The sequence below is a fragment of the Dermacentor variabilis genome, chromosome 9, assembly GCF_050947875.1.
Source record: "Dermacentor variabilis isolate Ectoservices chromosome 9, ASM5094787v1, whole genome shotgun sequence".
NCBI classification, from domain to species: domain Eukaryota; kingdom Metazoa; phylum Arthropoda; class Arachnida; order Ixodida; family Ixodidae; genus Dermacentor; species Dermacentor variabilis.
Window position 1 is genome coordinate 100,470,224 of NC_134576.1, and position 129,787 is coordinate 100,600,010.

General features: G+C 45.6%; 1 protein-coding gene across 1 annotated transcript; it reads left to right on the forward strand.

Moving 5' to 3' along the window:
- The first annotated feature begins 6,795 nt into the window (after nucleotides 1-6,795).
- Nucleotides 6,796-120,936, forward strand: HisCl1 (Histamine-gated chloride channel subunit 1). The gene is made up of 9 exons (XM_075670270.1): nucleotides 6,796-7,120; nucleotides 88,825-89,122; nucleotides 90,818-90,903; nucleotides 91,946-92,013; nucleotides 112,107-112,333; nucleotides 112,659-112,741; nucleotides 113,352-113,486; nucleotides 114,136-114,488; nucleotides 120,396-120,936. Exons 2-9 carry the CDS (start codon nucleotides 89,106-89,108, stop codon nucleotides 120,540-120,542), a joined length of 1,116 nt encoding a protein of 371 aa, XP_075526385.1. The 5' UTR covers nucleotides 6,796-7,120; nucleotides 88,825-89,105; the 3' UTR covers nucleotides 120,543-120,936.
- The last annotated feature ends 8,851 nt before the right edge of the window (nucleotides 120,937-129,787 follow it).

Genomic DNA, 129,787 nt, shown 5'->3' on the forward strand with positions numbered 1-129,787 from the left:
CCACATGCTGTTAGCACGGTGATAAGCACTACCCGAGCTTTATACAGACCAAATACAGTGAACTCTCACTTGAGTGAACTTCAAGGGACCGAAGGGAATAGTTCACTTAACTGAAAGTTCACTAAACTGAATATTCACTACACCAACATAAGACATGGCATACAGAGTAAAAGTATGAAGTGCAATTCATGGAGCAAAAGACGTGGCATCCATAGTGTTAGAAATGTGTGAAATGGAATTTGTACATATCAACAAGTACAAGGTTCATAACAGTTATAATGCTGCCTTTCTCATTTAGAAAAAAAATATGTAATCTTCTTCTGCAGTTGTACTTTTAAAACACAGGAAGTAACATAACTGTCCAAAGAGTCACTGTTTTTGTACACTTCTCCTGGCACAGCTTGCTGTTGAGACACGAAGTCTGTCAACTTTCCAATTTACCCTATAACCTCAGCTAGAGTTATAGGGCTTGAAACTGGCTCAACAATTGCCTCTTCTTCGTCTTCTTCGCCTCGTCGAAAGAAAAAGACGACGACAATGCCACGACAAGCCGGCCAGAAAAAAAAAAACACACCACGCGGTTTGTGATGTGACAGATCGCCGCTTTGCTCTGGTGGCGTTGTAAGCACCAGCGATGTTACTTTGTTTATGGCCTCCGAGATTACATGCTTGCTCGTTTTGTGCGGGCGATCTCAGAGGCCATGACTCGTTGCCGTTCGTTTTCCGTGACGCCACTTTGCCCCAGGGGCGCTGTAGTGCCAGCGACGTTACATTACCGCTGGAGCGGTGGTTTGATGAGGGCGGGCATCGGTTCTGATCGTAAAAATAAGCCTTGGTCCTCTGAGCGAGTTCGTTAAACTGAAATATTGACTGTTCCGAAATTCGTTTCAGTGAAGCATTTTTGCATAGAATCTATAAGAAAACTGCCGGGGATTTTTAAAAAGTTCGTTATTCTGAAATATCCGATAAACCTGCGTTCGTACAACTGAGAGTTTACTGTAGTACGCTTCCGCACATGATCTACCAGAAAGCCAGCGTTAGGGATTGATTCAAAGCCCCTTTAATCACGGCGCTATTAATGCGATAGCATTCTTTGCCCGCTTCAGTTGTTTTGAGCCCGTCCACCCGCCTGTAGTGTTGCATTCCTTGTCAAATCATCGTCGTGAGGCCAGCGTGGTAATTCTATTGCCTTCACTACAGCTTCATCATTCTACTATGCCATTGTCATCCCGCCATAGTTGTCAAGCCGCCTTCGTGATACAGTCGTCATCCCGCCATTGTCATCATACATTCGTCGTGATACCGTTGTCCTCCCATTGTGGTCTTTGCGAAGGCGTCATACAGGAGTCCTCATACATTCATAGTCATACCGGCCTCCTGGTGCGATCGTGGCCATTATTCGTCATGAACCTCACTTCCTCATCCAAGCTTTGTAATGCCGCCATCACCACGCCATCATCGTTGTACCATCGCCGTTATGACATCGTCGTCACAATGTCGTTTTACTATCGCCATGGCTTCAAAAAAGATCATTCGACTATCATGATACCGCCTTCACCGTTCCATTGACGTCATTCATTCTTCTTCATTCGCTCGTAATAACGCTGTCACCATGCAATCCTGATTATGCCTGCACTGTCATGCCTCCATTTTCATTGCGTCGACATCAGACAGTCGCTGTCACACCGTCGACGTCATGCCACCATGGTCTGCCATCTTTGTCCCTCCTGCTCCTAAATCCGGTTGTCGTCATACTGTCTCTGCCAGGCCATCGTCGTCTCACTGTCCTCATGCCGTCGTTGTTACGCCAGCGTCATAATAGCAGCGTCATCATTTTAGATTCCTCATCTTACGGTCGTCGCGCCAGCATTGCCAAATCGCCATCATCGTCCTTCGATCGACGCCATTCCTTCTTTGCCATTTCATCACCGTCACGGCTCGGCGTCTTACAGACCTTTCAACGCTGTCGTGCCCATGGCCGACCTTTGTAAGCCAGTGCCATGGCAAATTGAGCCGATACCGGAGGCGGTATAACTCGCGTACAGCCAAGGCAACGGAACTCTCGGAATGGCTTCTACAGAGTTAAATTCAGCAATCGGTGTGTCCCTAAGTTGCTTGAATACTGATCGCATTGCCGTCGACAGTCATCGCGAGTTGTGTCCTGTGATAATGTTTTATTCTATGCATGTTCTGAAGGAAAAAATCGCCTCGGCTGTTGTTTAGCTGGATTTGCCAGTGTGCAGCCGACAGTGCTCGCTTCTAGAAGCCGCAGGGAATGAGGGAAGGGGGGTGGAGCGGTCAAATGACCTACTTCTGATATTTGGGAGATAGGTGCCCCCCCGCTCCCTGCCCCCGTGTCCGCTTGTAGATATGCCAATGCGTAAAGGGGAAGGCAAGCGAAAGGAAATGAAGAACACAAAGATGATAAAGAAAGTAGAATAAACTAAAAGCACTTACTACCAGCTGCATATCCCGTTCGCTCAATCTCAAAAAAGCCACAATAGCTTTCGGGGCCATGCACACATTTGGCCAGTTTATTTGCATCCGCAAAAAAAAAAAAACAGCAGCTTTCCGCAATGTGAATGAATATAGCGTCATTACAACTACTTTGCAAGTATAAGCTGTTCTAGTGTTATTGTTGAACATATATTTAGTTGTGAGGTTAATATACGTCTTGCAGCTTTCTGGGTGAAAGATGGCGCTAAAAAAGAAAAATAAAACAGAATAACTCTAGTCTGCCAGAAACCCCCAAATGTGCTTTCGTTTTCGCAGAGCATCACGTCTTTCATTTTAGTGCTAGTTCTTTGCCGGCTGCCCGATGAGATAGCCACGGCGTCCAATCTCCGCAGCGCTCAGTGGCCGTGACGGCTTTTGTGGACGAACAAAGGCAGAGCTGTTTTTTTCTCATTGTAGTCTACTTCTCTCCAAACTGGTTCATGCCTTTGTTTTGTTTAGTTCTGCTTTTAAATACCACTGTATTAGAAAATGGAAGTGGAACTAGGAACTACAATTTATCGTCGTCCTCGCCGGCCGGCCCTTTGTTTTGAAGTTTGCTTCTTCCATACACAGCCCAACCAGGCAAGCAAGCACGCTCTACAGGAGAAACAAATGGGATTTAGAGATTGCACTTTGCGCTCTTCTTTCCCTAAGTTATTTTTTCTCGCTTCGGTGCTGCCTTGTTTCATTTATTCGGCCGCGTTACCCGCCTCTCTTCTCTGCACCCTTCTCATATTTCGCTTCCTAGAACGGGCGACGGAGCCACCATGTCGAAATAATATTTATTAAGTTATTCATTACGTACATCAATCTCGGGAATGTTAGCCCCTAGCCACGTTTGTGCAAGCGTATTGCGCAGAGCCATTACCATTACTAAAAACAGATATGAAGATACCTGAACGGTAATGTACAGGCATTTACCAACTCGCAGTATATTCTACAAGAAATAGCTGAAGTGGTATAAAAGGTTTATAAATGTGCTAACCAGGGTAGGCGAAAAAATACACCCGGAGTATGTCGTCAGCCCTTCACCAGTTCGCATCAAGGATATTACAAGAAAACAGTAGGGCTGAGGATAAAGAACAACGGTGATGTCTGTATGCCCGAAAATATTTCCTAAAAGAGTAAAACATCAGTATCTCAAGCAGTCGCAGCATAGCTTTGTCTGTTTCTTTTGGGATGTATAAAGCCCTCCGGTATCCTGCTACGAACAAACTGAATCTCTTCTGTACCGGAACGTGAAGTTGCGTTTGATAATGAGTTGAAACTTTGACATTGAAAATAATTCTGGTGTAACTTGCTACGTTTACAAATAGCCTGCTGAGATCGTATGTAGGTTTGGGCATTGATGAAGCTACGAAACTCACCATGTTACAATCATTGCATCTAAAGGAGAAGATAGGGGATTAACCGAGGGGCATGATTTTTATTAGTCATATCATCAGAAGCCAACACACACTGACACCAAGGACAACATAGGGAAAATTACTTGTGCTCAATAAATGAAAAAAAGAGACTATAAATTATTGAAAATGAAAGTGGATGAAAAAACAACTTTCCTCAGGTGGGGAACAATCCCATAACCTTCGCATTTCACGTGCGATCCTCTACCAATTGAGCTGCCCTGGCGCCGTTCCCCATCCCCTTTCTTGAGTATTTATGTTTCCTAGTAGAACCCTGGGAGTGTTAGCCAGCGCCACCACTCACAGACCTTGGCGGCGGATGTGGAACATCCTTGCTGCCGCAGGCGTCACGAGAACATGATCTTTTTGGGTGAAGGCAACCGGCCAACAAGCCCACGTATGCTACCTGAAGGCATCAACGTTGCCGGATTCGAGACCCTCGTTATGTAATAAACGAGAAGAAAGGGGGTTAAACAAGGGGCCGATTTTTATTAGTCATATCATAAGAAGCCAACAAACACTGACACCAAGGACTACATAGGGGAAATTACTTGTGCTTATTAAATGAAAAACAGAAACGATAAATTAATGGAAATGAAAGTAGATGAAAAAACAACTTGCCAGAAGTGGGGAACGATACCACAACCTTTGCATTTCGCTCTCCACCTGGGATCGTTTTCCACTTACGGCAACTTGTTTTTTTCCACAACTTTCATTTTCATTAATTTTTCGTTTCTTCATTTCATTCATTCAGCTCAAGTAATTTCACCTATATTGTCCTTGGTGTCTGTGTTTGTTGGCTTCGTATGAAAACATTGCATCGGCATGTTGAAAGTGCAGCACTAAGAAAAAGGACAGGTGGCAACACAGTTAAAAATGATCCGGCAGAAATCCCCTCAGAAATCTCATCGACGTTAATGCGATTAAGATTGAAGCAATGCACCGACGCACCTTATTGCCACCAGCGAAACACCTCATGTATGAGGCGTCACTGCAGCTCGGCTACTCTCTCGCGCTTCCGGCTAGAACCGCTGCGCCATCTAACGTCACTTCCGTGAAGCATGGATGTCGCAGGTGCCTGAGTGCACATGGCGGTGGTTTGCTTCGACACAGGACTGGATAAATTTTAAAGAGTGTTGGTTGTCATTGAGGAAGGGCAAATAGCAAGTAACACATACCCAGTGTCCTGAAGTTGGTGTGAACAAGAATCATTGAATAGCCGCACATTACCAGTGTTACATGCCCAGTGAACCAAGCTGGTTTAATGGAGGGTTTAGAAAGCGGTTGCCTCATCAGGACAGTCCGATGCTTTAATTATTTGACTAAGGACTACCCAGTGAGCAAAGTTGGACGGACAGACAGACGGACAGACCGACGGACGGACGGACGGACGGACGGACGGACGGACCGACCGACCGACCGACTGAGCGTGGATGGATGGAGGAACGCCATACAGATGGACGGAGGGAGAAACATACCGCAAACGGCTCTTGCTGATTGTTCCCTGACTTCGAACAATTGCAACATGCAAGGGTGCTGTCAGTTTATAATTTCTTCGCGCTCACCGGGTTTTACAGAAAAAGGAACTAAATATAATCTTATTCGTTGTCACCTACTTTGTTCTCGTTCTTCAGGAACCATAGATGATGTTTACGTAGAACATAACGAAGCGAGAAATGTATATTTAAGGCAACAGCTGAACAAGAACAATCAGGTGTCCCATAAGAATATCTTACTTTTCGTTCCACAGCAGACAGTTGCAGTTTTATTACTGTACAAATGGATATTACGGTTGCTGCAGTGGGCAGCACGCGGTGAACTGTGTTTGGAATTCTAGCAGGCAGCTAATCTTCCAAGATATCTGGCATGCGCAGGGACATTGTGTTGGTCATACGTTGTCATCTGGTACGCGCACCTTCATATACCAGAGACGTGCAACAAATAAGTCTAGCGAAAGTTACCAGATAAGCGTATTCTTTTGTACGACACCACCCACTTTCAACCCAATCAAATTATGTAGTTTACAGGGGGTTACATAGTGTTTATTTTTTAGAATGGCTGACATCCATTTCATAAGATGCTTTTAATGCCAGTCACCTATGGCGTGCTCGGTATTCAAACAAGACAGCTTCTAAGCAACATGTGCTATCGACGAGAAAACAAAACGCCATATGGGCCCGTTATATAACATTACCAAGGCACACCACCTAGGCACGACAAAGAAATACGAAAACATGTGTTACTCGCCTCGGTGGCTTAGCGGCTATGGTGTAGCGCTGCTAAACACGACGTCGCGGGATCAAATCCCGGCCGCGGCGGCCGCATTTCGAAGGAGCCGAAATGCAAAAACGCCCGTGTCCCGTCGTGCATTAGTGGCACGTTAAAGTTTACCTGGTGGTCAAAATCAATCCGGAGCCCCTCACTATGGCGTCCCTCATAATCCAATTGTGGTTTTGGCACGCAAAACTCCACAATCCAATTAAGGAAAAAAATCTGTCGCTTACTTCTAACTAGTAATAGTTCCTCCTTATAGTCCCACCACCAAAGCTACTTCATACTTTTTCTACCTAACTCTGACCGTCTCCGCGTCATCCTCCGCTTACGCTCGCGCGGCTTAATTCTCTATATATAGGCAGTGCCTGTCCGACCGATCACCGCTGGATCCATTCTAAGGCCGTCCGCGGCATTGCCTCCGAGCTTGCCAGCGCCACGCCGACTATCACCGAGTCCGAGTGCTTCCGCGAAGTGCCGTTAGGCGGCGGCACGGTCGAACACGCGCACATGGGGAAGGCGTTCCACAATTCGGGAAAAAAAAGCAAAAGGAGAGAGTGAGAGAGAGCTCTCCCTCCGGCTTCGGATTAGGAGCAGTGCCATGCAGCCCGCGTCACGGCATCACTCTCGCCGGCAGCGGTGCAGCCAAAGAACCACCAACTGCAGCGGAGAGAGCGCCGGAGCTGCCCGACCATGCTCAGAGCGCGCTTTGGGATGGCACTGGAGCGCCCGCGCTCGACGGCCGCGTAACGAGGCGCCGACTGCGCTGGGTGCGAGGAGTGTGGCAAAGCCGAAGTGCTACTGTGTGTGGGCGATAGGGTGACAACCGAGCGACGCGAGTTCTTCTGAGGCTCGGCCGCTGTTTGTCTTCGAGTACCCCGGTGAAGTACTGCGCGTCTGCGTCGAGAGCGTGGAAAGGGGAAACAGCTACGTACGAAAGGGGAAATCAGGTGAGTTGCGTAAATGCCAAACCCCTCTAGCGCGACAGATTGTAAAGACAAGTTCCATACAGGCTGCACCCCGAAAAGATCGCCCCCCCCCCAACCAACTGCATTTAAATTATCAGCGCTCGCGTTTGCAAATTTTGCTCGTTTCGTCAAGTGGTAACACTTCAATCTGCCTGTGGGTCAGACGATTGTCCAGGAGAACGCACATAGCTATACGATACCTTGATTGGTATGATACTTGATGCAAGGAAAGTCAACTCTCTCTTGAACAATGAATGACCCACGGAATATTGAAGCCGAGTCTAACGAAGAAAAGCAATCCTAAAAGATTCAAGGGGGCGTTCCAGTGATCATAAATGGAAGCGCCGCGATTACGCGTAAAACGGGGACGTAACGCAATGTAAGAACCGTGCTGGCGAACAAGAAATGGTGTAACTGCCGAACTATCACGCCTTCAAAAAGTGGGTCTGCGTACCCTATTGTAACCTGATGGTGCCATTTCCATTTAATTTTCTAAAATCACGCTTTCGGGTGCTCACATCTCTGAAAAAAGATTCTTGCCTTAACTGCAGTGATATATATTCTACTTTATGTATCGCATGCCTGCCTTGCAGAGGAATCACTGATTTATCTCTTGTACGTTTCTCGCAAAAAGCCGCAACAATATTGTTGTTTTCATTACGTAAGAGAGTGGCTGACTGCTAGCTCTTTAGACGCCAATCTTCATGCAGATACGAACCGTCAACATAAATTGAAACTCGAACAAAAACACAACTGATCTGAATGCCTATTTCAGATTATTGCATGTAAGTGCGACATATAATAGTTTTGTAGCAGGTTTCTAAGCGTAGTGTAGTCGCAAATGAATGTTTGAGTCCGCATCGAGCTCTACACACGCAGGGGAAACTGGAAATGAAAGAATGTATAGGTGTCACTTGGAACTTTTTATCATTTGAATTTGTGCTGATAGTAGATAATTGAATATTGTAACATTCCATGAACCGAAAAGAAATCATGCCGCGTAACCTCTGCTGCTTGAGTCGCTCTACGGTGATTCTCCATACAACGTTGAACTCCATGAATCGTAGAGAAAGAGCACAAGATACGTACGTGACACCAGCGGCTCTGAGAACCAAACATCGAGGAAGCTATATATATTAATGCGATTAGCATTCTTCGCCTATTTCTGCCCTATCTATCTATCCATCTATCCATCTATCCATCTATCTATCTATCTATCTATCTATCTATCTATCTATCTATCTATCTATCTATCTATCTATCTATCTATCTATCTATCTATCTATCTATCTATAACGTCGACCCAGTGGCCCACCTTGTCTATCAGCTTGAGTCACTAGATACGTAATAGTGGTCGTGACGCCTTTGGTGTAATTCCATCGTCGTCAGTCCTGCTTCGTGATCTATCATGCCCTCCTTTTCACGCCCTGTGTCCTAAGTTTCCTAATAGATTCGGCCACAGGCATGTGGCCTTGATGCGGTCGTGGCCATTCCATCGTTGTCATTTCATATTTGTTATTTGAATGTCGTCACACCATCGTCACGTTATGGTCATTCCGCAGGTTTTGCGATACAGCCTCCTCACGCCATTGTCGTCATGTACTGGTCGTAATCCCATTGTCATCATATCATTGTCATGCCGTCGTCGTGATGCACTCGGCGTATTACCGTCGTCGGGATGCCGTCGCGGTCGCTTCACCGTTGTCATTCTAACTTCATCATCCGACTCTCGTCATGCCGCTGTCGTCATACCGCCTTTTTCGTTCCGTCAACGTCGTCACATCGTCACTACAGCGTTGTCACTACGTCGGCGTCGTACAGTCATCGTCATGCCGTCATGCTCGTGGGTGACCTTGGCAAGCGAGTGCCATAGCAAAGTGGGCACGTTACTGGAGTATGTCGCATATAACCGAAGCAACGGAAGTCCCAGAATGACCCCTGCAGATGTGAAATAAACGTGACTTCTGAAATGTGCTGTGCAGCTGCATTGTTCGAACGCTGATCGCATTACCATCGATGGTCATCGTGAGATGAGTTCTGATGCAATTTTGTTAGCATTGATGCCGTCGTAGAGTTTTGCGTCATGTTGTTGCTGTTGTTCAGACTACAGACGTTTTAACTTTGACGCCGTATACGGCTACAGATTGCTCTGGCACGCCTACTTTCTTAAAGAGAAAGAGGTGAAGAGGATAGGCAGGGAGGTCAACCAGATATCAGTCTCCGGTTTGCTACCCTACACTGGGGATGGGAGATAGGGGTTAGAAAGATGAGAGAGAGGAAAGCGTTAAAAAACAAAAGAAAACACGTACACACGGAGACACATACACACACACACACGAAAGGCGTTCCAGTTAAAGACGTTCACAAAGACCGGTAAAGAGAGAGAAAGAGAGAAAATAATGCAGAGAAAGGCAGGGAGGTTAACCAGAGGTAGTTCCGGTTGGCTACACTGCGCAGGGGGAAGGGTTAAGGGGATCGCAAAAACCGCAATTGTGCTTGTTGGTGCTTGCACGGCCTCCTGCAACGTTAGGTCCTTTCGATGGTGCAAAATTCTTTTTTTCGATAGCGGCTGGTCGTCTAGCTCGTGAAGTTCGTGACGAAGGCATTCCCTCTGTGGACTGTAGTACGGGCAAGGGCACAAAATATGGTCAATCGATTCTTCATGGCAGCAGTTCTCACAGGTTGCGGTGTCGGTTATCCCTATGCGGAATGCATAGGCTTTGGTAAAGGCAACGCCCAACCAGAACGTTCTTAAAAGTACGAAATATAGATATAGGAGCCGCTAATACCTCCCGCTCTTGTCTCGCGATTGCAATGCGAGAGGGAGATATCGCGATGCAAAACTTGCATGCTCGTCTACTCCAAATTATACTTAATATGGAAAGCCATGCCTCACTTTCATGGAAATATTGCAGTTGTATCTATTAATAATGGGCGTCGTTTGCCACCGACAAACTCCGTACTGTTATGAAAGACATCCCAATATTCTTCACAACTATACTAAAGAGTGGCGTTTAAAATAGTGCAAACCTGAAGAAAAACTTCATTTGCCCCCATCGCACCTACTAAAAGGAACAAAAATAATAAAAAAACTAACGCAACATCAATTGTACTGAGCTCGAGGGAAGATTTACCGCGCACAAAGAGACACTCACTATCCTACGGTGCGCTTGAGCAGCAGTTTTGTAAAAAAAAAACATAGTAATTTTGCAGGCACCTGAATGGATTTCTCTTCTTGTTTTCATGGTCGCTGAAATTTCCATCATAGCTTAACATAATAAGGGTCTACACGCAATAAAAGCACTCACGCACTAATTTGACAAACACCGGGAGACGCTTCGCTTTGTAATCATTTCGACGTCTTAGACAGGCGTCGCGTATCTACAAAAATTTCGCTCGGTCCCACAGAGAAGCTGTGGAAGCCTTGAGCAATTTTCTTGTGCACCGTGACCTGATTAGTTGCCTGCGAATAGTGTTTTTTGAGGGACAAAAACCTTGTCTCATGGTAACGTCCTAATAACTTCGTTGAGTCACTAAAATCTTGTGTGAATTGACGTGCTGTTCCTTTCTGACCTTAATTTATTGTTTTGATAACTTCTGCAAGTTAGTGACTTCTCCGGCGCTTTTGCTTTGAACTGATATATTTAAGCATAAAGAGAGAGTACTCGTTATGGTGACAGCTCATGCTTCGACTTTGCTTTATGCATAATTTGTGTAGGTTTGCAATATTGTCATTCACTTGCCATCTTTGCAGAGTGTTGTTTCTTTTACTCCAAGGATTGGGAAAACTTTTCGTTAATTCTGTTTCTTTCGATTCCTATAATTTCATAATCTGGCGTTTTTTTTTTTACTATACGTGGGTGTTTAGTTACTACACTGGCACAGCAGGCTCTTCATTAGCCAAATTTCCCATTCTTTCGCAGCTAATAAACTCCAAGAAAGACATTTGCCGAAAAAGTGTCACGCAACACTAATACTCTTCGGATAATAGAAAGAGATTTCTCGCTCGCGAGTTCCATTCCACTGATTACCGTATTTGTCCGATTCTAACGCGCATCCTTTTCGAATAAAAAGGTGCGTTCAAATTTGCATGGCCGTTACAATCGTTACCAACTATCCTCGACATTAAAGAATAAACCAATTTTAACTATACAAAAACAAGAATCTCAATGCAAGTTAGCTAGCCGCACTGCAATACAACGGGTAGTTTGAAGAAAGCGGTGCTCAGAGACATTGCAAGGAGGGTTGCGTGGATTGCCCTCCCGCAGACAATGGTTTCGCGAAACTTCAATGAATGAATGAACTTTATTCTCCTCTCCTAAAAGGGGAATAAAATTCATTCATTCATTCATTCATTCATTCAAGCAGTGTGGAATTTCTAATGCGTTAAATAGAGCTGAAGATGGGCTTTCTGTGGTTCATAAACAGCAAAAAGGAGGTGTCGCCGGACTTCGATAGCGACTAGTCGCTAAATGTCAGCTGTGTGCGTGTGTGTCCATAACATTGCTTCACCACGGTACGCGATGACTCACGTTTCGTTGCTTGATGTCGGCGTTATAATCGGCACCAAGTTTTTTTTTATATTTGGGCGGTAATATAATAGCGCGTTACAATCGGTGACGCGATAGAATCGTGCAAATGCGATAAAGTTACGTCAGTATGGTTACATTTGTGAGTAATGATTCATGGTTCCCTTTCCGGCCGTAAATAGTCCTAAGTGAGACGAGTAATCGAATTTTGCTTTTGAAATCTTAGACTTAGTAATTGCAAAAATTTGAAACTCGTTCCTTTGAGCAGCTACCATTTTGTTTCTCAATATAGTGATCTATCACGCCTTCAAAAAGTGGTTTGGCGTGCTCTCTTGTAACCTGATGGTACCATTTCCTTTTAATTTTCTAAAATCATGATTTCGGGTGATCACATCTCTGAAAAAAGATTATTGCCTTAACTGCAGTGATATCTATTCTACTTTATGTATCACATGCCTGCCTTGCAGAGGAATCACTGATTTATCTGTTGTACGTTTCTCACAAAAAGCCGCAACAATATTGTTGTTGTCATTACGTAAGAGAGTGGCTAACTGCTTGCTCTTTAGACGCCAATCTTCATGCAGATACGAACCGTCAACATAAATAGAAACTCGAACAAAAACACAACTAATCTGAATTCCTATTTCAGATTATTGCATGTAAGTGCGACATATAATAGCTTTGTAGCAGGTTTCTAAGAGTAGTGTAGTCGCAAATGAATGTTTGAGTCCGGATCGAGCTCTACACACGCAGGGGAAACTGGAAATGAAAGAATGTATTGGTGTCACTTGGAACTTTGTTATCATTTGAATTTGTGCTGATAGTAGATAATTGAATATTGTAACATTCCATGAACCGAAAAGAAATCATGCCGCTTAACCTCTGCTGCTTGAGTCGCTCTACAGTGATTCTCTATACAAAGTTGAACTCCATGAATCGTAGAGAAAGAGCGCAAGATACGTACGTGACACCAGCGGCTCTGAGAACCAAACATCGAGGAAGCTATATATATTAATGCGATTAGCATTCTTCCCCTATTTCTGCCCTAATCTATCTATCTATCTATCTATCTATCTATCTATCTATCTATCTATCTATCTATCTATCTATCTATCTATCTATCTATCTATCTATCTATCTATCTATCTATCTATCTATCTATCTATCTATCTATCTATCTATCTATCTATCTATCTATCTATCTATCTATCTATCTATCTATCTATCTATCTATCTATCTATCTATCTATCTATCTATCTATCTATCTAACGTCGACCAAGTGGCCCACCTTGTCTATCAGCTTGAGTCACTAGATACGTAATAGTGGTCGTGATGCCTTTGGTGTAATCCCATCGTCGTCAGTCCTGCTTCGTGATCTATCATGCCCTCCTCTTCACGCCAAGTGTCCTAAGTTTCCTAATAGATTCGGCCACAGGCATGTGGCCTTGATGCGGTCGCGGCCATTCCATCGTTGTCATTTCATATTTGTTATTTGAATGTCGTCACACCATCGTCACGTTATGGTCGTTCCGCAGGTTTTGAGATACAGTCTCGTCACGCTATTGTCGTCATGTACTGGTCGCAATCCCATTGACATCATATCGTGATGAACTCGGCGTATTACCGTCGGCGGGATGCCGTCGCGGTCGCTTCACCATTGTCATTCTAACTTCATCATCCGACTGTCGTCATGCCGCTGTCGTCATACCGCCTTTTTCGTTCCATCGACGTCGTCACATCGTCACTACAGCGTTGTCACTACGTCGGCGTCATACAGCCATCGTCATGCCGTCATGCTCGTGGGTGACCTTGGCAAGCGAGTGCCATAGCAAAGTGGGCACGTTACTGGAGTATGTCGCATATAACAGAAGCAACGGAAGTCCCAGAATGACTCCTGCAGATGTGAAATAAACGTGACTTCTGAAATGTGCTGTGCAGCTGCATTGTTCGAACGCTGATCGCATTACCATCGATGGTCATCGTGAGATCAGTTCTGATCAATTTTGTTAGCATTGATGCCGTCGTAGAGTTTTGCGTCATGTTGTTGCTGTTGTTCAGACTACAGACGTTTTAACTTTGACGCCGTATACGGCTACACATTACTCTGGCACGCCTACTTTCTTAAAGAGAAAGAGGTGAAGAGGATAGGCAGGGAGGTCAACCAGATATCAGTCTCCGGTTTGCTACCCTACACTGGGGATGGGAGATAGGGGTTAGAAAGATGAGAGAGAGGAAAGCGTTAAAAAAACAAAAGAAAACACGCACACACGGAGACACACACACACACACGAAAGGCGTTCCAGTTAAAGACGTTCACAAAGACCGGTAAAGAGAGAGAAAGAGAGAAAATAATGCAGAGAAAGGCAGGGAGGTTAACCAGAGGTAGTTCCGGTTGGCTACACTGCGCAGGGGGAAGGGTTAAGGGGATCGCAAAAACCGCAATGGTGCTTGTTGGTGCTTGCACGGCCTTCTGCAACGTTAGGTCCTTTCGATGGTTCAAAATTCCTTTTTTTCGATAGCGGCTGGTCGTCTAGCTCGTGAAGTTCGTGACAAAGGCATTCTCTCTGTGGGCTGTACTACGGGCAAGGGCACAAAATATGGTGAATCGATTCTTCTTGGCCGTAGTTCTCACAGGTTGCGGTGTCGGTTATCCCTATGCGGAATGCATAGGCTTTGGTAAAGGCAACGCCCAACCAGAACGTTCTTAAACGTACGAAATATAGATATAGGAGCCGCTAATACCTCCCGCTCTTGTCTCGCGATTGCAATGCGAGAGGGAGATATCGCGATGCAAAACTTGCATGCTCGTCTACTCCAAATTATACCTAATATGGAAAGCCATGCCTCACTTTCATGGAAATATTGCAGTTGTATCTATTAATAATGGGCGTCGTTTTCCACCGACAAACTCCGTAATGTTATGAAAGACATCCCAATATTCTTCACAACTATACTAAAGACTGGCGCTTAAAATAGTGCAAACCTGAATAAAAACTTCATTTGACCCCATCGCACCTACTAAAAGGAACAAAAATAATAAAAAAAACTAACGCAACATCAATTGTACTGAGCTCGAGGGAAGATTTACCGCGCACAAAGAGACACTCACTATCCTACGGTGCGCTTGAGCAGCAGTTTTGTAAAAAAAAAAAAACATTGTAATTTTGCAGGTACCTGAATGGATTTCTCTTCTTGTTTTCATGGTCGCTGAAATTTCCATCATAGCTTAAGATAATAAGGGTCTACACGCAATAAAAGCACTCACGCGCTAATTTGACAAACACCGGGAGACGCTTTGTGATCATTTCGACGTCTTAGACAGGCGTCGCGTATCTACAGAAATTTCGCTCGGTCCCACATAGAAGCTGTGGAAGCCTTGAGCAATTTTCTTGTGCACCGTGACCTGATTAGTTGCCTGCGAATAGTGTTTTTTGAGGGACAAAAACCTTGTCTCATGGTAACGTCCTAATAACTTCGTTGAGTCACTAAAATCTTGTGTGAATTGACGTGCTGTTCCTTTCTGACCTTAATTTATTATTTTGATAACTTCTGCAAGTTAGTGACTTCTCCGGCGCTTTTGCTTTGAACTCATATATTTCAGCATAAAGAGAGAGTACTCGTTATGGTGACAGCTCATGCTTCGACTTTGCTCTATGCATAATTTGTGCAGGTTTGCAATATTGTCATTCACTTGCCATCTTTGCAGAGTGTTGTTTCTTTTACTCCAAGGATTGGGAAAACTTTTGGTTAATTCTGTTTCTTTCGATTCCTATAATTTCATAATCTGGCGTTTTTTTTTTTACTATACGTGGGTGTTTAGTTACTACACTGGCACAGCAGGCTCTTCATTAGCCAAATTTCCCATTCTTTCGCAGCTAATAAACTCCAAGAAAGACATTTGCCGAAAAAGTGTCACGCAACACTAATACTCTTCGGATAATAGAAAGAGATTTCTCGCTCGCGAGTTCCATTCCACTGATTACCGTATTTGTCCGATTCTAACGCGCATCCTTTTCGAATAAAAAGGTGCGTTCAAATTTGCATGGCCGTTACAATCGTTACCAACTATCCTCGACATTAAAGAATAAACCAATTTTAACTATACAAAAACAAGAATCTCAATGCAAGTTAGCTAGCCGCACTGCAATACAACGGGTAGTTTGAAGAAAGCGGTGCTCAGAGACATTGCAAGGAGGGTTGCGTGGATTGCCCTCCCGCAGACAATGGTTTCGCGAAACTTCAATGAATGAATGAACTTTATTCTCCTCTCCTAAAAGGGGAATAAAATTCATTCATTCATTCATTCATTCATTCATTCAAGCAGTGTGGAATTTCTAATGCGTTAAATAGAGCTGAAGATGGGCTTTCTGTGGTTCATAAACAGCAAAAAGGAGGTGTCGCCGGACTTCGATAGCGACTAGTCGCTAAATGTCAGCTGTGTGCGTGTGTGTCCATAACATTGCTTCACCACGGTACGCGATGACTCACGTTTCGTTGCTTGATGTCGGCGTTATAATCGGCACCAAGTTTTTTTTTATATTTGGGCGGTAATATAATAGCGCGTTACAATCGGTGACGCGATAGAATCGTGCAAATGCGATAAAGTTACGTCAGTATGGTTACATTTGTGAGTAATGATTCATGGTTCCCTTTCCGGCCGTAAATAGTCCTAAGTGAGACGAGTAATCGAATTTTGCTTTTGAAATCTTAGACTTAGTAATTGCAAAAATTTGAAACTCGTTCCTTTGAGCAGCTACCATTTTGTTTCTCAATATAGTGATCTATCACGCCTTCAAAAAGTGGTTTGGCGTGCTCTCTTGTAACCTGATGGTACCATTTCCTTTTAATTTTCTAAAATCATGATTTCGGGTGATCACATCTCTGAAAAAAGATTATTGCCTTAACTGCAGTGATATCTATTCTACTTTATGTATCACATGCCTGCCTTGCAGAGGAATCACTGATTTATCTGTTGTACGTTTCTCACAAAAAGCCGCAACAATATTGTTGTTGTCATTACGTAAGAGAGTGGCTAACTGCTTGCTCTTTAGACGCCAATCTTCATGCAGATACGAACCGTCAACATAAATAGAAACTCGAACAAAAACACAACTGATCTGAATTCCTATTTCAGATTATTGCATGTAAGTGCGACATATAATAGCTTTGTAGCAGGTTTCTAAGAGTAGTGTAGTCGCAAATGAATGTTTGAGTCCGGATCGAGCTCTACACACGCAGGGGAAACTGGAAATGAAAGAATGTATTGGTGTCACTTGGAACTTTGTTATCATTTGAATTTGTGCTGATAGTAGATAATTGAATATTGTAACATTCCATGAACCGAAAAGAAATCATGCCGCTTAACCTCTGCTGCTTGAGTCGCTCTACAGTGATTCTCTATACAAAGTTGAACTCCATGAATCGTAGAGAAAGAGCGCAAGATACGTACGTGACACCAGCGGCTCTGAGAACCAAACATCGAGGAAGCTATATATATTAATGCGATTAGCATTCTTCCCCTATTTCTGCCCTAATCTATCTATCTATCTATCTATCTATCTATCTATCTATCTATCTATCTATCTATCTATCTATCTATCTATCTATCTATCTATCTATCTATCTATCTATCTATCTATCTATCTATCTATCTATCTATCTATCTATCTATCTATCTATCTATCTATCTATCTATCTATCTATCTATCTATCTATCTATCTATCTATCTATCTATCTATCTATCTATCTATCTATCTATCTATCTATCTATCTATCTATCTATCTATCTATCTATCTATCTATCTATCTATCTATCTATCTAACGTCGACCAAGTGGCCCACCTTGTCTATCAGCTTGAGTCACTAGATACGTAATAGTGGTCGTGATGCCTTTGGTGTAATCCCATCGTCGTCAGTCCTGCTTCGTGATCTATCATGCCCTCCTCTTCACGCCAAGTGTCCTAAGTTTCCTAATAGATTCGGCCACAGGCATGTGGCCTTGATGCGGTCGCGGCCATTCCATCGTTGTCATTTCATATTTGTTATTTGAATGTCGTCACACCATCGTCACGTTATGGTCGTTCCGCAGGTTTTGAGATACAGTCTCGTCACGCTATTGTCGTCATGTACTGGTCGCAATCCCATTGACATCATATCGTGATGAACTCGGCGTATTACCGTCGGCGGGATGCCGTCGCGGTCGCTTCACCATTGTCATTCTAACTTCATCATCCGACTGTCGTCATGCCGCTGTCGTCATACCGCCTTTTTCGTTCCATCGACGTCGTCACATCGTCACTACAGCGTTGTCACTACGTCGGCGTCATACAGCCATCGTCATGCCGTCATGCTCGTGGGTGACCTTGGCAAGCGAGTGCCATAGCAAAGTGGGCACGTTACTGGAGTATGTCGCATATAACAGAAGCAACGGAAGTCCCAGAATGACTCCTGCAGATGTGAAATAAACGTGACTTCTGAAATGTGCTGTGCAGCTGCATTGTTCGAACGCTGATCGCATTACCATCGATGGTCATCGTGAGATCAGTTCTGATCAATTTTGTTAGCATTGATGCCGTCGTAGAGTTTTGCGTCATGTTGTTGCTGTTGTTCAGACTACAGACGTTTTAACTTTGACGCCGTATACGGCTACACATTACTCTGGCACGCCTACTTTCTTAAAGAGAAAGAGGTGAAGAGGATAGGCAGGGAGGTCAACCAGATATCAGTCTCCGGTTTGCTACCCTACACTGGGGATGGGAGATAGGGGTTAGAAAGATGAGAGAGAGGAAAGCGTTAAAAAAACAAAAGAAAACACGTACACACGGAGACACATACACACACACACACGAAAGGCGTTCCAGTTAAAGACGTTCACAAAGACCGGTAAAGAGAGAGAAAGAGAGAAAATAATGCAGAGAAAGGCAGGGAGGTTAACCAGAGGTAGTTCCGGTTGGCTACACTGCGCAGGGGGAAGGGTTAAGGGGATCGCAAAAACCGCAATGGTGCTTGTTGGTGCTTGCACGGCCTTCTGCAACGTTAGGTCCTTTCGATGGTTCAAAATTCCTTTTTTTCGATAGCGGCTGGTCGTCTAGCTCGTGAAGTTCGTGACAAAGGCATTCTCTCTGTGGGCTGTACTACGGGCAAGGGCACAAAATATGGTGAATCGATTCTTCTTGGCCGTAGTTCTCACAGGTTGCGGTGTCGGTTATCCCTATGCGGAATGCATAGGCTTTGGTAAAGGCAACGCCCAACCAGAACGTTCTTAAACGTACGAAATATAGATATAGGAGCCGCTAATACCTCCCGCTCTTGTCTCGCGATTGCAATGCGAGAGGGAGATATCGCGATGCAAAACTTGCATGCTCGTCTACTCCAAATTATACCTAATATGGAAAGCCATGCCTCACTTTCATGGAAATATTGCAGTTGTATCTATTAATAATGGGCGTCGTTTTCCACCGACAAACTCCGTAATGTTATGAAAGACATCCCAATATTCTTCACAACTATACTAAAGACTGGCGCTTAAAATAGTGCAAACCTGAATAAAAACTTCATTTGACCCCATCGCACCTACTAAAAGGAACAAAAATAATAAAAAAAACTAACGCAACATCAATTGTACTGAGCTCGAGGGAAGATTTACCGCGCACAAAGAGACACTCACTATCCTACGGTGCGCTTGAGCAGCAGTTTTGTAAAAAAAAAACATAGTAATTTTGCAGGCACCTGAATGGATTTCTCTTCTTGTTTTCATGGTCGCTGAAATTTCCATCATAGCTTAACATAATAAGGGTCTACACGCAATAAAAGCACTCACGCACTAATTTGACAAACACCGGGAGACGCTTTGTGATCATTTCGACGTCTTAGACAGGCGTCGCGTATCTACAGAAATTTCGCTCGGTCCCACATAGAAGCTGTGGAAGCCTTGAGCAATTTTCTTGTGCACCGTGACCTGATTAGTTGCCTGCGAATAGTGTTTTTTGAGGGACAAAAACCTTGTCTCATGGTAACGTCCTAATAACTTCGTTGAGTCACTAAAATCTTGTGTGAATTGACGTGCTGTTCCTTTCTGACCTTAATTTATTATTTTGATAACTTCTGCAAGTTAGTGACTTCTCCGGCGCTTTTGCTTTGAACTCATATATTTCAGCATAAAGAGAGAGTACTCGTTATGGTGACAGCTCATGCTTCGACTTTGCTTTATGCATAATTTGTGCAGGTTTGCAATATTGTCATTCACTTGCCATCTTTGCAGAGTGTTGTTTCTTTTACTCCAAGGATTGGGAAAACTTTTGGTTAATTCTGTTTCTTTCGATTCCTATAATTTCATAATCTGGCGTTTTTTTTTTTACTATACGTGGGTGTTTAGTTACTACACTGGCACAGCAGGCTCTTCATTAGCCAAATTTCCCATTCTTTCGCAGCTAATAAACTCCAAGAAAGACATTTGCCGAAAAAGTGTCACGCAACACTAATACTCTTCGGATAATAGAAAGAGATTTCTCGCTCGCGAGTTCCATTCCACTGATTACCGTATTTGTCCGATTCTAACGCGCATCCTTTTCGAATAAAAAGGTGCGTTCAAATTTGCATGGCCGTTACAATCGTTACCAACTATCCTCGACATTAAAGAATAAACCAATTTTAACTATACAAAAACAAGAATCTCAATGCAAGTTAGCTAGCCGCACTGCAATACAACGGGTAGTTTGAAGAAAGCGGTGCTCAGAGACATTGCAAGGAGGGTTGCGTGGATTGCCCTCCCGCAGACAATGGTTTCGCGAAACTTCAATGAATGAATGAACTTTATTCTCCTCTCCTAAAAGGGGAATAAAATTCATTCATCCATTCATTCAAGCAGTGTGGAATTTAGAATGCGTTAAATAGAGCTGAAGATGGGCTTTCTGTGGTCGGTAAACAGCAAAAAGAAGGTGTCGCCGGGCTTCGATAGCGACTAGTCGCTAAATGTCAGCTGTGTGCGTGTGTGTGCCTTTGAATGTTCCATAACATTGCTTCACCACGGTACGCGATTACTCACGTTTCGTTGCTTGATGTCGGCGTTATGATCGGCACCAGGTTTTTTCTTTATATTTGGGCGGTAATATAATAGCGCGTTACAATCGGTGACGCGATAGAATCGTGCAAATGCGATACAGTTACGTCAGTATGGTTACATTTTTTAGTAATGATTCATGGTTCCCTTTCCGGCCGTAAATAGTCCTAAGTGAGACGAGTAATAGAATTTTGCTTTTGAAATCTTAGACTTAGTAATTGCAAAAATTTGAAACTCGTTCCTTTGAGCAGCTACCATTTTGTTTCTCAATATACTGATCATCTGTACTCTGCTGACATAGTAATCCATGTACGTATCTCGACGCCGTAATCTAAATAAAATCAATTCATAAGGCTTATATCATAAACATTTAACAAATGATGGCCTGAAGGTGCGTTCCATAATGCGAAACTTACGCAATTTTTACGCAAGTTCAATGCATATTAAGCGAAGCTTATGCCATTCGAAAGTATTGAACGCAACCGTAGCGGTCACATTCTGAGCAGGGTGGGAAGCAAAGATGTGAACGAACCGTGCTTTTTGCAGTGGTGTAGCCATCAATATCTTTTTGGGGGTGGCATACCCTCGGGGGGGGGGGGGGAGGTGATGCAGTCCCTGACTACACGAACGGCTTTGAGTGCACAGGAAAGAACCCCTCGCGGTCTAAACTATTCCGAAAGTGTGCAGCATGGGTTACTTTGCGGGCTCAAACCCCGTAATCTGAATTCAAAGCTTGGAACATATTGGCGCGATGTCAGCGACGAAATAATAACCCCAATAGATGAAGCACGTCGGTATAGCACAGCGAGGAACAGAGTTAACAATCACATATCTCTATGTGAGCAGACTTTACGTTCGTGCGTGTTCTACATGACCTCATTTGTGAGTTGTGTTTTCTGCACCTATTTGAGCTGACATTATGTTCCAGTATTTGTTGATTCCTTTTTCTTGCGGCGTCTCTCTCTTTCTTTTTTTTTTTTTGGTGTGTGCATTTGTAAGACCTGACTTAGTCTTCATTTCTTGTCATTCTTATTTTTCGTTTGCTGAGCACCATATGGTTAATTAATTTTCGCAATTATAAAACATATAGAACAAAACCATCACGGTGTCAGTATCAGTATACACGCGGAAACTAAAACACAATGTTTAGCAAACGAGAAATAATACTTTCTCTTTAAATAATGTCAGAAGCTGTTGAAGCGTTGTAAAGGCGCCGGATAACCATCTGCTCTAAAGTCTCATAAAGAAGTAAAGGAGAAACTTTGCGCGGAATAAAGCAGTATGGCAGTCACTGATCACTTAGGCAGGGGTACACATGCAATGTTCACAAGTCGTGACACAGCCAGCGTAAGAGGACACAAGATCAGTTCAGCAGCTACGACGGAACACACAATAAGAAAATGCGCAACGCGCGGAGATCTTCATTAGACAAGCAGCAACGCCACCAAGCTGCCATGGCCAAACACAGAGAAAAGCCTCACGAGCGCATCTCTAGAATTATTGGCTGTGTGTAGTTACTTCGATAGTAGGCAAAAGAAGCAAAAGGAAAGAGTTACGCAAGAACAAATGTAGACGGAAACATCGATAGATCACTAATAATCATTCAAAAGTACCGTTTCTTTAGAAAACTCTAGCAAATCTAGCTATGTCTCTAATTGAGATATTTTCTGCTGACCACAACAAAAGTTTCTCCTCCAACTGTGGCCTTCCATGAAGGATCTCGGGCTTTATTTACAGCCTTTGGCGGTTAGGCTGAATATTTGTTACAGTGTAGACGAAAGTACTCAACATAGTAATCGGGTTCTTCATTAGAGAAAGTTGGTCTATCAGCTCATCCTATCGTGTATATGAAGCACTTCGTGTAGGCCACGCCAGGTGATACATAGATAACATTAGACGTTCAGAAATAAATACAGAGTTAATGCAGGTAGTTAACGAGACAAGAGTTTCTGACGCGCTATCCGGCACTGGCGTCAAGGAAGACCATAGGCTGAAACTGTGCGACAACAAAGTACAGATAAAACAGACCCTTCACACGTTATCAGATAGGCGTGTTCTTTACATTGCTTAGCCAACACTGGAACAACCGGAATGCTCACTGGCAATGCTCGGAATATGAACTATTTAGTTGTAATGTGTGCGTGGGTGCGTTTGATTTGAAAGTGTCCACTTACTCGCCGCGTCCAGCGCCTTCGCTGAGAGAGGAGCGGTGTAACTAACACTCATTACGTTTATACCGTATGAGGAACTCACAAAACTTTTCGTGAATCCGAATGTAAGCCCGTAAATAATAACTGTACGCAAAAGACGTTGATCCCTAGAAATACACTACTAAAAGCAGTGGCGACGAAACAGCTTTTCCTTCGGGACACTAAGTCTCATAGCTGTTTACAGCAAGAGGAATACCACTTGCGACGGCACGACACACTGTCGCTTGTATCACTGACCGCCGAAATTAATCGGTGCGCTTGCGCAGGCCACCACTCTTTAGTCTGCGTCAGCATTCGCGAATGCAAGTAGTCAAACCTAAACCCAGCAGTTCGACCTAACCTACTGCCAGCGAGAAGATCGTGCGAGTGTGTGCTAGAATTCATTACGCCCACGTTAATGGGTAGGAACTCATTACCAGAGCCGAGTAATCACATTTCAGTTCGCATGCACTCGAGCCTTAATTCCCCAGACAGCTGGCGCATCTGCTGGATTCCTGGCGACAATACGTACGTGGCTTGGAAGGCACCTATACAGGCGTCCCTTTGCGTGGTGAGGGAAAGTGTATTAGTGAGAATAGTGACACGGTCTTCCGATAACACAGCAGAAAGCAGTTGAAGAAACGCTGTTTAAATGTATTGCCATAAACATAGCCTGCGAAAAAGAAAACGATAATAGAGTTTAAGCTAAAGCTATGCTGAAAGGAAGGTAAGCAGCAAACAACTCATCGCTTGTAATCTCTAAAAAGAAGTGAGAGGCAATGCGCCGAATACGTCCGGTCGTACGAATATGTTCCGAAGAAAATAGCGAGCCACAACGTGGAACGTTCTCACGACAGTGTACACAGAGTGTACACTCGGAACGAGAGATATCACTTAGAACTAAATAAATGTGACCAAGCTCTCACAAATTCATGGTACGAAAATACAGGCGTTATCACACACAGCCACAATATGACTGAGAAAGATGCCTTTTTTTGCTGCTCTTGCGTGCATGTTTTGTACGCCTGTCTTCCCGCACCAAGGTGTGGTCTCGCATACATTGATGTGATTGCGCAAAACTGTGGAAAGCTACCATGAAAAGGCATTCCATGGCTTCGAGTAATCAAAGGTCAACATCTTTATCTCCTTATATTTATTATACAGCTACCAACCGCTCTATCAAGGACACATTTTTGCATGAGGGAAAGAAACCGACGAAGTGCGCCGAGTAATGAGACCACATAAGACGCAGTTCATAACTACAAGAAATTTTACATAGAATAATGCAACAACGGGCACGAGAGCATAGGCCAAATAATTATGGACACAAACATGGCACTATGTTAATAAATACTTTATTTAAGGCAATAAAAAACAACAAGAGTATTGCAGTGGCAGTTCGCTCTGTGAGGCAGTTTCATTCTTCTATTGTTTTTCAGAAAAAAATGAAGATTTGGAAGAAAAGTCCTCACAAGCGCCAAAATTACGTTGTCCATGGTATACAAGCTAACGAGAGTATACGTGCCTCGCTCGACCATCAGTACTAAAGATGAGTACTCGAATGCAAGTCAAGGGCAAGAAAAGTTAGGCTTACCCAGAGGAGCCCCGTTGAGGTGTTGTTTTATAGCCTTCGCCGAGAAAGAAGAAACGACTTTGTGATGAAGTTCCTGTCGTTGGCAAGTTCTGTGGAAATCCACAAGATTGCGACTGACTCATGAAAAGGTCGTCAGAGTCTCGCTTTCCGTGATTCTGCCACTCCATCATGCGATGTTTTTTTTTCCGCAATGCCCCGAGAAGAATCACTGCTCGTGATTTCTTCCAACAATTACGAGCACAGATCTCCGTAGACAAGTTCAAATCTGCCATGCAGCGAAGAGAGAAGTGTCCCGTTGCCGCCCCCTAGGTGAGTGTGTAAGAGCATGTATATACTATTTGGTTCCATCGACTTTTGACCATTTACCTCAAGGCACTAATAAATCAACGTAGGGAAAAATTCGTCACTCCTAGCCAAGTTGGGAATCGAAGCTTATAACTGTCTGTCTGTGCTCAGTCTAGAGACCGGCCAAAGAAGCTGTGAAACAAAAGGCATAATCACGTGAGTGGAGAAGCAAGGGCCGTTTGCAAAGTTTGTGACGCACGTTATAATAAGAGAAAATGTGTTCATACGGTGAAGGGGAACCGTTGGATAAAAAAGAATACTGCGTGAGTAAGAAACGCCATGTATTAGGATCCAACAGGAATCTTAAACGCGCTAGGATGCAGGTAAAAAAAAAAAAAAAGATGTGATTCTGGTGGTTTGCCATAGTTACCACGGGCGCAGATTTTTTTTAACGAAGGTATGCAGGCGTGCTTCAATGACCATACTCAAATCAACGGACTTAAGAAGAGGCTTATACAGACCCTGTATCTACTATATGCCCGTAAACTCTTCCCGTTTATATTTTCTTTCTTTTTTTTCCTTCTTTCTTTCTTTCAAACGCTCATCTCTCCACTGCGCAGGGAAGTCAACGGGAACGCCACCTCATTAACCTTCCTGCATTTCTTTGTTTCTCTCTTTATTTAACAGGAAGCAGCCATCCTTATCTAATTCCAGCGTAATAAACATTATACCATCTTCCTTTCGCGTTTTCGAATGCCTAAATATATCGATGTGAAACTCACTTGGTGCTGAGAAAGCGATTTCTATAAACAAATAATCACTAACCTCGCTCAATTCTGGTTGTCGCCTAGTTCTCCTGTGGAACAATCTCCTAGTTGTAACTTTCTTTTTCCTCATTATACACCAGAAACAAAACAGGGTCCGACCTTGAACGGCAATATTGTGTTCGTTCAATTAAGGGGACAGCGCATGATATATTCTGTTCAAGTTTCGGGAGCAAGTAACGCAATAAGTTTGCACATACAGCGCTGGCGGAATGTCTCTGGGAAAGCGAACAGCTCAACCCATCACCCCGACAACGCTGAAAAAAAAAGAAAAAAAAAGAAAGGATGCTGGGCCGAGTGGCCTCGGGAATTCGCCCTCTTTCTCTTTCTCTCTTTCTCTCTCTCTCTCTCTCACACACACACACACACAATACGTGCCTAGGGCGCCGCGATACGAGGTGGAAAGGGGCTGGATTCTGCTGCGTTGCCAGGAATCGATAAAAAGGCAGCCAGAGTGGCATCAGCAGCCCACCGTAAAGAATAGAGCGACGTCGAATGCCTTCAGAGCATCTGCGCACCATTTCTTGGAGATGGAGCCAGTCGCGAACTGTCGCTTGCATTTCGTAGACTTTCCTGGTTCCGTTTGCCTTTGTTGTTCTATATCTGGGTCGCCACTGGCGGTAAGCGGTAACTCGTCGTGGCCTTCCGTTTTTAGTGCTTTTACTTCTGCACCCAGCCTCTTTCCAGTGTGATCTATGTATTTGCTTCCATTTTGAACGTGATGCATAGTTTCTACGGCGGGTCGCATCTGTTGTCTCCCTGTGGACGTCCCATCTGTATTACGGTGGCGAGTGATATGTTCGCGGTTCTCTCCATTGGTCGATGTAAAAGAGAACGCGATCTTATTTTTCGTCTTTCCAGCGAACACAATAAAGCTTGTGCGCAAGGAAAACAAGGGAAGACCAGAGTGGATCAAGTACTGACACGCTAAGCGTCCTGGATTTTTTTACTTACTCCAGTGTGGTCTTTTCGTTCTTCTTGCAAACAAACTTGAGTACGTTCAACCAGCCAGATGACGGTAAAATATTGCAGTGGGCTTTCTTTCAAACTGAAAGGTTTTATGTTCAGCTGAGAATAATAAATTAGACTTAATTGAAACGGAATGGGAGGGCGTGCTTCTGATTGAGCCACATTAGAATAAGCCCGGTTTTAGTTAGGATCTGAAAAAAAAAAGAAAAAAAGCGCCATTTCGATTCGTATCGTCTTTCTCAATAGTATCTAATAAACCAGCTTAGCAGCGCCTCTGTGCAAAAAATTATATTGAAGAGAATGCAACAGCAGATCAAGCATGCCCACTGCAAAGAGTAAAATCTTTTAAAAAAGCTCGAATTATTTTGGCGGAATACCGAAGCTTTAGCGTTGAGTTCCTTTCTTCTTCTTCATTAGTACGTCTTAGAAAAATCTCAAAGCTTCGTAAGTAGTGAGACAAGTATAGTTGACGACTGTCATTTTTTTTTCACTTTTGGTACAAAATATGGGCATGTCGGCCACGTTGGTATGAAATTGACCTTTCAGCGCGAAACCAGTGACCGACTTTGTAGAGCGCCAGAAAGCAACAAATTATTATATTACCCCAAGGTTGTTCTCTGAATCATGCTTTTCCTGATTATAGACAATTGCTTCAGTCAATTGGCATTACCTCAGTCTAGTATTTGCTTTACCTCATATTTCTGGCGCAATTAACCGACGTGGCAACGCAGAAAAATATACGAGTGAGCCTATAAGAATGTTGCGACGTTTTCAGCAAGCCACTGTACAAGTTTCGGCAAGTTCTAGGAGTGTTTCGCCACCTCGAAGTATACACATCTTTTTGCCTAAAATAGGCACGCCGCAAATTTTCGACAACGACACAGATAGGTAATAAAAGTGTAGTTTGGAGATTACCACAACGATAACCTAGCCATTGCCCCTTAGAGAGTGTGGCTTCCCTGTAAAACTGCATTCCTGAACGTTTCGATTTATGCGCTGAACATAACAAAACCACATTTTCAGAGTGATCCAGCGGCACGCACATTAAGCTAAAAGAAGGAAGATAAGGCCATTACGGAATTTAAAGTGAGTAACGAGTCATTGCCGTCTTGCTGGAATGTCATGTGCTGGGCCTATGATTGATCGTGCTTCTTAGATTCTCTCGTAAATTTCGCTTATACATCGCCCCTTGAATACTACCCATTCATTTTCTGCATTGCAGCTGAATTCCAAGTGTCAGTTCAGGGTAGTGTTAGACACAAATAATTTCTACAGCGACGGCCATACGGCTCAACGGATGGTACAGCGCCATAAGGAAGCAGTCATTTCCCTGTTAAGTTACTTGCGACTTCTTAACTATTCCTCGAAACTCCGTTGTTTGCGCTGGCAATAGCTACACCGCTGACTTAGTGCACTGAAACGGCAAACACAAAGGCAATGAATGCGAGTGAGCCTTGGGAAACATGGCAGAATATAGCCATGTGTCACGTGACTTGAACGGCGTTCTGCGAGATATCACTTCTTCATCGCGCAGGTTGTATGTGCATACAGCCTTTTAAATTATGAACTACGTTGAAAGCACATGAATATTAGTATTTGTTGCGATGATTGATCATAAGTACACTAAAGCTTTCGTGAAGTAAATGCTTTTTATATCTCAATTATATTAATGTTAACCTCGAAGTATAAGACACGTTATACCCGATAGTTCTTTGCAAGCATTCGCATACTGACATCATTATTCGTTATGTCGTCTGTACACACACACACACACACACACACACACACACACACACACACACACACACACACACACACACACACACACACACACACACACACACACACACAGATATATATATATATATATATATATATATATATATATATATATATATATATATAATTTCAAGTTTCAAATAACGTTGTGGAAGGCGGAAACACATGCGTCGGTATTACAACAATGGCAGCGGAACCATTGTTAGCAAGGCAGCTCGGGCCAGATAAATAAATAAATAAATAAATAAATAAATAAATAAATAAAGCCGTAGAAATGTGTCCTCTACGAAGCCGCCCTTACTTTCTGCGTATTCACGAAAACCTTAACAAAGAGGACGCCAGATTTATACCACCCTGGTTCATCGCATATTCAGAACCGGTAGCCAAATGTTCACGCTCTACCTAATTTTATGCTTCTTTTATTATTATACGATTCGCCTCTGCGAAACGTTGCCGCTGCTGGAGTTTATGCGATCGCTTTACCTGGTTGCAGACTATGACCTGCGAACTGTGACTGTGAGCGAGAATTGCCTGCAAGGCACACATATGCTTTCATGCATTCTGAACACCTATCCGTATAAAACAATATTGGTGTTTTTTTTCATATTTTAATTACGTTTAGTTAGTAAAAGGTCTGGGAAATAAAAGAAGCTTTCTGATTTTTTTTTATTCAGTCGGTCACCTGTCCATGAGCAGCAAACCTGCGAGGTATTCGTACGAACTCTGAACGCGGTTTATTCGCCATGCACAAAGCCAAGCCAAGCCAAAGAGCTGACACCTGGAATTGCGGTCCCGTCTGGCACCGGCGCGATGACTGATGGCGTCGTTTGCTCGAATGGGGAAAAGCGAATATCCCAGAGACTTCAATTCAGGCTGGTTGCTTCCACTGTGATACAAGTATGCGATTTTGGGATGGCAGACACGGCAGGAAACTAAACTTGTGCAATCGCCACGTTTCCGTCGACATTAACGTCGCGTCACTCAGACGTCGATTTTGCTGATGACGTCAACAGAAAAAAAAAGTTAGCAGAACGAAGTTGCGCAAGCACGATATTTTCGTAAGCGTTAATTTACCGCCACATAAATGCCGAGTTCGTTGACGAGGTGGACTACAGGGGCGTCGAAACGTCGGTGACTGCCTGTCAGGCGTTCGATGAAGATTCGTGTTCGTTGAGTGATAATTCGCTTGTAGAAAACCTCAGAAATAGCTATTTGAACTTCAGTGTGCTGCTTATTGTAAAAAAGAAATACATTTTCGTGCTGGTGCTTGGATTCAGAAATCTAAAATTGAACGGATTATCGGTATTCGTTTCAGGCTTTCAAAAACGTAAATGGGATGGCTCGTAAACTTTCTTTCCATTCTGTTCACGCAATTATTTTATCGCTTTGATGACAGTAGCTGTTGTTTGTAACATAATCAATATATTGCGCTGGTTGAATTGCTACCGTCACACGTCAAATTTATCATATGTCAACGGTATATAAAGTAACAATTTAACTTTCAAAGTACATTCATTACAGTGTGCGAAGAGAACTCGCATCTCGTTAATTATGTATCACACTTTAGTTTGCGAATAGACAGAGCACATCGCTTTATATTTCAGTATGATTGGCTAGTAGGTCTTAAATCCGAACTAGAGTACGTTAGGGAAACCTCCTGGATGGACAAGCACAAGGACATACAAGGACAAAAGCGTTAGAAGTGTTAAGACACATTTTGGTAGGTAATGAGGGAGCCCTCTATTTGGACAGTACATAGAATAATAATAATAACAACTCTATTTAATAACTAAGTGTTATAGTGAACGCATGGACAACAAATAGAATTTCCTAACTTCTATTTTCACCACAATTCAAGGCGTCGCAAGATGCATAACTCGAATCCTGAGCCGGAAAGCGTGCATATATGGCTCGGAGAAAGGTATAGCTATTACAAAATAAGTTGTTCGATGTAGTGCATTTCACATTGTTCCTTGACGATAAGCGGCTACGATATCTAAAAGCTCCGTCACCAGATGCAAGAATTTTTGCAACATAACTACTTCGGGCACCTATTGTGCGGCGATTAATTACATTGTCCATGTGCTCACCGATCATGAACATATTCCAAGTCACCCAGTTATTTCTACTTGTGCGGTACACTTGTGAATCATTTAATTTTCATGCTTTTCCTAATACGATGACCTGTTATTTAACCTCACGCAAGTTCTATCCCTGACCAGGCGTAGTAGACAAATTTCTGCAGCATCTTCTGACACATACACGCACAAGCTGCGAAAGAAAAATATCTGAAGACAGAAAATGCCTAAATTGAACCAAAGCTTTTCTTTTGTCTCCTTTACCAGCTCACCTTAGAGGACTAAAACATTGAGATATGCCGCCGAAACAATGAGCTCTCCAAAAATATTGGTGATGAAGCAAATGGCGTACTTCATGTTACGGCCCATGAGTAGTCGTGGTACACATTTAATACAACATTGAATATTAGTACAATATTAAATGCAAAAACAACCATTGGGCTGCATTGCACATATACCAATAAATAAATTCACTAATTACTGTTGTTACACCTATTTTAGTGGATTTCTGCTGCTTTAGGAAAGCAATGTTACTTTTGAAGTTCAGTCTGCTTCCGCACTTCGCCTTTCCTTAAGTAAATGATACCTTATTAACGAGAAATATTACCGTAACCAATGGCAGCCTGAACTTCCTATGAGCGCTTGCAGGTGCATGGGATGCTTTGTAAAAATCGAGGTTAATTCCTGCGTAGGGAAGAAACCGGAGTCTATCGACGGTACAAGAAATTTGACAGCGTGCGTAGGCTTACTGCGTAGTTGTGTACTGGTGTGTGTGCGTAGACAGTGTAATGGTGACATTGTAATGAATATCCGCCATCTAATATCAGCAGTATAGCCTGAGCGTAATATTGAATCTAGAAAATTATTTTTGACATCTTAAATAACGTTTATTCCATGAAATGCAATAATAATTCCGAATCAGTGCGAGCTCATCGCTACACTGTTCAACGGAATATAAAAAAAGTTACAGCCTACCTTCAGGAATCGTACTTAACAAACGTACATCAGTATTTCGACGTAATAGTCCTGCAGAAATCCTCAAGGTGAAGAGAAGTAATAAATAAAGGGAAAATGAGACATCCATCCAATTGTAGTACTTGTTACCAAGGAAACCCATACGGTTTCCTCGAATGAAAAGTCTCGCAGTTGAAGAAGAATTCATTCTGGTCCGGTACTCGAACGCCGGACGACAGCCTTTCCGGGGCAGCCGCTCTACCATCTGAGCTAATCAGGTGGCTAGCTAATGGCAGGGCGAAGTTGAACTCATCTACAACTCAAAGCAAGGGCAAGAAATTGACGTGATAGTTCTCCAGAAACCCGTAAGTTAGAGGAAAGTAATTAATAAAGGGAAAATGAGACATACACCTAATCGTAGCGACTGCTACAAAGGAAACCCATACGGGTTCTCCGAATTTTTCTTCAAGCACGAGACTTTTCTTTCGAGGAACCCGCATGAGTTTTCTTTGTAGCAGTCGCTACAATTGGGTGGATGTCTCACATTTGCTTTATTAATTACAGCAACACTTCAAGTCAAAATTACGAGGTTGTCATGTCAATTAGCTGCATAAGGTTTCCGTGGTGTCTTAACTATACTAGAGCCAGCTTGCGCAGGCAGAGGCACTTGTAATTTGTTAATCCAGATTACTGGAGTAATATTTAAATGTACCCCACTAATCCACACCAAACTCCATGAAATACAGCCAACGAAATTACGCCTAGCATAGGTTGGCCGAAAAGTTAAAATCACCGCTTTTTTTTTGTGGCGTTCGAGATTCGCCACTCCGAAAACTCAAATAAGCTTCCAAGGTCACATAAATGTTTCCGAAATATCAAGGAAGAAAAATGTTAGTTCTAAGCTTCTGAATGCACTCCTCTTAGATAAGGGATTAGAAGGACTTGAATTTACCAAAGACTGATGAGATTACCGCACTTGTTTTACGTTGACTTTGATGCAGTGTCGGAAACCACAGCCCAAAACAAAGAACGGAACAAGCTTTCGTACACAGTTGGTGCGAAAAACGGGCTTAACAAAAAAAATCTGTACGTTTTGCGGGTTCTTAACATCATGTTACATTACAGGTAGAGCCAATTTCAGCACTGTATTGGGCACTGAGTTCAGCCCTGCGCATTTTCTCCGCCTGGGTAAGTGCACTCACGTAAGCCGAGACCTCATGAATTTGCAAGGAAACACTCCGACTTGCGGATTCAAGATACGCATCTTATGCAAACCCTAATGGTTAGCTTCCGAGATGCATATGAGAATCCTTATGTCCAGACATTTTGCGAATGGGAACGTAATACGCTATTTGGTGTATTACGATATTTGATATATACGCTATTTGATGTCGGTATTTGGTGTCGTAATACGCTATTTGGTGTGCTAACCGCATTTCCATGGTGGTTCCGACAAAAGCAGACGCTTTCTTCGCAAATACCGGTTTGAGACAACTACAAATGACTCTTGCACCATCGGTGTTCAACCTTCAACATACGGACTGTCGGCTTTCCAAGGTGGCGTTATACGAATTGATGCTGGTACCTGCAAGTGCCATTCAGTTGAGATAATGAGCGAAACGAGAACAAGGTGAAAGCAGGAGTCAACGTTTCGACAAGTGGACTTGCCTTCTTCACACGTCTTCACACGACAAGTGGAGTTGTCTCCTTCAGTTGAGATGTCGTTTGTAGTGGCAGATGCTGCAGTCGCGTCAAGTGACCTAGTTTCACGCCTCAAACTCGGACTTCATGCCGGCGATGACAACACTTCTCTCATAACAAAACAGAGTTCCGATGACATATAGAGAGTACCTCTTCGACTGCGAAATAACCTAGTTTTAGCAAGGCGTACTACTTCCGCAAAATGTATGTAAATTTTTTTTTACATTCTCTATCTCGAATGTCAGGTGGGCTATGCAGATCGCCTGTGTCTTCATTCGCCCTGTAGAAATTTGAACGCATATCGCAGATGATGGCATAAACTACTTCGCCTTCGAATGTACGTGTAACTAAGAGAGAGGAGGTGAGAGGGAGGTAGAGAGAGAGAGAGACAACTTCGTTCGTCAGAGTTAGGAACTAATTAATGCGCTCGTCAGGAAGGCCAGATGGCCGCCAGGCGATGCGTGATGGCGACCTCTTCGGCTCGCTCCACGGCTCGGACTTGCCCGTACAGGCTGGAGCTAAGCAGCACTTTCTCCCACGATGAAGGTGAGAGAGGCCAGAAGATCGGGGGGAGGGGGTCCTCCTCGGAGTCCCAGAGGATGTGACTGAGCGTAGCTAGCTCGCCGGACAGGCGGCAATACGCACTTCCTCTGACCCGGCAAATGTGCAAGTATACGCAGGGGTTCGGGTATGAGTGTGTCTGTAACCTGGGCGAGGCGATCTCCTGACGCTTGTGTAGTTTACTGTGTGGTTCGGGCCTAGTGTGTCGCGTAAGACGGTGATGTCGGGTTATGTCGTGATATGAGTGCAGGACTTCGTTTGAGGTCTCCGGTTCCGGCAGGCCCTCCGCTCGGCTGACGAATCCTCGAGCATGTTGGTGGGCCGCTTCGTTCCCTCGATTCCCCACCCGAACCGTGTCCCATATCAACTCTATTAAGCGTGGTTCTTCTCTGTTCTATAGTGACTGTAGGAGCTTTAGTGCGGTCTGTGCCGCTATTCCTCGCGCAAAGTTTGTTATGGTGGTTTTGGAGTCGCTCATAACTATACAGGCGTCTGTTGAGGCCATGGCCAACGCAATGGCGGCTTCTTCTGCTTCGAGTGGGGGTGGCAGCTCGTTGAGAGCTCGTAGCTGCCTGTGCCTTGAGTCCTGAGCCTAGAAAGGCGCAAATGGCATAAGCGTGGGGTCGATCAGAGTACTGGAATGCTTCGACGTACGCCACGGCGGAGTTGGTCCAGTGCGTCTTGTGTAGGACCTGGGACCCTCGCTATATACCCAGAGTCAACGTGATCAGGGTACTAGGCTTTTTCATTGACGCAAACGGTGGAAACCATACGGAGGTCAAGAAAATCACCCTTAAAACGGATAACGCGTGCAGGATGATCAGACGCCTGGCAGGAAGACACAAGGGCATGAAAGAAGATAACCTCATCAGGTTAATCAACTTTTTCGTGCTCTGTCATATTTCATACGCCGCTGCCATGTACAACTGGACGCAGGTTCAACTCAAGAAGCTTGACTCAGCGATCAAGAAAGTTGTTAAAAGCGCATTGGGGCTCCCAATTCGAACCAGCACTGCAAAACTGCTCAAGTTAGGAATACACAACACGACCATGGAGATCGCGGAGGCTCAAGAAACATCACAAATAGCGAGACTATCTACAACCAGCACGGGAAGATCAATCCTGGACAAGATTATGATCAACCCGATTACGGATCCAGCACAGTACACTAAGGTTAATCAAGAATTCGCAGACAACATAATTGTCGCACCGCTACCCAGGAATATGCACCCAAAACATAACATCAACAGGAGAGTTGCGCGAGCCAGGGCGTTAATCAAGAAAATGGATAAAGGGGGCAGAGGAGCCTGCTTTGTTGATTCGGCTGCTTAAAACGATCGAACTAAGTTCGCGGCGGCAGTAGTGGATCATCAGGGCAATTGCATCAACTGCGCCACGGTCTACACTAGCAAACCTGAAGTCGCTGAACAAGTTGCCATTGCATTGGCACTAACAGACGATAGATTTACAGAAATTTATAGCGACTCGAAAAGAGCTATTAGAGCTTTCAATAGGGGAAAAATTGCCCCACAGGCTGCGAAAATAATTAACAAAAGGCAAGCAAATGTTACGCGTTTCATTTATTGGTTCCCTGCGCACCTTGGTTCACTTGATGGTATTCCTGTCAATCCAAATGAATCGGCCATCAGCGTCGCCCGCGACCTTACAGACCGGGCCGCTTCTACATATGGTTTTGATTCTGCTGGATTGGAGAACTTACAGAGAGATACCCTCATTACATACAATGAAATTACAAAACATTACTACATGGGAAGGAGGGAGTTTCCACCCCCTCACTATAGACTAAACAGAGCACAAGCAGTTACACTTAGGCAATTACAAACAGAGTCTTATTATTCACCTGCACAAATGAAGGAATGGTATGACATTGCAGACATGAATATTATATGCAAAGCATGCAAAAAGGAGATATGCACGCTTGAACATATGCTCTGGGAGTGTGGGTCGCTCGGCCCTGGCATTTCCCGGAATCGGTTTTTAGGAATGATAAGATCTCCAGATCATATCCCTCAAGTTCTGGCTGTCCAGTACGCCCGTGATAGGGCTAGGAGGCTTGACCTCCCGGTCCCAACATGGGACTAGCCACGCGGGTGGCAACACCTTGTACAGGACAAGAATAAAGTTTTTTCCTCCTCCTCCTCCTCCTCCTTCTGCTGTCGCTGCTGTCGTGGTAGCGGGCGAGTATCTTTTTGGGCAGCGGTTTGGTGATGAACACGTCCCTTATGTGTGGCGGAATGGTGGCGGGGTCACTGCACGTCGGGGACGCTCGGATGTCCATTCAAACGAGGATCCAGCGGCCGGTCTTGCTACCTTAGAGACGGTGAACCTGTGATGTTCGGTGTGCTTCAGTGAGTTCATCGGTGGTGTTGTGAGCTCCCAGCTGAAGGAGTTTCTCGGTAGATGTAGTGTATTGTTAAGCCAAGGGCTACCTTGTATGCGTGCCGTATAACGCAGTCTAGGTGAGCTCGTTCTGTCTTCTGTAACTGTAGGCACGGTAGTGCATAGGTGAGACGGATCACGACAAACGCCTGGTCTAGTTGGAGGAGGTCCTTCTCCTTCATGCCTTGCTTACGCGCGCTCACTCTGTGTAGTAGTCTCGTGGTCTGGTTCACCGTCATCTGGAGCCTGTCAATGGGGATGCCGTTCCGCCGGTTCTGTTGCAGTATCATGTCCAGTACTCGCATATGCTCGACCTGGGTGACTGGCTGCCGGTTTACGCGTGTCGTGATGGGAAGTGGGGATGACTTGTGCTTGCTTAGGTTGGGTGGCCGGATCAAGAAGAGTTCCGACTTGTTCTGGGAGCCCTCTAGTCCTGCTGTGTTCATGCGTTGCACGACGATGTCGGTGGCACGTTGCAGCGTTTGTTCAACTGCGCCGTCAAACCCTTCACATGTCCAGAGCGTGATGTCGTCGGCGTATAGCATGTGTCTGAGTCCCTGAACTTCATTCAGTTTCGAAGGCTGGGTGGGCATTGCAGGTTGAATAGAAATGGGGACAAGGCTGCACCTTGCGGCGTGCCTCTGTCCCCGAGCCGGATTACAGGTAAGCGCAGGTCTCCTACTGCGAGCTCGACCTGTGAGGAAGGACCTGTCTGTGAGGAATGACCTGGCGTAGTTGTAGGTTGGTTCACCGGGTTGTAAGTCGACCAAGCTCGCGAGCATGGCCGTGCGGAACACGTTATCAAAAGCCTTATGGACGCCCAGACTTAGTAGAACTTTGTTGCTCGAACCACCGTCAGGATGCAAGAGGTCGTGGGGTATTTGAAGGAGGACGTCCTGGGCAGACAAGTGTGCTCGAAAACCGAGCATCTCGGGTGGTACGAGATTGTGTTCCTCTGCAAAGACCTGTAAGCGGCAGAGTATTACATGCTCCATGGTCTTGCCTAGAGAAGAGGTAAGTAAAATGAGGCGAAGATTCTCTAAGTTCAGTTTCTTGTTCGGTTTTCGTATGAATACCCCCCTTGCGTGTTTCCACTCAGGAGGTAAAAGGCTGGAGCGCCAGCACTCGTTCATGTATTCGGTTATTGCTCCCACCAACTTCGGGTCAAGCTTACGCAGCGCCTTGTTCTTAACCCCGTCGGGGCTCGGAGCTGACGTCGTCCGCAGCTTGTGCAGCGCAGCGCAGACCTCCGCCTCCAAAACATCAGCATTCAGCTCTTAGTTGGGAGCTCCGACGTAGTGTGGCATGTGCGTGACGCTCAGTCTCGAGGTGTTAATGTACCCGCTGGCGATCTCCAGCAGCAGTTCCTCGTTGGTGGCAGGGTATTGGTGTATTAGTTGCGTCAGCTTCTTGCGTCCCGAACGACTTAGTGTTGCCGGGATCCAGTAGGTATCGCAGCAGACGCCATGTCTTCTTGCAGCGCAGCTGGCCATTGAGCCTGCTGCAGATCTAGCCCCGCTGCTGACGCTCCAATGTTGAGGTGTGAGCCTCTATCTACCATTCGAGCTTCGCTATGCGCCGTCGTAGCTTGCTGTTGTGACGTTCGAGCGGCCACCTGCGCGTGAGTCTTTCGCACGCTACCCAGATGTGCGGAAAGCGGGAATCCGTCGATGGATGCTCTTGAGGGGGCACCATTTCGTATGCCGGGGAAGTAACGTCGCGACCTGATCAATTCCTTGAGACCCGATATGGAGTCGGGTGCTGTTTTCGCGTAGTGGGCGGAATTAATCCCACTTCATAATGCAGGCCATGGCCGTCTTCACTCTGCTGGTGATCGTTACAAAAGTCAGCGACAAAATGTAACGATCGCGGCCCACCGTATGGCCTGTGTTCTGCCAGTGGGTGCCCGGTATGTTCTTGCAAAGGGACAGGTCTGGCGTGGTGTCTCTGCACACACTGTTACCGACGCGTGTGGGTTGTTGTGGGTCATTGAGGATAGTAAGACCTATATAAGACACGCAGTAGCGTGGCCTCCCATAACCGGGTCCCTTTCCGGTCGGGTTTCGGGTAACCCAACTCTGAGTGTATGGCGTTGAAGTCGCCCAAGAACGGTAGTTGTGCTCCTTTGGCCAGCAGGGACGCTTTGCGAAGGACCAGTGGAAAGATTAGTGGAGAAAGAGGGTGAGAAAACACAAACGGCCATTTTCAGAATCCGCCACCGGTGCAGCAAGAAGCACGAGTCTTAAACCTATCAATAGAACTTAGCTTCTTTCATATGTCTAAGCGATTCAAGTCCATCAACAATGCGTGGCTTCTATTACAAATCACTAGACAGCGCGTCATCGGAAGACAAGGCAGAAAAGGTCTGTGCGATATGAACAGCACAAATCGATTGTCGCATTCACCCCACAGTTCATTTTTCATGAAAGGGACACGGCGACCTGTCACGCACGACTCACCCGGCCGCTTCGTCCGAATGGAGCCTGTTTGCTTTTCCACACTTGCGACAACCGTACAGCTGCGAATGATTACTTTACGCGAAGCGCAGTCCTCGCTTTATGCTCTCATGTTTGTTCTTCACGATTCACCGGTGCAACTTGCTGTTTCGTGACACGAGGCAAAGTAACCGGAAAGAAAACGGAGGTTTCAGAGCCTGCCCTCCCGCATCGATCAATTTCAACGCATGGACATGTATTACTTCGCGAACAACGAGCCTTCAGTCTCATGGGGGTTTGGGCCTTGAACAACAGAACCTGCGTGACTCGGACAACGATGGATGTGGAGGCTCGACTCCTTTGATTCTCTGTCATTCACACATGTTGCTGTCGATCGACCAAGTCCTGTGCGAAGAGCATGAGCCGCGACCTTGCGAGATGTTCCCGATTTCTCTATGGAACTTAGAGGAAGTACGTCCTCTCCATCTTACGTTCTAAAATAGTTCCAGCCTCACGTCATTTCAGCGGAAAAAAACTGAGTCGAATGGAAGCGATTATTTGCGCTACATACCTTTTTTTTTTTACTTGGAGGCGAGTGAAAAGACGACCCTGTTGTCTGTATACTAGATGTTTGACATTAACGCCCGCCGGGCATTCCAAAATAGGTATATCGTTGACCTGAATAGTAGGAAAGATTAAGCGAGTGAACAAGTGAGTATACAAAGCTTCAAGATTCGAAGTGGACGCTTAATTGTTGACACATCTTTGGTGTCTGCGATGTGTGGGAAGCAGATTATATATAATAAACAATATAAACTACAGGATCTTTTAGCTTTCACAACATGGTCTGCGCCCAAATATCTGTTTTTCATTGTCGTTACACACGGAAACAAATAATTTTCGTAAATCTACAGAAAAAGTTGGCTAGCAGCCCTGCTTTGACACACCAAGGGACTATTTCATTAGGTTAAACTGACTGATTTGTTAAGACTATATATCGCTGGAAAATCCATGACAACATTCACGAATGTATCGATAGGCCCGTCTCGGCGCCGAGAGGCAGAGAGATATCAGTGAGAACCGGGTGCAAGACAGTCACCGTCAACAAGTAAACCAATGTATTTACGAGCGAGAACGTCTGTCACACCTTTTCGTTATGGGGATACTCGTACTGACTGGAGCACGGAGCGCATTACATCGTTCTCGTAGCGTGACCCACATGTTACAGCAGACTACTTCTTTTCGGAGAGCACACCAGAGCTTCCGGACACGTCCCCTTTTAAGACGGTCATCTTCACACGGGGAATCTGATGACTGTATCTCGGGCAATCGTGATCGTCTAATAGTTCGCACAATCCCCCCCATGACGCCGCACCGTTCCGCCGGACTCCGCCTCCAATGTTGCGCGATGGCCCCCGCATACGAGGTGACCACGTGGCAATTTGTGAATCTGAAGTAGACGCAGTTCCCACGGCAGACCTCGACCCCTTGCATGAATTAGTGGGCTCTCCGGAACGGTCAGCTTGTCAGCGTGAGGACACTCACCTTCGCGGTCTTTACCGCTTCCGCGGAGGGCGGCGGTTATGGTCGCCTCGAAATGAGCTTCTTTGTTTGAGCGTGAGAGTCTATGCTGGGCGTCGTCGCTTTCTGGGCGATAGTGGTGGGACGCACTGTTAGCTTCACAAAGTTGATTCGTCTCGATGGTCGCTGTCCCCGCTGGCCGATCGTAAGAGTATCGCTGCATGGCTGCTTACGACACCGAATTGCACCGTTCGGCCAGCACTTCGGATCCTTTTCGCCGCCGTCTGTGAGAAAAGGATGAGTGCATATCGCTCATCGCAGGCGAAGAACTTCTCTACTTGCCGCTCACGGGCAGCTTTTCGCAATAAACTCACGTTCTCGGATAAGTACATCGCAGCAGATGCCAGGGTTTTCTACGGCGTGAGGAAAATATTTTGTCCCCCAACTCCTTGCACACGTCTCACACTTCACTTTGCACATGGCTTGTGACATAAGTTTGCATCTCCAATGTGAATGAACCGCATCTTACGTTTCTCCAACCTCTCGACGTCAAAAAAGAAGCAACCATCGTCAAGAAGGCTCGGACGACGGAGTGGGCCCGCTTAGCTTCCGTGTGACGCCCCGGTAGCATAGGCCAACTACCTGTTACGAGATGCACCGGCGGTTAAGGTTAGAGAGCGACCCTCTGTGTGCCACCAGACTCCAAAATCACGACCACCGAATACCACAATACACAGAGAACAGAGTCAATGAAATTAGATCAGGCGCCAGAATTGCAGCATGCTTACACGTGACCCGTCTCTAATAATAAGCTGTGCAACGACGGACCAAATGCAACTGGAGTGAACAGTAGGGGCCCAACTAAGCAGCGTTTCCGCTTCAAACTGCGATCAAAAAGGTCGCATTCCTTCTTGTCAGCACAGATACGCGCAATGATGGCCACCAGGAACGCGCACTTACCATGGAGTGACAAAATCTTCGGATCACTGTCATTTCTCGCAGCTCATTTGCAGCGTCCACGTTTGTCGGTGCGTCTCGCTTCTTGGAAACCAAACAAAAGAAAAGGCGGTCCCACTGCCTCACTTCATGCGATCTGCCAATGCAACCACGAAACAACTCGCCGGCATGACAAACCAGCTCGGCGTACGCGCCCAAAACGCACAAAAAGGAAAGAAAAATAGCAATAGGCGATGATAAGACCGCGTGCTAGCGCGCGCGTGCGGCGTGCGTTTTGCCCACCAACGACTCCCGCGTGTACCGGAAGGTCACGTGACCAACTCGTCGTGACGTAGGCTGAGAGAGGCCTATTGCAACGTGACTGTGACGGCACATAAGCAGGCAGACAAGAAGGCAAGAGAGAGAGAGAAACGCTTATTTAGAGAAAGGCAGAGAGGTCGGACTAAGCTATAGCTTGCTCTGGCCTGCTACTGTGGCAGGCAGGCACAGAGGGAAAGTGTAAACAGGTCATTGTTGGGGGAGCTCGTACTTTCGAAGCCAAGGGACAGAAAGCCAGGGGTGATAGCGAACAGTGCGGTCAGCGGGCATCAACTCGAATGACGGCCGCTTGCCTCTGGTAGCCTTTAGTTCAAAGCTTTTTTTTAACAGCGGAGCTGTTTAAGCTTCAGTTCCAGCCATGTCCGGTGACCGCTCAAAACTCCTTCACACGTGGGCCAATCTCGAAAATAGTGCAATGCCGGGCCTACCCGCGGCAGAGGTGAAGTAGGCGTTAGGCACTCCCCATACGTAGGCCGATCCCAAAGATAGTGCACTGCCGGACCCCCTCTCGGCGCAGGTGCGGTTCCCCATTAAGGAGCCCATATTCGCAGCTTCGCTGGTAACCCTTCTTCACGGAGTGAAAGGGCACTGATTTTTTTTTACATCCCCGCAGTCTAACGTGCCGTCTTCATTGTATTTATCTTTGTCGGCTGTCTGATTGAGTAGAAGCTGCCGCTACTCTAGCCATCATACTCTTCATCGAATACGATCATTTTCGCAAGGCTTAGAGTGATTCGGTGCCGGATCAATGGAGAATATGTCACCAGTAAGTCTCCTTTGCTTTCCAAGATACCCCACCGAACCTGGTTGATGGTTCCGGAACGTGTTCGTCGCAGAAATACAATACACGCTTTTTTTGTGATGTGCCGTTTGGTCTTGGCTGCGCAGCAAAGCTTCGCTTGCACCAATTCTCAGAGTGCACGGCACCCTCAATATTTTTTACGCATGCGTCATCGAATCTTGTAGATATGCTCGCGGCGACGAAGTAAATTGTATAAATGACCAAAACAGTTTACTTGGGCGTCTAGAAACTAGTAAGGTCAGTACACCGTGGGCCGTCGTTCTAGAAATACTACTACGTCGAGTAACAATGCGTTATCTGACATCGAGAGCGCGTTCTCACCCAGCCACATAACCGTGATAACAAAGACGCGCAGCGTAAGCGAATGTAACTGGCATGACACTATCTTCAAGCCTGATTTTCTCAGCTTGTTGCGTTACTTATCTTATTATTATTTTTTTTTACGTGATAGCTGTTTGGTTCACTTCTTTAGTCGTGTAGTTTAAGATCTGAATGAATTCTTGGGTTTTAGGTGCCAAAGCCTCCATCTGATTGTGTAGCATACCGTAGGGGGAACAAGGAAATAATTTGGCCACGTGGAGTTTTTTAACGTGCACTCAATGCACTATATACAGGAGTACAGCGTTCCGCTCTTCTTGGAATGCGGCCGCCATGGCTGGCATTAGACCTTGAACCTCGCGCTGTACGGCGCCAACTCACAGCCACTCAGTAGTCACTTTTGTGTCTGGCCGTACCTCGAGAGTCCGTCTCTAGAATCCAATGGTGGTTTGCTGCAGAGTTTTATAAGTAAATGAGAAGGCCTCACTGAGTCGCCAGGATTTCAACTCCAGACACTAACTCCACTAATATAGCCTGTCTTGCGTCTCGAACGCTCGTTTGAACAAATGGCTGACGCCAAGCCCATCAGATTATCCATAACCCAGCGCCGAGGTTAAAGGATGAAAAACGAAGCCAGTGCCAAGACGCGATGGGCAGGACAAGCAAATGGAGGAAGAGAGATGTCGGGTCTCTCCACTTGTCAACCACTATGGGGCACCACTTATACGAGCGAAGATGGCTCTGAGTGCGGAGCCGCCACTGACGAAAGTTGTCATCTTCTCGAAAGGAGAGCGTTGGCTAGCATCTGCGATTGTTTCTTCCAGCCTGTGCCGTAGAATAGAGTGCAACACTTACCACGAGTAACGCTAGCCCAACCTCAGCGTTAGATCTTCGCTTTATGGGTGCAACTGCAATGACCATGTTTAATCACTACAATGCGATAAAGGGGTCACCATCAGCACTTTAAAGTGAAACTTGGAACGAGAAAAACCTAAGTTAGTTGGTAAGGGACATGTACGGCGTATAAAGACGGACGTTACAGATACGCTAGTGTTGTCCATCGCGTGCCTCTTGTGTCTGTATTCATAAGCGCTTAACCTTTCCAAACATGAATTTTCTAATGAATGAACTTTTTTCGTCTAATCGAGTTCCAATATGTTATTAGAGTATTCTCAGTGCGCGCTGCAACTGTGATAAGGCCTAAGAAGGTGATTAAATATTGTGAAGAAACGAAGCACCGAAATTCGATAGACCATAATTGACAGCAAAATACGTCCGGCTTTCAATAGTCCACGAATTCTCGTGCTTCATCGACAAAATAAATATATACGTTACTCGCATGGGAGACGGGCTCAAGTTGGACGTAACTCTCACTCGGTGCATTAGCTTAAAAAAGTATCTGACGCAGTTCTTTGAAGCAGTACACTGGAAGACAAGGTGGTATTGGAGCAATGCGCCCGTTTGTATATATATATATATATATATATATATATATATATATATATATATATATATATATATATATATATATATATATCTGTTGCTGCAACGGCTGTCCTGAGAGCGAGAAAACTATAAAGTACAGGACCAAGAAATGAACGGAAAAAGGAAACTACATGTACGAGCCATAACTACCATGGAAGGGCAAGTAAAGAAGAAAGAAAGAAAAGAAAGTAAGAAGGAATAAGTGAAGCAGTGCTGCTATCATTCTTTTTTATGGAAAACACACTAAGCAAAAAATATATATAGATATATGGCGAGGTGGGAGGGAAACAAGGAAATATATATTTAAACGGGACAAGGAATAAATGTTGGGGAGTCACGGTGCACAAGTGAAAGAGAGCAAAAATTGAACTGGTTCTTTGGTTTACTTGAAAGAGAGTTCAAGTAAACCAAGTTCAAAGAGTAGTTTGATGTTGCGACAGCCGGGAGAGAGAGATCAATAGCAAGAAATAAAAATCAGTCGCCCGCCACCAGCCGGTTGCCTTTACATTTCTTGGCTTGCCAGTCCTAGCAGACAAACCTAAATCGTTTCTCTAGGCCTCAGTCAGAGTCGCAAGACGTATTCAGAGAAGGCAGAAAATTGGGCAGCCTTCCGCACTACCGCCTCTAATTACCATCTCATACATAAATAAAAAAAAAAACTCCATTTTCAAGTTTGAAGTAAAACGCAAGTGTCTGTGGATTGCAGTTTGCAGTGTGGCTTTCGTTTTTTCCTTGTTGTGTATATTTCATTTGACCCGCTCATGACAGCCCCATCGGTTTCCATGGTAATTGGTTTTAATGCCCTTGAGAGCGCTGGGGCAGCGAGACTTCAAAGGACGTATGCCTGAGCGCAGCGCGTTTCCTCCGTTACTGTGAGGACCGATAGCACAGCTACGCGGATTACGCTGTTTGTGCGGGTTCATCGTACCTTTCTCGTACCTTATCGCGGCGGCGTTGCGCCGTTCGAAGTTTACTTAAAGTGGTCCTAGCCAGGGCGCTTTTGCTATCAAGCCTTGCTTCCCAGCTTTAAATATTTGTGCAGCGCTTCCAAGAAAGCGGTGCGTTCGTTTCGGCTTGAGCGGTTCTCGGGGAAAAAGTAGACAGGCAAACTGATGACGGACGAGATAGCTGAACGCGCACCACTCACTCTGCGTGCATCCAGCCGCGACAATAATCAAAGCTGCTTCGCATCCAGCACACGTATATTGAGATCGAATTTGACTTTTGAGAAACTCGATAAGATGTGTGTGCGTAGAAAAAATAGACAGATTATCGCACAAACATTCCCTTCTCTCAATAGGACGTGCTTTAACTAGTTCGCGCACATTCGTCACTTTGGCTCTCGCGCCAGTTTCTAAAGCTCCAAGAAACGGTTCAGACTTGCATGAACATTGGCGAATGCACACACTGATTCCTTTTTAGTGTAATTTAACGTTATACCTCGTGAGAGTTATACAGCGTCCCGTCTTCGCCATATGGATATTGTTTGCTGAATATCTTATGATATTTCTTTCATATCGCTTAATTTTGTGCAATACACGCACGCCCGTAAAAGCGGAAGAAGCACAGGAACAGAAGTAGTACAATACAGGTAGAATTTATTGATAAAACTCTATTTACTTGTTTATTTATTTACTTCCATTCTCTTGCTGTTCATTCACATTTTCTTGTGTTAACTGACCACTACTACGACACTGGAAAAAGGTTCTGGACTCGGGCCTATATAAGTATAGGATGTTATTTATCTGTAAGGAACAGTAAGGATTGATTGATTGATTGATTGATTGATTGATTGATTGATTGATTGATTGATTGATTGATTGATTGATTGATTGATTGATTGATTGAAAGGCAGGGATGTGCTTATAACATGCTCCACTGCACTGGGGAAGAGAAGAATAGAACGAAACACGAGTCGAGGATGATGAAGACAAGAATATTGGCGTGACGATGCTAGTCGCCAACACATTAGCCCACGTAAAGTCTTGAGGTTATGGTTCTGAGTACTGTCAAAATTGTAACGTGGCCCGTACAGCTATTGTGGCATATCTGGGGTGGAAGCCCACACTCGAGCCCTCTTCACCCCTACCCTTCACCCGGACCCCTACCCACGACCTAGCAAGTCTCCCAGTAGATAGGCCCCACACGGCATTCAGTGCGACTGTCTTCGCGCACCATGCCCCTTTCAGGTCAGGTTACACACCTGCGGCAAGGCCTTCTATTCCTCCATGGTGTATGCGCCGTACTCAAGTGAACCTTACAGTCCCAGGACTTCAGAAAAAGTCGGACTTGCCATCATCAGCGCTCAAGCAACTAACTTTACTTCCCTTGTACGAGAAATACAGCGACTGCACACACGTCTACACTGATGGATCAACTACATCAACCAGTTCCGGCGGCGCTGTAGTTATACCAGCAATGAGAATGACCCAGCGGTTCAAGACTTCCCATGTCACTACGTCTACAGCTGCAGAGCTCGCGGCTCTCCGTGACGCGCTTCAAGTGATAAATACTGAAAGTCCTAGAAAATGGGCAGTCTTCTGCGATTCAAGGCCGGCCTTGCAATGTGTGCATTCATTTCTCCGACATGGAACTCACGATCAGCTCACGTGCGAAATCGCGGAACTTGTCCATCACTTGAGAGAAACAGGCCATGATATCTCTTTTCAGTGGATACCAGGTCATTGCGGTATCATTGGTAATGATGACGCCGATAAGGCAGCTCGGACGTCAAACCAAGAAGAACGCTGCGTCCCCATTCCGCTCTCAAGGACCGACGCTGCGAGACAACTTGGCGTTCTGGCACGCACGATCTCCTTAGCAGAGTGGAATACCGTACATACAAGGCGCACAAGACTGCACCGACTAAACCCATCACTTCAACTCAGACCTCCAGCCGCTGTGCACCGGCGTGAAGCGTCTCTTCTGTGTCGGTTATGGCTTGGAGTGGCCTTCACGAATGCCTACTCAGCACTAATTGGAATGGCTGATAGTCCTGCATGTGATGTTTGCGCATGCGAGGAGAACATTGACCACATATTGTGCCATTGTCCTCAATTTCAAGCACAAAGACAGTATTTGTCCGACACATTGAGGAAACTAGACTATCGTCCTCTGAGTGAACAGACAATATTAGAGCACCGTCCCGACCGATCATCGGCTCAGAAGGCAGTGAAGGCACTTTTCTGTTTTCTCAGGACTTCTGGTTTGCTCGAGCGACTTTAACTCAAGTGCTGTCCGTACACGTATCTACACCTTCTCTCTCCCTTCTTTCTCTTCCCCTTCTCCCTTCCCCCCGTTTAGGGTAGCCAACCAGACTATTGACTGGTTAACATCCCTGCCTTCCTGTATTCTTCTCTCTCTCTCTCTCTCGAAATAGCCTGGTGGTGTTGTTTGCCTGGTAAGAGGCCAAAGTCCACCGCTCGCGTTTGCGAAGGACAGTACGTCTATTAAGGAAGCGAAAGAGAGAGAGAGAGAGAAAACAACGATAGGAAAGGCAAGGAGGCCGACCAGAAGAACATCCGGTTTGCTACCCTGCACTGGGGATGGGGGAAAGGGGAATAGAAAGAGGAAGAAAGGGAAAGAGCAAGCACTGAGTGCGTGTGGGAGGGACACTATGCACAGGGACAATATAACCGGTCTCTTAAGCCGGTGCACTTCAAGTATTGCACTAGTGCACGAATCGCTTTTCGAGCTAGTGACGGGTGTGGCCACAGTCCGAGTATCTTTGACTCGGTGAACGGTCTCGAGTCCAGTAGGTGTAAAGTTACCCGCAGAGAGAGGCGTTGGACATCGTAGCGAGGGCACGCACACAATAGGTGCTCGATGGTTTCCTCGCACCCACAGGAGTCGCACATCGGGCTCTCGGCCATTCCCAAACGAGAGGAGTACACGTTCGTTAACGCCACTCCCAGCCACAAGCGACACAGCAAGGTTGCTTTGCAGCGGGAAAGGGTAGATGGCAGTGTTAGCCGTCGCGTGGGGTCCAGTTTATGTAATCGGCAATTGAAGGCACTTGAACTGCAGAGATCTGACTTCTTGCGTGCAAGTAGGCGAAGTTCCCTGGCAGCGTCTGACCTCGCCAAAGCTGCTAGACGCGTCTGGGTATCTTCGTGGGCAGACCGGGCAGCCTTGTCTGCTAGGTTGTTGCCGACGATGCTACAGTGAGCAGGAATCCATTGAAATATATTGTGGTGCCCTCTTTCCAGAGCATGGTGGTGTACTTCCCTAATGTCATATATCATCTGCTCGTAAGTTCTGTGATGTAATGCAGACTTGATACTGTAGATAGCTGCCTTGGAATCACAAAATACGACCCACTTCTTTGTTGGCTACTCGGTGATGTACGTCATAGCGACATGGATAGCTGCAAGTTCTGCCGACGTAGATGTAGTCATGCGTGACAATTGGAATCTAACTGTAACCTGCCAAGCTATAACGATGAATGCGGCAGTTGAGCTGGTAGGTAACGTCGAACCATCGGTATATATATGAATGTGGTCATGATACGTCTGGTGCAGTAGTAGGAGCGCAAGTTCCTTCAGAGCCGGCAATGGATGATTGGACTTTTTTGTAATTCCAGGGATAGCAAAATTCACTTCAGACTGCCGCGGGCACCACAGGGGAGACGAAGACTTTGCCGCTGGTGAAAAAGAATTTGGTATGCACTCTTGATGAGCGCTAATCACTCGTGAAGAGATCGCTTGAGGTCTCTCAGCTGGTAGGGAGGCCAAATGATGGTCGGGGTTCCTTGACAGATGGTGAATGTGCGCTCTGAGAGAGTAGATAGTTACATGTGTCTGGATTATATGGTCGCCAGCGATGACAATTGTTGCTGCTGTTTACGCGCACCGAGGCAGCCCTAAGCACGTGCGTAGGGCTTGACCTTGTATGCTATCCAAAGCGCGAAGGTTTGTCTTGCATGCATTTGACAACACTGGTAGATTGTAACGTAGGAATATGCCCCAGTAAACTATCGCAGTGGTTGTATCCTTAGTTTTCGAGCAATACACTCTAGTCTAGCGTTCGATAAACATGGCTTTTGAAATTCGTTTTCTAGTACACTGGTATAACTTAGCGTTTGCGACATATGCTCAACTTCCACAACGTCTATGAAACGTCGCTATTGGAACGCCATTGAAAATGGCAGTGAACTGACGCTTCTTGGCAGGCCAGATGGCTGCCACAAAGAAACAGAAAATTGGTGCTACGTGTCTAGCCCTCAGCATATTGCCACAACTTTCGCAGGATTATCAGCATATTGCCACATCTAAACTGCAGCTGCTTCGTCACCGAGACAGTCTTCTAAAGATGTGAAGGGGCCAACGTTTGAAACCATTTCACAAAACCTGAGTCATTTTTTTTCACTCTCTTGATGAATACAGAAGGTCACAAACAGGGGTGCGTCACAAGACCGAGCGAAGTCCCCAGGGGCAATTTTGTGTACTTTGACAAAATTGTGCGATCTCGCCAATAATTGTTCTTTCTTTATCATTTTTGTGTTTGTTTATGGCTGAGCACGAGTGTCAGTCACAACGTAAAAGCTATTATCTTTGATGAAATTTCTAAGCATTATGATTAACTCGTGCTTGAGTATACTTCTGTACATCTTTCATTCAAGGGGGCAAGATGGTACTCTTACAACTTGGCATGTGAACGGCACTTGTAGCATTCACTGCTAATATTGCTACACTAGAAGTGCTAAAGCTGCTTTTTGTAAAACATGGTTGGTTTCTCAAAAAGCTAGCCCATCATTATCATAGCAGTTAGGCAGTGGAAGGAAGAAAGAGGGAATGAAATGCGGGTAACCTAATCACGTTGCGCTTGATTCACTACTCTTCAAAAAGGAGAGGGAAGCACGTAGAAAACGAAACGAAATCAGGTAAGCTGTGACCGTCTCGCATTTATACTTCCAGCGCGAACTTACTACACACAGAAAAAAAAACAGACTAGACGAGCGAAAACCAGCGGTGGTTCAGTCTAATTTCTATCTGTAGGTAATGAGTTCTCGCTGCAAACGTTAACGCAAGCTCCACGAATCAACTAGCCCATCTCACCGCGTTGAACAATCTCCTTGTAGTGGTGCACTTCGAGAATTCACAGTGAAAGAAATATGAAATCAGAAATTGTGCAGATCCCACACACTGTGGGGATCGATGCGACGCGAAACGTCCTGCAGGTCTGCAAATCGGTCTGCAAATCGAAACTATGCTATCTAGCATAGTTTCGATTTCCGCGATACCAGGTGGAGCAATGCGTTTGTGCAAGTTAACTATAATTGCGTGCGTGTGGGCGACGAGCGTGCGTGTCTATGACGGCAACGACACGACGACGAGCGCATTGAAGATGGTCGTATGGCGGCAATGACATGATTTCTCTTCCGGCCACTCGACACGTGCTTACGACAATTTTTGGTTTCAGCTTAGGTGGTGCACAAGCGTAAGCAAGACGAGCGCAGATTCTGACGTCATCAGCGACTGCGTGTCGCTGATGAGGTCTCGATGAGTGTTCCACTTGCTTACGCTGGTCCACTACCAAGGGCGAATCCAAAACATTGTCATGTCGTAAGCTCGCGGCCGGCGTATCGTACGTACCTGTGGCTATGTCATATCGCGTACGTTATAACAACGATGGCATTCGTACTCCGGCGAATAAATGTTAAATCGTGTATATTCGGGCGATCATGAAGTCGATAAAACGTCACACAATTTGTGCGTAGCATTGGCTGCAATTAGGAAATTACTGGGCAAAGTGGGCCGGTCCCGGAGACGGTGCAGTCTCACACGGGCGCTTCAGGGCGCGAGCTGTCACAAGGAACGAGGTAGTGGCACGAGGCTCACGCGCCGAGGTTTTCAAAGCGCTGTGTAGCTTTGGAACGAGAGAAGTATGCATGTTAACGTGGTCTAATGGTTAGAGCACCGGGCTGATGAGCTCGACAGCAGAGGTTCAATCACAGCTTTCTTTTTATTGAAGCGATGCGAAACGGGAACCAACTTAGCTCCCCTACTTACCAACCTGCCGGGAAGTGCCAAGAATAAGGCAAAGAATGCTTCGCACTGAAAGTGTTTTCGCAGAGGAAGAGTTGTGCGTCACCACGAATGGATTATAGATTTCGCATTCTATGTCCCGGAGGTAATACCGTCCACAGTATATTCTCGAACAGTTTCCACTAGCTGGGTTGCTCCTCGCGTTGCAGTGCCTTGCAAGGAAGGAAGAAGATAGGGCGAGGCGAAACGAAATATCGACTTCGCTGAGGACAAAGAAATTGCCTGCCCCTATATGCCATGCTAGCGTGCAATAATGTTTTCTTGCAGCGGTGATTGGTGGTACTACGCTTTTATATTATCTCTCGTCCTCCTATGAGGAAAAGGGAACGCCACATAAAACAAAATGGTAGACCCCGTGGCCGCCGCCATATGAGACTGCTGCGAATATAAGCTGTACGGACGAAACTCGCGTAATGTTTTATGGCCGAAAACTAGCGGTCCTGGTTGCGATTAAGCAGTAATTGCACCGGAGGCCATCAAGCGCTCGGTCTTGGATATTACCGAGCTATTAAAAGAGAGGGGTTCTGGTGTACATGGAGACTAAATTATTTCGTTATCGTACGGAGTTGAAAGTTATCTTTTTTATGTTTGGAGTAATTTTTGCATTATGCTTTGTTGTTCCGAGATTGATATTCTCGATGCTCCATGAAATACGGTCGGCCATTTCGGCGGCTTTGGAGGTTTTATTAGCGGAATAGACTCGATCAGCGTACCTCGATTATCGTTTTCGTCGTATTTCTTTATCGCCTATACGACGACGGTATATTCGTAATTCATATTTGCGGATGTACGCAAGAAGTGTACCAATACCTTTTTCTAGTTGTGGCACGTTAGCCTAATGGAAATAAAAGGATGCGTGTTCGGATCACAAGGAACATATTGTTACGTTGCGGAAGTCGTATATAGAGATGCATTTACAATATTGACAAAAGAGGCAACGATACATAAACAAGACCGCTGTCGAGACCGATTCCACTTCTATACGTCACACCATGTTCTTCTGACTGGCGCCACAATATTATTACCACCTGGAAGGATGCTACAGCATTAAAGATAACTTGGCTTCATTTTTTAATCTTTCTGAAAAAAATTACAATAATAGGGTTTCACATAGCAAAACCACGATCTGATTATCAGGCACGCCGTAGTGGGGCACTCCGGAAATTTGGACCACCTGGAGTTCTTTGACATGCACCTAAATCTAAGTACTCGGGTGTTTTTGCATTTGGCCCCCATCGAAATGCGGCCGCCGTGGCCAGGATTCGATCCCGCGACCTCGTGCTTAGCAGCACAACAGTATAGCCACTAAGCAACCACGGCGGCTTCTTCAATCTTTCTGCTAGCTATCATTCGTTCATATGATGTTGCTTCGGGTTCTTGATTCACAACGCAGATGCATTTATTACTGGGTTGTAGAACAGTGTCCAGCTTTCTAGTATTGCTAGTATTGCAGTGACACTATGCACAATATCAAGTCAATTTAAAGCGGCTGATAAGCGCTCCGAAATGTGTCAAGCGTCATTTTTTACCAACGTATAACAATACCTTGCAAGCAGTTAGCAATCAAAAAGGCGAGAATGCTGAGTTTAACGTAAGCCATAATTTCGGAAGCTTTTCTGCATAAACAAGGCTCCAGCCCGTTTTATGTGCCACATCTGCTGGACTGATATGACGTTCGGAGAAACGTCATGTTGCATTAGCAAGAACAGTACGACGTAGCAACCAACAGCGTAAATGTACGGTGCCGCGAACGCGAATGGCAAGCATTGCACACTGGACATCAGCAGATTTTACTACGAATACGTTTGATGGGTGCATTAGCCGAATTAGGAGGCTAAAAAAATTATAGGGTTTTACGTGCCAAAAACACAATCTGATTGGGAGTCACGCCATACTGAGGCAACTCCGGAATAATTTGAACCACCTGGGTTCCTTAATATGAAGGTAAATCTAAGTACGCGGGTGTTTTCGCATTTCGCCCCCATCAAAATGCGGCCATCACGGCGGAGATACGATCCCGCGACCTTCTGTAGAGCAGCTCAACACCTTAGACACTAAGCAACCACGCCGGGTAATCACGAGGTAAAGAAGCGCAAGACAACCAATGCTAGAATCGTCCCTTGTCAACACTCATGCTGCACAACCTCTGACTGAAGCACATACACAATACTTTATCTGGGTGTTTCTTGTTTTGTTTATCGACATATTGCTGTACAACAACAACAACAAAAGGAGCAGCCGAGGTCTATTGTAAACTAATTTCTCCAGGGCATATCGTCCATACCCCCCCCCCCCCCATACACACACCCACAAAATGTTATTGGCTTTGTTTTTATGCGTAAACGGCCTGCTAAATCAGATCTACGCTTTGTGAACAAACCTAGAATCCGAGCGCCGGCTAGCAAACCCACGTTCTCTGCGCCGGTCTTATCGCTGATCACCTTTTTAAGTCGAAAGCTTTAAATCTCTGTTTCAAGGCCGTGTTGTGAGGTGCACACAATATCACGTGACCCAAGGAAGTCCAGAAGCGAACCAAAACATGTCCAACCGTGTGTAAGGAAAGGTTTAATGATTAGGAAAGTTAAGTAATGATTGATTAGTGATATGAAAAAAGGTGGATTAAGGTCGAGTAAGGTAGAATAAGGTAAACGTTAGGGTCGATTAAGGTGTATTAAGGTAAATTAGTGTCGATTAAAGAAGAATGAGGTGCATTAGGGTGGATTAGGGTAAATTAAGGTGGATGTGGGTATGCATACCCGCATACCCGCAAGTAGGGTATGCATGGTGCAGATTTTGGTTCGATATTTTTCTTTTTTGCCGACGTCGCATTTCCTGCGACACGGGGCCCTTAATGCTGTCGCGCTAAAGAGAAAGAAACGGACAGCACAAAAGATGAATGTCAACTGAAAAGTCGCAGAGTGGCGGAAAACAAGGATGACAAAACTTACGTGCCAATGCAGTTAACTAATGTGCCTACCTAAATATTTACATTTCGTGGATGACCGCTGGTGTTCATGATAGACGCGTTTGCGTTGCCTTCCTTGAAGATGTGCAGGTCATTTTCTTGTCTTTCTTGTTTTCCGACACGTTGGTGCAGAATTAATTCATGCTATTCATATTATCTCAAAACACAGTTTTATGAAGGCAACATAAAGTCAATAGAATTAAGCACAACAGTATCTCTACAATTATATTTATAATGGTTGTGCAACCTGTCAGATTATAATCGGTGCTTGTGTAGACCTTTCGCTTCCGAGAATCCGTGAAAACTTCTATTTGGCACCTTAAAAGCTGAAACGTACCACCGACATTCCCGTGGCTGCGTAGGAAAACACTAGTATGTGTGTGCGTGTATTTTTCCTCTAGCGTTAACGTGCAATTTATTTGCTGCGGTTCTCTTGCACCCTACAGATTATTCTAGCATTCACGTCGCGTGCAGGTCTCCAATCATTGTGCAGCATTGCCCTCACGGAAGCTAACGCTCACAGCATATCATAATAGATTGTACAGGCACTTTGCGCAGTTCCTTCAGGATGCAACTCCAAGCTGGCTTCCTTCCTCGCGTGCATTGTCCACGACGCGTGAAACAATTGGGATGGGTTGCGTGTGCGCGTAAGCTGGTACCCCGTCAGTTGTTTTCGGTGCGCCTTGTTATCTTCCTAAGCTGTGCTTTCCCAATTATTCATTTATCCGCTCTTCTATTGTGGCGCCTTTCAATGGTACGGATGGCAGCTATGCAGCGCTTTGTTTCCATATGGGGTATCGGTGGCGTAATCCATGAATAGACAACGCACGCTACTTTGGCGCCGTCTCGCAGCCATTGTCGCCGCAGAGCCCGTCTTGCGCGGCACCACGCTTTTCTTCTCACGCTTTAGCCATATCCTCCTCCTCCGCTTTCCTCCTCGCGGTCTCTTCACTCTCACTGCCTCTCATCCCCCGCTGCCCCTCCGCGTTCGCTCTTTCATCCTTCGGCTTGTTTGTTCGCTTGGTTACGCCGACGCTGGCCGCAGCAGCCCTCGTCTAAGAGCCGCCCTCTAATAAAATCACAGTATTGATGAGACAACATGCGTGAGTCATAGTTGAGACAGCAAATCAGTTGACTCAATATATAAAAACAAGAAGTTGCGGCCTTTGCGCTGTTTTGATGTGCAAGGCCAGGGACCAAGCATCGGCGTCAATGTCAAGGGGCCTTGGTCGAGCGTTTCCATGTTCTTTCTTTCTATATGCTCAGCCATTGCATCTTTGCTTGCTTACCGGGGCATGAGCCATCCCAAACTGTTAGTTCTTTCGTGCATGAGCCATTGCTGATGATGATATTTTTCATACCACTCGACTTGATGACCTTTGAACCCCTCGATTAGACGCCACTTTCTTTTTTCGGGTATGAGCCATTGAAATTAGCCACTTCAGGCTTTCGTGTTAAAAAGAAGTTTTGTTGGGCATATTATTGCGTCTTTAGTGCGTAGACGTCCCTTAGATGCAGTAAGTTTGCGAGGTTCTGCGATGCCTCGTGAACGACCGTCGAACCGGATTCAGCCCGAACAAGTTTGACAAATAGCGGAGGGCCCATGGCAAAAAAAAAAAAGACAGCTTGCTATTGCAAATAATAATTTTCTCCAGCTCCGTCTAATGATGAATAATCGGTGTGTACACGTCATATTAGATGGAAAGCTTTCGAGGTTTTTCTGACGTCGCGTGGCGTGGCAGAAAGGCGAAGTAGGGTAGCCCGAAAATTTTTTGCACGATCTGCGAAGGCTAGTGGCAGAAATAGCACGTTTTTCACAACGTATCACACGCTTCTAGGCTCTGAGCCGTGCTCCCAGCAAGAAAAGCAGAAAGTGCACCCATTTCCTCTACGTACGTTCTCTCTCTCTCTCTCTCTCTCTCTCTCTCTCTCTCTCTCTCGCTAGGTTCGACTTTGAGCTTAGGAGAAGAGACAAACCAATACGCGGAGAAAAATTATCTTTAAAAGGCCCATATCAACGCCATCATTGGTGTTTCCAAATAACGGAGGCTCGCATGAGCATCGTAAATAAAGAAAACAACGAGAGCGTTCCGATCCACCCTCAGCGGCGCCCAGTCGTTCATCATTTAAGACTCCTGCAGATTTCATACTTTACAGCGATGGTGCCGGCGCGGCTGCCGTGCTTAGTCTGAGGCTGCCGGCTGCGGTGCTTAGAAGTGAGGTTGTTCCGATACATGGGCCGGCCTTTGCAATTTTAAAACGTGATTGAGAGTGCTCCAGTCGTATCGTCTATAAAGATTTCTACAAGATTACCTCAGCAATTTCTAGTGCTCGATCGTTCCACTACCATAAAATTGGCCTTGTCATTGTGCTTGCGGCGTCACTCATTCTTGCAATGTTATCTATTGCGATATGTCTTTCTCAATTTTCAAGAAATGCAAGTTTTACAAAAGCATGAAGGCAAACATGCTATGCGCATGTGTACTCATTGCGAATTCTATTGGCCAATCCTGTAACGAAACTCTTTTTTTGGTCTCGTTGAAATTTGGATTTATGCGTTTTGTACCGTTAGAGAGAAAACAAAACGAATACCTTGGATTAGTCGGGAAATTAGGTTTGTCGCGCCGACTTGGCAATTTGCGGCTCGTGAAATGTACTGGCGAGGCTTTTCGTATACTGCTGAGTACTTTATTTTTGCCATAAAAAAAAGAACTTTGAAGTAAAGCTGATGCAGCTGATGATATTAACTTGCATGTCACAGTTCTGGGTTCTCCAAATAATAATTTTAAGGAAATTTGAGGATGCTATTCTGCCTAAATCATCTGCTACGGAATAAAACTTCTTCTTGAGCGAGTTGGTTGATATCTATCGAATCCATTGTGGCGTAAACAAACACGCACAGAGGAGAGGACAGGACTCCACGGGCGCTAACTCACAACTGGTTTATTGGGTCGACCCCATAAAGACAGGAAACAATAGAGTACACTCGGTATAGCGCATGCGTACGCGTTCTTCAGGGCAAAGAAAAGGAAAATTTAGAATAGCGCGTCTCGCTACCGAATAATGAGATCGACGTGTCACAAACGCAATCGAGTTTGTTTGTATTGTTCGTATTGCCTACATCACTTACTATTTTCCTTTCTCTGCCTTTCACACCCACTCCTACAATAGCCCGATCAGGCTGCAGTATGTACGAATAAATAAAAAATAAATAAATCTGTGCCTCTTTTTATAATGCTATATACGCTTCCAAAAGTTCACGAACAGTAGTATCCCTACTAGCACCCCTGGTCTCCTGTCGTCTTCTTTGTCGGTGCTCCTTCGCGCTACAATGGCTTCAATACATCTGCTACGGCCTCAATTTATATATATATATATATATATATATATATATATATATATATATATATATATAAAGGATTCCGGCACTACCAACCTTGGGTTGACATTTTTGGCAAGCGACAGCTTGCACAGCGTGACAAAAGGCGCGCTGCACGCTTTTAGTGGCGAAAGTGTCCTTTAATCACCGTGGTGTACTGTGCGGAAGAAAGCAATACTTTCATTAGGCGTCAACAAGCGTTCGATCACGCGAGGCCACGTGTCTGTCCCAGAAACCCCGCCACAGCGCCACGATAAACGGCTGGAGACGCGCAATCCAATTTCGCGGACGAAGGCATCCCGTTAGCAACTTTCCCAATCGTCAGCAAGAATATGCGCGTGCTCACGTCTTAACAAGCGAGTTGTTGCTTCGCGACGCGCCTAGGCGCGTCTATGCACGTCAGAAAAGACCGATTAAAAAGGTTTCGAATGAGCACTTGTCGCGCCAAGCGCATGTTTGAAACCTGTTTATTCCGCCTTCTTTTTTTTTTTGAGACATGCGTCTGTGTTTTAACTTTTATATGCGCCGACTGCCGCTGGAAACCCGTGACGCTGCGGTTAAAACAGTACGATCGTTCATAGCAGCATCAATAGCTACGCACAGTGGCTCGAAGTATGCTCCAAGGAATAAAGACGATTAACGGAATCCCTGTCAGACACTAGAGCGTATGTGCACATTATCGGTACGTTCTCGCCTTTTGTAATAGTTCGGGTTGTGCAGTTTACGTACGTCACCTTGATACCTTCTAATAACACATTGACCACGTTCAAATATATATCCACCAAAAGAGAAAAGCGGATCATGTGAAATTACAGGTTATGCCGATGATATGGCTGCTGTTTTGCGCAATTGTGCAATGCGGCTGAGTCCACACCCCGAATGGAAATGAAGGCTGCGTCTGGGGTGCGAAAATTTTGTACGCTGGATGCCAGCTAAAATGGGAGAGAGTCTTTGCTTGTTCACACGGTTGGTACATCAAGCCGGAATGCTTTTCTCAGCTGTAGTGGTCAGCCCTTCCGACAAATTGTCCTGGCATGGCAGGAAATAAATCTCATGATCGAGACGCACACTGTACGAAAGCTGCCTAGACGATGAAGGAAAAAATAAGAAAAGCAGATGGTTGGCCAGGAAAAGAGCTGTACATGTTTTCGCCAACCGCCACTGGCACTGTGTTCGCAGCATCCAATATATGGTACGTAACGAACACATTGTGTGCATCGCATTCTCACATGCATTACTTGCATAGGGTCATAGCTGCATTTGTTTAGACCGCAAACTGGGAACGAGCAAGCAGAATGTATTTGTTCAATTCCATCAAACGTGGTGGGCTTAGATACGTTTATCTGTATTTCTGGCAAGTAGTTTCGGATTTTATCTTTTTTTTAGAGTCTGAAGCAATGCCTTTCTGGCGACAGTTATGAAATTTCGACTCCGCAGATTACTGCTGAGGTATGTTGTGTCATGCAGCGAAGATTTGCCTTGTGTTCTAAGAGGATACATTCCCGAAGCAGTGCTCTCTGTCAAGATGTTACATGTCAGATTTCTGACTTACTTGAGGAACGTTTAAAAAAGAACTTACGAATAACTTTTTGAAATGCCTCTATTATATTTAACATTACATACATACATTGCTTACGCGTGTTGAAGTAACAAATAATCGAAGGGATTGCGAAATATATTCTTTTCTTGCGCTCATAATGCAATTATCCACCAAAACATGTAAATTTCCAAAACATGAACCGCATGACAGGCTACCAGCCTGTAATTCGGTCTCCTGTTGTGTATCTTCTCCAACACGAAAAAGAAAAATAAACTCGACCAGACAGAGCAAAGGCTCCCCCCTTTCCAAGTAACTCTCCAGGCTCTTACAAAACAGTAATGAAAAAAAAAACTTCTATAGCGATTGACGCCTTCATAAGCAAAACTAGGCATCGTCGTGTTTACGTGGTTCTTCAGATTATGCCCGTTTATTTCACAACCAAATTTCAGGCTAATTTGAGACAGCACTGTGCCGTCCATATTGAAAATACTAGCCTATAGCTACCCGGTCACGTCCACTGAAGTTAGTTTTACATTAGCTGCTGACATGTTAGGTCGTTGAAGACCACATCACATCGCGTGATACAAGCAATGTTTGCCTTCTGAATGAAATCTGCCATTTCCTAAAAGCTTTCATTCATGCGAAACTATTTTTATTCGAGCAAAGCTAATTACAAACTATCCTCGCATCGTTGTGAACGACATAGATCAAGCTAGGCCATTCTGTGACTTTGATCACTAACATAAAATCGAAACGCATTGATATGCTTTGCAAGACCATCTTATTTGTTTCACATTTACTAGCCCATTAGCGGGCACAAATGTTTAGCACACCTCTATGACAACTTGTCAATGCGCCTTTTCGACGCTAGACAGTGTGCGAAAAAACAAGGCTCGTGTTCCGAATAACCAGAGACTGATACAGCGTGCAACCGTTTGTTTTTGGTCTCATTTCTTTAGTTGTAGGTCAAGCATGCTCTTGCTAAACTGAATCATTTTTGGCAATTAAAATTTTTTGTTTTTATACGCACTTCAACAATGTAACATAAAATGGTTTCGTTGTCTTCGGAAGTGTAGAATACTGTGTTGTTTACAATTACCGTGGTATAGGTATTCACCTATAATAGGTCGATACTGAAAGATCCAGTATTGAGTAAAAATTGAGAACTGGCATTAAAATGAACAAGCCTAGTTTAGTCTATATGGCCAACTTACCACTTTTGCAGTCTAGCCTTAAATAATCATTCAACGCTCCCGGACTGTGTGCCTATTCCACCTTAACTTCATACCGAAATCTTGTGCTCCCCTTCCATTCCCACTCCATCTTCCTGACTGCTGCCATCATTTCCTTCCCATTCCATTTTGGATGGGCGCAAATGTGTAATGATTCCGGAATCATTCCAAGGCCGGGATTGTCACTCCGCACCTCTGGTACCCATACGTGTCCATGGATGAAAGGTTGGCGTTGTCTTCCTTTGGGCATGTGCAGGTAAATTTTAGCCAGTCTCCTACTTTACCGCCACTTTCTCACAGAAAGGATGCATTATATTCAATAACACCTCAGCAGACACACTATTGAAGGCAACAGAAGCTTTCAAATGATTTTCGTAAAGGCTGCGATACCTTTCAGTTGACAGTCGGCGATTGTGTTCTTTTTTTTTGCCTTTCCAAAAATTCAAGAAAATTTCTATTTGGCACATTGAATGATATCTTAATTTCATTCCAACGAAAGTCCTCTGACTGTGCAGTAAAGCAAGGGTGTGTAGCGATACCTTTAGCGTCACTATTTGCTTTCGCTCTCTTGCATTATACAGCTTCATCTAGCATTTGTCTCGCATGCATGTCCATAATCATTGGGAAGCGTCGCAGTCACGCAAGCTAATGCTTAGAGCGAATCACGAATGATTGCAAGGCTCCTTGGCGTAATCCATTCAGGATGCCACTGAGGGATCGGTTTCTTCCTTGCGTGTACTGCCCTCGATACAGCAAATAATGGGCCGTTTTGCGCGCGTGTGTGTGGGTGGGAACCTCCGCAGCTGTCTTCCTGTCCAGTACGCCCGTGATAGGGCTAGGAGGCTTGACCTCCCGGTCCCAACATGGGACTAGCCAGGCGGGTGGCAACACCTTGTACAGGACAAGAATAAAGTTTTTTCCTCCTCCTCCTCCTCCTCCTCCTCCTCCTCCTCGCTGTCCTTGTTAGCTTTAGAAGACCCGTGTTCCTAATTACTCATTTATCCACTCGTCTATCTCAGCGTCTGACCACGATCTGTTCGCAAAACCTGGGTGCAAATAATATAATCAACAAGTGAAGGCAAAGCAAATACTTGCGAGCTTAAGTAAACCCGCTTCGCTGTGCTCTCGTTTGTGCGTTTGCGCTCATCGCCGCTGTTGAGACACTCTTTTCTACCATAAACATGGCGAGTTCTGTGCAAACATTGTCTTCGCTTTTGTATCACAGGCGCTTCGACGCATTGCCCGATGCCTGTGCGTAAGGTTTCGCCCTCGTTTCTTATCGAGGCTCGAGCTCTTTCCCTCTCCTCTCTCGATGCATGCCGGTTGAGAGAAATGAACGTACAGGGAGCCCCTCCCCCCTCTCCTCTTCTATGTTTACTCTGATAACACCCCCGTGGAAGCTTCACTGGATGCGCTACTGTTTCTACGCTAGCTAAACCATCACACTTGAAGCTCCCCTAAAGACTAGCGTCAGGGCTCCCTCGAGTAATTTGTTCAGGGAGCTTCATGACTCTAATATTCCCCGAGTTTCCGAAACCGTTTTTCTTTATTTCCCTATATATAGAACACCTGAGTACGGCCCGCGCTAGCATTACTTCGCGCGAAGTCAACACCGTTCGGCTAGACACGTCTCACTTAATCACTTGTTTGTCTTATCAGATGGAAGGAGCACGAATCGCATCACCTTCAAGCTCTCATAATTTGCACCCCCAAAGCGATTCGCTTTCCACACACACAACTTCGTAGTTTAGTTCAGCTTTATCTAATTTTAGCGAGCTCAGTTAGAGCAAAGATCGCTGTCCCGACAACCAACAAAAGCTGCCTGACCGCTCGTTATAACCAAGAACAAAAATGTCCACTTGAGGTTCAGTAACACCAGCTGTCAGGCCAAAACATCCCATCACTGCTGAAACAGAAGTGTTTCTTGCGGTAACGCCAGAAATATTTTAATAGCGCACGCCGCACATTATAGCATAGACGTGTACACTCGATTATCAGACCTGCGTTACATTAACCGTCTAGACAACAATAGCGCTATCGGGTTAGTACTTTGTTCAGAGATTCTAAATCTCTGTAGTCGTAGATCCTGATGCTCGTAAATGACAAAGCTGTAGAAAACCATGCAAAGCGAGATCGAGTTTAGTCCAGTAAGCATGACATTCGTTCAAGTACCATTTCGGGCGCAACCGTCGATGATGCAATTGTATTTAGGAGAATTACCACCGGCAAGTGTGTAGCTGCATTGACGGAAAAGTATTGAGTGAAGTTAATTAGAAACGTCCAACGTACCAGCGCCGACTTGGCCGCCGCTGCGGTAGCCACCGAAGAGCCTTCTAAAGTATTTTTAATGACTCTAGCGTTAAGACTGGGACCTTGAGTGACCTTATATAAAAATATCCAGAATCGGCTCGAGCTCGCACAATCCTCGACGTACGCAGTGTTTAATCTTCCTTCGCAATGACGCTGGCAATCCATCGCGTGAAAGTGCTATCGCTTATAGCGCGGGTTTCTTGGAAACGTGATGATGAACGGCTTATACTTTCGCTCTTCCGATTGGTACGAGGTACGCAGTAGGTTTAATGGGTGGCAGGGAGGGAATTTTATGCGCTCTAAGCATGACCTTGTCTCGCCAACTGAGCATCGGGCGTCTCTCCCCGTTTCCAACTCACTGCAAGCCGGCTTAATTTTGGCAGTACAGCACTCGTCCATGTAGTTTGACAAGCGCAGGGCAGCAATCCCTACGTGGATCTTGTTAAGCGCCCTGCAGTTCCTTCCTTTTTTTCTCTCTCTCCCTTAGATATCGTGTTTTATTTATTATCTATTGAGGCTATGAATACGTCCCTTCTAGATTCTGACTGTATATTTATTTTCTTAATGATCTTCTCTCTGAAATCACGGGTTCCGTGTATTCACTACTGAGTACCAATACTAGGCATCATATAAGGGAAACGTGAGCGAAAGGGAAATCACTAAGGCAAAGCAGCACCAATCGGTTCCAGTGGTATCAAGGGCTATTCGCGACCGCTCATTCCATACTGTACGAGAATGCTAAACGCGCGAATGCCGCAGGTATGTGATTCTATATCAGCAGGGTATAGGAGAAGAATATGGAGGCGCCAGTAAGCACGCGTTTGCACTGACGAATTCCATGTCTAATGCTAACATTGGAAATGCGTTTTTTTGTGCCAAAGGTCAAGTTTCCATACACGTGTTCTGGCAGAAATACCGCCAGCTCTGCTCATTGAGCTAGTATGTAATAAAGCCAGCGTTTATCCTATTTTCGATTACAATGCATGGCCTGTACGCTGATATAAACCTTATGTCATTTCTGTGGACTCAAATGAATGCTTCGCAGTCCAATCAAATACGCATGAACTTCTTGCGCTACAGATTTCGAAATATAAGCCACAAAGCGGTCACCGAATCTCACGAAAAATATTTCGACATATAGTTTAATAGTTCAAAGAGAAAGAAAGATCAAAGATCAAAGATCAAGAACAAAGTTCAAAGATCAAGAAAGAGAGCCAGAGGGAAGGTAAGAAGGACAGCGAGGTTAACTAGACTGTCTTTTCTCTTTTTCTTAAACGAAGCCAGCTGCTGGGCCAGTTGGTTCATGGTAGATACTATAGCCCTTGTGTTGCTTGCTCTTTTCCGTGTCCTTCATTTGCGATCTTTTAATTTGACTGTATAACCAGACTTTCTCTACTTTGCTAGACTACAAGTGTAAAAGTAATGGGGAAGTGCAATAAAAAGAAGATAGGAGGCTAGACCAATAACCCGCATACTACAGAAGGTGCAGCATATCTACAGTCGGCCACTCAGGTATGTCACTTTCATGTACCGTACAAGAGCTGGTGTCATTAAAGTGACACATTTACAAGCGGTAGCGCTGTTTATCGCGAGCGAATATGTTACCTGCATGAAGACGAAGAAGCGTCTCCGTCCAGAAGCATAGCCAACGCTCTGCCCGCGCCGCTGGTCGCTGCTATCTTTAGAGACGGTGCCTCACGCTGATTCGCCTTTCCTTGAACTCGCAGCGCCCTTGAAGGACATCGTGAATAAGCCTCTTATCGCCTGCTTTAAATCTGCTTTTGTCCATAACTTCGTCATTTCTCCCTTTGCTAAACATGCCGCAAGGTTTTATTTTCGTTGTTGTTTCTAACCAGGGTTCGTAAATTGGATTTTAATTTGATATTCGAAAACGAAAGGTAGTGTAGGCAAAATGACCACGCATTTCCCCACTATATAGTCATTATGGTGTGGTCTTCATTTGACTAACATATTCAAGAAATCTCCTTCAACATAATATTTACATGTTACAGGTTATGATTCAATGTTTGATTACATTGAAGAAAGAGATGCTCTGCGGGCCTACATCGTAGTAGGACACATCGCCGGACCCAATTCCGTGCTGTATAAACGGGGGCATACGGTTGCACATGCCAGACCAGTGTAGCGCAAATATCAGAAATAGAATAAAGGCTTCAATATAATGCGCTGTTCTAATAAAATGTTTGTGTTAAAAGTATGGAGCTACATATGAATCGACGTTTACATACGTTCCTAATTTATTCGTCATTCGTGTTTTGTTGTTTCATTCCGCCTGCTAAAATAGCGCTGGCTCGCGTTACTTAGTCGGTCGGAGCACCCTTAAGCAACTTCAACTGGGCTTTTGGGAGGTCGCTGTAGAGCATTTATGGTTCATTTCTTGTAAAGCAAATATTTAGAATAATTGAGCCTAAGCATTTAGCTAACTGATCCCACTTTAAGAAACGTAAGAGAAAAACAACACCATGACCAACAGGCCCTGCACTCTCATTCTCCTCCAATTTACCACATACTTTTCAAAGTTACTTTTTCTACGTCGCGTGAAAAGCCTAGTAAAATGCGCATCGCATTTCTCCGCAAAGAGGCGGTTATACAGAAAAAGGCTGGCATTAAATTTTCATGCGCACATGCCCGAACAAGGTTGTGAATCGCTCTTGACAAATGGGACAACGAAGCATGTGGAGGACAGTTTCGCTTGATTACAAGGCCCTGCTTCGCAAAGCTATGAATAAAAAGATCCATCAGGCAAAAAGAAAGAATTCAAGAAGAAAAAGAAACTATCTGGGGGTCTCTCATCTCGGGCGATTGCACAAACTGGGCGCGGCTTATTTGCATGCCCGGATGCCTGGGCATGCAAATGAGCCGCGCAAACGAGATAAAGCGTTGCAGAGATCCTTGCGAAACCGTGGTTTAGCATTTAAAAAGGGCTCTGCGGATTCTGATATCATTATTGCCAACTCGGCTGTTGAGAAAAGCAGGGACAAGGACAAAGCCTGAAAGGAAATGGCGCATTCCATGCATTCTGCGTTACAGTTCGCTGGTTTGCATTACGGTTAGCTGATTTGCTGGTTTCCTATATGTCCTTTTCTTTTCTTTTTAAGAGCATACTTTTCTTTGGTTCCTTCGCCCGCCTTCGTGGTCGTCGAACTTTCGCCGCCGATGCAATGGCTCCAATGAAAATAGGCATGTGGTCTCGCGCAAACAAATTACGGTATACGTTCGTCGTTTAACGAGATTCAACGTGATGTCGCACGACAGTGTTGGGGGCGTTTGAAAGTTTAAACGTTGTGGTGGAGCTTTCAGGAAGAACATCCCGCCTCTTCTCCCGCCCCCACTCTCTCTCCCCTTAAAGTCTGCAGGAAAGGGCTCAGAGGATAGGAGAGGAGATTGCATACATTTACGTTCCGGAGTTCGCCGGCGTATATTCGCATATACTACCAACACAGATGTGTTAGATAAATGCTATGTTCACCATGGTATTACCCATTGAAGGAAAAAAATATAACGCTGCCTATAAATATCCGCCATGCGACGAATGTACGCCTGGAAGCGTATCATTCGTTCAGTAAAGCGAATGGCTTGCTCGGAGCGTTCGGCCATTAACTTGCATCGATAACAATCGTCCATTGTTTCTGCAGAATTTCTAAGGCGATTAGCATTCTTTGGTTACTCCCACCAAGGGTGCGATCGGAGATCGTTGTTCGGTGCGTTCGCTCGGTTACCGGAGCGCGCGATTGGCCTACTCCGTGTCGAAATATCCAGCCGCGGGGCGCGGCCGCGTTTTTGGTGACGTGAAAATGACGATCCGCACTTGTCAATCATCGTGCAACCGAGAACGTCGTCTGCTGAGCGCCCAACCCGACGGGATTTGGAAATTTTGGAGCGATCATACGTTCGTTACGAGACCGGCTTCGTATGGAGCGTCTGGTGGATTGGATTGGATCGAAGCAGCGGCTGCGGCTGCGGAGTGGGCCGTTTCGATCCAGTCCACAGTTTAATTCGAGAAAATGGCGCTTGCGTTGGGAACTTCGGTTGCTGCGCTGGCGTTTTTTGAGGAGGAATGAGAGTGGGCGGAGGTACGAAACGCGTTTGAAGAAATGGCAGAAAGCGAATTCCGGTATCGCTTTCGTCTGTCGAAACAAATAGTGCGTTGTTTGTACAGCGAAATCGACCCCGTCATCGGGCGCCAGCGAGCCACTGGAATGTTGTTGCTGCCTCCTGAAAAGTGCGCCACTGTCCCGTGATTTCTTTTTTCTCTCTTTTTCTCGGTGTGTGCGACACTATCTAGAGAAAACGCAGAGAAACCAATAGTTATAAATTGTAGTAGTCACACGTACTGCTATTTGAAAACGTGTTTAAGCTGGAAAAGAAAAACATACATTTTTAAAAAAAGCGATATCAGTCATTGGAAGACGAGAAACATTTAGTTTTGTAGCATACTGTCTACGAGTAGACGACAAACGAGGGAAGTAAACTTCGGGGAAGTTCACCGCTTGCCGATTGGCTGCTCTCTCCGTCCGGTTCTCGCAAATCTTGCGTACTGCCACTTTGTGACGTTGCACCAACCGAACAGAAGGCCTATCGAAAAAAAGATCTGCGATCACGCACCAAGTTTGCGGTATGTGTGTAACCTCCTTCGTATGTCTAATGATTCAAGTTGTCTACCAGCTTGCACCTCTTGCTGCTGTCTTGGTGAGCGGAAAACATGGGCTATTGGACACGTGCACGAATAGGCAACCTGCGTTTTAAGACGTCGAATGAACGAACGAACGATAGATTGAGCAAAGGAAGCAACGATAGAACGAACGAACGAACGAACGAACGAACGAACGATAGATTGAGCAAAGGAAGCAACGAACGAACGAACGAACGGGTGAGAGAGCAGAAGACCAAAATAACGACCGTTTACTGCATCGAAACCTTCAGACACATTAAATCTCTCTCGCAGTAGCATGCGACGCCGACATGTGATGGCGCCAGAGCAACATTTGCCGATCACTTCACACCGCTACTCAAAGCCACGCGTACCCCCCCCCCCCCCCCCACTCATTCAACGCGCTCGGCTGGTTTTCCAGCGCCGTCTCGCGAGCAGCCGCTAACCAAAGTTTCAGCTACTTCCCATGCTTGACTGCAGATGGCCGTAGTTGTCTGCTTGTTGATGCATGAAAACGGCGAGATACAAAACACACTGGCCTGGGTCCAAAAATTTATCGCATCAAAAAATGAAAATTCTTCGTTTTTTGCTATTTACTAAGACGAGCATTGTACAAGGAAACATAGAGTACCGCATTTGAGATTTGTTGCTTTTGAGCGCCACTGGCCAACCACGAACGAGAAAGGAGATGGTGGGTGATCCCTGAATCATTTTAGCTTCGAAAGCCATCCGTCAAGCTATCCATTTATAAGTTTTTTCTCGTTCTTTAACACATCGAACAAATCATATTTTTGTATTATTTTTTTATCCAGACTCGCTTATGTTACTCTCTGTAGTAATGTTTTCAATTCCGTGATTGATCGAACCCATTTTATCACCAAGCATATATTTTGTGTCATGAGTAATTAGGCGTAATATAAAATATTTCCCTCGAACAACACGAGTAGAAGCTGTAGAACTAACGCAGTAAGTTCACACATGTGAGTCCCTTATTAAGCAAAGCTGACTTGAGTCCTTTGCAGACACGGTGGTGAAGAGATTAAATGGAATACATGTATTTATTTCAAGATCGAGTATAAGGTCGACAGATATTATATCTGCGCGTTTAGGAATTTCTGCGCCGAAAAGTGAATAATACGCATAGGGGGCACAGATTTGAGGGCAAACACCCAGTGATAAACTCCCAGCTGGAAGGCGAAACTCTCACATTTGCTAAAAAAAAGTGGAATAGTTCTTTTGTTTGCTGAATGTATGAGAGAGTTTTCCTGCTAATCAAATTAAAGTTTTCAACAAAACCAGACGTGTTCAGCTGTTCATTGCATCAACAAGATACGATTGCAAACCATATCCACGCTTCTTGTAAACATTGTACAATAAAAGCTCAAGCACTGATTTGAAAGCGAAAGTTAAGCAAGCATTCATACAGGGAAAGGAAAGACGGCAAGAAATAAAACAATGCGCACATTTCAAGGTAATTATCGCGGAAACCGCCGCTAGGCGCTCTCTCTTCAGATTATGCTCGCGTGAGAGCCCGGCCAGTTGTTACGCAAGAGAGGCGCCAGCTTTCCCCCTGTCATTGCCACGGCGCGCGCTGGCATGACAAAGTGCGGAGTCATTTTGCTCGCTATAGCGTGCTCTTTACGTGTAAGGAAATAACGCAGGCAGTTCACTCTGCGGGGCTGAAACATTCCGCAAGCACCGCACTTTCCTTCGTGTAATTAAACCCGAGAATCCCTTCGGAATGACCGAAGAGCTGTTGCGGCCTTGCGGCGCTCAGCCATCGGAGGGAGCGATTAATTTCAAAAAAAGAAAAAAAAAGAAGAAAAGATATCGCAGGCTTCCTAAGCTGTTGTTACATATGTTGGAGGCTTTCGTCTTAATAGCGCCGTGTAAGACTCGAGTGGAAAATTACATGTGTATGAACCCGCTATGTAGTGATTCATAAATAAAATGCAGGTATTTTGACTCGACACAAACGTACCAGACAGTAAATGTGAGTTGTGGCGTAGAATATGCACGCACCAACAGGAAGCACGTGTTTCTTTCTTTTCTTTTTTCTATATTGTACGCGGAAACACCGCTTACAGCCGGCACGCAATGAGGACGAAGCGTTGGACTATGTACGTAAACAACTGAAAAGAAAAAAAAAACACCGTAGTATTAAAGGGATTAGCTTTCATCTGCTCTTTCGCCCGCTTTCGTAATCGGTGGTGGGGGGACTTGCGTCGCCGATATAAAGGCGCCGATGCAAAGGGCGCGCGACCTAGGGTAACCGAATTGGCCGGTGCGTTTGTCGCCGATCGCCAATTATTATGTTTCCGAGACGCACGTGTTCTACCGCGGGAGCTTTGAGTGCGTCTGAAGATTTAGACGCCCACAGGGTGAGTGAGTGAGAAAACTTTTATTGTCCGGAATGGGTGACACCGGAGCTCCGGTACCGCGCGTAGGCGTCCAGGGAGCCCGATGTCACCCTAAGGGGCAGGTGTTAGTAGACGAAGCGGTTTGCCGCTTCGGCTGCCAGACGGACAATGTTGGCCTGTACCGCCGGGTCTTCGCTATGAAGCGCGGTCTCCCATGCTTCTTCGTCCTTGAATAAATTATATCCTGGGGAGTAGCTGCACTCCCATAGGATATGTCTTAGGGTTCCTATTTTATCGCAGAATCTGCAGAATTGGTCCTCCGGGTTTCCCGTTTGCGTGAGATATCTCCATCTGGGAGACATGTGGTTTTTGGCTTGCAGGCGGCGCCAGGTGACTGCCTCTGCGGACGTGAGGGACCTATCCGGGAGTGGATATTTCCGACGTCCTAATCTGTAGTGCTCTGTGACCTCGTGGTAGGTCGCGAGCGTCTCGACCTTAAAGTTAGGTTGAGGCTGCCGTCCCCCCCCGGATAATGAGCGCTCGGGCGAGGGCGTTGGCGGCTTCGTTTCCTGGTATGTTGGAGTGAGCGGGGGCCCAGGTTATGGTGATCCCTCTGTCTATGTTACCTTTCGATATTATGCTGTACGCGTAGTCTGATATTTTGCCTTTGCAGCAATTCCTTACTGCCGATTTGCTGTCGCTAACGATCACCCTCGCGTCCGTACTAACGCACGCTAGGGCGATGGCTGCTTCCTCCGCTGCCGTGGCGTCTACTCCGCTCGTATATATCGCGCCCTGTTCTGCGCCGGACCCGTCGACTACCACTGAGACGGAGCTTCCATCTCCGCCAAGGGCGGCGTCTGTGAAGGCAACCGTCTCGGGTGGCATTCTGCTTAGCTTTGTTGCCAAGTGTTTGGCTCTGTGCTGGCGTCTTTCCTGATCGTGTTGTGGGTGCATGTTCTTAGGTATCGGTGCAACCGTGAGGGCTTTCCTAATTTTCGACTCAATGTGGAACGTCTGGTATTTCGTTCCTCTGTTTGCTTGTAGCCCTACCCAGCTTAGAATCTGCTGTCCTGTCTCGGTTAGACTCAGGCGTTCGAGTTGTGCCGTTCTCGTCGCTTCCGCTAACTCCTGCCATGTGTTATGCACTCCCATTCCCTCTAGTGCTTCAGTTGAGGTCGAGATTGGTAGTCCCAGTGCCCGTTTTGTGCATTTCCTTATTATGACGTCTAACTTGTTTCTTTCTACTTTTTTGATGTTAAGGAATGGGGTTGAGTAACAGATCCGACTGAAGATGAAGGCCTGGACTAGCCTTAACTTGTTCTTCTCCTTTAGCCCTCTGCCTCTGGCCGAGATTCTTCTAATGATGCTTACCACTTGGTTCGCGTGCGTGTCTAGCTTAGCTATAGTCGTGTGATTGTTTCCTGTTTTGCTTATGAGCATGCCCAGAATTCGGATCTCGTCTACTTGTGGAATTTCTTTCCCGTCTAAGTCTATCGAGATTTTGGGAGGAGATACGTTGTTTGTCCTCGTCCTGGGCCTGATGATTAGTAGTTCCGACTTCGTCGGGGAGCAGCTCAGCCCTTTACTTTTGGCATGTAAGTCTATGATGTCGGCTGCCCGCTGGGGGGAGCGCTCGGTCGGGAGGGGCAGCTCTTATTGTTCTGCCGCCACCTTCTCCAGCTGTAACAGCTACGGGGAAGGGCGACGGCGGTCGCATTTCTACGGGGGCGCTCTCGCCGCAGTGAGCAACACTTGTGTGACGGACCGGTTTACATGTACCTGTATAGCTACCTAAATTATCCCTTCGGATGTGTTGATTAACGGCTCTCTTCCCTACGCAAATGCGCAAGGAAGCAACGATGACTGCCTAAATATCCTTACTCCGACACATACACAATTTAAATGCACCAATATTTGAGTGAGGAGAAAGGCTTTCTGAAAGCGCTTGGCTATTGGCTTGCATTCACTGTCATCGTCTATTGTTTCCGTACATTTTTTGGGGGATGAGAGGTCGCGGCAATCCGTCAGTGGAGCTTGGAAGTGCGGCATCATCTGTGGCGTTTTCAACACATCTGGCGTGTTTAGGTAGACCTTTGCGAAAGCAACATTTGATGACATGCGCACGTGGAGGATGCACCTGGGCAGTATCTACGCTGGAAAAATGTTTTGGCTTTCGTGTGAGACACCTAATGCCATGTGCTTGCCGCATGCTTTTTGCTCGGTCTCACCCGGATTGAGTATGGCTGCGCGCCCGTGCATAGAGTTCAATGCAGCCAAGTACCAGAAGAAGCTCTGACCTTTCTATTGTACAGCTTCCATGGAAATTACGGGTAGTATACGTGAATTTTTCAAATATTTCTAACCTCAGACGTTCCTGCGACGTTGCTTATTGGACTTGCTCTGTCCTAATTTCCGAGAAATCACATTTTTATAAATGCACGAATGTGATGCATTTCCACGCGCGCGCTTAATTATCACAGATTGTTAAATTTAGGGTGCAATATTTTGTTAGGAAATAATAATTTTCAGTGTGACGACGAGGTCATTTGATGTCACCGCGACCAAATATAGGTAAATCTGCGCACCATCTACCATTTCCATTCTCGTTGAACCGACGTACTCGCAAATTAATGCTTGCTAATTCCTTAGAGCAGAGAGAGCAAGGTGTTCCAGCAGAAACCAACGGGGGAAAGAAAGAAAAGAAAAGTCACTTGCATGCTGATTTCACTTGTACAAGAAACATTTGTTCAAATGTGTCCGAAGCGCGTTTCTACCGCGTTTAATCTTCTATATTCAAGTAGTGTCAATGGCCTAATTCCTCTTACTGGCATGAGCTAATGCTTTTAGTTGGTTCAGTCAAATGCTCGCTCATTAGCAATGTCCGACGCTGTCGTGCCAAGCTCACATTTTATCTTTACCTGACGTTGGTTCTGGCGTTACCTTCAGCTGCACTATTGACCGCATACAGTCTAAGTTATGGGGTTTCACGTGCGTAAACCACGATCGGATTATGAGGCACGCCGTAGTGGGGGACTCTGGAAATTTGGACCACCTAGGGTTCTTTAAGGTGCACCTAAATAAACGTCTGTTTTCGCGTTTCCCCCTGTCGAAATTCTGCTGCCATGGCCGGGATTCGATCCCGCGACCTCGTGCTTGGCATCCAAACACCATAGGCGCTAAGCAACCGCTGTGAGTTGAACGCACATAGTATGAACACCAATGCAGAAATGAAGTCAAAGGTGTGGTTGGTATGCTGGCCGAGAAAAAATAGAGAAAAAAACAAGGGAACATAAATGGCCTCACTGAATACCATTCATCAAGAAACGGCAGCACGTCGGCATCGCTCGATGTAACCGTAAAGACGAAAACAAGTATAAAAAGAAAAAGAAGCTAATTAGCCGCTTTGTTTTCTCATAATTACTCAGCATAATAATAATGGAAGACTGTTGTCGTGATGGCACCTCTTATAACCTACAGGGCGCGATAAAGGATGCCATACAAACAACCACGCATCTGCTTTCGAGGAGTTCTTCCCGCACCGATTTCGACATTGAACTAGCAAAACTTCGAGCCATTCGCCGTCGTGCGGAGCGAAGATATAGACGCACGAAGTCAAATCATGATTTGAGATTGGCTAGACGAACACAAAAGAAAATACAGCGTCACATGAACAAGCTGGCTTCGCGACAATGGGCACCATTTTGCGAGTCCCTGGATCCGCGAAAACCTTTGTCGCTTATATGGAGGACTGTTCGTGGACTTCGCACAACCTCTGGTCAGCGCCACCCGTTTAAATCTTTGGCACTTTATCTACAATGTAGAGATATTGACGTCCCTGAATCTTTCTGCAGAAAGATTGCTGGCGAGGCAAATTCCGATGGAACGGGTACGGGAACGCTCGACGACCCACTGTTCTCACGCGATCCCCGCATGGAATGCCCTTTTTCTATGGAAGAACTAGAAGCTGCGCTGGCTTTGTGCAGGCGTTCTTCAGCGCCAGGACCTGACGGCATTACATACCGTGCCCTGTGTAACCTAGGAGACCAAGCTCGGAAGGCACTCTTGCTCCTATACAACGACTCCTGGCAGACGGGTACGGTTCCGCAAGAGTGGAAGTCAACTCGCCTCATTCCACTTCTCAAAGCTGGCAAGTCGCCTTTGGACATTTCCTCATACCGTCCGATCGCACTTGCCAGCTGTGTCGGAAAAACAATGGAAAGAATGGTTTTAACACGTCTGGAATGGTACTTAGAGTACTATGAAATCTATCCACAAGCTATGGCCGGATTCAGACGGGGCCGTTCGTCAACAGACAGCGTTGTTGACTTGATAACATTTGTGCAACACCAAAAGGCCTGTAAGCGACTATCTGCTGCTCTGTTTCTAGACGTTAAAGGAGCTTATGATAATGTCACCCATGAAGCCATCCTTAGCACGTTAGAATCCGTCGGACTTGGTGGTAAGATATATATGTGGTTGTGCAACTACTTACAGAGGAGACCATTCTACGTGCACACAGATAATGGCCCGACATCCGAGCATTACGGTAGCCGAGGAGCCCCTCAAGGCGGAGTGCTTAGCCCGACTCTTCAATCTCACCCTCAGTGGATTAGTTGACAACCTGCCCAGCACCGTACAACTTTCCATCTATGCGGACGACATCTGCATTTCGGAAGTAGGTGTGACACGACTTCAGCTTCGCGCTCGGCTTCACAAAGCAGCCACAATGACATCTTGCTACCTTCGTGAACAAGGACTTGAAATTTCATGCGGAAAGTGCGCAATGGTGGCATTCACGAGAAAGCCAATGTCTGCTTACGGCGTATCTATTAACGGACAACTTATACCATACAGCAGAAGTCACAGGTTCTTGGGAGTCGCATTTGACAGAGACCTGTCTTGGACTCCGCACGTGAATTACGTGAAAAAGCGGCTGACTGCTATCTGTCACCTGTTCAGGTTCCTTGCAGGAAAAAGTTGGGGAGCATCTATACACGCTATGTTACAGTTGTACATGGCGTTGTTCGTTGGATTCCTGCGATACAGCCTGCCTGCAATATCCAACACCTGCAAGACTAACCTGCGTACGATTCAGAGTATTCAAGCCCAAGCCCTTAAGATATGTCTTGGCTTACCACGCAGTGCATCAACGGCTGAAACCATTGCCCTAGCGCAGGATTACCCGATCACGACGCACATTGCCGTTGAGACAATGCGTATGCATCTCAGGCATTATGCTAGGACTCCTTCCCGCCACTTGGCGAGCCTCACTGCTGCAAGGCCCTGCTCGACATTTAGCGGTATTGTCAGTGCACATCGTGCGTCGTTTACCTCAGGGTACGCACCTGCGGCCAAGCCAGCGTTTCCTCCGTGGTGTTTGAGCCGTCCACAAGTTGAGATAATGATTCCAGGACTACAGAAGAAGACAGATGTACCGGCCCCTGCTCTAAAACAGCTGAGCTTACTTCTTCTGCATGAAAAGTACAGCAACCACGTGCACATCTATACCGACGGATCGACTACGTCGTGCAGTTCTGGTGGTGCCGTGGTTATACCAACGCGAGGAATGACACTGCGGTTCAGGACATCGCATGTCACGACCTCAACGGCGGCAGAACTAACGCCCCTGCGTCGAGCACTGGAATTCATTGATTCGGAAAGACCCAGAAAATGGGCTGTGTTCTGTGATTCAAAACCGGCATTACAGTGCACGCAGTCAGTTCTCAGACACGGATGTCATGACCAATTGACATACGAAGTCGTGAAACTTCACCATGATGTCCAACAAAAAGGCCACCAAGTCGTTTTTCAGTGGGTACCTGGCCACTGTGGAATCAGTGGCGATGAGTCCGCCGATAACGCTGCTCGCACAGCTCATCAAGCAGAGCACAGCATTCCGATTCCGCTTTCGAGGACTGACGCTGCAAGGCAGCTTCGACACCTGGCACGTAGCCTCACAGTGACCGAGTGGAACTTGCACAACTTACGACTTACACGACTACATCGACTAAACCCCTCCCTGCAGCTCCGACCTCCACCCGGACTTCCTCGACGTGAAGCTACGCTTCTCTGTCGCCTTTGGTTAGGAGTGGCCTTCACAAAGGCATACTCTACATTAATTGGGGTGACTGACAGTGCAGCATGCGAGGTCTGTGGCACCGAAGAAAACATCGACCACCTGCTGTGCCACTGTCCAAGATATGCCCTAGAGAGACAAGAACTTGCCAAAGCTTTCCAAAAACTGGACAATCGGCCGCTTTCTGTGCAGGTGCTGCTGGAACACCGCCCCCATCGCCCGTCGGCCCATAAAGCGGTGAAGGCACTTTTGTGTTTCTTAAGGACGACGGGTTTGTGCGACCACCTGTGACTATTAAGGCAATTTCTGTAAAACCGCACGCGTCAGCGAACTTGCCACAATTTCATTCTTTCCTTCCCTTCTCTCTCTCCCTGTGATCTTTGCTTTCCCCTTTCCCATTCCCCCGGTGTAGGGTAGCCAACCGGACGTTATTCTGGTTAACCTCCCTGCCTTCTTTTCTCTTTCCTCCTACTCAGCAATGTGAAGATTGTATAATGATTTAATCTTTTCATAGTGCAAAAACAAAGAGGATATAGTTTATTTTTGAACCAATATCTACATTAAGTAAACAAATATCACCCTATTGTCATGTGAAGGGTAGTTATCGCTGTTGCAGCCTTTTCGCCGAGTAAGAAAGCACTGGAAAACATCTCACTTTCACTACTCAAAAGTGAAGACCAACAATCGCAAAGAAAGAATGAGCCAAATCTATCCCGTCTGCAGTTTATTGACAGCTAAGGGGCATAGTTTGTCATCGAATACTCCATTGCAAAATGATTCTGTGCAGTTTTCGAGTACCATGTTTTCTTCTTTATTGTTGGCATCTGCACTTCCTCTTTGGTTTCTCGCACAGACACAGCTTGCTATCACGCTGTGTTCCGACGTTATAAATGGCCTTTCCTGATTAATGACGTTCGGCTCACCGAGCTTCGACCGAAGCAGTTCCGTGCAGTAGAGCGCGTTGGAAAACTTCGAACGCAATCTGCCGTAGCCACACTCCATAAGACGCCTCACTGTGCTCAGTTTTGTCTCAGTTGTCAATATCTGATCTGAAAGGGCACTTGACGTGCGCTACATCAAGGTCACTTCCATGTGGGCATCGTATTCTACATACAGAAGGATACGCAGCTCTTTCAATCGATAAGCAGGTCAAGGAAAAGATTATGTGTTGATAAATGATGGAGTATTAGAATGAGGGAGGGCGAGGGAGAGTAGAGAGAGAGAATGGTTGAAGACATTCTGTAAAGGACAGAGATAAACGGCACCCGGATGCGAACGCTCACAAGTATATGGGGAGCAATATTGCCGGCCATTTTGCAGAGCCCGTTGTCTCTAGGGACACGAAAGAAAGGGATGTTGGCGCAGAAATAGGATCTCGTTCCGTGTTGGTTCCACTACGCATGTGGGCCATATTTTCAAAGATGTTTCCCTTATTAGGAGAAACCTATCTTTATTAAATGGTCTTGAGCGTCGGTTCTTCCTTCACCAGAACTTTTTGCCACTGCAGCCATAGATCACTCCTAATTTCATTTCCAAATACCTTCCACAAGAAGGTTTCCCAACGCAGATGGAACGTACACGAAAAAAAAAAGATGTTACATTTACGAATATGTGCAAAGCGATTGAAAGGTTCTGGCGCCGGCTTCTCCTTGGTCCACGAGCAGGCTGTACAGTTGCATATACAGGGTGTCCCGCGTCTCTTGTGCCAAAATTTAAAAAATATGCCACTGTCACATAGTGTTGCTTTGCCCTCGCTTGGACCAAGTCGAGCAATCTTTCTTTATTATTATTTCGCTAAATCAGATGATTAGTTATTAACTAATTAACTTTTAAATATTACAATTGGAGCAAAAGTTTTAATCGGAAAGCTGTAGGCCATAAAGAAAAATTCTCTCTCCCTCTTTCTGTTGCTCTATACGTGCTGCACAAAAGTTATTTTCAAGCCTGAAAGAAAGCCCGCGAAACGCAAAACGTGGCGCTTTTTTTGTTCGTGTTTTATTTGGTCACCGCTCTTGGCGTTTGTCATCGCGCATGTGCATACCATGAGCACATGACTTTTACTTCTTCCTTTAATACGCCAGCTGTTAGCGAGTCCTGTACAGTGCCCTGTCTTGCCGCAACCATTCAATTTCGCTCTTTTAATTTACTCACTATCACGAGCCAATTCGAGCAAAAACATGTCGTCTTATGTACAGTTGTTTCTTTCTGAGCGCTGTTGTTTTAGCGGTTGTTTAGCGCTCTCCTTCAGATCATTAAGAAACTAGCTGGACAATCGTACGCTCTCGTCGATCAAAATTCTTGAACACTCGCTTAGCAGAACATCAGCGCAAGAGGCTGTATGGGTGCTACTGCTTTACTGAAAAGAAACCGGATTGTGCGAGCGGAATACGCTGCACTGTGGCAACATCTTGCACAGGACCTTAAGAAAGTTTATCCTCCTCCTCCTCCTCCTCTTCCTCACTGCGTAACGCTTTATGCCTCTTTTTCACTGTGTGGTGCTTTGACAGACCGTACGTTAAAGCTCCTGGTTCTTCGAAAAGTAGCGAAACGCATTGATCTCGCCACCGAGCTACGCTATTGGAAGACAACTTGAGCGCGCGCTCCCTGGTGTGGGCCAGAAAAAAACATCAGAAGAGAAACGCGCCCCTCGCCTCACGTCTTCCTCCTTTCTCAATCAGTACGCACGTTTGCGACCGGATGTGCCTTTCGATCTGTTAGGGCGTTGGTGTGATCGAAACTGCGTTCGCAGTTGCCGCGATCTTCTGGGTTTTCTCCGTTGGTTCACGCAGAGGAAAATGAGCGAGCGATTTTAGACAGGCGTCGAATTCCCCAGATTGGCTGCCTACTGTCACACAGCCGCTCAATGTAACGCGACTGCTAAGGCCCACGCAAATATTGTTCTCTTGGCACAAACCAAGAGGCGCTTGCCGGCACTTTTCTCTGCATTTAGAAGATACAGGGGGCTACACTGTGCTCTAAAGCAAACAAGTAATCTTACGTATTTCCTACTCTCCACTGTTGTATTATAGTGGCGCGTTCATTCGAGCAATGGCAGGGCTTTGTTTTTTCGTGTCTGGTCGATTAGCTCAACACAGGACTGCGCACACAGTTCATTTGCCCAAAAAGCAGTTCGAGCACTTTTTCACTACCTGAAGGCAACAGACTCGAGTGCCCGGCTATAAACATCCTACACCTAAGTTCTGTCTCTCTCTCTCTCTCTCTCTCTCTCTCTCTCTCTCTCTCTCTCTCTCTCTCTCTCTCTCTCTCTCTCTCTCTCTCTCTCTCTCTCTCTCTCTCTCTCTCTCTCTCTCTTTCACTCCCCATACCCCTCCCCACGAGTAGGGTAGCAAACTGGACTCAGTCTGGTTAACCTCCCTGCCTTTCCTTCTTCCATTTTACCCGCTGTGGTTGCTCAGTGGCTACGGTGTTGGGCTGCTGAGCACGAGGTCGTGGGATCGAATCCCGGCCATGGAGGCCGCATTTCGATGCAGGCGAAATGCGAAAACACCCATGTATTTAGATTTAGGTGCACGTTAAAGATCTCCAGGTGGTCGAAATTTCCGGAGTCCTCCACTACGGCGCGCCTCATAATCAGAAAGTGATATTAACACGTAAAACCCCATAATTTATTTTCTTCCCTTATCTCTCTCTCTCTCTCTCTCTACGCACACATTGCGAATCAGCTTATATGGCCATTGCACCACCCCTACAGTAGTGTGCATTTCCAGCTCTACTTTGTACGCAGGTACGCAATATGACAAGAAGTGGTGCCTAAATATTGTCACTATCACAAATATACGCCTCAGAGCGCGTCGTTCTGCATAAAAAAAAGTCACCGCTCAAGCACTCCGTACGGGTGGTTAACCAGTGAAGCTGAAACGTGCGGCCCCGATGTTTATCACTGGGTGAATTCCGATGGTTCAATAAACGACGGCTCGGTAGTCTGCCGGATCCTCGGTACGCAGTTACTGCTTCCGCTAGCTTGCACGAGCCTGTTCTTGTACGCGGGCTGCAGCATCGACATGGTGTACACGAGAGCGTTCCCGGTTCTGCTCTCGGCGTTGCTGATCTAAAGCTGCCTGCTCCTAAGGAGAACGTATGACGCGTGGCCGACGCGAGCCGGAGAGAAACTGCGGCGTGCGCGCTCGGCTGCGACGGAGAACAACGTCGCTTCTGGCGCAGCTAATCCAACCCCACCTAGATAGCTCAAGGCCTTTTCACTCTAAGCCACGGCATCATGTTATCTGACCCGACTGCCACAGAATCTAATCGGAATGCTCCCGAGCAGGCAACAGTAACTTTGACATCACCGCTTTCAACACGTTAGCTTTGTCAATGGAATTTTCGGGCCAGGTAGCGTGAGGTTAGGGATCGGAGCAAACAGGCCTTGTGCTATCTGAGTGGTGTTGGCTAATCACTCGCCTCTATTTATCTCTTCCTTTTTTCTCGCGCATGCACATGTGTTTGCGCCCGAGGAGCTTTTGGCGTAAAGTGGCCGACAGGTGGACGGACGGACGGACGGACCGACAGATGAATTGGCTAGCCATATACAACTTCGCTGTGAAAACCAAGCTTTCCTTGCCTTCCTCCCCGATTCTTGGCGAATATATTTGGTCAATTTCACCGTAAATACGCCCATATTGCATAGTGTATCACAAGTGGGTCGATTATGGAGACAGTGTAAACCACGGTCGTCGCTGTCGGAAGAGTCACGTTGGGGCCGACACTTACTCCTAATGCTGCGAAATGTGGTACAGCCGAATAACAGTGGCATGCGCGTTGCGGCGAAGCTAAAAAAAAAATGAAAAGACGGAACGCAAGGACAGGAAAAGTATGCCGGTCAACCAAATGAGTCCGGTTTGCTATCATATGCTGCGGATAAAAAAATATGAAGAATAGAAAGAGGAAATTAGAGAAAGAGAGAGAGTTAACACTACACTCACGCGGCAGGATGCACCGGCGGACAGTAAGCGGTAAATTGGACCACTGCACTTGAAAAACTTCACCAGTGCGCAAATAGCTTCTTCCACCAGCGACAGATATTATGACGAACAGATGATATTGAGCCCAGGCGCTTTAAAGTTTCCTATAGAGAACCGTGAAACTAAATGACACAAAACGTCTGCGATATGGGGAAAGATCGTTAGCAGTTCTTCGCGCATGTTCGGAAATAAAACGAAATTGCACGCATCGCGCGTACCTTTGGATGGCATTTAATTGATACGTTTAAATCAACCCTCCGAGCTTCCTTGATTTACACAAGTGCGTTCGATCTATCGTAATTTTCCTTTTGTCCCCCCTTTTGCTCATGTTTTCCCGATAGAACGTCACCAACTGAAGATATCCGCTTGGTAATCTCCTTGTCATTCCTTCACATTTACGCTTTCTTTGCTGAGCCAAGAAAGAAGACCACCGTATTATAGAAACAATAAAAGAACATGGGTGATGGCGCTATTAGTTTTTTAACGTTATCGGCGTAATCCAAAGAGGATTACGCTAGCGGACATAAGTACTAAGGTGCTTAATGTCATTAAAGTTGACATACAATCGTAAAGAAACCTTGAACGATAGCAACAAACCAAATGTACAGGAGGTGACGTTCATGCTGTACAGGACAGATGCTTTCATCTTCAAGACCTTCTTTGTGAAGTGGACGATTGTACTTAAGCCCGAGCTTTCGGCTTTGATATAGTGTGACAGGCGAAGATCTACATATAGTACCTTTTTTTTTAAACTCAGAAAGAATAAGACCTGAGAGAGAGAATTTTCTTCACTAGCAAAGATGGTTCAGTCGCCAAAGCTGGGGTGAAGGTCGCCAGTGCAGAAAAAGAGCAAAAAAGCTTATATGCGTCGGTCTGCTGCGGGATTATTTCTTTTAGCTTCCAAGCAACCTTCGCGTAAGGGTGTTGCTTTCAAATTGCTTTCAGGAAGTCGGGATGTTTCTTATTTCACTCGTATACTCTGTGTATTACTTATTTTGTTTCCGTTCCTTATTTAACCCATATTTCTTCATATTCATTCCTTTACCCCCTCCCCCCCCCCCCGCCCCCTTTGCCAGTACAGGGTTTAGCAAATGAAATGCGCATCTGGGTGACCTTCCTTTTTCCTTTCTTTTTCTTTCTGTCGCACTGCCTTGTTTTCATTTCTGTTGCTTGATTTCCCACTTTCTTGCCACGTGTACTTGTTCTGTATCGGTTACTTTACTGAATAATGAAATTGATATTCTTGTGCGACTACGCACGTAGCCCATGATCTGGTCAAAAGAAAAAAAAAAGCGGAAAGCTGGAACTGTTCCCAATAGTTGAGATTTTTTCTGGGCAACCTAACTATACGATAAAGACAGATAGCGCAAGAAGCAAGCTATTCGGAGAATTGTGCGCTGGCGCCATATATCACGCATGACATGCACATATATTTGCAACTCTGTCTTATATCTTGTACTAGATACCGAGAAAAGATCACAACTTTACACATGATATGCGCTTTGTGCAAGCTAAAGTTTGTTGTTATACTGTGACGGCAGCAGCACTGGCATCGCATCGATTCACTGGAGACGCTGGTCTACTAAGGAGTGCCGGCATGCCGCTCACCAAGAACCAGCATCGGCTAGTGTTCGCCAGAAGTGATTGAATGAATCGATGTTTCATTTGATTGGATGGCACTGTGGCCTGATGCGAAAATAAATGGGAAAAGGTAGAATGTCTGTCAGAAGATGAAGGCGCGATGCGAAGAGCAAACTCGTACAACCACTGCACAGGGGAGACTCCAAGGCTGAGGGTTGGGTGGTGGTGATGCAGAACATGCATGAGACAGTTGGTTAAAACGAACACATTGTAGGCATGTCCTATCTGCACTCCTCCTCCCAAGGAGGCCTGCCGAGACCTTCGAGTCAGCCCCGTCGCTCGTCGCCGCAGTGTGTTCAGTAGTTAAATGGTACGTTAGGTAATTGCGTGTGCATGCGTTTGGTGCACTCGTCTGCAAAACTGCAAACTCGTGTTAGCGAATTTGTTTATTTATGAAACTATAGCGTTTGCACGTAGGTGCTTGTGCGCTTCCCAGAGTAGTTTGCAGGAGTGTGTATGTGTTCGTAGTCTTTGATTGTATTCACAGTTCTGGTGGCGAATTTTGCGCTTTCGTTTTGTTCGCCATGCGACGAGCAGTAGCCCGTGTTGCATAATGGCGCTACTTCTTGAAAGGCCCATAACCAGCTTAGGCCTCGAGGACGAGCAGCTGGTTTTTCTCCTCTTCGCTGTACCTTCCCCAAGGGCGCTCTCTCCTCCTCCGTCAGTTTTTAAAGTCACGTTCCCGCTCGTTTAAAAAAAAAAACGTTAGTTACCCCTCATCAGCTTTCGTTGAACTACACGCTTTTCTCATTGTGGGGGCAGTTTGAAGTTCATAGATTGCGTATTGCAGTCAAGGTACACTTCTAGGGAAGGAGACTTTTCATATAGGAGTTTCGTACCTAAACTTTTTTACTAGACTTCCAGGGAAGTCTATAACGGCCGTTTTTGCTATGCCATAACTATGCTTCGATACTCGCCTAATTATTTTAAACTCTCTTTATAGGAATGATTGATAGCGTCAAATGTAGTAAGTGTTGTGGCACGAACCCGCATAGATCACCTTCTGCACTACTGCCCGTCCTATGAAGATGAATGTCTCCCCCTCCGCGCTACTGCAAACCAGCTCCAGTTGGGATATTTCTCATTGGAAAAGGCATTAAGGTCATGCTCTTGCATATAATAGTTATAGAATGGCAAATACGCGGTGCTGGTATGTCTAAAGTCGACAGGACTGTGCACCCGTCTGTGACACAGCGTTGAGAACTTTGACCGAGTCGGTGACTCTAGTGCACATGAGATATTATATTTTATCTTGTTCTCTTAGCTTTTATTGTCCTTTCTCCAGTGCGAGGTAAATAACCCGACTTAGTGCCGGTTACCCTCCCTGCCTTTCGCTTAACATTACGAGATGTCAGAGTTAGGAGACGTAAGCGACATGACACGTCACTAAACTATATAGTTCTGTCCGCTTCGCGTCTTGTCCCGCCTCCAATACCATAGCGCTGGTTTCGCATGTCGAAAAAGCATCAAGCCCGACACCTTCTGTGAGCTCCTTTCAATCGTCCTTTTCTGACTCTTACACTGCTCCATGACATCGCGTAGTAAAAATATTCTTTTTCCTTCTTGTTCACAAACCTGTTCCAACCTGACCAACTGATACATCAAAGAAAGCGAAGCTATGTGAGCGACTTTTCAAACTCTTCGGAAGTACTATAGGAGTCTGTTTGTTAGCTCATCTTAGCGATGATTCATCACCAGTGTTCATGTGACGTGGCTGCGTAGCAGCCCCTGCACGTAGGCTTCGTTGCTGAACCACGCCTTCAGCATTCATTACTGTGGACATACGAACTCCTATCTGACCAACAACCAGGAGCTGGTTAGAATACGACGTGAGGAACAAAGATTACGGATTAGTGACAAAAAAAAAGCACCAAGGAGTCGTTCTGTATTTAAATGAGATACAAACAAGCTTGGCCTTTTTGTAGATAATCAATATCATATATTTACGTTTCAAAGCAAAAATTCGGGATGTCCACTCTGGTTTCGTTGCTCGCTGCCTGATTGGCATTTGATGCGGAACACGCATGTATCCTTCGCTGCTCGGAAATCTACTTACTCCGCCATAAAAAAATGAAGAAAAATTAAAAGAAATAAAATAAGGAAAAAGAGAATAAATTTTTGTTCACCATTAGTTGGAGCGAACCTCGGGGTGCATTCCTTAGGGTTCGAAAACGCGACGGAGCTGCCATCAAAGCCCATTTGCATTTGAAAGCTCCTCGCGCACTTATCACAAGCGGCGAAAGCACGCGGCAGTCCCACTCGCGCTGTGCCTCTCAACGTTCGCGTGAATAGTGGGAGTAACGCTTCACAGTCGCTCCGTTGTAAACGCGTCGAGATAGCGTCCCCTACAATACTGGCGAAAAAAAACACGGGGATGGTTCAAAGGGTCTCTGCTCGGTTGTGCAGCTGGCCCTGTTCGTTAGTTACTTGGATCAAACGACTCGAACTCGTTGGCGCTAAAGCGATCCGGGCACCCACGTTTCGCTATATGCACTGACGATAATTTGAAAAGGCACCTAGGCCGCATTTCACGAGACTTCCCCCCCTTTCAGTTTGTTGATTCTCCGTAATTGGTACATTCATATCGAGGTTTAATGGAGGAAGAAGTGTCTCCTGTTATCACTTAATTAAGAATGCATCATAATTATTATTTTATGAGAAATCGTTAGCGAAAGCGCAAAGAAACTGTTATGTCACCGAGTCTTCCCAGTTCAGTAGCGGTGCATGGAAATTTATCTGGACTAAAGAAGGTACTGAAAAATAAATCATGAACTAGGAATTTTCACATGTACACGATTTCCATTCTTGTGGTGCGATTTGTGCCAAAATCAATGCAATACTATGTTACCTGCGGTGCTGGCGCAGTTTTCTTTGTTGTTGATTGTAACTTTGTTTATATCTTGTTCTATATTATTGATTGTTGGGAGCTATGTGTTTTCATCTGCATATTTATTTGACATTCTTGCCTGAGAAGCCTGTGATGGTTTCTTCTTTCCCAGTTAAGGAACATTTAGTTTGTCCTGTAATGGGGCTTCGGAAGGAATTGCCTGGACTGCCGCGTTCTTGTCATACAAACTCATCAAAGTCTTCGGCAGATCTGTCAAAGATATCCATTCCAATCGTTCTTATGTTTATTGAAATGCTTATCATTAGTATTATTAATATTATATCGATTATTATTACTAGAACACTTACAATATCTAACCCCTTTTGATTACATTTCTTACACGTAAAAAATGATGCGGTGCAGCATACATTCCACCCCTCCTGCAGCAAAAAACAACAGAAAACAACAAAAGACAACGTGTGGAGTACAAGTCAGTAAATGAAAGCAAACAAGCGAGGAGGGAGGGGGATGGTGAGGAAAAAAATAAATTCCTGGCGCCCTTGCGTAACAAGATGCATCAAGGTCTCTTTATGTTTTAGCAGTGTGAAATTGGTGTATGAAAGCAACATTTCACTGCAGACTTTGGCATCTTCTTTTTGACAAAGCAGCCCCTTGTGCCATCGCTCCCAGACCGCTTGGCTGATGGGGAGATCAAGACGTATCTCCTCGCAAGAGCTGGGATGTTTCACACAGAGCACAGCACTGCGTGCTTACAGACAAACAAACGAAGAAAGAAAAGGAGTTGGTATATTAGTCATACCTGAAGGGCAGCTTGGCAGATAGTCTGTCATATGACCCTTTCTGTTATACATGAAAAGCTCTGCTACCTGAAACGCAATAGAAGACAAAAAAAAGGTCTTGATGGAAACTGGCCGGATGGGGATGGCCTTGGCTCGTCTTCGCATTTATCGTAGTGTGCTAGCTACTCTTATTGAAAATGTAAAGGACGCCGGCGCGGTGGGACCAGTAAAATTAATGCAGGTGTGGGCAATCAATAATCAAAATTTTGCGTATAGCTGCTGCTAGTTTGCCGCTTGTTTTACGTTTTTTTTACTTTCTTTCTTTCGTTCTTCTTTTAATATTTTTTTTAACAATCGAGATCCCGCTATCATGGTAACGTGGAATAAACACCTCGAGGGTAAAGCATTCTAAAGGAGCGAAAAAATTGTCCTTACGAAATTTGTTTACCGTGCTTTCAAGTTGCTTTGTCTGCAGCTAAAGAGCGTGGCCCATGTATTTTACGCTATAGCTGTCGGGGACATCAGATTACTACCAACGGTGTTCTTGTGCACTCATATTGAATAGGTCTTTTCCATTGGCAAGCACCATTTATGAAGGAAAAGCTTTCTGAATTATACCCTGTAATTTTAGTCACAGGATATCTGGGAGTGCTTTTAATACAACCTTCACTGTGGACTAGTTTCACTGCTTTAACGTCGCTGTAAAATTCGATAATAAAATACCAACTTCTCAAGTTGAAACCTTCCTTAAGAAATGTATTAATAGGTTACTGACAACGTACGAATGCAGCAGCACATACATAGCTGAGACACTCAGTGTAGAAGTGCCAGTCAATAGCGTTCGCTCATTTCTACGACGTTACGGTGAATATGAATTCCTTTCAATATCGGCGTTTCTCAGGAAATGTGTTACAGCACATACGCATTGAAGACACGTGCGGTGGGCTTTGCTGGTGCCGATTGTGCTTCGAATGCTAAGGTACACTCCTAATGGATCGGTTCCTCTTCGTACATGCTTGTGGTCGAAGTATCCGTCTCCTTTCCCAAGCACGATCACTTCAAGTTGAGCATTGGATGTATCACGATGTTGGAACGTGTATAACGACAAGGACATGTGTACAGCCCGTCATGGGCTTCTTGTGGCTCCTGCGAAACACTTGATCACATTATATTAGAGTTTCATGCCTTCCTTGAGCAGCGCAAATCGTAACTGATAGACTGTGGGCTATACATGACCTTCAGGGTGCAAACATCGAAGATTGTCTGTACTTGAGTGCTTGTATTTCTCGACGCAACGAGGCTTTAAACACACCTTTCTTACTTTCCTGCAAGAAGCTAAATTGGCTTTCTCCGTATAGCACATTTTCTTTTCTTTGCGAGGGACAAAACGTTCTTTATTTTTATTTTTGTATTTTTGATATTCTTTTTTAATTAGTGCGAATTGCGAGACTTTCTTCTTTTCTGCAGCTGCGTGTTTTTGTCAGTATCTACTGTTTCTACTGACGTACTCTATTGTTAGCATTGCCTTACATTCTTAACGCCAAGCTATGTATGGCTCATGAGGCGGAAAATGTTGAGTTAGCGTGACCAAACGTTGATCGACAAAGGCTAAGAAGCCACGACCTTTGGTGTTAATTAGGGCAAAGCTAAATTATGACTACAGAAAGAGCATAGGCATCGCGCGGGGGTCGCAGTGCCTTCGAATTCATCCACGTAGGGATAACCAAGTGCCTCTTCAATTTTTTTACACTCTTTGCAATATGTCAGGTACTTCTTTCCTTCATCTGTACTGCCCTTTTTCCTGCGTTCGTTTTATACGCTTCTATTCCCTCCTTCTGTAAAATGTAGGCAGGTGTACTGCTCTTTGCTGTGCCAGTTGCCATCTTGCTCCCTAGCCTATTGCTCTCTCCGTCTATGGTATAAACGTTTTCATGTGTACATTGACTGAACCCACGACCTACGTCTGAGTGGCAGAACGTCATGTCTGCTAGGCTACCGGGAAGGGTCCTGCTGTTGTTCTACTGTACAGGGTATTTTCGTCCTTTTTTTTCTTTTGCTGCACCAAACATTTGGAAATTGCTGGTGGTAGTTAACACAATACTAACCGTTGATTTAGATTACTCGATGAGGTGGCCATTACTTCTACGAAAAATAAAATTTTCAATGTAATAATAGCAACCATTACGGTAATTAAGTGATAGATTACTTTACAGCTCATAATGCAATCCATGAATTCTAGCCGGTGTGAGTTCGCAAGGCACATCCACTTGGAACGAATGCTCAGGGCTCTATCAGGTTCGAAATCTTAATTTTCAATGTGACCGGCGCAATTCATTTGCGGTACAGAGGATTTTGTGCGTGAATGCATAAAACCGAATTTCTTTAAGTAAGTAAGTGGAACAGTCAATTCTTAAGGCAACTTTCACTGCGCATAACTCGAAAGCAGTGCCATTCTCAGAATTCGTTCCAAGTCAATATTCCTTGCAAGGTCCCTGGTTAAAATTCGTAAATTGAAATAAGCGCCGTAAGGTCGCTCCGCGTAGCTCCGCGTCGCTTCTATGCACTGCATTCAGTGCGCCCTTCTTTGCTCCTTAGAAGTGGAGCAGGACGGCGGCAAGTCTCAAAAGGAGAAAAAAAATGTGTTCTACGAATTGGCGCCTCCCAGCGTCATACAAGAACTGCACCTCGACCTTCTCCTTTGAGAAAAAGGCCAACGGTCCCATTTCTCATGCTAAGTGAGGTTTTCGTTAAAGTTCGCACGTATACATACTAACACGGCGTGCAATATCTTCTTATCTCACATTTCCTGCCTTCCACTAAAATAGAAGAGCAACAGGAAAGGCTACCGTAAGGTTACCGAAATTATAACGAGAAAAAATAAATGGAAGGGATGCTATTACTCATTGCACTGTTATAAGAAAAAAATTTCTTCGCCTGATATCCTTCGGGGAGAATGCTGCGTATCAACAAGCAAAGAACGCATCTAGCGGAAGCGTCCAGTTTTCATCATCGGCATTCGCCGTCTGCCCTTTCTTTTCCTGCAGACTACGTGGCAAGCATAACATAGATGGCGCCCTTCTGTCTTCCGGTGCAGATACTGCCGTCTGCTGCAGTGGAGGTGGGTAAGCCTTGAGACTGTCGGCACGGTGCAGCTTCCGGTGCAGATACTGCCGTCTGCTGCAGTGGAGGTCAACGAGCTTTGAGACCGTCGGCACGGTGCAGCTTCCGGTGCAGATACTGCCATCTGCTGCAGTGGAGGTGGGCGAGCCTTGAGTCTGTCGGCACGGTGCATCTGCAGCTGCCGGACGCACAGCCGCCGCAGCCGTGGACTCGTCATTCAGGGGGCGAAATGTCGCTGGCGCGCTCCTCCTGGGAATGGCACTCTGTCTACGGTGAGACAATGCCGCGAATCGCCATTGACAGCACCCGCGTGCTCCCAAACGCCCTATTTCATGAATCCCACGCGAAACGCGTAATTCACTCATAAAATCGCGTATTTTGTCACATGTCATGCGAGTCTTACGGTAGTTATCGGGCATTTTGCGTTTGTTCTTCTTTTTCTTTTTTCAATAGGAATGTGCTTGTTTACTTCTCGCTTCACCGCTTGTTGCCTAATTTTCGTCGTTATTGGGTTATGACTAGGCCCAACGTCCGCTTGCTGTACCCGAAATTTCCTTGGCGTCGTCACCAAATATACAGCTACCTCCTCCTCGGTGGCTTAGTGGCTATATAACTGCGCTGCTAAGCACAAGGTCGTGGGATTATATCGAGGCCGCGGCGGCAGCATTTCAATGGGAACGAAATAGAAAAACGCTCGTGTACCATTCCTTGGGTGCATGTTCAAGAACCGTAGGTGGTCGTAATTAAGCAGGAATCTCCCATCACAGCGTGCCTCATAATCAGGTCGTGCGTGGACATGTAACACCCCAGAATTTGAAACCTTTAATTCGGTAGTGACAGAGGTACATGTAACAATACGTAGAATCACGAATTTACTTTAGCACTAAGGATTGTTCTGGAATCCACGGTTACTCATTGTTATATAGCGCTTGCATCTGCCCGTGAGATACCTTAGGATTACGCTTGCGTCTGGATAAAATGCTCGCGATTATTGGTGCAATTTGTGTGTTGCTTTTGTTTCTCGACACAAATTCGCCCAACGAAAGTTAGAGTGCTTCATCACATTTTATATTACTTGTATTTCATCGTTCTCGCTACAACTTAATATTCTAACCTTTACAGTACGGCAGCCTCTGTGTAAGTTCAATTAATTGAAGCCTAACCCACTCGATCACCTGGAACTTCTAGTCTAAGTAACAATCCAATGCACACGACGATAAGTGGGGCTTCCGTATCCTCGGAACTTAGGCGATGTTTTAAACACTAAAAAAGATATAATCATAGGCAACCAGATAACCTTACTGACGATTCTTTGATGCTAATTAATATTAACTTGCGCTACATGCACAGAACAGTTCAGGACAACTATCAAAACAGATGTTTATGCTATATTCTTGGTTCTATTTAAAAAGACGATCGGTTTGCTTCACGTAGGTTATTACATGTCATTGCTTTCATAGGCAATGTGTAACTCGACTTTCTTCGAGCAAAGTGTAATAACGAATAACCACAATGTCGCCAAGTAGACAAGTCACATAGATAATTTTCGTATGCTCGAATTAGAAGACAGAGAAAGATTTATTTAGAGGAAGGCAGAGAGGCCGGCCTGAACTCTAACTTGCTCTGGCCTGCTACTCTACACTGGGGAAAAGGGACGCGGAAGAAAAGCGCTGATGCATGATGATGATGGTATGATATATCGAATTAGAAAGCACTTACCAGTGCTTAAGTAAAACTCTGTTTTAAATGTCTGCCCACTCCCGTGTGTGTTATTAGTTCATTCTGCTCGCTTTGTCCTAAGCTAATTACCAAATTACTGTTGTGCTTCTGCTAATCGTGTGCGAGTGACAATACAAACTTTGTTGTCTGAGTTCATCGAGATACGTCTAGCTTTTCAGTTTGCGTGCTTCGTAATTTGCGATGATACTAACGCAATACCGCGTTTTCTATACTTGAAATCCCGACAGGAGCTGTCGGTGTAACCTGACACTACAGGACATCTTGCCTGACGACCCCAGTCAGTATGACAGGTCGTCACCGCCGAAGAAGGAAGGTGAGTGCATAAAATGCTTCTACGCTTTCAACTGAAGCTAGACGAACCATGGACAGCAATGATAAATTTGCACGCAGATCTCAAGGTGAACATTACGAGTGTTCAAAATAAACTAACACAGCTGCAAAGTGGGACACAAAACACTTTGCACTGCTGAATGGTGTTATATTTAAAGGAAACAAAAGAATTAACTTGTGGAAACAGCCTCTCCGTAAAGGATCTATTCTCGTGCTTTTCCGAGAGTAGAACTGCAATTGAATCAAGTGAGAAAGCAGCAGTTAAATTAAATCTACCATGTTTAAATTCGAACCAAGCGGTGCTCAATTTCTACCGAAGCCAGAAATGGAATGAGAGAAGTCATGCGAGCTCATGAGATTCTAAAGATGATGCACACTGTTATCCAGAGGTAAAAAATAAAACAAAATCAAGCTCGGTAGGCTCATGTAGAGGGATCTGTAGTACGTTCGAATTCGGAGATAATTGCGGTGAAGATGAAAAAATAATTGCAAAATTTTCCTTAAAAATCTCAATCATGCCTGTTTCGCTCTTTAAAGATCAAGACGCGATTTAGCTTTCCTTTGCTAGTTTATTCTCCCATGAAAGAAAAAGACAGGAAGGGAACATGACGCAGGTCTTGCTCGTACGCGTTGATGACTTCGTTAAGCAATACGGTCGAATGCTACCAGTTGGCAGATGACTGAAGGTGAAAAGAATAGCGCAAAACACAACGAACACAAGAACGTCCGGTCGTCTTCTTCCTTGTGGACGTTGCACTTTTCCCTGTGTTTTCACCTTCAATGAAGGCGCTCCATTTATTCGTTATTTCAAGGGTTTGTTACAACTTTGCGCGTCAGCTGGTTCGTAGGCTATGTACCACTGACTAACTGAAAAGCCTTCAGTGTGCAGCGGGCTTAGAGTAGACGGTGATAACTAGAGCTGCTGACTTAAGCAGCAGGCGGTCGCAGCGCATGGTTTTCGCAAACTATGTCATTACGAATAAGGAACGTTCCTTGACTCTTGGCGCCTTGTCTTACCTGCTCAGGTCGTCCAACAGTTGTGCTTTTCCACGTGACTGTCATGAGCTTGGATTCTATCGACGAAGAATCCATGGTGAGTTATGCCAAAATCTCTTTTACTGTATGTGTTTTGCGTCCTCGAAAACGTTCGAGTAACCGCGATGACTCTAGAATGAATCATGCTGCTTGTTTAAACAGCAGATGGACTCGGCGCGTTTCTTTCGACACGATGACTATGCGGGCCACAATTGTTGCGATCTGTATGTTGTCTGCTTTCCTAGAAACCGGTTGGCCGAAGAAATAGTTTATTATTAGCTCACTGCCTTTCGTAGTCTTTTATTCTTGACTTCCACTTTAACGTGGTGATATTCACAATTTTAGGAACTGTCTACAAATATAGTGCTTTATGAGGCGTTCTTATGAAAAGCACAAATTGGGCACTAGTACCAAATAGGCAGTTTATTCGCGAAATCAAGACTCATTGGTGGGTGTAAATCAGAGCTGTTAAGCAGGAAAAGGCCGGTGAGGGGGCGGGAGGCGGGGAGGTTACGGGGATGGCTGTATGCGTGATGTAGCATGCTTCCCCACGTGTCTTCTTATGCTTTTGTCTACCTTGGCCACAGAGACGACATTTATCGCAAATTTGCTCTAATCTTACGTTTAATAGTGCGCAGCTGAAAATTTTAAATTTTCCAAAATAATTCATGAAATATCAAATTTAGTAATTTTTTATTATCGCAATGAAGCTATTATGTTTATGAAGGAAAGATTTAGGAGATGGTTTGAGACCGGCTTTTAGTGGCCTTTTTCTCCATACTTCCTGCGTCAACTTTACTAATTGCTACTAGGTTCAAGAGGCGCGCAGTTATGCGAGTGTTACAGAACCCATCACTAAATTTTATAGTAGTATCGATACCTGCTACTCCCTTGAACTAGAACTTTTCTTTTGCCATACAAGAAGAATACAAGCACATTTCACTATACTGCGTTGTCGAGCATCTGCTTGAAACTATTACCTTTTCTTTTTTTTTAGATAATCCGGCGCTTTCTCCTCTATGCCCATTATGTGGTGATGATCAAAGGACAGATAACTTCTTAACAAGCAACAGTTTCTCATCATTAAGGGAAGCTATTTTAGAAGGACTATTTCGCCACACTGAACTAAACCTTTCCATTCCTAATTTTCAGTTTCTAGGAGACTCCTCCTTAGGATATTGCCATAGATGTCTGCACAGCCGTGCAAAAGATTATTTGATTCAGCAAATTTTTTTTGCTAGCTTAATAAAAAGTTGTTGCACCATATTTTGTGATCATATCAAAATCATACATGAGTGTTTCGTTAAACTAGACAAAATTATATGGGAACCTTGGCCTATCCTCCGAAGTGAGTATGAGCCATGTATACAAAGGCGAACCAGCCAATCAAAAGACTAAGTAAAAACTCCTTATTTAAAAGCACAGAGTTTTGCCGGAACAGAAGTAATCGAACACATGCTACCCTGCAAGTTAAGTGGAGAAGGTAAAGAAAATGCCTAAGAGCGCATAAGAGAAGAAAAACCACTTGATATCTTCATTTTGCTTAGGCTTATGCTAGTGTGAATACATGAGCCCTTTTGAAAACCAAGCAATCTTCAGACCGCCGTGGCTTTCGCGCCAGAATGCGGTTAGTAAGCTTTGCAAACGTCTGAGTCTGGCGTTCCGAGAAAATCCGAAGCAGTTTAAAACACCCCGGAGCTTTTGGCTGCGACGTCGGCGCTTTTTTATTCGTGCCGTCTAAGCGAATACATTCAACCCCTAATTTATGTAAAGATATGTTACAGCAGCACCTTGTATCAAATTCACATAGGGATATCGAATCCCCGCATTGCGCTTAGCTTAGGTTAACGTATACATTTATGCCACCACAGCTAAAGCTTATGTACTCAAATCTGACACGAAGAAAAAAAAAAACAGTGTACGTTCGTATAATGCCGCGGTGAATGAGAGCACTAGCGGGCAATTTTAGCCTCTCAATTCTGTTGCGCTTCTGAAAGCCCTAACCCTCGCAGTTTTCCCGGCCTTTGTTTTCGTTACTTATTTAGGTTCAAATATTCTTCTGTGGGCTTATGCAAAGGCAGTTTAATTGTGCAGAATAACGTTTTATTATTATACCTTTTTCCTTTTGGCGAATCCTGCTCTTTTGTGAGGGTCGGCCAGATATACGTGTAGAAGGTATATGTTTTAGGCTTAACAGATTGGTTTGACAAGAAGGCTGTGAGCGTAGCGAATGTTGTGTTCTCCCAGACGCGTTCCCAGGCGAGGCGAAGATATTTTGCCTTTAATAACAGCTATACTCAGAGGGCTAGTTAACGAATATGTTAGTTACCTTATTTATTAAGCATTGTGGAAGGTCAGAAGTCGATTAAAGCTGACATATCCCACTTGAGAGACCGCCTGGAGACTACGGAAAAATTGATACATAGCTTTGGTTCCCGTTTGACAAGACTAGAAGACGAAGTAAAAGAATTAAAAAACAAGACTTTGAACGAAGGTATTGGCTTAGCGGAAATAGAAAAGATGTTTCACATGCAGAAGGAAAAAATAGTTGACCTAGAGGATAGAAGCCGCCGGTCAAACCTGATTGTATTCGGCGTTCCTGATACACTTGCAGAATCTGAAGCAACCCTGCGGACGACCATTATAAAGGAACTATTTCAAGATAAAATGGGCGTCACTTGCTTGTCGGTCGCTCGTATTCACAGGCTTGGCCGGCCAAAGCGCAATCGTCCGATTATTCTTTATTTCCGAGATTACAGGGAAAAGCAAGCGGTCTAGAACAACGTAAGAAAACTAAAAGGAACGCAAATTTCTATTCGAAATGACTACTGCGCAGATACACTCAGAAGGCGTAAGCTACTTTGGGCCAGTGCCAAGACTGATAAGGAAGCCGGAAAGAAGGTGTCTCTAGTACACGATACACTCTTAGGCAAAGTTACACCCTTTGGCTTGCCCCTTCTGCCACACAACAATAATCGTTATCTGCCTTGATGCGTTTCCTTTCTTTAACGCTGCGAGCCCGCAACATTCCAGGAACGAACGGCACGCGCGTTATCAGAAGGAGCACTCCAAAGGGTATAAACTGTTCTATGCTGATAAGACGCGTGCCGTTCGTTACTGGAAATTACCGGGCTCGCAGCGTTAAGGAAAGGAAACGCATCAAGGCAAATAGCGATTATTGTTGTGTGGCAGAAGGGACAAGCCAAAGGGTGTAACTTTGCCTAGGAGTGTAGGCTTTGGGTTGACGACTGCCCTTACACATGGGACGATGGCTCCCATTCACGCAAAGCAGTACCAAAACCCAGAAGTGTTTGCCGAAACCTTGCAGTGGTTGCGCCTAGCTAGCGACTACAGCCCTGCCAGCTGCGCTTGCTTTCTCTGAATTCTCGAAGTGTTGTGAATAAATTAGATAAACTTGAAGATTTGTTGCTGCTGTACGATCCACATGTCTGTGTAAAAACAGAAACTTGGCTGAATGAGTTTATTCGAGACGATGAAGTTGTTTCGCCAGCCTATCAGCTGTACAGACGGGATAGAGGCTTACGTGGTGGCGGCGTAGCTGTCATTGATCGAAAAGGGGTCAACGTACAAGTACTTGACCAGATTGTTAACCACGAAAGCCTCTTTTTGAGAGTCGAATTCTTTGATATTACGCTTGTTCTTGTCACTTTTTATTGCCCTCCCGATACTGATGACTTGTATTTGACCCAATTGTACGATCACGCGCTACAATTTCAGGGAAAAAGTATCATAATAACCGGTGATATTAATTTGCCCTTCATTAATTGGCAAGAGCTTCATTATGGTTGCTCCACCCCTGGAGACGCCATATTGGACATTATGCTTTGCCTTAACCTCGAGCAAGTCGTGAAAGTAAACACAAGACGAAATGCCGTCCTAGATCTTTTATTTATCAGTGACATTTTCGGCGGAGGCACTCTGCTAGTTTAGGAGGGTATTTCAGACCACAAATTAATTTTCTACTCATGGATTAAAGACACTGATAGGCAAAAAATGCTTCTGTGATAAAAATTATCAAGGATTTCGCTCGGGCGGATGATGTGGCCATAATAGACTATTTGGATACTCATCTATGCGGTCCTATAAGTAATATAGAGGCAGCATGGAAGCGCATTCGTAATGTTATTCACCACTGTATCGAAAACTTTGTGCCACTAAAAGCGCTCCGTCAGCGTAGATTAAATCCATGGATCACCAGAGAAATAATTCAGAGTAAAAGAAATTAAAACGATGGAGGAAGAAACGTAAAACAGAATCCGAGCAGTCCAGACACCTTAAAGATGATTTGTTGTGGAAAGTTAGGCAAGCTAGGAATATAATTTTTGACAACAGCCTTGCGGAGTTCATTAAAAACGATCCTTCTAAGTTCTGGCGCTACTTAGCGAACACAAAAGTCGAAGTGTCCAAATTGAATGTCGATGGTGTCATTCAGACAGATCCTTCTAGCACAGCGGAGACCTTTAACGAGTACTTTCAAAGTGTATTTTCTGAGTATGAAGAATATGAGCCACGAACCACCGCATCGGACCTCCCGCAGGGCATTCGGGTAACGCGTGAAGGGGTTTTGGCATTGATTTTAAATGTTGATACGCGTAAAGCTACTGGACCGGACGGTGTCCCGAACCTATTTTTAAAGCGATATGCCGAACAAATTTCTTGGTACCTAACAGAGCTCTAACTTTTCACTAGAAATGGGCGAAATACCTTATGATTGGCGTCTGGCTCGAGTCGTTCCCATACACAAAAAGGGCAGCCGTCTTCTGCCTTCTAACTACCGCCGTCTCAATGACCAGTCAATGCTGTAAGATGTTAGAGCATGTGACTGCTAAACACATACAAGGCTTTCTCTTCGAACATAAAGTTTTATCGGTTCATCAGCACGGGTTCAGAAAGGGTATGTCAACAGTTACACAGCTGGTATCGACATCGCATAATTTGTTTAGTGTTCTTGACATGACTGGCCAAGTAGATGTATTGTTTATGGACTTTTGCAAGGCATTTGACAAGGTACAGCATAACAAATTATTGTTTGAGTTGGAGAGCATTGGACTTCCACGCTTTGTTGTTAGGTGGATTTCCTCGTACCTTAATCATAGGCAACAGTTTCTAGAAGTGCAGGATTTTTCTTCCAGTGTGCTGCCAGTTACCTCGGGGGTTCCACAGGGGAGTGTGTTAGGGCCATTGTTGTTCTTAATTTATATAAATGATTTAACGAAGGTAATACCAAAGGATGTCTCAATCAGATTATTTGCTGATGATTGTGTGGTTTTTAAAACAATCTCGAATGCAAATGACCACGCCTTTCTACAAGCAGCTGTTCTGGCAATTCACGACTGGTGTGAGAACTGGGGCATGGAACTGAATGGGGAAAAAACTGTTCTTCTACGTGTGACAAGGAAAAAATGTCCGAGTACCTTCACTTACCACGTCAATGGCAGCATTATAAAGGAGGTTGATAAATATAAGTACCTGGGGGTAACTCTTACCAGTAATCTTTCATGGGGTGTGCACATTTCAGACATCTGTGCGTCAGCTTTTCAAAAGCTATGTTTTCTTAAGAGGAAACTTAGAAGTGCTCCTGTAAGTGTTCGGCTTCTAGCTTATAACGCATGTGTTAGGTCGAAGTTAGAGCACGCGTATGCGCTGTGGGATTCACATGTTAAGAAGGATATAATTAAACTTGACGGTGTTCAAAGAAAGGCTGTACGGTTTATATTCGGAAAATATAGAAGGACGGATTCACCATCGTCTCCGATGAAACGTAATAACATTAAAACTTTGGAGATACGTAGAAAAATAAACAGACTTTTGTTACTTCACAATTTTATGACCGGAAAAATTGCCCTATCTGAATCAAGTTATGTTCAACCTGCTGCTACTAGGAAAACAAGGCACACAGCAGAACATTCACTGAGACCTATTTTTGCGACGAAAGATAATTTCTACAAATACAGTTTTTTTCCCTAGAACAATTAAAGACTGGAATGAGTTGCCGCCAAGTGTTACCAAGGCCGAAGACTTTTCGGCAGAACTGGAACGTTTCTTTTGTGAGCAATAGATGTTTGCAATTTTATAAATGTAGGTATTTGCTGCTGGTTTAGTTCTGTTCTGTCTGTTTTTTTGTTTTTTGTTTTGTTGAAAATTGCTTCATTGTGTTAGCGCTGTTGCTTTTGCCCCTTTTGCTGTTTGAGAATTTATTGCTGTTATTCACTGTTTGTCATTCCGAAAATGCCCCTCCTGCTAGGGCCAGAGAATTGGCCTGCAGTATGGTTAAATAATAAATAAATAATAAATTGGGGGCCGTTTTAGGCAAATGTGGAGGCGGCCGCATTCGCCCAACTTTCTAAGATAATTTAGAATATTACACCTTCTTTGAGATGTTCATAATCAATTTTTCAATGCCGAATCCAGACAATAACGATACCGAGCGCGCTCCCACTCCCATGTATGTCACTCAAAAGCGTCCTGTGATAAAGTATGCAATTAAGTTTGATTCTCTGTCACAGAAAATGCTGATAAGGCCCGTCATGGCAGATATGTTTGCCGGGCGAATCGTACTGTGTGAGCGCGTACCTGGACTAGCCGCGACGTTTAGTTTTAAACTGCCAATCGCTATTTGCGTCACAGGGCATTTGCCTTTGATATAATACCAGGCCAGTGGTTTATGCGTTTCTGGCGAGTGCGGATTTGTTTGTATAGTGCAAAATCGTCGAATACAACAGTAGCGTTTTCGCGAAGTCAGCGGCCTGAGAAAGTTTGTGTTTATAGAAGACTTGTTTTCTCGGCAAACACATGCAATAATTGGTAGGGTGAGGTACGAGAATAAGCACTTCCGTAGAAAGCTGTCCTCAAATTATGTGAGCAAAAAAAAAAAACATTGCGATCTTTCCGTGTATGGGCGTCACTGTCGAGACGCCATCGGTGTCGCCCACGCTGACGCTGGCGGCGAAGTCAACACCGACAACAGAAATGCGCTTGGAGTATCCATATATTTGACCGAAATAAGATGAAATTGAGAATGTACTGGAATGCACGCAATAAGCCATAACTTCGAGCAAATTTCAGAGTGTAGGCATCAGAGAGCGAACAGATTCGGATGATATTCCAGATGAGAGCAGGAGATAAAGAGTGGAGTTTGGTAGTGCATGGAACGGATAATCTGTTTGTTTCTTAGAGTGATGGACACCACTAGAAACGAAACGTAGCCGACTGCTGCAAGGAATGCGGTAGCATCAAATCAGTTGTGCGAAAAATCGGCAAGGCGAAAGAATTTTCATCAAAGAGAAAAAAAAAATCGACATCTAAAGGAAAATAGGGCGAAGCTCAGATGGCTCATCGTAATCGCAACTGAAAGTCTTTGATCTCGGATTCGATTCCGGCCAAGGATGACATTTTTTTAAAAACCTTTTGTCAATCCTTCTTTTCGAGAAACGCCCGTGTTTCATTCGTAGCTTCGTGCCAGAGTCGGGTGGATGACAGTAGTTCCCTGTCATTTCTTAGGTGTTTCGTAGAGGTGTGCAAATATTTTGAAACTTTCGTATATGAATAGACTACTGCCGAATTTGATTCGGCCTTTGAATACAGTAGCCACTGTTCGGTAATGAGAATTATTTTCGCATAGTGTCCGAACATTTCAAAACGTCAATTGTGGGCAATGAAACAAACTTAGAGCAATTGTACGATAAATTTCAGCACCACGGACATGGAATATACATGCGCATACAACATGAGAACTTATATAGCGTAGAGCAGGCTGCATGGCTGAGAGATTTCTTCTTGACTGGCTTTACAGCAATCCTTCGCACTCTCCTAAATGTGATGTGTATGCGAACAAACTTCTTCTTTGTTCCTGATGCTTAATTTGTGCTTTTTAATAAACAGCACTTCATAACGTTGAATGTAATGACGGAAACTTGCTAACGCAATGATTACTGGGATATTAACATCGTTTTATATCAGTTCTGTAGTGCAAATGGCTGCTTACGATTCGAAAACTACACTCTTAGGCAAAGTTACACCGTTTGGCTTGCCCCTTCTGCCACACAACAATAATCGCTATCTGCCTTCATGCGTTTCCTTTCTTTAACGCTGCGACCCCGGTACTTTCCAGTAACGAACGGCACGCGCGTTATTAGAAGGGGCACTCCAAAGGGTGTAAACTGTTCTATGCTGATAACGCGCGTGCCACGTTCGTTACTGAAAAGTACCGGGCTCGCAGCGTTAAAGAAAGGAAACGCATCAAGGCAGATAGCGATTATTGTTGTGTGGCAGAAGGGGCAAGCCAAAGGGTGTAACTTTGCCTAAGAGTGTATTAGAAAAGTATTCCAAATCCAATTTGATTTGATTCGGCTTGGGTGTCTATTCGATTATTATGCGACTCTACCTCAGAATTGATAGTCGCACACCCCTATAGTGTTAGGAAATTAAGAAATTCGCCCACACACAGAGTGCAGTTGGCTGACGGAAGATAGCGCAAATTAGAAATCGCTGGGAGAAGCCTTTTCCAGCAGTTGATTTGATACAGAATGACGACGATCATGAATATCCTTTTTCAAACATGCGCTTTGCGCACATAATTTTTTTTCTTTATGTCGTGTGCGCTTTTGTTTAATATCTTTTATGATCCCGTCATTGTTATTCTTTCTGGTCATTTTGATGGTCGCATTATTGTTTTGTCACTATATCACAGAAAGTGCGTGCGCCCGCACTTTGATGTCTTTTCGTAGTTGGTTTCTGGGCTCCGGCTGTCCTCAAGCAAACTGCCCTTTATCTTTTTCTCTGACGCTCTTTCGCTAATTGGATGCTACGAATAAGAGCATTCATTCATGCATCATAATTAAGATGATGATGGTAGACGTTGTTACCTAGGGTCCACTGTGTCCTGTTAATTTTGTTCCACGCATGTCCCACTAAGGTGTTGGAACACATTTACAAAATTGGTCTGCTTATTAAGCCACTCAGAAAAACGAGAACTAGGTGAAAGCTGGAGCCAACATTTCGACAAGTGGACTTTGCGCGTTTCAAGTGCATCGACGAAGGCAAGTCCACTTGTCAAAACGTTGGCTCCAGCTTCCCCGTTGTTCTGGTTTTGCCCATCGTCTTGAATTTCCATCTCCCTCCTTTCCCTGGTTTTCCCTGCTTATTAAGTGAAAAATATGTGAATCAAATATCTTCAAGCGTCGATTCTTCCTTCGATCAGCTTCTTTCAACTGTTACTGCGTATCACTTATACAATCGTTCCGCACAACTTTTACCCCGATAAGTTCACCCTAATATCGTTCCAAGAATGTACCTGAAACCAGTAGAGCATATTTGCAAAAATGTTTAACTTAGTGCACCTGCAGTGACAAAAGAAAAAGTTGATCAGTAAAAGATCCTTACGTAATTTAAAGGCGAAAGCATGAGGACTTGTAAACTACCCCTTAATCCACCTTGCTCTAATTTGTACCAACCTTAATTCGCCTTAATACACCTTAGTCAATCTTAACCCATCTTAGTCCACATTATTCGACTGTAATCCGTCTGAGTCCATGTTTATCCCCCTTAATCCACTTTAATTCGCCTTAACGAAATTTTGGGAGTGGGCCAGGTCTGTTTTCCGGGCGTGGTACGCGGCGTCCGGCTGATGCCGTGGCTGTTCACCGTGGGATTTCGCAGTACCAGCCGCAGCATGCCCATTGCCGGGAACGTGACACCACCACTTGGTAACGTGGATTTTGGTACCATCTGATGATAACACCGGACACCGGATTTTTCACTTCATGGGGCATATAAGGCTCTCTCCTAAATAGGAGAACTTTATGCACTCGCTGGGTAAATTAGGCAATGAGCGCATCCCTTATTGGGGCGAGGAGCTTCAAGCCCACTCCTATAATGGTTCTGCGAGGTCATCACCGAGGCGACGACTGGCGTCCCGTTGGGCTGCCACGCTGGCTTAGGCAACTGGCGCTCCTTATCGATCCCTCGCAGGCGCGCAGACGCTTGAAGGGTTCGCGGGGAAGAGCAAGAATCTCGTTTTCCTTCCTTCTCGGAGTTTTTTGTTGCGGCATCGCGACTTGCTTGCCCCGTTGGTTCCTTTGTCGTGGCACGCTTCGCTTGACAGAGCTGGCACCGATACTCTACGCAAGTTCCGTTACAACGTGACCACGTGACCGATGTCCCTATTTCGTATAGAGACACTGCAGGCCCCGTGTACACCGCGCGTCCAGTGAGATTTCCAGTGTTATTCGAGTTGGACTGTGATGAGCGTTCGGCTGTTGCATCCTGGGGTGCGCTGTGCGTAGAGGGGTTGCTTTAAGCATGAAATGTTTGTAGCTCCCGCTGTCGGCGACCTTCAATTGACCTTGAGCCAAAAGTCAGAGTCGCTATCTGGGCACTCGAGCGAGAACATCCGGGGAAGATGCGAGAACAAAACGAGATCATCCAGGAAACCAGTCAAAACTTACGAAAATGCGGTCTCTGGTCCCCAATCCTTCGTGCAGGACCACATCAGCCAGTTACTGCCAAACAAGTTACAAAAATATTGCTTCCGATCGAGTTCTTCCTAATGTTTGTTGACAATAACATTCAATCTGTAACTCCTAGTACGATGAAATTTAATTTGTCATTTCCCATAGCGAAGTTCAAAAGGCAAGACACAGGTCACCATACACTTCATTGTCATTTTTTTTGGCGCTGAAACAAGGTTGCCTGTTCAACGCCAGTGGTCCGTAAGTTCCGCGGCGCTAGTTTTGCGTCGGCTCGAGAGATGGCGCCACGCTGCGTGACCAAGCCGCCAGCGTCCGGCGCGCTGCGGATGGCTGTTCGACCAAGACGACACTTGCAATGAGGCTCAGTTCAAAAGAGGTTCGTGTGCTGTGTTGTGGTGTGGTGGGATGTGCCGTTCCGAAACATGCACTATACCCATAATAAGCTTGTGGCCAATAGCATCTCCAACCACTCTGCTTTACCGGTAGCCGTTTAATGCTTACATCTACTCTTGATTACGGGAGAGTCATATCTTTTTTTGGAGGGGGGATTTCAGTGCCCAGAATTCCTTGGGACCTTCTAAATGCCCTATGCGATTGAAAGGGTCAATCACAGACAAGACAGCTACAGAAATTCTGAAAATTGACTACTAATGCGTGAGCATTGTGTGGCTCGACTGTGACTTCGTTCTATCTTAGTTTTGCTTACTTGCTTTTCCTATCTTATATGCGTCTACCCGTGGCCTTTCCAGCGGCAGAGGACGCTTAGGCTATAGTAGACAATTATTACATTTTTAACAGCATCTGGCCTCTTCAATACAATTGTATCAATTGAGCCGGAACGCAGGGCACAAGCGCGCCTCCACGGAGCAGAGCGGTTGAAAGGGAACACCAGTTGTTTCAGTAACGCGTGAGGCGTTGCGTCAGGAGTGAATGCATCGTCGTGATGCCACGTCAACGCCCGCTGCCGCTCTCGCAAGCATGGAGGAAGGAAATACTAAGAGGGAGCATGCCACAACGCGATTGAACCCGATGTGCCGGCCCAACACGTGGCAAAAACGTCACAGCGCGCGGTAGGTTTCAGTACTGCCGGTGAATTTCCTTTTCTTTCAATACACATTAGAAACCATTTGAAACGCTTAAAATAAACCAAAAACATGGCTACCACCGCGACACTTTCGCTTAATGCGACGCTCAAGTTTCTGGATTGCGGCATTGAATCGCGGTGTTGCGCTATACGTGCCCGTTCGGCGGTCCACGTCAGAGAAAGCCTGTCAGGAGTTGAAGGCAAATGTTGCAGGCATTTCCGAAAGGTGCGCGGCGTTGCTACACTGCTGACTGATATTGCGGCAAGTGTGCGCTGCGGTTCGTGTTGCAGTAAATCGCATAGTAATGACTGTTGCCATTTCAGAAGCTAAGCGCGTGTATCCTTCACTTATAAAGACAGGCTAGAAACTGTTTTGTAAACTGGTCAGTTCTCGTGTGAGGGATAAAGCAAAGTTTAATTTGCGAGTCGGAGTGCACCTTTCTCTTTCATTCGCCGATACATGTTATGTTTTACCCGCCGTGGTTGCTTAGTGGCTATGGTGTCGGGCTGGTAAGCACGCGATCGCAAGATTTAATCCCGACCACGGCGGCCGCATTTCGACGGGGGCGGAATGCGAAAGCACCGGTGTACTTAGAGTTAGGTGCACGTTAAAGAACTCCGAGTGGCACAAACTGTCACGGAGTCCTCCACTACAGCGCGCCTCGTAATGAGATCGTGGTCATGGCATGTAAGATCCCGTAAATTTTTTGTAATGAGATCGTATGTGTCCGATGACCTACCACTTGGACGTTTACGCAGTACGCAGTGCTCGAAGCAGGGTCAGTGCTTGGGAACATAGCACAAACCGCATGATCCGGCCGTATATGGCTCTCAAACTCCAAAAGATGGAACAAGCGGTGTTTGCAGTTGCTGCTGCTTTTCTTGGGACCAGGTAAATTGACAGCGCACTGCGTTTCACGAGAAAACAGCATAGCACGTACGTAACAAATGCAACTCGCCGTTTCTTGCGGGAGTCAGCGTCATCTGAGGCAATAAGCTCCACCGCGCTTCGCCTGCAAGGATGACTCAGCTCCCGTAGTGCGGCCAATCGCATGCATGCAAACCCTCATGCGTAAGATACCACTGATCCAGCGACAATGCAAATCATTAACGCTGGCATAACAGGGCAAAGTAGGCGCGGGCAAGGCTTCTGTCCAAATTGTGAGGAATACATATCGCTTCCTATCGCTCCCATACGATCTGTTTACTTCGGCCGAAGTATGCCTGTAGCCTAAATACGCTGACGTACGTTGGAGTGTGTACTTCTCACAACAAGCCCGAAATGCGTAACACATGCCTTGCAGGAAACGACCGAAGCTGAACAAGCATCCAGAGAAAAATGTCACAGGCAGAGCAGCTAGCCGCTACCGGCCGAGCGCGCACCGAATAAAAACTACCGATAACCAAACACCTCGGCAAATCTAGAATTTCCTCCGTGATCTCGACACAGGAGGTGACGTGTCGGGCACCCACTGTGGCTTCACGGAGCGTTCGCTTGCCAAGGCTGGATACGTGACGTCATGCTCCCTCCTATATTTTTCTTTCCTCCATGCTCGCAAGGCTGTCTGACGGCGCCTCCGTAAGGCCCAAAGGAAACGCGCCAAGCGTCTCAACGTACAGCGCTTGCCGGCGAGTTGTTCGTAACTCGAAGGACGCTCAGTGGCGTTCAACTGGACATCGGCCCACCCCCAAATTTAAGTTAACCCACCCCAAAATTTTAGTTGGCCCACGTTTAAATTTTATGTTGGCCCACACGCTCATTTAATTTCGCCCACTGCCAAAGTTAAGTGGACCCGCCCTCAAATTTCAAGTAGGCGCACATGCAACTTGCAAGTTGGTCAATCCACAAATTTAAGTTCGCCCACCTCCGATTTTCAAGTTGACCGAACCCCAAATTTCAAGTTGACCCACCCCCTGATTTCACTTGGGCCACTCCTAATGTAAGCTTCCTCATGCTTTTTCTAAGGAAACCTGGGTATCTCTATGGGTATCGGTATTCCTTTTTATTTTATTTTTTTGCTTTAAATTGTTCCTTGTCGCTTAAAAGCTACCAATCATTTATATTTACACTATCATAACGATAAATGTCTTAGCAAATCACGCATTTTTGTGCAAATGCAAGTTATTCACTTTTCGTGTGCCAGGGCTGGTGAGCTCGCCAAATAATGCGTACGCATTAAAACTGTTTGAATAAAATTCATGCGAAAATGAGTCTACTGAGGTCGCCCTGTGTTTATCAGGCGCTAACCACACCCTCTCCTCAGTGTGTACAATGTTTCTGCCCAAAACATGCGCTCTCGATTCGTGCTACGTAGGCTGAACGCAGCCGAAGCAGCCCGCGGGCTTATACGGAAACTCATATTTGACGAATCAGGACGTACATTTGCATTGTTGGCGCGGAGAGGTCGGAATGATTCTGAAGATTCATAACTCCATATTGTTACAAAACTGCTCCCATATATATACGAAACTCCCGTATATATATATATATATATAGCAATTATTACGGTGATGTTTGGGGAGGGGGGGAGGGGGTTGACACTGTCAGACATTGATTGCCTTTATGTCTACCGCCTAGGCAACCGTTTTGTGAGGCCAAAATAAAATGCTTTGACTTTGATTTGTCTAATAAATTATGTAAGAAGAGTTTTGCACTCGTGTTTCGTCTGGCTGTACTAGCGTGTGGCAGCCGTATGAACGTAGCGAGTCAGTGGTTCATCACGTCATGAAGTATCCACATTTTGGATACCGAAGCTGAAACTATTCCGTAGAAAGAAATATCACTATTCATTATTTACTGAGCCTTGAGGCAGGGCTAATAGAGTTTGTATCATTAAGACAAACAAGAAAAAGGAGTAGGAAATGTCATTTTAGTACTTAATTAAAAGTGTGCTGGTATGATATTCTTGTGTATTCAAAATTGTTTGCAGTAAATGAACGTCCTACACCTATAAACCATAGAAAAATTACTGGCAAGAGTGAGAGCGTCTTATATAATTTAATAGTATCCTTTGCTACATACAGCTAGTTTAGGTTCGTTTTCGAGGTGATTGCTATGTCCTGACGTCATGACACAGGATGCGATCACGTGGGAGCTGCACATTGTGACGTTTGGCATTTGCTCCGGGTCACTCGGCCGCTTCTTATGCTGCTACTATTTCTGTGGGTCGATGTAGCAGCACACGAGTCGGCCGAGCAAGCCGGAGCGAGTGCCAAGACCTCGCATTATTGTGCTTCCAGGTGACTACCTTGTGCGCTATGACGTCACCATACAGCAGAAATTTTGTAAATTATGGTGTATTACGCGCTGTCTTGCTTACTGGGTGCCAGAATCCCGATCTGATTATGAGGCACGTCGTATTGGGGGAATCCGGAAATTTGGACCACCTGGGGTTCGTCCACCCCCCAACATGTACCTAAATCTAAATACACGGGTGTTTTCACATTTCGCTCCCATCAGAATACAGCTGCCGTGGCCTGGATTCGATCCTGCGGCCTCGTGCTTAGCAGCCCAACACCATAGCCACGAAGCAACCACGGCGGGTATACAGCAGAAATGAAACCAATACTTGCTTTCGAAAAGCTATTATATTAAATTGCTCCCGGTATTCTTTTTTCTGGTGTTTACGAGTCTCGGACAGTCGTTTAATGCAATAAGAGCAATGAAGAGTCGGCAATATCATGTTAGTGCTCTTTTAACCTGTGTATATGTGATGTTTTAGCTGGTAACCGATTCCTGCATCTCAGTTTAAATTTTGGGCAATCTGACGCTTTGAGGAATTACATACAGATTGTAATGTAGTGTGCCTCGTGGGTTATGAGGTCTGGCACACAGGTGAGCAAGGTCACCAATAGACGTACTTGGCTGCAGCCATCGCCGGCCAGCGATCCATGGCATTACAATTACTGTACTCGACTCGCAAAGGGATGTGTGTCTTTTTGGGACTAACATATAGTAATCTTACACGACATGCTATAACCTTCATCACCGTCTTCTTGAGGAAGTAGCCACCACATCTAACGCACGCAAACACCAGAAACCTGTGCTTGACAGTGAATAAAACAGCCAAGTATTCCCCGAAACAACGCACGCTGTCGAATTGTTTCAAAGCAATAAGAGCAAACTTCAGAAAATGAAAAGTTCTGACTCGATGAGTACGCTATGTGACCAAGTGTCCCGAAGTCCTCGTTAATTTGCTCAATCGCCGGAACTCGCGTACCTAATATGTTCCCGGCCTGTTCGCGTTGCATGTTCGGGCCCTCATTACAGCGGCTTCCTAATTTACGACAAATGTCAGTCGCGCTGTGGAAGCGACCCGTTTATAAGCAAGAACGAAAAGTGCTTGCACAGTATGACTTTGTGACATTCCTAACACACGCGGCCGAGCGTATAAGTAATTTCCGGTTCCCTATCATTCGCTCCAAAGGGCACTCTGACTTTATTTTATTTTATTTTATTTTATTATGTACGGGCAACACCAATTGGTTTGTCGCATTTATTTCGCCAATTCCCCAAGCGATCAAGTAACATGAGGGTATTACGTTTGAAACTGAAGGTACTTAATGCAAAAAACCTTAACTGCTGTTGCTTGACAATAGGCTTGGTCTTCTTTAATTTACGAACGCTTCCAAAGGCGGAGATTCGCAGAGGACTTTACTAAATGGGCAATACAAGGAACGACACCCTGATTTATTACGCCTGCATCCGGGGCCTGTAATCCGCTTGTGCAGGGCACTTCTGATTTTCAATGGAATGGCCTGCTGTTCTTGTATAATTTCTTTTGTATTGTCGTTGACAATTCCGTTGTATGTGGAAATGCGTGCAGAGTACAGTTGATAGCGAAATGCGCCACCAGCTCTAGCGTGTAGAAAGAAGGCGGCAGAAGGAAGAGAAAGAGAGCGAAAGCGAGGAAAGGGTAGGCAGGGAGGTCAACCAGACAACCATGTGGTTTGCTGCCCTACACTCGATGTAAGGGAAAAGGGGGAATAGAAAGAGGGAAAAGAGGTAGAGAATTAGAGAGTCTGCACTGTGCGCCCGAAGTAGGACGCACAACACGTGTGCGTTAGGTGCACTAAGGCAGGCGTTGCAGAAAAGGTGCAGCAGCGCCCGAACAGGTTTCTGCGCTATCGACAGACATGACCGAGGTGCAGGAATTTTCGCTTCGCAAAATGTTCAGTTGGAGTCGAATCGGCCTACAGTGGTCTGCAAAGGAATGGCTTGGACGTCGTATTGAGCACAAATGTCCAAGAGGTGTTTGATAGTTTCTTCAGTAGCAAGAAAAATGTTGACCGTATTGTTGGCTCAAGCTAATGAGAAGTTGGAGCATGTGCGTGCAGGCCACTGTGCAAAAAGGTCTCTGGAGCGAAAAAAAACCCAGAAGCGAAAAAAAACAGCCAACGAGAAGAGAAGAACGTGGAAACTAGGCTTACAATGCGGCTTGACTACTACACAGATTGAGGGTGGCTCCCTCTTTATTGAGCTTATCATGGGACGAAGCTGGATAAAATACATCGCTTCTTTATGTTCTTTTGATGTTTTTCTGTACTGAGAAAAATAATACTACAAACTCCACTTCAAGGTCTTGGTCTGTATGTGCCTGCGATACTGTTTCTTGCGGCCTACTTGCTTCTGGCTAGATACGAAAACTTTTGCTCCAAAGTTCGGAATTACTCAAAGCAATCGATCGTCTTGATAAATTATTTCTTGCTATTTTGCATATTTCTAAATTTCTAGGCTTTTCCTTCTTTCTTTTTCTCCCTCGTAGGTCACAACTTACAAAATAAACCTTCACCTTATGTTTGTCCATTTCTGCTAACCACCCGTATATCGGCCAATTCACAATTATGGACGCATGTATGAAGGATCTTCAGGGTACGAACAGCAACAACAACGACAAACGCTGGAATTCCGACTGAAACCACGTAGATGTCTCATTCAGCTCGTCTTCCTTAAACATGTTTTTCTGGGTGAAGTTTTCTTCACCTCTCCCCGGGGTTTACCGTACGTGGTTGTTTGCAGGCCCGATAGAGTTATGTTTATTATGGACACATTTGTGCCATAGGGCATGAGTGGGAGCTGTCTTGCCTAGTAGACAACTAGGGGCACTGGCTATTTGCTCATTCTTGGTCGATCCTCGAGGAAGGATGTGCACCCTACGACACAATGCGCACGAAGCCTTAAGTGCCTTTCGATGTCATCTCGGGATTTTGCGTGCGTACATCCATTGTCAACCTTCTTCCTTCCTCAAGCATCATGCCTCGCCTTAGTCCTTGTGACGCAAATAGCTAACGGCTACAGGCTACGAAGAGGCACTCGTGTCATCAGCTAATGCTGCTGCCTCGCTAACTAAAACAAGCGTCGCGTCATTTTAGATTCCAACGTCGCGTTGAATATACGTGCCTTCTTTTTTTTTCCTGCTTTGAAACAGTTGTGTTGCATTTCTCAACGTTCCATGCATCTCGCGAAATGTATGGCCGATAAAAGCGTCAAGAAGGTTGGTTAGGGACAACTTGTAGCTGTCACAGGAATGCTGAGCCTCGCGATTGCTGCAGCTGGCTGCGGCGGCACTTGAATAGGGAGCGAGCATAATATTTTTCATGAAGCTGCTTTTGGTAACACGAACCAGTAATTACATCTTTAACATTTAAACCAATAGTAGGTGGTGGTGATGCTAGAGGCATGTGGGTTGAAATCACGTGTCACTGTCAAGTGAACAAATTTTAATGACACAGAACCTCCTTCGAATTTAACGACGTTACAACAGTGGCGCCATTTCATGACGCAATTGTAAGAGATGTAGAATAAGCTTTTCTTACATGATTTGTAGTGACACATCCCCACCACACTTACGTGCTTCGACGTCATTTGCAGTAAAGCGCACAAATACGCTGCCAATGTGTTGTGCGGCCTGACTTTACGCCTCTTTCGGTGCGCCGTCTTCACCGGCACGTATGTTACCTGAATTCGTGCGCCTTCATTGTGACATCCTATCTAAAATTATTTCCGTTGCACTCTTTTTGTTTGGCAATACGTTATTCTAGCACCCCAAGAGCATTGTGCGTAGATGTCTTAATGGAACTTGATCTAATACTATCTTCACTTACTATCTTCAACTAAATATTCTCTAGAGTTGTTCAGCCTGAGACGTTTCTTCTGGCCGTAGAACAATTCTTTCTTTCATTGCTAGTATTATGTGAAAATGAGTAGCCGTTGCTATTATACGGTGACTAAATCTCTCAGTTTTATCTCAAAGAAAAAAGAGCTATCCATGACGTTGTTTGTTTTCCTTTCCTCGGAGAAGGTTATTTTGCCGTATAAACGTCACGTGGACCATCCATTTTGTTACAGAATGCGATGCGACTTGCGTGCACTGAATGAAGGCGTAAGAGAGCCCCTTCGAACGCGAGGATTGTTCATGTTGCTTTTTCGCCATTTCCTGACAACATTTAATTTGCTTCTATATCTGTTATTACTGAAATAAAAAAAATCTTTGGCCTAAACACTCTCGCAACGCCACTTTAGAGTTCTCGGTGCATAACGAAACTTTGCGACAGAGTCCGGTGAAAGCCATTTTAGCCAAAGGCAACTGGGCTCAGCATGAACCCCGTCTGCTGTTATACCTCTATCGACTAGCAGCATTCTGAAATAAATGTTAAACGTAAACAGTATGGCTTCACCTTAGCATGGTGAACATTCCACTTGTGGTCAAAACTCATGACAGAATATTTATGTGCGGGGTAACTACTACAACATTTGACGTAGTAATTCTGTGGAAACCCGCAAGGTGGAGAGAAGTAATTAATAAAGGAGGAAAAGTTATTTATTACAACATTTGTAGCAATTAGCATTTGTTCTACTTTGCCCACTTGGAGCTATGTTTGCATATAACCTCTTTCACGCCACAACTTTAGCCACTAGGGATGCACCACTAGTTCTGCAACCGAATAAACAATTTTGTCCCTTGGTAGTGTGGAACGAAGTATATGTCACTGCTGATGTATGTGCCTATTCTTGGGTCAATCCCCGAGAATGGGTATGCGCCACTCTGAAAAAATTCTTCCAAATTTATGCGGTGCTAGGGCGAATAGAACCCGCATCACACCTGTTCCTCAAGTACAAAAGTCGGCTGTGCCATAAATGGGCATGGGCAGCGAGGGAACATTTATCAGCCTTTGCACGCACCGGCGCGCCCCGCATCTCGGAGCCCACAGCCGAAGTTCGCGGCGGCTTCGCTAGGTGGCGCAGCGTGTCCAGAGCGTAGTGCGGGACAGGAGGCCTGCTGCAGTAAACGCATCATACATGACACGTTTCTCAGCATTCGCCTGCACCGGCACGTCAAGAAATTCAGAGGTCATGTGGGGACTTCACGGCGGTACCGCTAGATGGCACACCCTGCCCATAGGGAAGCGCGAAACAGGAGCCGGGCGGCATTGCACGCCTCATACATAACGTGTTTCGGCAGCGTGTGGCCACACTGTTTCATTTCTAAACGTACTGATGTCGACATTTATCATGATATGGGTAAAGCGGGAATTTTCCTTTTGGTTATAACACGTGCATATCTGTCTCTATCGCAGACGTACGCGGCGGACATCTTTTTCTCGCAGTCGTGGAAGGACCATCGGCTACGGCTGCCGGACAACATGACGTCCGAGTACCGGGTGCTGGAGACGGACTGGCTGGAGAGGGTATGGCGGCCGGACTGCTTCTTCAAGAACGCCAAGCAGGTCACGTTCCAGACGATGACCGTGCCCAACCACTACATATGGCTGTACAGAGACAAGACCATCCTCTACATGGTGAAGTGAGTGTGAACAAAATGTCTGATTTCACCACGAATAGCGAAGTAGCCAGTTCCCACGCTACAGTGGTGTGGACTTTATAACTTGCCTACAAGTTTTCAGAGCCTTTTCGGTACTTGGGAATCAGTTTCGTTCGGCTTTTTTTTCTTTTTGAACAGTATGTTTATTACGGTCAATAAGGTCAACATGGTTACTTGTAGTACCGTTAATAACTAGCTGGTTGTGCACCATAAAATAAAGTGATAAAGTTATCATGAAAGTCAAGAAGAGAGTTCGATATGTAGTGACAACGAACGTTGAAAGTTCTTTTTGTTTTGTGCACCGCAGGCTGACGTTGACGCTGTCCTGCGCAATGAACTTCGCCTCCTACCCGCATGACACACAGACTTGCTCGATGCAGATGGAAAGCTGTAAGTTATATTTACCTGAGATATATTTGGAGACGTTGAAATTTGCATAATAACTGATTCAAGAAATATCCAACGCACACGTCGGGCCTGAAATATTCTGGCCACCAATTGCTACCGGCTTCCACTGAGTGCAGTGGCAGCAATTTCTTCCGAAATAAGTTTCACTAGCACGTTGCAATTTTCGATTGTTGGGCGGTGTACACGTAATCGTACGCAGAATTTCTCACTATACTATTTTCTTAGGCTTGAGCTGCGATACAGACCATTTTGCTTTTCTTAGTTTCTAGGCTCAAGGCTTTGCACTATAACTAGAGGTATTCTTATGCGTCGGTCGGAAATTAGGCCGAACGCTCACCCTGGGAAGCTCACTTAGTTCCTACACTAGTATGATGTCACTCGTACTGGGCTCTATCGTTTTTGTTTTAAGTTGGAATGTCTGCCTTTCCGAAAAACACAAATATATGTTTATAGCTGTGAAAACGATTTCTATCTTACAAGAAGACTAATAGGGAATGCGCCAACTACGTTAATAAATTTAAGGCTTTTTCTCCAAAACATAACTAATTCATGTATCAAAAAATCTAACAGCGTGCGTGATTTCTTCTGCCAGTGTCGCACACGACGGATGACTTGGTGTTCGAATGGAATGACCGAGATCCACCCGTGGTGCACACCGATTTCGAACTGCCTCAGCTGGACCTGGAGCACACTGCCCCCCAGGACTGCACCGAGTCTTACTCGACAGGTATTGTTATTAGGCCTTATTATTTCTTAGTACGCGCCACGAGGCAAACTCCAGCCATTCTCCCAAGCTGAAAAATGAGGCAAATGTATCGAACCAAATTACAGCGACAACTTCGCCGCACAAAAAGGCATCAGCGTCAGTGAGCCGTCGTCGGAGGTGATCTCGGGGTCAACGTGAACAAGGAGTAGGTCGCAACTCAAGAACGACCCGCTACCGTTACGCAGGCGTAGTAGATTGTGCTATCGACGTAGGTTGCTTCTTTCGGGACAAAGCGTCAAGTTAACAAGGGATGTCCGGATTCAAATGCTTAGTTTCCTACGCTTATCTCTGGGGATGCAGAGCTCCGATTGCGAACACGCACGACAGCGTGCCGCGGCACATCATGCGTCTGTGGGGTTACTCTGGCATAACCTACCACGTGACACACAGCTCCAACACTACATTTGCGAATCCAATGCGCTGTCTCCGATATAACTTTCAGAACAAATCAGATTCAACTTTTTCACTGCTTTGAGTAACTCCTCTGTCTTAATTGCATCCTTCTTGCCTCAAAATTTTTATTGATACTATCAAAGGGCGACCGTAACGCCATCTTGTATTCGATTAGCGCAACGTCCAACCACATTTGTAATTTTGTCCAACGTTGCAGGCAACTTCACGTGTCTTCAACTTACGTTCAAGCTGAAGAGGCGCCTCGGCTACTACATGTTCCACACCTACATTCCAACCTGTCTGATCGTCATCATGTCGTGGATCTCTTTCTGGATCAAACCGGAAGCCGTCCCGGCCAGGGTGACACTGGGTGTGACTAGCCTGCTGACCCTGTGCACCCAGCATGCGAAGAGCCAGGCGGACTTGCCTCCCGTCTCCTACATCAAGGCCATCGACATCTTCATGTCGTCCTGCACCATATTCGTGTTCGCCTCGCTCATGGAATACGCTGTGGTGAACATCATCCTCGAGGACGGCCAGAAGCAGTTCGACGCAGTGCGTACCCGCATGGTGAGAAACTTGATACGAGTGGCACAGTCACGAATTTCATCTGAGCACATCAGGATGACAGGGTGGCGGCTCTGAACAGAGGTTCGCATTTTGGGTGAAGAGGTGCGGAGTGAAGCGGGAACAGGACATTTTACATGCTGTAGTAGTAGTAAACGACTTTATTGGGCTCCTGAGTAGCTAGTTACATGCTGTCAAAAAGATTTTCTTATTGTATAGGCAGACGCTGGGCTGCGTTCCCACCTACCGCGACATCCAGCCCAACTGTGATACCGTCCGCATTCTGACTGAGTGAAACTGCGGCCCAATCGTGGAACATGTCTCCCCCTGAAGTTTATTTCGTTTCATGGGCCGCAGTATCTACGTCACTAAGACATTACCACGCAAGCGGTGCGTATGAATTCAGCAGTTTCGTTTTTCACTTCAAGCCGAGTATTTAAGCTATATCGCACTCTAGGACCATGTCTTCGTAGACACTGATGCGCAGTATGTGACGGAAGACCGTCTGGTCGGGATGATCGATTTTAACGCGGTTGCATTAAGGGCCCCATGTCGAAGAAGATGTCGCAGCGTCGGCCGTCCTTTCGGGAAAAATGATTCCGAACTATGCATACCCAACCACTCATACTCATAGTTGCTCATACCTTGTCCTCAGTTCATTACAAAGTTATTCCTCGGAATAACGTAGCCATAGCGCTCCCCTCGTTGCCTTCCGTCCTTCATTGTTTGCGCCAAAGGGATCATATTTATGGTCTACTAAACATTATTGCTCGTAATTTTGAGAATCACAGCCGACAAACAAATGTAATGAAAAAAAAAACACCAACAGCGAATACCTTTTATGTTTTATCTTCTCAGACATAAATAATAGAAGTGCGAAACACTCACACGAGATCGGCCCACCACGAGAGGCCGCGTTCTACCTGAAAGCGTCTTCGAGCATAGCGTTCGCCGTTAGTATTTCCCGACAAATATTAGTTACATAAGCTGCCGCTGCTGGGAGGCGTGAAAAGCAGCTGGGGATATTTGAATGCTATCGCATTCCACTCTTAAAGGCGAAGCTCAAGCGTGAGTGAGTGAGCGAGCGAAATAACTTTATTAGGTCCACAGAAGACGCAGGGGAGACCCCGCGCCACCTGGCTATTCCCACGTAGGGACCGCCAAGCCAAGCTTGACGGCCCGATTACGGGCACTCTGGACGGCCAGGGTTTGGTCGATGAGTTCGGGGCTGCCCAAGAGCGCAGCCCACCTATCCTCGTTGAAGGAGGAGCCGATGGCTTCACACTCCCAGAACACATGGTCCAATGTTGCCCTTAGTCCACAGGCTGGGCAGTCCGCACGGGGATACTTTTCAGGGTATATTGCATGAAGAACCGCAAGGTTAGGATACGCACGGGCTTGTAAAAGTCGAAGGGTCGCCGCCCGCGCCCTGCATAAGGTGGGGCGCGGGAGGGGCAATACCCGTCTTGACAGATGGTAGCGTCTGGTAACCTCACTGAACGTAAGCAAGGGTTCACCACCAGGCAGGGGAACTGCGGACGCGGCGCGGTCAGTGAGTCCTCGCGAAGCCTCGTGCGTGCCTTCGTTAGGGTTAGACGGAGAGCCCTCAGTCGACCCCAAGTGAGCGGGAAACCAAGCGAGAGAATGCGGAGAGATACTTTTGGCGCTTTGTTTAATGCGGAGGGCCTGAGGGGAGACCATCGCGGTTTGGTAGGCCTTAATGGCTGCCTTGGAATCGCTATGTAGCTTAAGCGTCCTCCAAACTTTTAAAGCAGAGGTAAGGACATTAATGGAAGAAAGGATATATCGAGAGAGAAAGCAAGGAGAAGAATGGCAGGAGGCCAACCAGACGAGCGTCCGGTTTGCAGCCCTACTGGCGGGAGGGAAAGTGGGAAAGTGGTATAGAAAAAGGAAAGCGGGAGCGAGAATAATATTTTTTATAACGTTCTGGTTGCCTCACGGGAGCCTTGTTTGGGAACAAGGTTCCCGTGGCGGAGCCTATATGTTAAAAACGATTTTAAATCCTTTTTGTGGTTGGCGCCCTGACTCCTGATATAAAAGCACTGATGTGTAATAAGGACTCGTGCTTGGAAGTAGTAGAAGTGCTACCACTCAGAGTAAAACACATCGCTCAAGAGGTGCCTGTAAACCTGAGTATATTCATATGCCCGTACTTGTCAACCGAACTACGTTAGACAGTACGAAGGTACGGAACCATGTGTGGTAGAATATTCGCTCTATATACATAACTGGCCTGTTCTGCGAGGTCGTATTTTAAAGCGAATAGCATTCTGTCCAAAACTAAAACAGGCAGGCAAATACAGGATCGCCTAGGTATAGGCTATCATACCCATCATGGCGTCAAAGTAGCTATACCCAGACACACCAGAGACATGATAATCGTCTCTCCAACACTCAAGAATATGCATCCCACCCACAATCAGGGCAGGCGGGAATGCATAACAGGCAATATAAAGAAGAAATCCGCTAACAGCAAGGACACTACACATGTAGACGGAGCTAAATACAGAGAAAACCACGCCTACACAGCAGTGGTGATAAATTACGAGGGGGAATGCCCAACGAGCGCTACAGTCGACCGGCCACACGCAGACACCGCAGAGCAGATAGCTATCACGTTAGCCATAGCACAAACACAAGCGGGCCGAATGATCTGATTCCCAGATGGCGGTACGAAACTTCGCTAACAGCCGAATCTCCCCAGAGGCACTACAACTCCTAAAATTAGGTAATACCGAACAAAAGTGTCCATCTCATCTGGACACAAGCCCACACACGGCCAGACGGTAGCAATGAGGCGGCGCATCGCATGGCTCGAGAGCTTACGGACCGAGCCTAGGTTAGCCCCGCCTCACCGACTACAGACGAGTGAGAGTGGGAAGATCGAATGACCAGATTTCACGAATTTACACAACACCATAGATTGCAGAGGAGCACATTCCCGCCGTCGCACCCAAAATTAAGCAAAAGTCAGTCTGTCGAATGGCGGCAGTTAAAAACGAGATCCTATCTGAGTCCAGCTATGACGCACTTAATACACCCTGATTTATACACCACTGACAAGTGCGGACATTGCGACTCTATAGCCATCCTAGAGCATATCCTATGGGAATGTGCGGGTATAATACACAATAACGGTGATGCAGCCTCAAACAACGACAACCTCCGCATGCGCTGGGAGTCTGCGTTGCTCAGCTAGGAACTGCAGCACCAACTCTGGGCCGTCCAGCGAGCCGAGGAAGCCGCCATGGGCCAACAATCCTTGGCCGAAACATAGGAAGGACCCAGGCGCACCCCACTAAATCGTAGGGCACTCAATAAAGTCATTTGTATGAATGAACAATCTTTGTTTACTTCAGCCGTTTTGAGCCTATTTATCTATGTCGCGCCTTGCACCAAACCAGTTCCCCCAAGTCGTCTACCTGCTTGGGACGCTAGGTATGTTGCTCCTGCTCGAGATGTCGCCATGTTCGTTCCATTAACATTATTCTAGCGTTGTAATCTTATTCTCGTAGTGGCGTCGTCCCGCTATCTACCCCGATCCAGTCGCCTAAGTTCTCTAATAGCTTGGGCCAATAGGTATGGGCTTGTCGTGATGCAGTCGTTGTACGTTGTATAGACTTCATTCTAGCTTTTTTACCCGACACTTGTCATGCCGCCGTCGTACCACCATCATCTTCATACAGTCTTCCTGCATTTTTTTAACATGGCCGTAGCGTTGTTTCGCGGTCTTCCAATCACCTTCGTTCCAGCTTCGTGATCTCACTCTCGTCATGCTGTCGTCATCACACCTACTCCGACCCAGTGGTCCAAATAGCTTAGGTCATTTGGTATGTGTTCGGGTTCATGATGTCGTCGAGGTCATCTCAGCGTCGTCATCCCAGCTTTGTGATGCAAATCTCAACATGCCGTCGACGTCAAGACATCGTCGTCATATAGATTTCGTGATACAGTCATTGTCACGCCATTGTCATCATACACTGGTAGCCTTGCCATTGTCCTCATGCGGTTGTCTTGCCCTTGTCGTCACAACGTCGCTTAACCATCCTCATCATGTCAGTATCTTCATCTCTTTGTCGTCATTCCATCGTCGTGACGTCACCTTCGTCGATGCACCAGTGCCATTCCTCGTCCCTCATTATATCCTAATCATGCTGCCGGCATTCAATCGTGATTATGCCGTCATTGTAATGTTATCGTCATCATTGCGTCGTCGTGACTTAGACGGGCTCATGCATCCGTTGTCATACCGTCGTCGCCGCGCCTTCTTGGTCGTGCGATTGTCGTCATTCTTGCTTCTTCATCCAGTGGTGGCCATACAGTCATTGTCACACCATCGGCGTCATCTAAATGTCCTCATGCCGTCGCCGTCGTCACGTTGTCGTCGTCATAACATTGTCATGATTTAAGAGGAGACATGCCACTGTCGTCATGCCGTGGACGGTCAGCCGTTTGTCTTGCCATCGACATAATTCCTTCTTCCGCATTCTATAGTCACTGTGTCAGCGTCATATAGTCGTCGTCATGCCTCCATGCTCAAGGGCGTCCTTGGCAAGCGAGTGCCATAGTAAAGTGGGAGGATATCACAGTACGTAGCATATAGTGGATTCAACGAACCTCACAATGACCCCTACAGACGTTGAATAATCAGACTTCAGGATTATGGTCTGTCGCTACATTGCTCGATTGCTAATCGCATTACCGTCGACAGTGATCGTGGCATGAGTTCTGCCATAAATTTTTAATGACCCTGTTGTTTAGCCTCGTTTGCTGCAACAGGATGCACGAACGGGTCATTTGGTTGACGTTCATCTTGATAACTTTTTGAAGCACCACGGAAATACAAAACAAAGAAAACCACAGGACAAAACGTTCACTCGCATGCTACACTCGTAATCCCTTTCCACACAGGTTCCCCTTGCTAAATCATTTTTGTGAGAATGTTTCACTCACTTAATAACCCATGGGGCACAAATGTCCATCGATGAAGAATCTTACTTGGGCTACATTCCACCAATAAACTGAAAGTTATCTGTAAAAATGATCCACTTACTTAATGCCACCTACGTGGAACACAACTAGGAGTGTACCATAAATCACATCCATATATGCTCCCCATGTAGACCGCATCGTGGCCCGTGAGTCTGGCGCCACGTACGAGAGCTGGGTGATCTCAAAGACCTAAGGCGGCTTGCACGAACACATATTAACGAAAATAATAATCAATTTAAGAACGCGTTCTAGTGCGGGCTAGGAGTTGTTTACGAAACATTTAAGAACGCGTTGTGAAATTAGTTTTGCTATTAAATGTTCATGCAAGCCGCCCCTAAACCAGTCGAAATGTGCCACGAGGTGCTCTTGCTTTCACGTGGCACCAAAACCAATCGGCTAACTGTTGGCAGCGCGCCGAGTATCGCGCTTCAGTTATTGAGCACTTTACGTGGTTGTGAAACGCTGCGCGGAAGTCGCGTATTTGTCCTTATGCTGTAAGTGGGCACTGTAAGTGAATACTCACTCGTACCCACTCTCCAATACTTTTGAAAGGCTACGTATACTCACCTGCATTGACGTGCATTCGTACTCGTTGGTACCGATTCACATTCACACTCGCCTGTACTGCCACTCACCGGCACATCGGCTCTTACCTAACTACATACTCGTGTTCACTTAAACTCGCCGTCACCGACCCTTTCGTTCGTACTCCCGTTAACCGCCAGTCACGGCCGTTCGTACTCTCCTGCCCTCACACCTTTAGTCACTTGGTAATGCTTCATCTTACGCCCGTGAAATGAGCACGGAGCGACAATGTGTTAACAACACACACGAGTGAGTACACCGACCTATGGCAGTCTAAGCCTAATTGAAAAATGCTCGTCGATTTCGTTGCAGGATCCGGGCAGTCCGTCCCAGCCTAGCCTCAGAGAACAGGGCCGACTTCGGGCCCTGCTCATCGACAAGGTGTCGCGCGTCGTGTTTCCCGCCAGCTTCGTGTTCCTCAACGTCTTCTACTGGTTCTTCTACGTGATTTGCGCGTGACCCGCAAGACTGGCGGTGACGACGAGGATGCAGCCTGGCACGAGTGCGCTCGCGCGTGTATATTGCGCCTACGGACACGCGACACACATCATCGGCACTTCCTGCTGCACGGTGCCTTTCGAGCGTTTCAACCGTGACGAAGGTTATTTGCACTGACTAACGAACACGTCACGTGATCACTGGACCGCACACCGAGGATCGTGCTCGCCTACAACGAACTATCGTGTTGTGTTTCAACAGACGTATACGCAACGCACATCACTACAATTATCTGACGCACATATTTTCTGTCTTTCAGAGTTACGATGCACAATAAAGAGCAACGGTCTGAATCTAGAAATATAGAAACCGGTGACGTTCCGTAAGTCACATAAGCGTTACGCTCAAGCACTGCAAAATGGCTATCAATATTGATTCCTTTGTTCTGTCGATTTTTGTTTGTATGTGCGTGTACTGTAAGCAGCCTCATTACAAGCGGCTTGCTGAAACTTTTCTTGACCTCCAATTTGTGCAATGTTTCCCACGAGCAAAAAATTAAGCTTTATGGCTTTACCAATGCTTAGCTGGGCGCCTGCTAATCAGATATGAGCATTCTAGGAGAAAAATATTTTCTCTCGAATCTGTTTATGGCTAGGATCCCGGGATTCCTTCGTGGCATAACGTCGACAGAAAACTATCGTCATCTATGGTTCCCAGCCCAGTATGCAATGGCTCATACCTCCGTAAGGCAGAGGCTGCAAACAATCAGCAAAGTGGAGCGAACAGCGCATACACTCTTTGGAATCACGCATACAACATAAAAAACAGCACACGTTTCAATAAAGAGCAAGAAGCTCAAAACAAGCATCCGAACCACATAACTGATGATAAGGCTCTCCTGCGCCTACACGCAATGGGAAGCGCGTAGCGATCCCCGCATACGTTCTCCAATAAAGATTACTCTGGCGACGGCAGCTTGACTGCATCATATAAAGCAGGGAGTTAGGTAGCTACACTTTCGCACGTAAAAGAAGAACCCGCCTAGCAAGTGACTTGTCTTGTGACAGTACGATCTGAAGGCCACGCATATCGATGACTCATGGCGTCCAGCGTGCATACGAGGTGCGGCGAATTTCTCTTTTCTCTGGTCCACTCTTCGTAGCTGCACGAAGTAGCGGCGCAAGCCACTTTGCAGGCCCTCTGAACGTCTTAGGCTAATAATCAGGTGAACTACATGTGAGTTTCGCCAAGTGAATAATTTCAACCTACGTTATAATGTGTGCTCGTTTTAGTTGTTTACAGCTTCACTGTCCTAACACCTTCACCGCGAGGATTGGAGGCCATTTTTGTTTTCCTCAGGTGGCTTTCACTTGGTTTTCTCCTCTTGTTTAATTATACCGGGTGTAGATCAAGATACCTCAGAAATGCCTAGAAAGCGGCGATAGAAATCAGGTCCCTTGATCGAGCACTACCAAAAACTAACATCGCTACCATTAGGTACTCAACAGGATCAGCCATGGGGACACTCGCATTATTTTCATAAATCACGGAATACCCATTTGTCTCATCTGTTCAATATGCAATAATACTCAGTGGGAGGGATGGGGGGGGGGACTGTATCGCGTAACTGTACTAGGTACCCAGCGGAACCCTCAATCAGGTGAGTTGTGTCGTTTTGTTCCCAACGGCTTCTCAGGAGCGTTTGAACACGCCCGTGCGAATAAACACTTGAGGCAGAACAAAGTGCTGATGTGCTTACATTTTAGATATGTTGTGTCCGCATATCCATGGTATAGTATGATTGCATTCACTCCAATGGAAAAAAAGAGCACTGCCTTCCACTTGTGGTGCCATGTGCATGCGCCAAGCAGGCAGAGAGAAACGAGTGAGTGCGAGAAAATGGCAGTAGGTTATCGATGCAGAGGGACCGTGGAACCTCGGACAATTCGCATGAACAGTCCAGGACTCACTTAATCCCCGCCTGCTCTTTGCCCAGACGCGCAGAAACGAGCCACTAGCCTGTGCCGACCGAACGTTCCAAAAACGGTGGCGGTAAGCAGCTAAAAAAAAAACACACACACAGGCCTGCGCGGCACTCACAGCGCTGTGGACACAGTCACAGCGTAAGCAGAAGGATCGGCTCCATAGGGGCTCTATTTTCGGCACGATGCACTAGATGCTCTTCGCGTCGTTCCCACAAGAGCGATCTGTACAGTTCATGCGGCGTCGACGGCGAGCTGCAGCTTGTGCTGCCCTCTGCACAACGGTCTGCGGAGCCCGACCTTGCCTGGCTGCAGCCGCGTGTGTAGCTCTGCGATTCGCTTCTTCAGCAGCGGTTCACGCCTTGTGAGGAGGCGTCATAACGTGCACCGAAGAGTGAACACAGGTACCGAGACTACGCGGCGCGCATGTCACATCGCGCCTCTCCTCGCGCGCTAGGACGCCTGTATAGAGCATGTTTCTGCTGCGAGCTAGCAAACGCTGGCTTAGCTCAGTGATAGAGCAGCTGACTCCCGCGCAGCCGGCCTGGGCTGGATCCCAGTAGGAACTGTATATAGTTTTTTTTTTCATTCCACCCGCCGTGGTTGCTCAGTGGCTATGGTGTTGGGTTGCTGAGCACGAGGTCGCGGGATCGAATCCCGGCCACGGCGGCCGCATTTCGATGGGGGCGAAATGCGAAAACACCCCTGTGCTTAGATTCAGGTACACGTTAAAGAACCCCAGGTGGTCAAAATTTCCGGAGTCCTCCACTACGGCGTGCCTCATAATCAGAAAGTGGTTTTGGCACGCAAAACCCCAAATATTATTATTATTCTTTTCATTCCCGGTGATAGCTGCGACGGACACCAGCGGCGAGGGCGGACGCCATCGCCAACCGAAACGGCTATTCGAAGGAGCCCATAGCAGCTTACTCTGTGAAGAAAAAAAAAAGCTGCTGCTGCCGATATTTCGTCGTTTCTAATGGACCCGAACAATGCTTCCCGATGTTGTCGAACCTCAATGCGTCCCTAAGTAATCATGGCATAATTTCGTTAAGAATGGTTAATCCAAAGGTATTTGTCCTTAACATACCCGATCGAAGGGTAAAATTTTCACTGCAGCACTCGTGTTCGTGACGCTGTCCTGTTCGGCCGTGCGTCGTCGACAGCAACAGACACCAACTCGCGCTTTCCCATTTTTATATTGTCTTTAGGTTGAAATTAATTAGCTTAGTGCTGTGTGGTAAGTCTGCGTCCTAATATAACTATGCGACAGTTACGCTCGAATCACTGGCGATGTGTGTTCAAAATGTTGACGCAATAGAGATTACGAGACTAAAGTTCTTCTACAGCTAAGATCAGGGTCGGATATCTTGCGCATCATTGCTTTATTTAATGTGCGAGTGGCAAATGAAATACTGTCACGGTTTCTTGCTTGTATCACTGTTTCATTCGCGGCCACTTCAGATCTAACACATTTAACGGAACGGAACATAGTTGCGCGGGATCCATAACGTGCTACATAGTTTCGTGTACCTAGGGTTGGGCAGCGCAACCCGGACGAACAAAAGGAAGCGGACGATACGAGCGCAGATTAACCCCTCTAGGAACATGTTCAGTCGCTAACTTGCCCAGCTTGCTGCGTTAATATTTTCATGGCTGAGAGTGAGAACACTTGGGTGGTGGTCGTGATAACCCTGAGCGTGAGTTGACGCAAAAAAAGAGAAAGATGTGAAGAAAACATAATTAGACGAGTCAGAATTTTCAGGGCCAACTAATGGTGTCGACTGCTAGAAATTTCGACTTCTCTGGCCACGAACGATTCCACTAATAACGCGCTTCACAGGGTGCTAGTCTGAACGTGATAGCTTGCGACCACGAGTCCACGCAGTAGATTACGTAATATATCAGTGCATTGCCTGTTGTGGTAGCTGCTTTTCACGAGTAAGGACGTTATAGCTTTTTAGGCGTACCTTTGAAGACTTAAATAATCATGCATGGATAGTTTGTTCATGCTTATGTTATTCTTTTGCAGGAAGTTTTGGGAAATAATTTGAAATTTTGACGCGAATGAAATAAAACAAACGCTAATATGTGTACTACAGTGCCAGACAGCCACGCATTGTAGCTCGGTGTGACAATTTAATCAAGAGCACTCGATTACAGCATATCTTATATGAATGAAGCCACCCGGAGAGCCGCTACACACTACGGGACAGTGTATAAATATTTGCTAATAGACTCGTTCTTCGGTTGTGTTTCCTGGCGCCACTCAAAAGGCATTGCTTTCATGACTCTCCTCGGTTCGACTCGCATGTCCAATATACTCTTTTCCTTCTTTTCTGTTTTTCTTTAGAAGATTGCTTCATTATCGAAATTTCACCTCTATTTGCACCGCTCAGGTCGAAGGGGCCGCAACTCTGTTCTCAAACGCGTTAGTGCCGTCGACCCTGGCACTGGCAGTAGCTACGTTGGCAAAATCGTGCGTGGGCCGAATTCTGCTCACCGCAAAGCGCGAAACTTGATGTTAAGTGCCCCCCCCCCCCCTCAGTGAAACGCGCCAACCAGGGACGGCAAAAGAACTGCCGCTTCGACATTACGGACTCATTCGCGATTGCTGTGATCCAGTTTGGACGGAAGGTTTAGGCGGCTGCTCTCGCTTTGTGCCCACAGCCACTACCGATTGCAGCGCACTGCTTTGCGTGCCTAGTACCACATTCTTCTCGCCACTTCTGGTGCCACCTTGGCAAGTCAAATCACCATCGTTCAAAGCAATACTCGCGGATGTCGAAGCGGAAAATTTCAATTTTGGCCACAACGTTATCGCAGTTGGAGTTCTTGGCTCAACCTGGACGAGGGCTCCAAGCTTACTGCAAGCTTCACATGTTAGGCAGAAAAATGCAATCTGAAAAACGCTAATTATAGGGGCTCTCAAATCGGACGTCTGCTAATCAAATCGAATCCTTATAATTTCTAAGGAAAGTGAAATATGCTTGCGCAACATTAGTTTGGGTAAAAAAGAGCGCTTGTAAGCATTATTTGGTAGATTTAGGTAATACAGTTCGCAAGTGGATTTCAGGACAACCGAGGAGCTTGTAAATGAGTATGTGGGTCTATTTTACAATGACAGTAATAAAACAAGACAACCGCGTCTCACCACACGCGCGGAAAGTGTTGTGTTCGCTGAAGGACAGTATTGCGATATTACGGCACCGTACACTGCTTTAATAATCATGTTAGGACTGTGAGAGTAAATCCAGGCTTTTGCTTCCGGAAACTCCGCTGACGTTTTCTGTGATACACTGAGTTACGTCCACTACATATATAGTGAACGAACTGTTTCTGTGCAAAGAGCACACAGCGAAGGATGATACGATGGCGAATCAGAGATTATTTGCCCCTATTTTTTAGCGAAATTACGGCTGTAAATGCGAAGTCAACGTATCAGTTATCAGTGGTGGACCTTTCTTCGACCGGCCCGGCTTTATTGCCGGTATCTCCGTGGTACGGCGCTGCTGTCAGTTGTAGAAGATGGCGGTTGAGCTTGACACGTGCACGGCGTACGGCGTACGAAGTGTGATTCGGTTTCGATGGAGCAAGGGTCGAACGCCCATCGAAATCCACAGGGAAATGCAGCCCACATATAGGGAAGGGTGTCTCGCTTGAGAAGTGTGAGGTGGTGGTGGTGTTGCGATTCATGTGCAACGATGAAGCCAATACAGCAAACCGACGGTGGTTCCACAGTAGGCAGGACGAATTCTACCGCAGGGGCATCTCAAGTTAAGTGCAGCGATGGGACGAATGTCTGAACCGGTGTGGGGACTATGTGGAAAAGTAGTGTCAGGTACGTAGAATAGTACGCCATATTTGTAATTACCTGTATGTACCATATATTGGATAATAAAAAAAAAATACGGGGAAAAGACTATCTGATTCTCGCTCTACTAAGTGTGCCTGGGGGCAGGTTACCTAGAGTGACTCCCATGGTACCTGCTGTTGCAGCATAGGAAGCTTCCTCGCCTCATCTGTGGCACGCCGAAATGAACGCCTCGATTAGTGCGATGACTTCCTAAATGCACAGCCCCGGTCAGTCACAATCAGAAATTATTTTTGAAAGTTCAGTAACGTTACATGTGTTTAGGTTAGTACGCATAGTCAGACTTTAGTACGCATAGTCAGACTGTGTCGGGGACCCGTGGTGCGAAGAAAAAAAAAACATTCAGCGGTGATTTAGCGATAAATGCGAGAGAAATGTGTCAGAGTGCGAGAGAGAAACAAGCCTTAATGATATGCTGGAGATGTTAGCTTGGTTGTTTGCCTGACACGATAATCCAGGTGCTGTTCAGTTTTGTTGAGGACCTCACTCGACGCAGATTAAGAGCGACTGACGGTGGTCCGGATCTCGGACACGAGAGCATGCACGCACGCCCATTTCTTTCAATTTGGCAGTACTGTTGCTAACACATCATAAGAACTATGATAGTTAACAAGTGTTTTGCTTTTCTTTTTTTCATGCACATACCGTCGCATGCATTGTTTTAACGCCCAATTAAATAAATAATCTGTACCCGTCCCAGCTGCACTTGGTTTATTGATTTTTTTCTTCTTTTATTATTTCTTCCCTTTCTCTGCACTCAAACTATGTAATCCTAGACACCAGGGTTTTGATCGCATGCTGCCTGTTTTCAATATTACTGCAACCCATTTCTTTGTTTGAATTCCTGTGTTCCCGGTTTATTGTTTTCAAATTGCACATCTGTATTCAGTTGAATCTCTCCCCCTCCTCTATTTGATACGCACTAGAGCCCTTTGGGCAATAAAATATTTGCGTAAGAACAAACTATACAGAAAGACATCGCATTTTAACATTCGCAAAAACGAATTCGGCCAACAAATCGTGTGGTTCGAGTTCCTGCAAGCAGAAGCTGTGTACATTCACATGCGTAAAAGAAGCTCACACAGTCCGGAGTCGCGGATGCTAGTAGTAGGCTCTCTCTCTGCAAGCGCACATTATTTATCTTTATTTTTTCAGTGACAGGTCTTCACTGGCTAACCACTGTTACTAGATTATAACAAGTTGTGCCTACATGTATGGGATCTATCCCGAATGCTGTTGCCGACACTACTGCTAGAGAATCTTGTATAATCAAATTGCATGCGTGTACATTCTGTAAGATACGCGAGCGCCAACCATTACGCAGGAATGTGCAGTTTACGTCATGCGTAAATAGCGCACAGACTTGACCCACACATCCGATTTGGACGGTAAGGGTCGCCGCTATCGCTGTCGTTTGAGTGCTACGTGTTTTCCGGGCACAAGTTCGCCCAGCAATGAGTTATCGGTGTCTCATAGTTTGGCACTGGTTGATTCTTCACTGTCACTAAAGCGTCGCAGTATCAAAATTTAATTTCTGGCGGTTTACGTGCAAAAAAAATCATGATATACCTGTATGATTATGAGACACGCCGTAGTGAGGGACTCCAGGTTAATTACGACCATCTGGGCTTCTGTAACGCGCCACCAAAGCATAGTACACGGGCGTCTTCTTTTTTCTTTTTTTTTTCGCCGCCATCGAAATGCGCCCGCCGCAGCCGGACCCTGGGGCTTAGGAGCGCGACTCCAAAGCCACTACACCACCACGACGGGTGTAACAATATCAGTTTTATAATGTGTGAGTGTCCGAGAGAAGCATGTCTTCTTGGAATGCCATTGCGTGCGTGCTAAACAAAAGCTCCAATCGTTGTCTGAGGTCGAGCCTATAGCGTTTATTCGTCGGGTGGAGAAGAGCCTATCCCTCAGATTTGCTGCCCAGTCATTCGCCAATGAGACCCGACTGCCGAGCCGACTCAGACGGATCGATAGAGGCTGCCAGGCTCGAGTTCTCGGTTATTGACCTTTGCCTAACGATGATACGTCGCGAAGGTGCGGTGGACCGTATCCGCAGGCCATTACCGGTCGTGAACTTGCCCTCGGGGTATTTGCTTGAGATACGTTTCATCTTTCTTAATGTGTCGTTGCCTTTTCTCGCATCTTGTAATGTCTGCGTGATGTCCCGTCGGGTCAGTCTTTCCTAGTGCTTTCATATGACGCCTGCGCTGTGATGCACGCAAAGTTGCCGCGCTACTTGCCACTCGAGGCACTTTGTTTGTATTCGCGGGCTTCTTTCACGCTCGGAAAAAGACTATTATGCTGCACGCATTGAGCGACAGAAAGCTGTATCGGGAGCTTTTATGTATATCTACAATTTATTCTTTGACAATTTTCATCTTATTATATAATTTGAGAAGTTAATTAATTAATGAAGACTAATTATCTATTTAGGTGGGATTAAAAAAAATAATTTGAGTATCTTCAAGCGACGGCAAGCAATATTACTTTGTTTCTGTCGAGTTACGAAGCATTTGCATGTTTTTAAACCCTCTCTAAAGTTAGCTAGGACACCCTGTATAGATGTAAGAGAAAATGAAAGTAGAAGAACCTCCCGTTGTTAGTAGCCGAACCAAGAGCTTTAAACGACCTCGAGATTCCCTTACCGATTGAGCTACCACGGCGCCATTTTCCCATCCACCTTTTCGAATTTTTGCGCACTCAATTTACCAATTTACAATTTACCGATATTTGCGCACTCAATTCACCCCATAGGGAATGTTAACAGCGCCACCACTCACTGCCACGGCGTTAGATGTAGAACATCCTTTTCAACCATTGCAGACTACCCACACGTGGCGAATATGCGTATGTGGATAGCTTCCCACAGACACCTAGGTGGCGCTGTTTTCTGCTAAACTCCGCAGCACAAGAAACGTTGGTATCCTCAGCGCAACAAATCGACGCGTTCACGGGTACCATTTCCTTATTAAGACATGTCAAGAAGCGTTTTTCAATACGCTTAGACTCACAATCGTCGTCGGTGGTTTTTTTCTTTTTTGCACAACATTGTCTACATTTTGTTCTTTTATCTTTCCATGCTTCAAGTGTGTTGTCTAGAATTTGAGGTTTGTTCGTTATCTATGTATTGAACTGGGTGGAAATTTTCACATAGAGCTATTGTGTGTGTCAGTTGCATTGTGCTGCTGTAAGGATCATCCTACAAGATTGCGATTTGAGAGGTTACTTTGGCGAACATTTGAGTCAAAAGGCGCTCGGCAATGCGAAAGATACAGAAGAGAGCGTCTAATTCGCTATCCAGTTCCGTCCTATAGCCCGTTGCGCCAGCGAACATCATTACCGAGATATAGGAGACCTCCTTTATCATGCTGTGAGTACGTACCAAAGAAATTTAACTC

What these genes read in the sequence shown, in the direction of transcription:
- HisCl1 (XM_075670270.1), top strand. An exon ending in CTATCGACGAAGAATCCATG is followed by an intron (nt 92,014 to 112,106) that starts GTGAGTTATGCC and finishes TCTCTATCGCAG; the next exon opens with ACGTACGCGGCGGACATCTT. An exon ending in ACCATCCTCTACATGGTGAA is followed by an intron (nt 112,334 to 112,658) that starts GTGAGTGTGAAC and finishes TGTGCACCGCAG; the next exon opens with GCTGACGTTGACGCTGTCCT.